The sequence below is a fragment of the Antechinus flavipes genome, chromosome 5, assembly GCF_016432865.1.
Source record: "Antechinus flavipes isolate AdamAnt ecotype Samford, QLD, Australia chromosome 5, AdamAnt_v2, whole genome shotgun sequence".
NCBI classification, from domain to species: domain Eukaryota; kingdom Metazoa; phylum Chordata; class Mammalia; order Dasyuromorphia; family Dasyuridae; genus Antechinus; species Antechinus flavipes.
In genome coordinates, this window is record NC_067402.1 from 275,568,487 (window position 1) to 275,712,665 (window position 144,179).

The window sequence follows — 144,179 nt, forward strand, 5'->3', positions numbered from 1 at the left end:
TGTTTTTTGTTTCATTATTGTTTTGGTATTTTTAACACATAGTACAGGGGCTGACATATATATATATATATATATGTATGTAGGGGCTTAATAAAATGGCCTATTTCTCTTTCTCTTTTTTTTTTTTTTTTTTTTTTGTTTTGTTTTGTTTTGTTTTGGTAATTGAAAAAAAATGAAAGTGCACCAGTCTTTTCGTTAAGATGGCTTAATATTGCCATCTGGTGTCCTAACAGAGCTATGCATAGGGATTCTTGATCATTCTAAAAGAATTTTTTTTTTAATCAATAGAGATAAGGCAGCAAAGATATAATTAGATTGATATCTAAATTGATATGATTAGCTTAATCTGAATAATCAAAAGTAAATTGATTGAATCTGTGATTTTATTAAGTAATAGGCCCTTCTTATTAGAATTTTTGTGAGGATCAAATAAGAATACTAGTAAAATATTCTGGAAACATTAAAATACTATATAAATATAAGCTATTATCAATATGCTTAATAGGAGGTCCTTTTCCAGCGCCCATAAAAGCAGAAAAAACTAACAAGCAAAAGCTAATAAAAATTATAATTAGAATTTATATCAAGCTACAAGGTTAGCAAAATGGTTTATAAATATTCTTATTTGATTTTCACAACCACCTTGGGAGACAGATGCTATCTCTATTCCCATTTTCAGATGAAGAAACTGAAGCAGCCAGTGGTTAAATGGCTTACTTAAGGTCACCCAAATACTAAATGTTTGAAACTGGATTTGAACTCAGTTCTTCTTAACTATCACTAAGCCCAAGAATTGTCTTTATATGTCTAGAAATATCAACAGATGGTCATTTTTTTTTTAGCTAAGAAACGCATCTATCAACATCAAAACAAAACAGAATGACCCAAAATAGAAAAGATCTACAAATCCTTTAATAAATTCTTTTTGCCAACAAGGACTATGGAGCCTCCACGTTTACACTCTAACATAGCAGTCTCAGAATGTGTTGTATGAAAAAGTAGAAATTTTGCTTCAAAAAACTAACATGAAAAGTACAACTATGTTAAACTAAGTAAACAGGGAGGAAAGAGTCCCAGGACAGAAGCAACAAATTGTGAGGAGACTAAGGGATCACATCTCAGAGTATTTGAAAGGAGAAAAGATACCAAAGGTATGAGGAAAAAAATCTTGGATTCTTAACAATAAAAAAAAGTGACCAAGAAAATATCAATAATTACAAAACCATAATCTATTTCCCCATCAAAAGAGATATTTGTAAAAAGTACTTAGCACTATACTTGATATATAATAGATGCTATATAAATGCTTATTCCTTCACCCTCCCACCTCTCTATATTTATTTTTTAAGGGAATAATCGACACACATCTTCATGATATGTGTAATCAGTGTAACAGAAAAGCCCAGGAAGTCTTTTGCAAACAAAAATCTATATCCAGTCATACCAGGCTGAAAGACACTGATAATATGAGATTACACTGTTCTTATTGTTGACAAAAAAAAAAAAAAAAGTATTAGATTTGGTAGAATAAATCACAGCTTGAAAAGCTGTTCTTCCTCAAAGAACATACTGTTGATAGAGCAAATCCATACAAAAATAATTTGCTGAGTGCACAAATATAGGAATAAGAGAATATTGGTGAGCTGTGGGGGGACCACAGTCTAAAAAACACTAGTAAAGAAACAACTTTACCTAATAAATAGCATCAGACTTAAAACATGAAATCTTTTAGATCTCAGCAAAGTGCCTAGCACTATAGGCACTTAATAAATATTTATTGACTGACTTGGAGTCAAGAAGGCTCAAATTCAAATCCTGCTTCGAACACTTATTATCCATGTGACTCTGGGCAAACCATTTAATGTCCCTCAGCCTTCATTTCTGTCTTTAAAATTATAACAATACTTAACATTTACGTAACACTTAATTTGGACTGTGCTGAGTACACTGTGCTAAGTAGCTTACAAATGTTATATCAGTTGATCCTCACCACAACCCTGGGAAGTCAGTGCTATTATTATCTTCATTTAACAGAAAAGGAAACTGAGACAAACAGATAAAATGACTTGCCTAGAGTCATAGAGTTAAGTGTCTGAGGTCAGATTTGAACTTGGGTTTTTTGAGAGTGCTATCCACGGTACCATCTAACTATAAAAACTAGTACTTGTCTTGCAGAATTTGTGAGGATCATAGAAGAGAACATACATAAAGCAATTTGCAAACTTGAAATGGTAGTATAAATGCAGTTATCATTAGTTTTTACTTGTCTAAAATCTAAGAAAGAGACATATAATAGAATGGACTACATCTCCCTCATCAGTCTAGCTCTGAAAATCTCCTCTTCTAGATGGGAAAACTAATACTTCTCTGACCATTTCCACTACTTTGGCTACTCTGGGGGAAAAAAAAAAGGAAGCCTCTTTGCTTGTTCAGAAATGCATTTGTGGAAGAGGGAAGAACTGAAATGAGTATTTCACAGTTTGAATGCTGAAAATATTTACTAATATAGTAAGAAATGTGCTTATTTCTGAAAAGACCACTAGTGGCCATATGGTAGAAATCAAACGATGAAATCACATTGGATATTCAGTCACTGTAAGTGGATTTTAAATGTTGTTGGTAAGGAGTAAATGCAAGAGGTAAAAAGAGATGAGACTAGGAACAGCTTAGATTTTAACCCCTGTTCATGTTCCTCATCTCTACATAGCATTGGATTCAATGATCTCCAACTCCCCTTTCTACTTCTAACATTTCTTAATTCTACAAGAGAGAGAATCATCTAGGTGAATTTTCATTGTTTTAAAGAGACATTCCAATGTACAAATTGCCATTTGCCATTCTTGTATGAAAATGTAGTACTTTTAACTTCAGCAATCTCGAGTTAGTGTTCTGAAATCGATCTGCAAGAGGTATGGAGAAATGGATGAAAGACCTTTTCTCCAGGTGTCTGGCCCTAGAGCACTATGATCCCCAAGAAATGTGTGTTTATGAAGGGTGAAAAACATGGAGATGGAGGAAGTAAAGACCTTATGTGACTCTGAAGACTATGAGAAAGAAGGGAAACTTTCAGGAAAGAGCAAGGGCAATAAAAGTGGTTGGAATCGACATGGAACAAGGGCCAGTTGAGAAATAGCATTCTATGAAAGACTTGAGCATCCATTAGAGATGGTTTAAAGGGGGCAGATGTGGATAAAGACCAAGATGTGTGCTGATACTCCCCTGGTTGTAGAAGAAACCTACTCTTTCCATCCCAGACGAGGGTGATCTCTTTTATTTCCTAAGACTCTTTAACTATCTGGAGTCATGGGGAACTGAAGCCATCTACAGAACTTGACTCATTGGGAACTATGGAGAACTCCATTCATGCATTTCTGCATATGCATGAAACGGTGTGCGAAGAGAATAGACCAATGACCAATTAGGCTAAGGACTAAGAAGTGGTAACAGGTGATTATAGGAGAGTTTAGGCTATCTGTCCAGTCTTTTCAGTGTTAATGGAGCCAGCCAATGGCCACTGGTAGAAGTATATAGTATGTAACCCTATTAAGTGATATTATCCCTTTGATGCAATCCTTTTTAACGTTTTGTCTTTCCATATTAGAATGTAAACTCCTGAAAAGTAGGGATTGTTTTGTTTTCTTCTTGTATCCCCAGTATTTAGTTAGATGCTTGACATATAATAAGTACTTAATAAATGCCCTTTCCTTCCCTTTTTTCTCCTCCCTCACTCCCTCCCTCCCTCCCTCTGCAACTTTATCATGGATATGTTATTCATTTACATGAGAACTATAGATCTGAGACAATTTGTCTATAATAACCCAATATGTAATTTAAGATATTAAATGACATACCTACAGTCTGAACTATATGTATATTATAATGTAATTTTTAAAAACTGGGAACAGTACAGGAAACTATTTGATATAATGGGGATATAAAGTCAAGTGTTTCTAATATGGGATTTATGAATTAAAAATTTTTTGATGATACTTCAATTCAACTGGTTTCCTTCCTACTTAATTTATGCCTTTAGTCCATAGGCTGCTAGGATACAAAAAAGTTAAGATCTTCCAGCCTAAAGGAACTGGAAAATAAGTAGATGACCATCAATTGAGGAATAGCTGATTAAGTTATGGTGCGAATGTAATGGTATATTATTGTTCTATAAGAAATAATCAGCAGGCTGATTTCCAAAAAGTGTGAAAAGACTTATATGAACTGATGCTGAGTGAAGTGAGCAGAACTCCAAAGTGTTACAAAAATCAATGTTGAAAATTATCTTTACACATAATTAGAAAAAGATCTACATTTCCTCCAGTACCTGGCCCCAGACATCACCTGACAAAATATGAGAACATTAATTCTCATACACTATCTGTACTTTTAAAGTGATTCTTTGGGAAGTAAGAGAAATAAGGAGATGGAGCTTACATTTTAATACTGGAAGATGAAACATCAAAGGGGTGATTTACAAGCATATACTACTTATTAGGTCATATAATATATACTCTACTTTCTGAGACCAAAAAATGGCAGCAGTTTTTTTTTTTTAATATTATTTGAGGTTGAGATGAAGGAACCATTCAGACTCCTGAAAAGTTGGCTCACTATAACTGCACTATAACTATTCACTGGCATGGCAGTGACAGGAGCATGTTTGACAAGACTCGGCCCTTCCTTCAAGTCAAACCAAGCTTAGACGCAGCTAGGAATACAGACAAGTCACTGAGACTTTGCCTTAGTCTTGTTCCCTTTCTGGAGATAAGAATCCTGGAGGAGCTTATTTCCAAAGGTGCTTAAGGGTAGAGGGAAGCAGAAAGAGGGGAAAGACCGAGACTGTACCCATTTGGGGAACATGTGTTGCTATTATTTGTCTCTTATTGTATTATACTAATTTTAAATCCACTCTACCATTCCTGGAAGGACATGTCAAAATCAAATGAGATCACAAATAAAGCACTAAAAGCAGTTTAGGGAGCATCACAATGCATAGAGTACCTCTCCACAAAGCTTCCTCTCTCCAAGTTTAAATCCAGCCTGAGACACTAACTAGCTGTGTGATCCTGGGCAAGTCACTTAACCTTATCTGCCTCAGTTTCCTCATCTGCAGAATGTGCTGGAGAAGGAAGTGGCAAACCACTCCAGTATCTTTGCTAAGAAAATCCCAAATGGGATCACTAAGTCAGGTAGGATTGGAACAACTGGACAGCATATAACATTATGTAAAGAACTATATGAAGATTCTATTATTGTTATGTCAACCAATTGACCTATGGTTCCCCTTATCATCTTAGTGACTTCTTAGACCAAAAAACCCCTCTTTGGTTCTCCTAGATGTGTTATTTTCAGTGACTAGAATATAAACTTCTTGAGGTTAGTTACTGTCTTGCCCTTTCTTGTGACTTCAGTGCCAAACTCAGCATTTAAAAATACTCATTCATTTTTTTTCAATGCTTTTTTTGTTTTGTATTTTGGCCTGGGTCTGATAGCAAAGCAAGGTGAGAAACTAAACATTTAGACTTGAATTGGGTCCATCTGTTCCCAGTTTCAAACTAAATGGAGAGCAAATGATTAGGAGAATTATCATAAAAAATCCGAATACCTTGAACCGAAATCCAAGGAGGTTTATAATTGGTGGAAATCATGGACTAAAGCTTAAAGTCATCTTACTGATTCGGTGTTGTATAATTCATCTCAGTCTTATGATAAGTAGGGAAGATGCACGAGGACACCAAATACTAGCAGGCACTCAATAAATGCTGAATTCCTATGAGCTCACTAAAACCAAGGACTGGCATATTAAACCTAAACTCTTAGCAACATCAGGAGCCACATTTGTGGAATGAAGTAGAACTTAAAAGGCTTCTGCTTACCTGGACCCTTTGGTAAGATTGTAATCTAATATTGCCTCCACTGTTGCAGACTACAGGTGGACTGTTGCCTCATCTTTTGCATTTCTCCTCCAGTCCTCCCATAAATCCTCCAAAGGATTGCTGGTTTCGATTTGTTTGCCAGCTGCTACAATCGCCCTTCCAGTACCTACCTCTTCTAAGACTGTCTCCCTTTCCTCTTCTATCCTCCCTCTTCAGATGTCAAGGCCATCTCCCCTCTGCTTCCCTTTTACCCTTTTTGTTCTGAAGAAAAATGTGCTCATTGGAAGATACTGCAACTTTGGTCCCCATCTCCAAAGCCATTTGTGCTATCTCCCACCCTTCCAACACCTCCAGTTCCTGCCTATACCCTGGCTACAAGGAGCGGTTCTCCCTGCTTCTTGGTAGAGGCTCCCTATTGCTCAGAGGCTTCTTTCACATTCACACCATCTAGCTCAACCTTTCTGGTCAAATGAATGCATGAGCCAATAAAACATATGGGATTTTATGTGACAGATTTTGAGCTCTGGAATATAAATCATTCTGCCTTCAGGGAAGAAGTCACAAATATTGTAATCAACACTTCCTTTCTAGATAGAAGCAGAAAAATAGAGAAATATATTGTGCTTCAAAGGCTGAGAGTAGAGCAGGGAAACATGCCATATGAGTTTGGGTTGAACTAGATGAGAGCTTTCACCAATCAGTAGCTCCAGGACAGGAGCTGAATTCTCATTTCTATCATCCTGTGTGTTATTCTCCCACTTTTCAAGGATTTAGAACTTGGTTCAGTCTTCCCTTTTTAACCCAAGCAACTATCCTGGAGTTGAGCTACACGTCTCCAAATGAAACGCACTTGGAAAGAAATTAAATAATCCACCACTCTGCTGAGAACCAGCTCCTAAGTACCCCTAACAATAACCCTTTAGGGGTTTACAAAGCACTTTAGAAAAATTATCTTAGATCTGTGAAAAAGGGAGGAATTTATGTCTAAAGGAGAACTAGAGAGCATTATGAAATGCAAAACTCTTTAGAATCTAGCTATTACCTTAGGAATATTCATTAAAAGGAAATGAACTGAATTCAGAATCCAAGAATATGGGTCTGATTATATATGAAGGTGGGCAACTCACCCCAATTTCATAGTCCTAAATTTTCTCTTCTGTAAAATGCTGCAAGTAGATAACCATCATTTGAGAAATGGCTAAAAAAAGTTATGGTATAAGAATGTAATGGATTATTATTTTATAAGAAATGATGAGCAGGGGGGAGCTCGGTGGTACAGTGGATAGCACACCAGCCTTGAAGTCAGGAGGACCTGAGTTCAAATGTGACCTCAAACACTTAACACTTCCTAGCTGTATGACCCTGGACAAGTCACTTAACCCCAATTGCCTTAGCAAAAAAAAAAAAAAAAAAAAGAAAGAAATGATGAGCAGGCTGATTTCAGAAGTCTGCAAAGATTTATATGAAGATACTGAGTGAAGTGAGCAGAACCAAGAGAACATTGCATACAGTAACAATAAGATTATGTGATGATCAACTGTGATGGACTTGGTTCTTTTCAACAATGAAGTGATTCAAGACAATTCCAACAAGCTTAGGATGGAAAATGTTATCTACATCAAGAGAGAGAACTATGAAGACTGAATATGGATCAAAGCATATAGTGTTATCATCTTTTTTATTGTCTTTTTTCCCTTGTGATCTGATTTTCCTTGTACATGACAAGGAAATATGTTCAAAAGAATTGCACACATTTAACCTATATCTGATTGCTTACCATCTTGGGGAGGAACTAAGAAAGAGAGGGAGAAAAATTTGGAACACAAAAGTTTACAAAAATGAATGCTGAAAACTATATGTATTTGGAAAAAAATAAAATACTATTAAATCATTAAAAAAAGAAACAGACCAATTATTTTTTTAAAGAAATAAAATAGAACAACTGATCCATCACATAGAAAAAAAATCTCATTTTCACTAATTCTGGGAAGAGGGGCTATTATTATCCTTATTTACAAACAAGGAAATTGAGGCTAAGAGATAAAGCAGTTAGCTTAGGATCACACAGCCTAATTAGAGGCAGGATTCAAAGTGAAATCTTTCTAACTCCATATCCAACATTCTATCCACCATGACCATGGGAAACAAATATACCAATTAAAAAAAAAAAAAGGAAATAAAAAATGTAAGGACCTTGTTCATTCTGTCTTTCTGAAAGCTATCAAGTATGGTACCTCAAGTGAACATCAAACATCCAACTATAGGCCTGGAGAGCAGCTGGCAGTGCTGCTTTATTTTATGATCCTAGGACTGGGATTTAGGACCAGGCTGGAACGTCATAGATGGCTTCACAAGGTAGCCAAGAGAGAAACATAGAAATAATACTTTTTGCAATAGGTGCCTAATCAAGCTGCCACAAGCAACCAAGGGCAGGAAAATGAATCCTGATTTGAGACTATAGAGATAGTCTTTGTCAGCATTACTGGCAAATGGCAGGGAATTGCCCCAGATTATGCCTCCATCTGGCACAGAGGAATTTAAATACATAGGATGGCTCTATTTCAACAAGCATCAAATCAACCTTTAACGTGGAAAGGGTATAGCAGAGAACAAGGACTAAATGATCTTTTAGGAATACATCTTGATAAGAGTCAGAAATACTGTTTTCAAACATGAGGGACATAATCTACACTGTAGTTTCATATATTGGGGAGTAAAATTTCTTTTGATGATTTCAAGTTTCTGGGGATCTGAGTTAGTGGAATGTTTAAACTATAAATGTTAAAAAAAAATGCCATTTGAACATTTATAACTAAACTAGTCAAGTGCTACTGAGTAAAGCTTCTTGAGAATCAGTATTTTCAAAGTGCTTTGATGTAGAGATTTAGTTTCCTTGCAATCTTGATCAAACAGTAATCAGTTCAGTTGAACCTTTCTTTAAATACAATTGGGTACAAAGTAAAACCCATTCAGTTCTGTTTCAATTATTATGAATTTTGAATCCACATATTTATCTTGATATGCAAATTCAGTAAAGAACCAAGCAAGTATATCTACAAGAAGAGCTTCTAGTTTTAAAACCCAAAAGTCTAGGGAGTTATGGGGGATACTGAGAATGGTGTGGTAGAAAACCAAACCAAAATACTCTCAAGCTCCTCTCCTCCCAACTATCTACAAAAGTAAAAGAAAATGCTGATAATTTCTAGTTCAGACCTCTATTCCTGAGTCAGACTTCTTCTCCCACAGCATTTTCCAACACAAATGATTATAATTTATTATTAACCATTATATCAAATTTCTACTATGCCTCTATTTATGCATAAACTAGAGAGGCTCCTAGAGCTGAAAGAACATTAAGTTACAGCAACTAGAGTTCAAATACTAGTTCTTCTATTTATCAGATGTATAAACTTGAGCAAAAGTTAAAGGTTGGCTTCCAAATCTGTAAAATGGGAGTTTTTAATGTATGTGCTAAGTTACTTAAATTAGGATATTATCAAACCTCTTGCCACTAGGGATATTTCATTGTGCTTGTATTTCCAGAGCCCAGTACAATACCTGGAGAACAGTAGATATACTTAAGATACACTTGTTGACATGGCTAATATGGCAATATGTTTGGCATGACTTCGCACACATAATGGCTATCCTATTGCTTGCCTTCTGAATAGGGGTGTGGAAGATGTTATGGGAGGACTGAAAGGAGGGAGAAAAACAATGAATGTTAAATAAGTATTAAGTCTAAAACAGAAGTTAGAATCTAAAATGTATGTGCGTGTTTTTGATTTTTTTTTTATTACACATATATACATAAATACTTGCTAACTGGCAGAAAACCTGTAAGTATTTATGTAAAAGCATGTAAATGAAAACTATTCTTTCCCCAGAAATCTTGACTAGCATTTCTCTTCTAGAACAGAACGATCTCTCCTCCCACTCCTCATGAGCATCTTCTCTCCTTTTGATAAATACATTTGTTTAAATAGTGCTGAATATTCAGTGACAATGAACTAGTTTAGAAAAACTTTATAAAGTTTCTGTTTAAAATGTAAGGGCGAAAAGCATCAGACAAGTGACTTTTTTTCAAGTGAGCCTTTTAACCACACAGTGATAGCACAAACATATTCTGTACATTCCAAATTATACAATTATTACAAAATGATTAGTATTTTTGAAAGAATACTGCTGTGACTGTGATTTAAAGTACATGTCAGAAATGTCAACTTGAAAAGCTTTTCCTCCCCAAGTCTTCTATAGCTCTATCGAGGTCATAACATGATGCTGTGTGAGAGCATGCCCAAACTTAGAAAGATGCTCAATATGTGGCCCTTGGTACTACCTGCTACTGTGTTAAAGGACAGTATCACTAATTTCTACAGTGAGGCACTTTTGTTTGTGGGTTTTACACTGTTTCCACAACACCAGCAGGCTTGGTCAATAGCCCTTTGGGCAAAGGCCTCCAAACCCAATCCTTGCATTCCCAGGGGGTGCAGGCCAACGGATTTCAGATGTCAGTTGCTGAGGATCTTCCAAGGCCAAATCACACTAACTTTCTTCAAATCCAAACGTTTTTTTTTTTTGATCCTACCAATATGAGACTGTGTTTAAAAAATACATTCACCAATAGGTTTCAGCATCACAGTTCAGACACAAGAACACCTAAAAGAGTTAATTTGGTTGTTACTTATTTTAAAACGGAAAATGAAAAAAGCATCCCAGCAAAAGAACAGCAGAATGCTTTGGAATACCAAGGCTGGGGGCAGCCACTTAGTAACTACTTGCTCCTTGGCCTGGGATTCCGATATTAAATTGACTTGGCAACGTGCACTGCGATAAAGGCAGCTGTCTCTCTTTCAGTAACCCTTTTTATAAAAAGGATAACATGTCCATGAGCTAATGCTTCCAAAGTGAAATTCCAGCAGAGGGTCGCCCAACACAACCAGTATCTCTCAGTGTGTCCATTAAACAACTTGGCTGGTCTGCGTCTCCACTTTGTGTCCACAGTTTGTCATCTTCCGGGATGTTACTCTTCATTTGTCAGGCCTGGACCTTGATGCATCACATCACATTACAAAGAAACTCTTCTCATCGAGTGAACACGACGGCGGCTCTTGTGTCACCTCTTATACCCCGATACGTTCGTTACCAACTTCTTTGTGGATCCTCCTTCTGGGAAAAATCTTCCGTTTGAGAGCAATTAGCTAAATAGTGGAAGAAAGGCAGAATATGACTCGTTCTTGTCCATAATAGGATTTAAAATACAGTAAACAACAACATGCATGGCAGCATCAATCAAACTCAGTAAATCAACCTGCTATGTATATTTTCAATCTTGCCAACCCTGAGAAAATAGTCTTCAGCATGTAGAATGTTAAAAAGCCTACTGCAAATCCGTATGGGAATAAGAAGTTTGGACTAGTATTTTAATTTAATAAAATTTATCCATGAAGCATCATTCCTTTAAGCCCATACACAGCCGTGTTAAAAAGTACATACTTTTATAAAGAGATGGCTGACAATTAGATAAAAGTAAAAGACTAACATCATATTTATCTAAGAAATATACTGTTTCTATGTCTAAAAATGCACGAGATGGTCATCTGGTTAAAAGATTTGGAAAATTTATTATAATATAAACTTATTGTATTGTAAACTTATTCCAGTGAAGGAATAATAATCAATTTAGATTATTTATACAGGCATGCACATAAAGAGTGTGTACATATCTAGCATTACATACAAAAATGTGTCTTACAAAATGTATTGGCATCAGATGACATAAAAACTAGTGATAGAAATGGAGCTATTGAAACAGTGAAGAAAAATAATCAAGTATCTCTTAGGATTAAATTTGAATATTACATTAGGATATTTGAACAGATATTCAAATATCCCTCTTTGAGAATGTTAATAAGTTACAGCTTGAGTCACCAAAGGTCACCTGTTGAATCTTCAGGTCAAAAATATTACAGCAATAAGTTTTGAGAATAATAAAGTTAAAGGAGTACACTGTTTGATGATATATATCTGGATATCACATATCTAAATGTTGTTAAAAGTTTTAGGACATTATAGATTATAAATTTATATAACTTTCTTCAAATTATCAGATGTTAGCATATTAACAAATAGGGTCTGGTATTTAGCTAAAGCTCACAAACCTTACCTGCTCAGCAAAAAATGAGAATACAGTAAACATGATCAATGTTACAAGTACACAATGGGTCCAAAATTTTAATTTATCTCTATATGCCCTCCTGCAAAGAGAAAGAAAAAAAAAAGTATGTACTTTCACATATGCTTATCCCTACCTATATTTAGATTGTGGTCCATTATCATTCTTTAAATAGAATAAATAAATATGGAAAGGATATGTGGTTTCAATAGTGTAGGGAAGTTCTGGTAGGAAAAATCCCTCTACTCATGCAGGCAGTAATCTGTCATTAACTTCTCTGAACAGTCCTGGGAGTAGCTTGAGGTGTGCAGAAGGGAAATGTCTTGTCTAGGGACACAGAGTATCAGAGGTATGATCTACATTTAGATTTTCTTGATGCTAAGTCCTTATGCTATCATGCTATAAGTCCTAAACTATTATTATTCACCAGACAATGTTACCACTATAAAATAATGACTTCAAAATCAAAATCATTATTTGCACTGTCTTTGAAGGTATTTTCTTCAAAATTTAAAGACAATTTCACAAAGCAAGCATTAATTCTCCTCCCTCCCCCATGTTAAATACTATTATTTTCCTTTTGCGAAAGAAATCACTCAAAGGAAAAACTTAAAAGTATATGAAACTCTCAAGTCTGCTCTCAATAAGTTTTTCTATGAAACTTGTCTCTTTATTTTAACCAATATACCAATTAATCATGTCTCCTCTCATGCTTTAATCATGTTTTTCCTAGATGGCAAGCACGTCTCTAAATGGAAAGCATACCAACAGTTAACAGCAGTTTCCTGGAGAGGAAGGCTGGAAAATATCTCATAGTTTTCCTTCTCTGAATGAAGGAGAAGCAAAAATGCTCTTAAGCCAATTCTTGAAATTTCAAGAAGGAAGGAAAGGAGGGAGTGAAGGAGGGAGCACTATGACCTACAAACAGCTTCCTCTTCTATTAAGAAGGAAATATCTGGATGTTGATAACATACTCCTTTAGAATGTCACTGACAAGCCATAAATGTGGCATGGAGGAGGGGGACCAGTGTACCCCTCCCCTTCCTCTGGAATTTTCTCTTCTAGTTATCTTGTGAAGTCCATATTTGCTGATTCCACTTTCTCCTTTCCTGGTCCAAGGTCACTCCCTTGGTCTTCGGTTTCTCTCTTTAAATTCACCCATCCTCTGAAGAACTCACTGACTGATGCTCTCAGCTTCCCCATCACCTCTGTGCAGATGACTGTCCATAGCACTAACCTAAACTCAAACTTATCATTTTCTCTCCCAAATCTGCTTCCCAAATGCCCTCCTCATTTATCTTATTCTGAACTTAACATGCACTCAGAATGAGCATTTCCACATACAAGGGAGACCACAAAGGACAGTGCACGTGAAACTATGACTCCCGATTTCATACTGCATGTATTTATAATAAATGCATTGGATTTTTGCATTGGAATTGCAATACATTCTTTTCAAAATGATTCTGCTTGTCTGGGCTTACTTTCCATACTCAACATTCCTCATTTCTGTCGCTAAGACTCGAAATCATTTTTTATCTTTCCTTTTTTCTCACGTCTCAAAAGCCCATCAATTCTCTTCACTCTCATCCATTCCTGCCTTTTCCACTGCCTTAGTTTAAGCCTTGATCATCTCATATTTGGATTAATTCAACAACTTTTGGTCTCTTGTCTTTTCCCTTTAATCCATCTTGCAAAAGCAACTGACTACATTAATCTTCCTAAAATAACATTTTTGAAGTATTAATTCACTGCCCATGAACCAATCTGAACAATGCCCCAAAGTATAGTAATTGCTAACAGTTATAGAACATTTGAAGGTTTACAAAAGTACTTTCTTTATGTATAGTATTTCATTTGTAAATGGGATAAAGTCTAAATTGTTTAGGTTAGCATCCCAAGTCCTCCACAATCAGGCCCCAGTTTACTTTTTTAAAACCTCATCTTCCACTACTATCCAATGGCTTGAATCTGGCTATCTGTCCATCCATTTTATCCATCTATTGTCCATGTGTGCATGTGCCCAAATGCTCACACATGGGCACGCACATGTTCCCCCACCCCCACCCCACACACACATACACACTGTGTGTCTCTCTCGGGCAGTCTGTCTCTGTCTTTGTGTGTCTCTGTCTCTCTCTTCCTATCCTGAAAAACTTTTCTCATTTCCATCTTAACATCCTTACTGACATAGTTCCCCATCTTTCTTTCAGCTCAAACAACTCTTGAAAGTTATAAGCAAACTTAAAGATTCACTCATCTACTCCCCTTACTTTACAGATGAGGAGACTGAGTTCAAGAGGCTGGAGTTTCTCCCAAGGGCAGAGTAAGTTGGTTGCAGAACCTAGTCCAGAATTTTTGCCATTAAACTATGTAAGCACTTATGCTATGCCACCTTGATAACACTTTTAAGGACTGACTCTCACTCTTACAACAACCTACCATCCCTGAAGATATACTTTATACTTTTTTCCTGCAGGGCATCTGGAATACATATGATAGGTGATCTATAAATGTGTTCCAAGGCTAAATTAATGAGTATTTTTTAAATTTTGTTTTTATTTCTTTAAGAAACATTCTGTAACTGAATCTAAATATTGAGTAGGCTTTGGTGGAATGATTCCTCATTAAAATTTTACAAATAAACCATCCCTCCAAAGCAATTCCAATAAACTTTGGATAGAAAACAACATCTGCATCCAGAAAAAGAACTATGAAGATTGAATATAAATCAATGCATGCTATGTTCACTTCTTTTTTTTTTCCTCCTCTCCTATGATTTTTCCCTTTTGTCCTGATTTTTCTCTTCCCAACAGGATTCATAAAGCAATGTGTGCCCAAAAAATAAATAAATAAATTTGGGGGGTGGGGTGGGAGAGGGAGATAGTGGGGAAAAAAATCTTATCATCAACATAAAGGGATAGTTTTATCTCCTCTTTGCCCATCTTTATATCTTGAAATTCTATCTTTTATCTTAGTTCTATTGCTAGCATTTCTAAAATTATATCAAATATTATCAGAGAGAGTAGGCTTTATATTCTTAGATAATTGGGAAATTTCTAGTGTATTCTCTTTCTGTATTTTAATCCCAGATCCAGAAAGTTAAATGTTTTTCTTGGTTTTTTGCCATCTATAATTGCCTTTCTTTTCTGAAGCTCCTTGCTTTTTATGATATTAAGATGTCTTTATTTTGTATGAGCACTTACTTAAATATTATAAATGAATATTCTGAGAAATAATATATGCTCTGTGATTACTATGATCAACTGTATGGTCATGACAGGACAAAAGAACTTACCATTCCTGGAGCTCATGCATATGAAGGAAACGATTCCGATATTCTCGTGGTAGCTCAAACTGGGATGGCTGGGGAAACATGGACTCATAAAAATCTCTTAGCACTGCTTTTACTGTCTGTGCATCTTTATGATTGTGATCAATATTGTCATTCAGGCAGACAAATTTTCTGAAAGAACAAGCATCTGTTATTTCTATGTTATATCTTCAAAATTTGAAGAAAAGACTCAATCTATTACATTCTGAAATTAATGAGAATCCCTGCAAAAGAATGAAAGTAATCGCTTGTGAATCTCTTCCTTATAAATAATCTATGCAAAAGATTGGATATAATTCCAATAGACTTGGGATGGAAAATGCCATCTGCATCCAGAGAGAGCAATGGAGACTAAATATGGATCGAAGCATAGTTGTTTAATTTTGTTTGTTTGTTTGTTTTCTTCTTTCTTGTGTTTTTGTCCCCCTTTTTGGTTTAATTTTTCTTGTACAACATGACAAATGTGAAAATATGTTTAAAAGAACTGCACATAATCTATATCAGATTGTTTGCTGCCTTGAGGAGGGCGGAAGAAAGGGAAGGAAAAAGAAAAGTTCTGGAATACAAAGTCTTACAAAAATGAATGTTGAAAACTATCTTTACATGTTATTTGGAAAAGTAAAAAAGTATTGAAAATTGAAAAAAAAATAGATTCTACAGAGAAGCAATGTCATCAAAAAGGGTACCAGTTCCACTGATACTGTTCCCATTTTGTCTAGAATTTAATACATACTCTTTAAGAATAGCTGTATCAAACAGGGTGATAATCCTTCCTAAGTCTTCTTAATAAAGCCAGTTCTCAGATCACAGACACAATTTATCAATCAGAACACACCTCAATCTTTTACAATTTGGTAGGGGCTATAAGAAAAAACAGCATTTATTTTATGTAAGTTAAAATGGTTTCCCAATCTTTAGTTGGTCTGGGGTGAAAGCAATATAAAAAGTCTACCCTAAGGCACCGATGATGGTATTCCTTCCCCATTGCCCTGTAGGACACCAATTTGACCAACCATTGTTACCCTGATAATGTGGAAGTAGAAGACAGCAGCATTTTAAAAAAGTAATTATATTCTCTTTAATTCTTTCACTAAAGGAAAAAGAATTTTTGTTTCAATTTATTGGCCTTGAGAACATCATTGGATCTCAATCTCAAGCCTCAGTAAATGGAACTTGACCTGGGCTTGGCCTGGCCAAGAGCACCTGACATCAGTTAACTAGCCTGCATCAGAATAAACCTGTGGTTGTTGAACTGGGAGGCCATATGAAAAAGTCTGCTATCTCGTAGCTGCAACATATCCTCTCAATGGGAAAAGGAGAAGACCCTTGACCCCGATATTAGCCTGATGCATGGTAAAGGAGCCTGATACAGAAAACAAAAATATCATTTCCTAGCTCTTACGAAGTTTTAGAAAATCTAGATTACCAATATAGGGGAAATGAAAACAAACTGTCTTTGAGAATTCAACAACTGATAATAATAACACTGAACTAGGTTTCTACAATATGCCTTATTAGTCACCAAAAACTTCTACATTATTATATTGCTACATGACAGACATGATACCTTTTCCAAGAATACAGCCTGCTTGCCACATTAGAAGAGGGAAAATTACAATGAATAAATATTCAAAAAACCAAAAAAAGATTTCAGTAGTTCTGCCTTCCCTTCACCTCAATGTTTATTTGTCCCACTCATTCCTTTCCTCCAAAAATAACTATTAAAAAAAAAAAAGCCTGTCTGGTAGTCCTTAGCAGTGTTCACTAGCTAAACTTTGACACTGTTGACGTTCTTTTAAGAGAACTACATTACCACTTTGTAGCCATCAATTACTTAATTTTACTTCCATTTCCTGTACTTTAAAAAAAAAAAAAACTATATTAGTCAGTGACTTAAATGTGATACACAACATTATCTTTTAATCGGTTTTTTCTTTAAGTTACTCAATGGAAATCTGAGTGTTGTCACATACTCTCTTTGGGGCTAATTTCCTCCCCACATAATTTTCAGCCAGGGACTATACTTGTTCCTTGTTCAAACTCTTTGAAATCTGTATTCCAAATAAAGGGCAGATATCAGTTTAAGCCTGTCCATCCCTGTACCAACACAAACTATAAAAGGGGCTACTTTCTCCCAACATTCTCAGTGTTTTGACCTAGTTGGAATCAAGTGTGGATTGTTTCTCTCTTTTGATGAATAAAATGATTCAATAAGGCAAGTTAAGAATTTCCAAGTGTTCTCTTTTTAAAAGAACTAACACTCAAGGAAATATCTGGGTAAGGAATTGCAGCTCTATGTCAGCTCCCTCCCCTCGAAAACCTATCCTATTCCCTAGAACTTGCAGAATTAAACAGAAAATTCTTTGAAATTCAAAGTCCTTTATAACTTGTCCCACCCTCTTACCTTTCCATTCTTCTTTCAACTTATATCCCTCTCTGATTTACTTTGTGATCCAGAAACACCAGCCTTTTCTAGTCCTTAAACAAAATAGTCTATCAACAAATACTGCCTGCCATGCTCAGAAAGCTCTCCTCTCCCAACTCTACTTGGTCTCAACTAATATCTCACCTACAGGATACCTTTCCTGACCCCTCGAAAAATCTAGTATCTTCCCTCTGTTGATTTATCTCCAATTTATCTAGTGTAAAGCTGGTTTGTGTATGTTATGCACTTGCACCCCCTCCCTCCCCCCAATCAGACTGTGAGTTTCTAGAGGACAGACTGTCTTTTGCCTGCCTTTCCATTCCCAGCACTTAGCACAGTGCCTGGAATATAGCAGGTGCTTAATAAATGTTACTGACTGACTGATATCATGCCTCCATGCCAGATTCGTGAAGTTCCCCAAATCCATCATCCTTTTCTCCTTTTGACCAGGTGGTCTTTAATATATTCCCACCTGGCCTGGCCTCCTATTAGCCCTAATCCAAAAGTTCCGGGTATGGTCCATGATTACCCACCCCTACTCCCTCCATCTTTGTTCTTGCATTTTCTCATAGGTGACATTTTTGAACCTATAATAACACAGTGATGATGCTGGCCCCTCTATCAAATTACTTCTTTTTTTTTAAAAGTATATTCTTTCTTGTCCGTATTCTAAACAAGAATTCCATCTTACCAAGTTACAAGGAACCCAAGAGGTAGAATATACCACTTTGAAGGAAGATTTCTAATTCATTTTCTTTACGACCCGTATTTTGTGCATTTGGAGCATTTTTATCTGAGGCCAAAAGGATTACTATTTGGCCTCTTCCTGAATATTTTCCAAGATATACTGGTCGTCTTTGTTGTTTCTTTCTCACAGTTTTTCTTCCTCTGTCCCCAAATTGCATTTTAATGCTTCACTTCTGAAACCTTTTTTAATTATTCAAAATGAGTCATAGGTAAAGAACATTAATCAAACCTATATCTAAAAGACATAAATAGATATATTCCAAATACAGTTTAAGCCTCTCCATCCCTATACCTATCAAACTATAAGAGTTCAATACTATTCCAGAACTTTTACAGATTGTATCTAGAGTACTATGACTATTCATTTTAAATTATACTAATCTTAAGCAAAGGTAGGCAGTTCCTGCTTGCCAATTTAACTTGATTTTGGAATTTAAGGGAGGTAGAATAAACAGACAAACAAAATATAGGATTGTGGCTTCTGTTCATACCTATTAATTTACCACAGATTAAAACAAAAGGTTTAAAAATTGAGGACAATACTTTTTTCCAGGACTTACACAATTTTTGAGCACAGGACTGGTTAACTCAGTATTCTAAATGTATTCTAAACATATGTTTCACTTCTTAGGTATCTGAATTGCTCAAAGGTCTAAAAGAATTATGAAGTGAATTGAACTTTGCTCTTTTCTTCGATATTTATTCAAAGAGAATTTTCTGACTTGAGAGTCAGAATACACAGTGGATTCAGTTCTAAGGGGATACTTATTAATACGATGCATTCTTGAGGTTTATTTTATTTGTTTTGGTGTATGCTTGACTATGACTATTTTCTTCTGGTATTGTGAACTGTGAATTAGTATTGCATATCATTTATATTACTGTCAAAATGACTTAACTGGAGGCCAGAATTGTTTGTGGAACAAAGGAATGAGCCCTTTACAACCTGGCCCCAAACTATCTTTCTGGACTCACTCCTGGCATTCTCTGTTTTCTCCCATTTCCACGCTTTTGCATGGAAGGCCCCCTGCCTAGAATCTACTTCCTACCCAACTCAATTTCACAGACTCTTTCCTTGATTCCAAGTTCTATGAAGCCCAAATTCTATCTTTTACATGAAGCCTTCCTGATCCCCTAAACCACTGGTGCCTTCCTTCCCTAACCACTTAAATACCATATTTATTTACTTATTCAGTATATTTGTGGATGTATTCTTGACCTTCCAACATCAATTCCCCATTAGAAGTAAGCTCTCTGTGAGTAGGGACTGTTTCATTCATGCTGTCTCTAATACCGAGCACCATGTCTGCCATGTGGTATGCACATAATAAATGATTGATTCCAGTATCTTAATCCTTGCTCCAGAAATCTAAATACCCTCCTCCTTGATTTTTACCTTTTATATACTTTTTACCTTTTACCTTTTGTACATACTGCCTTTCTTTTCTGAAGCTCCTAATTTTATGTCAGTAGCAATTTATAGCTATGTAGATTCTGTCCCAAAAGTCTATTTTTTCATCTAACACTTCATAATGCTTAAGCAACACTTTATAGGTTTCCAGGAAAATATTGTAAGCAAGATGATGTGATGATCAACTATGATAGACTTAAGTCTCTTCTCTGCAACACAGTGATCTAAGACAATTCCAAAAGACGTGGGATAGAAAATGTCATCCATATTCAGAGAGAACTAGGGAGATTGAATGTGGATTGAAGTATAGTATTTTCACCTTTTTTTGTGTGTGTTTTTTTCCTCATGTTTTTTCTCTTTTGTTCTAATTTTTCTTTCACATAATGACTAATACGGAAATATGTTTAAAATGATTGTACATGTACAACCTAAAAAAATAATTTTTAGGTTCTTCTTGATGTTATTACCTGTCTTTAAAACATTTTAAAATACAAATGAACATTAGTCTAAAATACAAATTAGAAGAGTTAAGTTCTATCTATATAAAACCATTCACAACCATTTTAAGGTGTTATAGAAAAAAAAGATATATTATACATTATATATTGACTGAAGGAAAGGCCAAATAACTTGACATGAAATTTTATAATATTAGTAGCCATGTTTTAAAACCAACTACAAACAACCAGGACAAAATGATCATTTTTTAAATTTTATTTGAAGGTTTAGTTTTTTGAATTATTAGTTATTGAGTTCATGCTAAATTAGTTTTTGCTAAAAAAAAAAAAAAAAAAAAAAGAGAGAGAGAGACCATTTAAATTTCAATGTGCAAAATAAGAAATAAGTACCTGGGATTTTTTCTTATGTCATCTAATTGGCCAACCACATGAGAAACATTGGTGCGAATCATTTTGAAAGCAATTTCCTCTTCTCCCATGATTTCAAACCTAATTATTACCAAGACATAATGAAAGGGAGAAAAAAATTTACAGATTTAATATAAATATAATAACTTAGCTAAAATTAAAATCAATAAGTGCATAATCTTAGAAAATTTTTAATAAAAATGTTTAGTGAAAAAGAGAATACTTGAAAAAGAATGAAAAATAATTGGCCCCATCATGCTTAAGCTCAAAACCACCATCACATAAATTACATACCTATATTTGTTTTTGTCTTTATATGCTTTATGGATTTTATCAGTTACTGGTTTACAGTTGGTTACTAGACTTTTAGTCACTGGTGGCTGTGAGAAAATATAAGACATATCAGGTATTAAAGACACGTACAGACATTGTAAAAGTTTCTCTTAATGGGTACAATCAATGGAAAAAATATCCTGTTCACACAGTACAATTGGTCTTGGTTCTTCATGCAAACCAATGGAATTTGCAAAGTCTTATATTACTTAACTTCCAATCCTTATTTATAAATAATTTCTACACCTCAACTCTAATCTAAATTATAATAAGTACTGTCTTACTGACATTTGCAGAGGAAAATCTATTTATGCTAAAAATAAAACTGTTCCTCATATAGAAAACAAGATTTTTTAAAAATAAACTTTGCATTTCAAATTTGAATTGTGGTAGAACTTTATTGAAATGTCATCTCTTGATTATATAATTTGATGTCACTGTTATGCTGGAAATTTTGAAGGCCATGATTGTCCAAGGAAAAAGAACATGGTAAAGTAAATAGGAACTAGCCTCTGAGTCAGAAAGACTGAAATTCAAGTTCTATGGCTCAAATATTGGCTGCATTATCTATCCTAGGCAAGTCATATAACTTCTCGATGACACAAGCAGTGAGCTATGTAAACTGCAGAATAGCTGCTGCTCTGTATTGGTCGAAGGGTTTCTTCATGAGTTCTCTATTCCATAATAATCAACAAGCATTTATTAAGTATCTATTGTGTGCCAGATTCTGGGGCTTCGAGTATACCAAATAAAATAATTTTTATGCATAAGGCACTTATATTCTTTTAAAACACCTTTTCATTCTGCACTTTAATAATAATATGAAGCAGCATTTCTATACACACAGCAAAATACAAAAAGGACTTTATATGAAAGAATAAGTTGCTTTTTAAAAAAATATTTACTAAATTTTACCCACTTTTAAAACTTCTCTGTTTGTCTCTGCTTCCCTTTGATCTCTTCTACACATCATAAAAAGGTTTTAAAGGTAGTCACTGTTTATTAGATATCATTACTATTATTGCCTGCCTCCCATCACTTCATGGGAGGTATACCACTCTTCTCTCTGACAGAGAGATGAGGGATTCAATATGAATAATGAAATAAGACTTTTTGAACCTAGACAGTACAGAAATTTGTTTGATTTTACAATGCATATTTGACATTTGTTGCAAGAGGTTGATTTTTTTCCCCTTTTTCCCTCCATGAAGGTGGGAAAGTTTAAAGAGAGAAAATAAATTTTTGGTTAAATAAAAAAATAAAGTGAAGGGGTTAGGTGTAGATAAAATGATGGCTTATCTAAAAAACTTCAGAGTATCAGAAAAGAAACAAAGACAACGAATAGTTTCAGAAAATTGGCAACAAAATAAAAAATTGACAGGAGCTGTGAGCATTTCTATATAGCAGTAAAAAAAGAAATGCAGGAAGAAATCATAAAAAACAAATCTCATTCAAAAGAATGAAGTGCAAAAAACATCTAGACAGACTCAAGCTCAATGCAGATACAATTATAAGATACTATTTACAAAAATCACAAATGACAAATAATTGAAGGAGCATTCACCACTCATGGTTGATTTTGTCAATGTAATTAAAATTATAATACCATCTAAAATTATTTATAAACTTGTAAATAAATACATATGTATTTATATGCATAACTACAAAGAGAGTTTTGTAACCAGACAAAATAACTTAAAATTTCATATGGAGGAACAAAAGTTTAATATACCAAGGAAAATAATGACCAAAAAAAATGGAAATCAAGGCTGTATATTAGTTCCAAACTTTAAATTATAAAGTGATATTCCTTAAAACTCTTTAGTACTAACTGAAAAACAGAAAAGGAGATAAGTGGAATAAAGCATCCTAATCCAACATATGTTAGTTAAGTGCCTGCTGTGTGCCAATCACTGTGTTAATGCTAATTTTTAAAGATTCAAGTAGGAAAAAAGAAACCCAAGAAAGACTTAAAAAACAATTCAATTCAATCAAATAACCTAGAATAAGATAAACCTGACTACCTGGGGATGAATTCCCTATTTGACTAGAAATACTGGAAAAACTAAAAAGCAATTAGTTAGACAAAAGTTACATTTATTCCAATACATCCACCTATCTGCCTACCTACCTATATATGCATATAAACTGAATATAAACAAATTAGAAGAATGGAATAAGAAGCAGATGACTGTCTAGATGTAGCATTCTTTTTTTTTTTTAACTAAAAAAGGGATATAGGAAATTAGAAAACATTCAAATACTTGGTTGTGATTACATGAGTATAAAAATTTTTAACATGAACAAAATCAATGCAGCTAGTATAAGCAAACTGACAAAAATGACAAACGAGTCAAGTTGTTGTTAAAGAAGCTGAGGAAAGACAAACCACTAATGCATTGTTGATTGAGAGCTGTGACTATTCCAATCATTGAGAGAATCAACATGGAGTATCACATGAAGAAAGTAATTAATTCGTCCATACCCTCTGATCAACTGGTGAGCAAAACCCAAAAAGGTGGATGATAAAAAAAGGAAGGTCTCATCGATATCAAAACATGCAGAACAGTAGTTTTTTGGTTTTTTTTTTGTTTTGTTTTTTTTGTGGTAGCAAAGAATTGGCCACAATTCTTAGGGCCCATAGAATTCCCCTAAGGAGAATGGCTAAACAACATTGTTATACCTCAATATAATGGGGATGCTTCTGTGCTTTAAGAAATAATGGTCATGCCTACATGGACTGATGCTAAGTGAGATGAGCAGAACCAGGAGATCATTATACACTTCGACAACGATATTGTATGAGGATGTATTCTGATGGAAGTGGATTTCTCTGACAAAGAGACTTAACTGAGTTTCATTGGATAAATGATGGACAGAAACAGCTACACCCAAAGAAGGAATACTGGGAAATGAATGTGAACTATTTGATTTTTGATTTTCTTCCCGAGTTACTTTTACCTTCTGAATCCAATTCTCCCTGTGCAGCGGGAGAACTGTTCGGTTCTGCAAATATGTATTGTATCTAGGATATACTGCAACATATTTAACATATATAGGACTGCTTGCCATCTTGGGGGGGGGGGGGGAGGGGAAAAAACGAAACATAAGTGATTGCAAGGGATAATGCTGTGTAAAAATTATCCTGGCATGGATTCTGTCAATACAAAGTTATTATTAAATAAAATTAAATAAAAAAAAAAAAGAAATAATGGTCATGAAGAATTCAGAAACATGAGGAGAGTGATTTGCATTGATTACAGAGTGAATTCTGTAGCAGAACCAAGAAACACTATATTCAATCCCTATAGGCTTATAAATGGAAAGAATTGAAAAACAAATTTCAATTCTGTTGAATTGAAATGATAGGGTTTGGTAATGAAGAAAAGATGAGATGCTCTCTGCCTTTTTTAGTAGAGGTAAGACATAACAGGTATAGAATACTGTAAATACTGTAGATACACTTCATGTTTTTTTATTGGTTTTGCTAAACTGCCTTTTCCTCCATTTTCTTTTATAATCTTTGTTACAAAAGAAGATGTGCTAGATAGGGAAAATGGAGGGGAAGGGATATATTCAGAAATTAATGTAATACAACTTTTAAAAATGCATTTTTTTGGTTGTCTAGACTAGATCACTTCTAAAATTCCATAATGTGAAGAAAAACAAAAACAGAAATATATAATTACAAAGACAGAAACATATTATTACTCAAGGACAAAAAAAGAAGGCCCAGTTAATATTAAATTGGGCTTGATGAGCAGGGGAAAGAGATTAGTTAAAGGAATCTGTGGTCAGAGACTCTGAGACAGATGGAGCACATTAGGACAGTCTTGGGAAGTCTGCTGTGCCTGGATCCAGGGTCAAGATGACCTGCCAGAAAGGGTCTTGATGACCTGCCAGAAAAAGCCTTGTTTTCTCAGTGAATCAGGTTGAGACAGTCCAAACTCATCCTGGCACAGAAAAGATTCTGAGAGATTGAGCTGATTTAACTCTCATCTGGCAAATGACTACTCTATAATATTCTTGACAAGTGGTCATCCAATCCTCTCTAAGATTGCTCAGGGTAGGGATCAAGCCAGTCTATTCCATCTTGAGCCAAATCTGCTTCCTTCTAATCTTCACCTACTTTCTATCCTAATTCTGGAGCCAGGAAACAGAATAACCTGTAATCTTGATGACTTTTAGAGTGAGAGTGGGTGATGTAAAGAACACAGAAGCCTCGCATAGGTATGCTTTGCAAATATTACCTCATTTGATCCTCACAACAACATTGAGGGGTGGATATTATTATCCCCATCTTACAAATGAGGAAACTGAGGCAGGAAGAGTGACTTGCCCAGGGGCATGCAGCTATTCAAGTGTCTGAAGCTGGATTTGAATTCAGAGTCCTGACTCTGTCTCAACATCATATCCAGCTATTAATAAATGGAAGCATTATCTGAATTTAGTAATTATCTTTCATCCAACAACACTTACTATTAATTGCTTAAGTGTGAAGCACTTCATTAGGTGCTAGAGTACAAAGTCAAAATGTTGAGTTTATTGATCCTTTTCTTCCAGGCACTTAAGGCCCACTTATATTTTCCTGCTTTTCCAACCTTATCTTCTATCCCTCTCCCCTACACATTCTACCCTGACAAAAATGACCATCCCCTCCATATATGCTCCATGCTTCCCCACCTGCACAGTTACAATGGCCATCTCCCTGCTCAATCCTTCCAAGGGAACCCATGTAACCTCCTCTGGGACTATGCCTGCAGGAGCCCTTCCTCCCATCTATGAATGACATCGCCCTGCTCCAGCCTCCCAGAAGTAACACTGTAAGCAGCCCAGAGGCTCAAAAAAACAGGAAAGCATTTCATTCATTAGTCTCCCCTTTACAGGGCATACCGTGCTGCATACAATGTTCAAGGTTGTAGATAGGGCTTACAAAGTTATGGTTAAGGGGCTCTGGAATCAGGAGGACCTGAATTCAAGTCCAGCCTCAGACACTTGATACTAGCTGTGTGATCCAGGACAAGTCACAATCTCAATTGCCACACACACACACACACACACACACACACACACACACACAACTATAATAACAAGTAGGAGGTGAAGATGACCATCAAATCACCTAAGACCAAAGCCATACACCAATAGATAAGTGGTCAAAAGAATAATAACACACTACAAATATCCACATAAAAAGAGTTCTCCAGATGGCCACAAAAAAAGGAAATGCAAATCAAACTAAATTGGAGGTTTCTCTTTGCAGTCAATTATTACAGATGACCAAAGCACGCAGGCACACTAATGTGCCATTGGTAGAGCTGGAGGGTAATTTGGAATTACCTGAAGAAACTGACTGTCCATGCTCTTTGACCCAGAGATTCCATGCATATGTATATATTTATCAGAGGTCACTGACACAAACTATAAGAAATGGCCCTATAAACTCCAAAATATTTACAGGGTCGATTTTTGTGGCAGCAAAGTACTGGATGCACCATAACTAGGTGATAGGGAAAGCAGCTGTACTGTATGGATATAATGGAATCTTAATGGGCTCTATGATGAGTACAGACACAGAAGCAAGGACTTGGATGAACTGAGTTTACAAAGTAAAGTAAGTATCAATGGAGAAGCAACAAATACAACTGCAATAGGGTATAAGGGGGAAAAAATGACAACAGAGGGGTGAGGGACCGCAGATGTGGAGCACAGCATGTTCTATCAAACTTTTTGGATATGGCCGTTAATTGTGTTGAGCTGTTTTTTTCCTCTTTTTTATTCTTTGTAATTCGATTGCTGACGGACAGAGGGAACGGGGTGTACTAAGGGAATGTGGGGGATGTAAAGACCAACGATGGAAAGAAAATTAAAATATATTTTTAGAAGCTTCTCTCTGTTGAAGCTCAGCACTGAGAGAAAAAGTTTGCTCATGGAAAAGTTCTCTATGGAAATGACATCAAATAGCTGTCCATTTCCCCCACAAAACCACAATTCTACCAGTCTTCTTTCGATCATTTCCTACACTCTTGGGAAATACCATCATGCAATCATAAAAGCAGTCTCCTGCTTTTCTCCTTCTCTTACCCATTATTCACCTGTCATCTTTTTATAAGTTTTCGGATCCAGAGCAGAGACTAACATTAAGAGATAGAGAAATCATGAAATAATAGACCTAAAAGCTGGAAGGCCTTTACAAGGACATCTGACCCAGGCCTTCCTTTAATGGAAGAGGAAGGCAAGGCTCTAGCAAGGGTGGCCTGAGCCTCTGAAGATCACCCAGGCTGGGAGCTTCTGAGGCAGGATCCGGACAGACTGCAGAGCTGGGTTTTTTAAATCACACCAAGTGCCCTCTCTGATCCCATTCTTTCTTCTGATCCTTCCTAATCTGCCTCCAGCCTTTCCACTGACACTATGAATTATTTTATGTAACATGTTTGCAGTTTTTCTGAGAGGACAAAAGGAAAACTATTGGAAAAAGTTTTTTAGTTGCCAGAAGTCTTGACTACAATCCACCAAAAACCCCAGAGAGGAATGGATTGCTGGCAGCTTTGTTTTGTCCTTTTCAGGAGGTATATAGATAGTTCAGCTTCATTCTGTCAAATGATGACAGGGTCATTGAATCTGTTCCTTTGCATCCATCTTATCCCATAACGTTAGCTCCCTATCCCACTCACGAGGCATCTGGCATGGACCTCCAAGTGAAGTTTTAGAGGGGATCCACAACTATTTCCAGCTCAATTCTGAAGTACAGACTAGCAACCCTAAGCTTTCTATTAGTCCTGAAAGCCAATAGCCAAGCAGATTCACTGCCTTGATCCCTGCCACTCATCCTGTGGGAACTAGGGGATATGTACCAACAGGAGGAGGGGAGAAAAAGACAGGGACCACGTTCCATTCCTGGACACTTAAATTCAACCAATATTAAATCACAAAGGATATCTGTTGTGGAAGTTATGGCATGTACTTAGATGAACTATTAACAGAGAGCTTTTCTAGTAGTGTATATGAATGTGTACACCTTTCCTCCTTAAGCAGCTGTCGTTAGCTCTGTGCTATATATCATTTTTTAGTCACTTGAACAAAAAAGCATAAACGCTTACACACACACACACACACACACACACACACACACACGCACGCACGGAAAATTAGTTGCATCCAGAATTAAACAGGAGAAGACTGGACTAAGTGAGCTGCCTTTAGAAAATTTCAAAGTTTTTAATATTTTCTAGTTTCTCCTAGAAACAAAGATCCATACTTTTAATGCCAAGATTTATGACTGAAGAACACACCATGGAAAACAGAGATGACATAAAAACAAAAGACATCGATTAAAAGGATCATGTTAAAAGAACATCCCATTTGAGAAGACAATGTGCATGGTGGATGCAAGGATGCATCAAGTTCCCCAAAGGACTGAACAAGGATAATGGGCTTGCCACATGGTAGGCATTCAGGTCTACTGATCACTACCCGATGTCAAGAGACAGCAAGGTGGAGCCCCAGGGGCTGTGGTGGGAAGAGGCCAGTCCCTGGATTCTGAGGACCTGCAGTCAAACCCCAGCTCTGAACAAGTCCCTCTCCTGGGCTTCCATAAATGAGGAGGCTGGTCCCTTGCAGCTTTAGACCCATGATCCTGGGGCAAGGGAAGCACTGAATGGCAGGCACAGAGGAGCTAAGCTCAGCACTGCAGGGACCATGTTCAAACACAGGAGATTACCCACTATCAGTGAGATCTCAGGAAGGAAGTGAGGGACACAGCTAAATGACAGCTGAAAGGCTTCTCAGGCAGGTGACAGAGCCAGGAGGGATGGCTAACCTGCCAGAGGACACAGTTAGTGGGCAAAAAAGCTCTCAAGGGACTGGACTATTGGCTGAAACCTAATGAGGTGAACTGCAACGGAGGTTTATAAGCACTTAAAAAAAACTTCACAAAAACAAAATCTGAAAAAGGCCTGGGGATTCTGGTGGCTCCCAGCTCAACAAAAGCCATTAGTGCCACAGAGGAGAGGCAGAGCGTCTGGAAGCAGAAGGGCAGCCATTTCCTTACCTTGGGCAATGCAGAAGTCCATGACAAGCTGGACAGTCCCCACAGAGCGGAGACAGGATGGGGAAGGACCTGGAAATCAGCCACATGACCAGCCTATAGGCATTTTCTTGGAGGAAGGAAAGACTTAGAGGAGTGCTATTCGCTGGAAGAACAATGAGACTTGCCCAGAGACTTGGGGGGTGGGGGAAGGGGCAGCGGGGCTTGACGGCCTTATTGGATAGGTCCTCTGCCTTTTTGGCCTGAACTGGTTTGAGCTGGAATCCTCCAAGCACCTTAGTATCTGCAACCTTTTGGGTGCTTTCTTACCTAAGTACCGACTTAGGCTGGAGGAACTGCACAGAGGAGAGGGCAAGGGACAGAAGCCTGAACAACACAAATGGATTCCAAAAAGGGACTCACCATTTCATCTAAAAAGGTAGGAGCTGATGGACCCTGCACTTGACAAAAAGGTCTGGAATATGAATAAATGAAATATAAAGGCATCAATGACAAAGAAATTGTTGTGTATCCAGGGAGCATCAGGGCATAATCTTAGAAAAAGAGAGCTAATTCTATAGTAAACACAAGCAAAGTCTCAGATTAAGTAAACCCAAAGTTTCAGATTAAGTCTGGCTTGTCTATAAGATTTATTAGAATTCCTGAAAAAGATGAAAAAAATAAAAATACTATAAATAAAATGAGAGCTCTGAAGCAAAGAACTGAAAAGAGAATCAATAGCTTAGTAAAGAATGTGCAAAACCTTACTGAAAGAATAGATTCCCTGAAAATTAGAATGGACCGAGCAGAAACAAATGATTCCATGAAACAAGAAGAAATAGTAAAGCCAAAAAAAAAAAATTCTTTTTTAAAATAGAAGAAAATGTAAGATAATTTCTATCTAAAACTGATCCAGTAAATGGTTCAAGGAAAGAAAATCTAAGAATCATGACCACCCTCTATCCTGATTCCTCACCACTCCCCCAAATTTCCTATATATCACATTCTAAGAAATCCTAAATGAAAACTGTCTGATACCAATTATAGCCAAAGGACAAAGTGAAAATAGAAAGTTACATCCTAAAAGAAATCTTAAAATGAAAATTTTCAGGAATGTCAAAATCCAAAGCTTCTAAATGAAAGAAAAAATACTGTGAGCAGTGATACAGTGAGAGTTCAAGTATCAAAGGACCACAATCAGGTTTAAACAAGACTTAATAACTATAATTTTAAAGAGTGGGAAAGTTGAAATGTTATTATAAAAGACAAACAATAAAAAACCTTTAATCAATAATATTTTACTTAGTAAAACTGAGTATAAATCTCTAAGAAGAAAAAATGGACTCAATGAAAAAAAAAAGAAAGCAAATCATTTCTGATGAAAAGAGAAGAGCTGAATACAATCTTTGAAACACAAAAATCAAAAGCAACTGGAAAGGTAAACCCAACAACTGGAAAGGCCTATACAATAAGTTTTATCATCTAATAGGAGAAGAAGAAACAAACATCCCCTCAGAACCCTAATGATTTTAAAGATCATAAAAGAAATTAAATAAGACAAACGAAGATCCTATAGATAATTTTGTGAAGAAAAAGGAGGTAGAAAAGAATACACTAAAGAAGAACAAGGGAAGAATTTACTATTTGTCATAATCAAGGGTACAAAAGAAAAAGAAAAACTAAAACATATACACTATGGTGTATAAAAATATCAAATTCAATAGAGACCCAAATGAAGACAAGGAAAGATAAGGGAAAAAGGAGAGTAGCCACATGGACTCACTCATTACAAAAATAAACTCCAATACTGGAGAAGTTGAGAGAGAAGGGAAGGGAAAGGAAAAGAAAGGACAAAAACTTGTAATCTGAGACTGAGGGGAAGACTAGGGGAACAGCAAAATTGGAAGGTCACTCCCCATCTCACATTCTTACATTCTTTATAAATGAGGGAATAGAGGTAAAGAAAAGAGAGAGTATAAAAGGAAAGATTAGAAGAGAATATGCAATAAACAATCATGATAACCATGAATGGGGTGAATTCAACTATAAAATGAAAAAAGTTGGCATAATGGGTACAGAAAGCAGAATCTAACAATATGTTGTTTAAAAGAAACACTTTGGATAGAGTCTGGAGCAAAATTCATTGTGCCTCACATGAGCTCAAAAAGCAGGAATGGCAATCATGAGCTCAGACAAGGCCACAATAAAGAAACATGATTAAACAGAGATAAAAAGACACATTACATTATGCATAAAAAGGCACCAATGACAACAAATTAACAGCTAGTGGTCAATAAATAGGAGAAGAAAGGGCACACACTTCAAAGTTGAGCAAGTTACAAAAATGAGCAAGTATTAGGGCAAAGAAACCTCACAAAAAAATGAAAGAAAGATGAGTTATGTCCTTTATCAATCACAATGCAATAAAAATTATACTTAATAAAGGATCTTTGAAGAAAACATTAAAAATTTAATTGGAGATATAAAATTTGATATCATACTGATCTTATATATCAACAGATATACATGTTTCCCACAAAACATTTCCCATTATCATTTCTGCTAAAAATACTAAAAAGTATGAGATCTTTCCTTAATGTAATCAATGGTATATAGATATTTTTAAAAATAGAAAATTTCATCCCCCCCCCAAAAAAAAAGACAAGAGATAAACATACCAAAACTTTTGAAATGCATCCAAAGAAGTCCTGAGGGAAAAAATTTATATCTCTAAACACTTTCATCAACAAAAGAAAAAGAAGACTGATAAATTAGCATGCAACAACAAAAAAAAAAAAAATTCCCTCCACACCAAATTAAAACACCAAAATAGAAATATTGAAAATCAAAGAAATCAAGACTGAGAATAAAATCCCAAAATGAATAATACTGATAAAATATTAGCTAGTCTTATGAAAAAATGAAGAAAACCAAATAACACATGTTAAAAAATAAAAAAGGAGAAACCAAAAGATGAAGAAATAGAGGAAATTTTTAGAAATAGTTTTATCCCATATACTAACAATTTAAATGAAATGGATTAATGACTACAAAAACTTTGAATGCCCAAGTTAAAAGAAGAAAAAAAAAAAGAGAGAGAACTTAAATCACACAATTTCAGAAAAATAAACTAAACAAGTCATAATGATCCCCCAAAGGAGAAAAAAACAAACCCAGTACCAGATGGATTTAAAATTGAATCTGATCAAAGAACAATGAATTCCAATATGCAAAAACAGGAAAAGGTATCCTACCAAATTCCTTCTATGATACAAATATGTTCTTGATACCTAAACCAGAAAGACAAAAATCAGAGAAAGAAAACTAAAGACCAATGGAGGAGTATTAGCACAAATAATTTTAAAAGCAGCTACTCAACAAATCAAAAAGATTGTACATTAAGATCATATAAGATTTATATACCACAATGTAAAGTTAATTCCATATTAGGAAAACTATGAACTTAATAGAGTATATTAAATAATAATCAAAATTACATATGAATAGATGCAAAAAAAAAAAAAAAAAAAAAAAAGCTTGACAAAATACAACACCTATTTCTGGTAGAAACACTAAACAGCACAGGAATAAATGTAACTTTCCATATTATGACAAGTAATATCTATCTAAAACCAAGACCTAGGCTAGCTTTATATATAATAGAAATAAACTAAAGGCCTTTCCAGTAAGATCACAAGTAAAGTAAGGAAGTCTTTTATCACCTTATTCTTTAAACATTACTAGAGATGTTGAATATAGCAGTGAGACAAGAATAAGACACTGAGAGAATAAGCATAGACAAAAAACAAAATTAACACTTTTGCAAATGATGAGATGGTCTATCTAGAGAATTCTACACTCAAAAAATTAACTGAAACAATTGGTAACTTTAGCAAAATAACAAGATACAAAATAACAACCCACAAGTCCATCAGCCTTTCTATATACTACCAACAAAATCAAGCATGAAGAGATACAAAAGAAAAATTCCATTCACAACTAAAAGATGCATAAAATAAAAGTATGCACATATCTGCTAAAGCACATATAGGAACTATAGTAATAACAACTACAAAACTTTCTTTATAGAAACTAAGACAGATAGTATAATACTGTGATAATATTGCCTATATTAATTTGCTTACTTAGTGCTATTATCAATATAAATTTTTTAAGTTCGTTAGGAAAGTAGAAAAAAAATCAGCAATAATAAAGCTGTTTTAAAGAATAAGATTAAGATTTTCAAGAGAAATAATGGGGGAACAGGAGGAAGGTCTAAGAATATCAGATTTCAAACTATACTACAAAGCAATAATAATCAAAACTATTTAGTATTTGACAAAAAATAGAAAATTCAACAAGTACAAGAGATTAGTTATATAATAGAAAAGCAAATGAACATAGCAATGATGCTTAATAAACACAGAGACTAAAACTACTGACTAAGAATTCTACTAAACAAAAAATTACTGAGAAAATTAAAAAGTAATCTGGGAGAAAATTAGGTTTGGAATAGCATCTCCCATTTTGTACATACACCATGATGAGTTCCAAAAGAATATATATAACTATATATGTGTGTATTTATAAATGTTAAGTATGTGTATATATATCTATTGGTATGTGTGTATATATATTAAAGGTCACATTATAAACAAATTAGAGGATCAAGGAAGAAAATACCTTTCTGCTAACTCTGAAAAAAGGAAAAAGTTGTACCCAATGATTCTTTTAATAACATAAAAGTGAAAACTTGTTGCACAAACAAAAACAATGCAGTTAAAGTTATAAGGGAAACAGTAAAGCATTTAGCATACCATTTATTTAAGCAAACAATTTATTAAGTACCTGCTGTTGTATGCCAGAAACTGAATTAAGTGCTTTACAAATACATCATCTCACTTCATCTTTACAGCTACCTTGTGAAGAAGGTGTAATTGTCATCATCCTTAATTTACAGTTGAGCAAATTATGACAAATAGAGGTTAAATAGTTTGGCCATGGTCACAGCTAGTCAGTTTCTGGTGCCAAAATTGAATTTGAGTCTCTTTCCTCCAGGTTTGTGCTCTATCCAAGACAACGATATACAAGATAAATGCAGAACTGATTCAAATATCTAAGAATGACAGCCATTCTTCCAAGACAACTGATGAAATAAACTGATCAGAATACCTTCAAATAAAGAAATCCAAATGATCAACAGACATATTTTAAAAAGTTTCAAATCACTAAATAATTAGAGATGTGCAAATCAAAACAATTTCAGATTCTACTTCAATATTCATCAGTTTGGGTAGATGACAAAAGAAAAATGACAAAGCCCCCAAGAACACTAAACTTTATATAAAGAGTTAATACTACTGAGCCTATACTCCAAAAATACCACCCCTCCAAAAAAAACCAGGAAAAAGAATTATATATACAAAAATTCTTATAGCATTTTTTTTTTTTTTTGTTATTGCAGCAAAGAACTGGGAACAAAGAGAGTGTCCATTGACTGAGGAATAGCTTAATAGCTGATCTAGAAAAGGAATGGAATATAACTGATGAAATGACAAAAAAAGAAAGCTGGGAACACTTTTTTTGAAACATAAAGATAGAAAAGAACTAAGCCAAAAGAACCATTTATACAATAACGACAATACTGTCGAACACTGAAAGACTTTGGACTAGGATGAGAACATTAGCTAGTCAGAACTCCAGAGACCAGATGATGAGGCTACATCTCTTTATAGGGCAACAATGGAGCCAACATAGAGAATGATAGGCATACATTATGGGGCATGATAAACATGTCGACTTGTTCTGTTTGACTATTTATCTGTTAAAAAGTATTGTATATTTCTTTCAGGGTGAAGGGGAATTAAAAAAAAATTTATTGACAACTATGGATTTTGTGATATTGCGCAAAACAACACTGAACAAGCATAGATCACAAGATTAAAATCTAGACTACAAAGAGAATCTATGCCCCTTACAGTTATACAAATAGGCAATCAAGAAACAGCATGATTGCTCTTCCTCCAGTGCATATGGTCATGTTTAGCAAATACAGTAAAAATATCAGTACTTCCCAAATTCATGTGTAGACTTACTGTGATACTCAAGAATCACTGGCCAGGAATCAGATATAATCCTACCAAAAATTCATAGGGAAGAACAAGAAGAAACGAACAAGAGGAGCAATAATGAAATGTTTTTCATATAAATGGAACAACTAATGGTGAAAAATCAAAGGTTAATCTAGAGTTGTGATTACTGAAATTGAGAGTAGATTTAAAAACACACACACAGTGCTTCTGAAAGCAGAAACCATTTTGATTTTTGTTGCCTCTTTGTATCCCCAGTGCTTAGAACATTGCCTGTCATAGACAGTAGGTACTTAATAATAAATGCCTGTTGACTTACTAGGGAAAAAAAAAAACACATGGAAACAGAAAAAAAAAAAAAAAAAAAGAAACAGAATAGAGAATCCAAAAATAGAATCAAATGTATATAAGAAATCAGTGTTGGGTTTATTAGAGATTCAAACGACAACTTAAAAAAAAAACACCTAGAAAAGCAAATCAAAATTTGTATGTACTTGAACTATTTGGGGAAAAATAGGTACAGATATATAGCTCCTCCCATATACTACTCTGAACTCTACTTGAATCAATGATCCAAGATTTTAAAATTATTTCCAAAATAACTCAAATTTCTTAATATTTACATGTTTTTTTTTTTTTAAATTCTAAAATGGAAGTATATTTATCTCATTTGTGGAGGAAAACTGTTTATCATACAAATGGAATCAAGTAACGGTGACATTTCTTTTTTTGTTTAAAATAAGTTTTTATTGGTATCTTCTGTTTTTCACATCATCCCAGATGTGATTTCCACAGAGTAGATTTCTATCTATAAAGGCAAAAGAAATGTGTATGATAAAAAGACATTTTCCACCCAAAAAAGAAAAGATTAGGAGAAAGTATTTGTGGTAAATACATCTGATCAAAATCTGATATTCAGAATTTATAATGAGCTGGTACATATTTCTGAGAGTCACAATCGTTAACCAACAGTAAGATTGTGACCAAGTGACAACTTTTGAAGGGAGAAATAAAGATTTTTAAGAACTACTTGAAAAATTGCTCAAAAATCTTAAATTAAGAAAAATGATTCTTAAATGATTTTAAAATGACATTTTGTTCCCAAAATGGCAAAAAATAACTAAAAATTAATGTTAATGGGGTTGGAAGGAAATAAGAAATCATACTGTTGTATAATTGACTTTTTGGAGAGCAATCTGGCAAACTACTGATTAAGACATGAGGTATAACATTATAGTGAATTTAGAGATGGCTTTGAAGGATGAAAAATTTCAAGTCTAGCCTCTAACAAACACCAGCTTTGAGAACTTGGTCAAGTCCTTTAATTAAACTCTTGGTGCATCAGATAGTTCTCTAAGCCTCTAAGTTATAGATGGGCAGCTCATCTGTAATGTAAAGGGAAATTTCCAGGACAGGCATTCCCAACATGGTCGAAATCCCAGTTGCAGAACCTGCAGCTCCCAAACAATTCACTTTTATTGAGTTCATTTAGTTTAGAGATTGCTGTTCTCATACACAGCCATCCCAAATAATCTTTCATTTTTCTAGAGCCCATTATCATTTATCAAGAGGGTGTTGTCATTGCTTCCCATTAACAAATAAGGAACATGACACGATGAGAAACAGGTGAAACAATATGTTCCATGTCACCCAGCAAGCCATGTGTCGAGATAGGTTATAACATGAATCACAAATGTAATCTAACTTGTTTTGGTAATGCCATTGTTGGAATTACATCCTAGACATATTAATAAAATAAAAAGGCCTAGAGGTATAAAAGTAGCCTTTGTTGTTTTATGATAAGATAGTAAAAGCCAGAAATAATCAATGATAAATCAAGATATGCTAACAACATAACTATATCATAAAAAGACATTTATACTAAAGAAATTTCATTATATAAAGTAATTATGCTATAAATCCCTCTGTAATACAAATTTACCCTCTCCCTCAATTCCCCTTGCCCCCAACTAATCCATTTTGACTTTTAAATGTTTGGATATTGGGTTCTTAGTAAATAAGGTACATTCTTGGATACTCTATCCATGTAGACATCTGTTTTTATCCCAGATAAACAATTTAAATACTAAGCAAGTTTTTTTACACACCTTCAAAACATTCCAATGCACAGTCAATGATCATTTCTCCATGGATGAACAGGTACATTATCGATAAACTTGGCAGATTTCCCAAGATACATTTTTCTTTCTGGTCAGGTTTTCTCCTTACTTTTGGATACTTTCTGGCTGCCTTCTCCCCACACCACCCCTTTTGCCCCCTATTATTTCTATGAAATGAGGAAGCATAAGCAAAGCAACTGAAATATTAACCAAAACAAAAGTTGATGTGGGATGTAGCATCTTGGAAAAAAAAGAAACACAAGGTACACTAGAGTGAGAAAGACTGATTTCTCACAGCATGGCACCCCATGGCCAGTGCTGTACACTACAGAAATGATACAAAAGCCCCAGCCAAGGAAACTGCTATTTGCTGGGTTTAAATTATAGTTCTGAGAAATGCTATCTTAGAAAATATTCTTACCAGGTTAGGGTCATAGTAAGCTTCCTGGGTTGGAGGGATGTTGTTTATCAGAGTGACGTTAGTAGGGAGCATTTTAGAACAATTTATTAACATGTGCTCCAGGCCTGTCAAATCCTATCATGAAAACAAGAAGAACAAAAAGTTAAAAGTATTTCAGCAACTGGCGGCATTTGGTTTTTAATGATATTGTGGCACAGTCAAGTATCCAAAAATAGCTAAAATAATAAAGTTGACCTTGCAACGAAGATAAACACTAAGAAATCATGGGTAGTGCATAGAGCACTGAGAGGCAACTTTGTTAAGTCACAGCAACCACTGATCTACATAACCTGACGGTATCAACCCTGGAAAAAGTTCCTTATCCCAGGGAGGTAAAGGTTGCTCTCTGGACCCTTCCTCCCAAGCCGCAAGTAGTGTAAGGCAGCAAAGTAAATGTTTCATATAAGCCTCCAAGTATCCCTCCAAATGGATAACATATTGAACATCTGAACAAGGTGAATGAAGAGGTATGCATTTGCCAATTTTGGAGACCATGGCCTTTCTCTTTCAGTGTTGTGGCTAGACCTCCATAGCTTTTCAGATCAATACCTCCATTTCAACTCCCATCCCTCCCCATTTTAGGAATGAGACAGAGGAAAGAACAGTGATTCTGCAAAGGACTTAGGGTCAAATCTGATTCTTTCATCTTCCTCAGTTTCAGTTTTCTCACCTATAAAATGATGTTGGACTACATGACCGTTTAGATTGCATCTAATTTAAATCTATGGATCTAGCCCTACTTGGAACAACCCAAAGCTTGAGTGAGGCAAGCCACAGAGTCCCAACGCCTTCTTCCCCATGAAGGGTAAAGAGAAAAAGAAGACCATTTTAAATGCATTTTCAGCATAGCCAATTGCCAGATCTTTTCCAAGTGCTGTGACTCAAAATAATCTGTCATGCTAAAAATACAAACAGGAAAATACAAACTTTAAAAACTAACCAGTCTTAATTCAGGTTATATTCTACTTTGGGCTAAAAAAAAGGAAAAAAAAAAAAAGAAAGGCATAATGACAAGTACTTTTTCCAACAAATGTATATTACTTTTTATTTGGGTAATAACAAAATTTTTATCTATTGAAGGAACAAAAGCAAAATCTTAAAAATCTAAGTTAGCATTTTACAGAAGTAACCTCTACAATCTTTCCTAGTTCTAAATCTATCATCTCACTATAAAATATTAAATTTATTTTATTATTTATTATAATTGTGTAATATCTAAATATATATAATAATTATATATTACATCATTATAATATTAAATTAATAAAATTATAAATTAATTTAAATTTTTAAACATTTAAACATTTGAAGTAGGACATAAAGGTCCATGTGCTTTTCTTCCTAGTGTCCCTCCCCAGAACATACCCAGCCCCAGTAGTGACATATGTAGTTAATACCTGCAAGCTTAAAGGCAGGTCATGAATCCTCGTAGCTAATGTTCGAATCTCCCTGTCTGACAAGATGCCAGAGTGGTCAGTATCAACTTCATCAAAAACTTGAGCAATGTTCAGTGGTTGCAGTGCACTCATGAGATAGTAGAAGTAGGAAAAGGCAAACTGCATGTCTTCGGAATGGCGCACTTTGTGAACTGAAGTCTTATCAAATTCTTCAGGAAACCTAGTGCAAAGACAACACAAGGAAGTCAGAGCTGGCTCCATCCAGAGTATCAGTATGCCATGAGATGTAGAGAGGGCTGAGTTGGTTTGTAATGGCTACAATAACGTAAAAGGTATGTAGAACCTATATCAGATTGCTTACTGTCTCAGGGAGAAGTAAGAAGAGGGAAGGAAGGAGAGAATTTGGAAATTAAAATTAAAAAAAAATCTGAATGTTGAAAATTGTTTAATTAAAATAATTTATAATTAATAATTGTAAAAATAAGTAATGGGAGAGATAAAATCTTAAAAAATATTTATTGTAAGAGACAGCTCCCTGGGCAGATGTGGAGAGGAATGTAGAAAAGGATATAGTTGGAACTGATATAAAAAGCAAGGGTGTCCATTTTTTTGGCTGTTCTTTAAGCAAATCTAGTTTTAATATAGAAATTAAAAAAATAAACTTCAAAAAAATGTCTCTTCCCAACCTACATCTCAACATTCTCATTTCCAGTTACTTCCTACCAGTTCCTCTCTCTTGAATCAAGCAAATTTTTGTTTTGTTCCCCATATTGCATGTGTTCATTTTCTGTTTGACATCATTACCGGTCAGGTCATTCCCCTACCACAAAAAGGCTTCCGACTTCTTTTTATTACAATCTTTCTTCACCTTCAAGTTATGTTTAACATGTTCTCGCTCCCAGAATCCTTCACTGGTGAATGCTTTCACAGGTAGCAACAGTACCTCTGGGAGACCAGAAAGCTTTAGACTGGCTGTACACTTTGAGCATCACAGCTGTCAAGACAACGTTAACCTTATAATCACTTATCTTTAACAGTTTTCTATTTACTTATACTCTGACTGATAGAGCAAGCACTTTGGCTTCACTGTCCCCTACAAAGCCAGCTATATCTTCTCCTTAGAGTTCTAAAACTACCTATGAAAGGTAGGGGTGTTTCTGTTCTACTGGTGTTGTCTTAGAGCAAAGGGTGTCTATTTTTTTTAAAGTGAAAAAAATTTTTTTATAGAGATGAATGGTTTAAATAACTAGTTCCACATATTACTAAATATTCCTCCTACAAATCCAACAGAGTGGATATTTAAGTCTAGAAACAAGCATTTTTACTCACATATCCTGCAGTTCTTGCATAACAATGCGGTCAATCATATGAGGCATATGGGCAGGAACTTTCCGAGATGTAAATCCAAACTTGCTATTTAGAATTTTATTTACATATCGGAGAGAATCGGCAAATGTATCTTTGAGTTGTCTTCCAACATATTTGCTTTCTGTAAAGTACGACAACTGTTTCTTTAGTGATTCTTCTTCCTAAGAAATCCATAAAAATAAAGAAGATTTTAAAAATAAAAATGATTGAAAGGAAGAGAACTGGGTAATATTTTATAAAAAGAAGTAATACTGATCAGTGAAGGAAAACTCCAATATTCTAAGTTTAAGATAAAATGGCTGTGAGGGATCCTCTCGGGCTTCCTGGACATCCTTGAAGGAACAGTTGTGAGAGTAACCGTATTTGCAAACATTATTTATGGAATGGACACATTTTGCTTTTCTGCTGATATTCAAATCTGTGTCTGTATCCCGAAGGACACACATTAATAGAAGTTAATATGGGCAAGTTAACTGTAGCTAGAAAGAAGGAACGGAAGTCAATATAAATAAGTTAATTGTAGCTATAAAGAAGGGTGGTTCCCGAAGACTTCAGCCATCTGCTGGAAGCCACCAAGGTTTCTTGCCTTAGCAAATATTAAATGGAGAGGCCAAACTGTCCATAAATATGGCAGGGGCCCCGGAGACTTCCTTTTACTAAGGCAGCAATGGGAACAGTTAAAAGAGCCTGAGCCTGAAACAGACAACAAGGAGGGCTGGGAGGAGGTTGGTCCTCTCGGCACAGACTGCCTAACTGGGAGAAACCATCGAACCAGACGTGTTAGTGCTGGCAGCCACAACCCTAAGGAAGCAGAGGAAACCAAGGTTTGCAAAGACTTGGGGACAGAGTCAAGGCTTCCCACCTGGACCTTTCCCCACACCGCACTATAGCGCCACCTGTTGTTGCCAGTTAGAATCGCTGTGCAGGCAGTAGTGGATAGAGAAGTGGTCTCAGAATCCAGAAGGTCTGCCTCCCAGAGCACCAGGCCAGGGCGGTCCCAGAGGCTCCTGGCAGGAGCTTCCGCCCTGAGACTTGCCAGCACTGAGTGGAAGCCTGTGCCCCGACTGAGCCCCTCCACCCAGAGTCTTCCTTCTCTCTGCCCGCCCGGCTCCTCCAGCACCTCCTCCCCACCGCAGCCCCCTCCCTTCTGATCTCCATCTTCTGCAGGAAGCGCCCTGTGATCAATGCCCCCAGTCAGGATGAGTAACATGACTTTTCTTCCCTCTAACAGGAGAGGATGACACTTACCTCCAGAAGATCTTGGAAATACTTCCTTTTTTCCCAAGGCAAGAAGCCCGCATAGCTCCCAGCATATTCCTGAAGCTTCCTTCCAGGTACTCCTGCACCATGGCCTGTTTCAGCGTCAGCAGCATGAGCTTCCTGTGAGCCTCCTCCTCCTCCCTCCCTGGCCTTCCCCACGAGCTCCTTGTCCTGGACAGAGGCCGTTCCTCTCAAGCCGGCACGGCCTTCCACTTTCTGAGCGGCCGAAGCAGCTTGGGCCCGGTCCTCGGGTAGCATGTGACCCCGAAGCCCCTCAGCCACCCTGCCAGCCCCTGCAGCTACGAGGCCCGTTCCCTTTGCATTGTGGGCATTTTCTGAATTCTCTTTGGGGAGGTCGCTTTTCACTGGGGCTTGCAGACTCCTGTCCTTTTCCCTTTTTACAAGTGTCACTTCGATGACTTGAGTGGCCCCTTTCAGAAACGGTCTCAACAGGGCCGACTTGGACAGGTTATATCCCTTCAGAGTAATGTCCCCAGCCTCCAGCTTTACATCCAGCTTCTTCAGACTCAATTGAACTTCTTTGGGGAGTTCAGAAATATTTACAAGGGGCATTTTTATAGTTTCCTGAACATCCTCTGCATGTTTCTTGTACTTTGGGAAGCGTTTTTCTTCTGGAACATCTTCAAATAGGATTTCTGCCTCTGGCAGAGGTGTAATAGGACTAGCCAAACTGGAACGAGGCTTCTGGGTGGTAACATTGGACTTCGGCTCCTCCCTAGTGTCTACTTCCACCGTGATCTGCATTTTGAACTCCTGGTTGTTTTGATTTTGAAATGTGAGGTTGAAATGTATAACGGTGGCATTCATGCCACTGTGCAGGATGAGGTGGATGGTCTTCCACTTGTTGGCCACAGAGGCATGGCGGATGACTGGACTGTCACTGTAGGCACCCTCAATTCCTCTTTTGGCTATCTCAGCAAAGCTGAAATAGGGGAGACATTCGCCCTTGGGGATAATGTAGTGAGTCTGGTTCGCAATGAGAGTCACCTTGTATAATTCATCAAAATGATCTAGAAAAAATACCACAACACTTAAATATTCTGCTTTGGCAGAGGAAAGTTCAGTCTTGGGAGTTCCCTGCACCAAAGAATTCACAGATCTGGTATGAGAAAAAATGGTGCATGGAAAACCTTTTTTCCTTCCTTTCTCTTCACTTCTCACTGCTAGCCTGAGGGCAAGCTTAAAACACTCACTTGAAACTGAGGCCATCTCCACAGGTTCTCTTGGGAATTTTCCTTTGGGTTTCAGCCCTCAGGACTTTATCTACTCCCAACTAGAAGGGATTCTGGGGCAGCTAGGTAGTGCAGTAGACAAAGCACCAACCCTGAAGTCAGGAGGACCTGAGTTCAAATCTAGGTCAGACACTTCCTAGCTGTGTGACCCTGGGCAACTCACTTAACCCCAATTGCCTCAGCTAAAAAAAAAAAAAAGAAATCCTTTTCTAATCCCTCCCAAAAATTCTCTGTGCCTTACTTGGTGATGGCGCTCTCTGATGAACTCAGAACATTTTAATTTCTCCTATATATGCATATGTATTTGCTGGGAAAATGTAAGTTCCCTGAAGACAGGCAAAGTATCCATTTTCACTTCTATATCCCCAGCACCCAATGCCTAGAACACCTAGCATTACATGGAACCCAGACACGACACTATGCCAGTGTATTCCAATGACCAATTTCATCTTTCTGAACATTTCTAGTGCAATACATTCAAGCAAAATTTTATAGAGCTATCAATATGATCCCATTCTGAAGCTTTTTATCATTGCTAACTATTTTTCTGTGAGTGTGTGTAGTGTATGCACACACATATATATATACACACACAGACATACACATAAACATGTGTGTGTGTGTGTGTGTGTATAATAAAGAGAGAAGAGAGAAAAGAAAGAGATTGAGGGAGAGAAGTCGGAGAGACAGAGACAAAGGAAATAGAAAGGGAGGAAGAGAGAGAGAAACAGACAAGAGACAGAGATTTGTCATTATTTTTGAAAGCTAAGACAGACTTCTTTGGCTAAAGTAACTGAATGGCAGTAATAGCAGGAAATAGAAATAGCAGGAAAAGAAACTTGCTTAGTTTACATACTATTGTAATGAACTGTGTCCTTTTCTCAGTCCCATCTTAGAAAGTACCATGTTTTGGTTCTCAGCCAAATGTAATCTTGCAGATAAGAGTCTCTCAAGAAAAAGTACCCAGTCCTTTTTCACAATATACTCATCCCTTCCCTCAGCAGGCCACATACCTTGTCCACAATCACCAGCGTCAAATCCACAAGACAACACATTGCATGCCTGATCACAGAACTTATCGGCAAGCCAAGAATTAGCACATCCTTGGTTACAGTAAGAGATACCACTAATTCCACCACCAAAGTGCCATGGAGGTCCAACCGCCCCGCCGCCGTGGCCACCTCCTCCAGCAGGATATCGACTGCTGCCACTGTTCCCTGAAAGAGAAGAGACTGATACTCACTGCCCTTTTTTGAAAATGGAATGCACTTATTCTGTTCTGTTTCTCATCTCCCACCTCTGTGCCTCTGCCCTTGATGGTCCCCAGCTTGTCTCTACCACACAGAACACCTTTTCCTTCAAGATGTAACAAACACCCTCTATGCAGCCTCTTCCTCTCTCCTCCAATTGTTAGGGCTCCCCCTATCTAAGTGCCCCGTATTTACCTTCTTAGAATTTATTCCACATACACGTTTGCTGCCTCCCTCAATAGAAGGCAAGATCCTTGAAGCATGTGTATCCCTTGTGTCCCGGGCTCTCACCCAGCACAATGCCTGGCACCCAGTGCAGCAGGAGCCCAGGTCCTAGTCCTGATTCAGCGGAGGTCCAGCCACAGGCAGATCCCTCCTGAGGCTCAGGGACCTCACCTCCAAAGCAGACACCGCTGAGCACCTCTTTGTTGTTTTGTTGATTACTCCTTTCAGTCCTGTCTGACTCCATGATCCCCCTTGGGGTTTTCTCAGAGTGCTTCACCGTTTCCTTCTACAGCTCATTTTATATATAAGGAAACTGAGGCAAACAGGATTAAATGACTTGTGCAGGATCACAGCCAGGAAATGTCCAAGGTCAAACTTGAACTTGAGCTTCCTGAATGACTCTGAGCCAGGCACTCTCTCCACTGCGCCTCCTGGCTGGGCTTTGTAGACCTTATCACCATTACATTCTTTAAGAAAACTCCAACAAAAGTCCCGGCTCAGTACTGAGGCATTCTAAACTTAAGTCACTTTAAATAAGTAAAAGGTTTCCCCAGATTTCAAGACAACCCAGAGGAATATCTTCTAAGTAAAATAGGAGACCAGGTCCAGAACAGATCTGTAAATAACTGCACAAGCTCTAAGCTGTCTGCTTTATGAGTGTCAATAAAAAATATCACCTAGCTGCTTTTGCACCCTTTCTTACCAATGCAGTCTCCTCCATCCCAATCACATGCAGAGTTATTACAAGCCTTATCACAGTAACCATCTTTAATCCAGGAACCAGGGCAGCCCTCAGCACAGTTGGGAACAGGCCAAGTCAAATAAACCTATGGAAAATAAGAGATATTTTAAATTTCTTTTATCTCCACCTAGTCAGGACTCCAAAAAACTACCTACTGGATACTTAGAAAAAATCAAGTGGTAGATGCTGTCAAATCTCAACTAATCCAGATTTTGCTTCCAAGATCACTAACATCAACTAGAGTATTTGGTTTAGCTACTTGTTCTGAAGATCGCTCTTCCATCTTCTTCTTTCTCTTCCCTTCTCCTTCCCCAATCTCCTTCTTTCTCTGTGCCCCTCTCTCACTTTCTCTCCCTCCTTTTCTCTCCTTTCCCCACCCCACCCGAACTCTAACTCTAGCTCCCCTCCTTCCCTTCCCTTACTTTAATTACTCTGCCTATAGCCAGCATCTCACTTCAGCTTCTTGAAATCTAAACGTTTAATGACCATTCCTGAGTCTAGAAAAAGTGGGGTAAGCTCTGTTTCTGCCATTGCTTTATCATCACTTAGAAAGGAGCTACTTCCACATTTTTACATCTAAAGATTCTGATAAAGGTCTCATTTCTAAAATATATAGAGAATTGACTCAAATTTATAATAATTCAAGCGATTCTTCAATTGATAAACGGTCAAAGGATATGAACAGACAATTTTCAGATGAAGAACTGAAACTTTCTAGTCACATGAAAAGGTACTCCAAATCACTATTGATCAAAGAAATGCAAATTAAGAAAACTCTGAGATACCACTACACATCTATCACTATCACTATCAGATTGGCTAAGATGACAGGAAACAATAATGACCAATGTTGGAGGAGATGTGGGAAAACTGGGACACTGATGCATTGTTGGTGGAGTTGTGAATGGATCCAACCATTCTGGAGAGCAATTTGGAACTACGCTCAAAAAGTTATCAAACTTGATTCAAACCAATTCCAATTGCTCAGTAATGAAGAGAATCAGCTACACCCAGAGAGAGAACTATGGGAAATGAGTGTGGACCACAACATAGCATTTCCGCTCTTTCTGTTATTGTTTGCTTGCATTTTTGTTTTTTTTACCTTTTTTCTAGATGCGATTTTTCTTGTGCAGGAAAATAATTGTATAAATATGTATACATATATTGTATTTAACATATACTTTAACATATTTAACATGTATTAGACTACCTGCCATGTAAAAGAGGGGGTTGGAGGAAGGAGGGGAAAAGGTGGAACAGAAGGGTTTTGCAAGGATCAATGTTGAAAAATTACCTATGCATGTTTTATAAATAAAAAGGTATAATAATTTTTTTAAAAGTTATCAAACTGTGCATGACCTTTGGTCCAGCAGTGTTTTTACTGGGCTTATATCCCAAAGATATCTTAAAGGAGGGAAAGGGCCCAACATGTGCAAAAATGTTTGTAGTGGCAAGAAACTGGAAACTGAGCGGATGCCCATCAGTTGGAGAATGGCTGAATAAATTATGGTATATGCATGTTAGGGAATATTTTTGTTTTGTAAGAAACAACCAGCAAGATGATTTCAGAGAGGCCTGGAGAGACTTATACGAACTAATGCTGAATGAGTAAAAGCAGGAGATCATTATACACAATAACAACAAGACTATCTAACGATTGATTCTAATGGACGTGGCTCTCTTCAACCATGAGATGATTCAAACCAATTCCACTTGTTTAGTGATGAAGAGAGTCAGCTACACCCAGAGAGAGAACCCTGGGAACAGAGTGTGGAACACAACATAGCATTCTCACTCTCTCTATTGTTATTTGCTTACATTTTGTTTATTTTCTCAAGTTTTTCTTTTTCTTCCTTCTTGATCTTAATTTTTCTTGTCCAGCAAGATAACTGTATAAATGTGTGTGTGTGTGTGTGTGTGTGTATATATATATGTATATCCAATATATATATATATATTGGATTTAACATGTATTTTAACATATTTAACATATTTAACATGTATTAGACTATCTCCCAGCTGTGGGGGAAGGGGGTGAGGGAAAGGAGAGGAAAATTTGGTTTTACAAGGGTCAATGTTGAAAAAATTATCCATGCATATATTCTGTAAATAAAAAGCTTTGATAAAAAAAAAAGAAAGAAAGAAAGGAAGGAAGGAGATATTTCCTAGCAATTAAGTGTCACTCTAAGGGAAATAGACTGATTGCCAGCTTCTCCTCTAAGTGCAGAGTACTGATCCTGGAAGGGAGCACGGCATCTCTCCCAGCCCCAGAGCATCCCTACATGAGCTCATCCAGAGGCTCCCCAGAACATCTGTTCCTAGGCTCATGCAAAGACTCCCCAGAGCATCCCTGATTGAGCTCATCAATCATCTCCCCAAAACATCCCTGCCTGGGCTTGTTCAGATGCTCCCCAGAGAATCCCTTCCTAGGCTTATACAGCATCTTCCCAGAACATCCCTGCCTGAGCTTGTCAAGCATCTCCCAAGAACATCCCTGCCTAGGCTCATCCAAAGGCTCCCCTGGCCAGAGTATCCCTGCTTGGACTCATCCAGAGACTACCCAGAGAATCCCTGCCTACACTCATCTAGCATCTTCCCTGCCCATTCCTGCCTGAGCTTGTCCAGCATCTGCCAAGAACATCCCTGCCTGGGCTCATCCAGAGGCCTCCCTGGCCCAACAAACCCCTGCCTGTATACTCCTACTTTCCGATGGCTGACAGAGACCTCCCCGCTTCCCAAATAGTTCCTTCCCCTCCTCCAGCCTCCTCACACTGCACCTCACTAGTACCCTCCAGGGACTCACAGAGTAAGAACAGCTCTTGCTTTTCCACAGGACAACCCTTCAGGGCCAAGATGACTGCCAGGCTTCTTTAAGGACTCCAGGCCATGGCATGTGTCTCCTAATTTCCCCAATTCCCTTATTCACCTCATCTACAATTCACATTAAGAGCAGTCCCAAGACCTAAAACATTCTGTAGACGGGGTCTAGCTAGATGCTAATTGCCTCTCCTGCTCAGCCTCCCTTGTGGTGCTTGTGCTGATAGGACCACAGCAGGACTGACTCCCTCTTCTGACTGCACCTCTCCCTGAGTGCAGTGACTTATCTCAGGGGCCTCTGGGAGCCCTGTCTCCTCTCTGATGCAGATCTGCAGTGTGTACATCTCCAAGTCTTTTTCCATTCAACTGTTCTCACATCTTGCCCAGGAGGTATCCACAGGTGGGATTTCCCTTTTCCTTACTACAAATGGCCTCTGGGTTCTAATCTGATGGGATCATCGAACAGAATTTAGAACTGAGAGTTATTTTAGAGGTCCTTACTCTCATTTTAGAAGTGAAGTAATTGATGCTGAGTTGATTCAGGTAGGACAGAACTGCGATGTAACCTCAGGTCCTCAGATACTCTGAGTAGATGAATGCCTAGCCCTCCCAAAAGCCATTTGTCTAAGGGTCATATTCACATTCCAGAAGGTCAATCATAATGGGCATGGACCAGCGGGATTACATCTCATCCAAAAAAGAGTATGAACAACCTAATTCCATTCACTTCCTCCTAAATTCCCAACAGAACAAAGCTTTTTGTTTTTTTTAATTATAGCTTTTTATTTACAAGGTATATGCATGGGTAATTTTTCAGCATTGACAATTGCGAAACCTTTTGTTCCAATTTTTTCCTTCCTTCTCCCTACTCCCTCCCCCAGATGGCAGGTTGACCAATACATGTTATATATGTTAAAGTATATGTTAAATACAATATATGTATACATGTCCATACAGTTATTTTGCTGTACAAAAAGTATCGGACTTTGAAATAGTGTATAATTAACCTATGAAGGAAATCAAAAATGCAGGCGGACAAAAATAGAGGGATTGGGAATTCTATGTAGAATTCCTGTATACTCGTTTCCCAGAGTTCTTTCACTGGGCATAGCTGGTTCAGTTCATTGCTGCTCTATTGGAACTGATTTGGTTCATCTCATTGTTGCAGAAGGCCACGTCCATCAGAATTGATCATCATATAGTATTGTTGTGGAAGTATATAATGATCTCCTGGTCCTGCTCATTTCACTCAGCATTAGCAGAACAAAGCTTTTTTAAAATAATTTTTTTCCTTGAAAATGAGACGGCTCATCAACTTTCAGATGAAGAAATTGAAACTATTTGTAGTCACATGAAAAGTTGCTTCAAATCACTATTGATCAGAGAAATTCAAATTAAGCCAAAGCTGAGATACCACTAAACACCTCTCAGATTGGCTAAGATGACAGGAAAAGATAATGATGAATGTTGGAGAGGATGCAGGAAAACTGGGACACTAATACATTGTTGGTGGTGTTGTGAATACATCCAGCCATTCTGGAGAGCAATTTAGAATTATGCTCAAAAAGTTATCAAACTGTGCCTACCTTTTGATCTAGCAGTGTTACTATTGGGTTCATATCCCAAAGAGATTTTAAAGAAGAGAAAGGGACCTGTATGTTCAAGAATGTTTGTGGCAGCCCTTTTTGTAGTGGCCAGAAACTGAAAACTGAGTGGATGCTCATCAATTGGAGAATGGCTGAATAAAATGTGGTACATGAATATTATGGAATATTATTGTTCTGTAAGAAATGACCAGTAGGATGATTTCAGAAAGGCCTGGAGAGAGAGACTTACATGAACTGATACTGAACGAAATGAGCAGAACAAGGAGATCATTGTACACGGCAACAAGAAGAGTATACGATAATCAACTTTGATGGACATGGCTCTCTTCAACAATGAGATGATTCAAACCAGATCCAATTGGATCTACAAACATCCAATCAGAGACGAAGAGAGCCATCTACACCCAGAGAAAGAACCATGGGAACAGAGTGTGGACCACAACATAGCATTTTCATGCTTTCTGTTGATGTTTGCTTGCATTTTCTTTTCCTTCTCAGATTTTTTTCTTTCTAGATCTGATTTTTCTTGTGTAGCAAGATAACTATATGATTATTTATCCATATATTAGATTTAACATATATTTTAACATATTTAACATGTATTGGACTACCTGCCATCTAGGAGAAAGGGTTGGGGGAAGGAGGGGAAAATGTGGAACAGAAAGTTTTGCAATGGTAAATGTTGAAAAATTATCCACGCATATGTTTTGTAAATAAAAAGTTTTAAAATAAATTAATTTTTTTTAAAAAAGAAAGAAAATGAGACTGTTCTGGAAAATGTTTATACAATCCTCTCTCATAATTGGCAAACAGTTAGATGAAAGCTCAATATTAACTTTTATAACTTTAATATTCTATCATAAATTTGAATAGAAACTCTTAAACTAGCTAAGGAATTGTGATATTCTCTGCATTTTAAAAGTCCTAAGTGATACGAAGCTATTTCCCAAAAATAATAAATAAAATATATACATATATATTTAAAGAAGCCTACAGGATTGATATAAGTCATTACTTTAAATGGAATGGCAGCTCTCTCTGGACAATCAGGACAAGAGTGGATGTCATTAATACAAATTATTTGGGAGAGATACATTTTCAGTCTTTTACTGTCATTTTTTTTACTTTGATGATTTTCTAAATTGCTGAGCATGGAGCACCTCAAAGACCCTCTGCTGCTAATGGAGGGTTTGTTCCCTCCATTCCTTGACAGGGGGTTTCGATCATTATTGTGGCCAAAAGTTATTAGCTCATGCCCAGCATTCAGGTGTGGAAGTGACTCAATAAACGATCAACTGCCCTATGGTTTGACTTCACATCTAGGCAGGAACTTTTTCTCAGCTTTACTCACCTTCTGACCTTTGGAGTGACTGTAAAAATCATCTGGCCAGACATCCTTCCCAAACATCACATCATCATTTAAGTAAATAAATTTCTGCGACAGCCCTTCAATCCGATGGATGTGACTTTCAATAGCAGGGGAGCTAAAAGTAGGCAAGTGACTTAAATTCCGAAACACCTCCTATGAAGACAAAGCAGAAGGATTGGGCTCTTTTGTCACAAGTCAATATACTCTTTATAGGTCCCCTAGTAATTACTCAAGAACCAATTTCCCTTGACTTATAGGACAGCTGCATGTTGCCAAGGGAAGGATACCCTTAAACACCTTCCCTGCAGGGCAGCAGCCTCCTCAGAAGGCCTCCCTTCTCATCTCCTCACTTGGTCCTCCACTGTTTTTTTGTGATTCTGGTGATCTGAAACCTGAGTACAAATCACAGATCAGGAAATAAATTTCCCATCAGAATCCAAAGTTAAAGACCACTTACCTGATGTGTTACTATAGTAATCCGAGGGTTATCAAGATTCAGCCAGGAAGGAATCTGCCCATTGGTTACGATGAAGATATTTCTCACCCAGGGAGCGTGCTTCTCTACGGACCTCAGAGAGTATCTCAGCTCTTCGTTATCTTCAAAACGACTGGCAGAGATATCTTCATCCTGTTTGGACTGCAAGAACCACGGAGCCTGTTAAGTTATGCTCTCAGCACAGAGCTGAGAAAGGAAGCTTTACACATGTGTCAGCAGCTGTCCCACAGGCTCCTTTCTTCCCTTCTGCCCCCTGCTGAAGCTGGGATTAGAGATAGGAACAGCTTGGGAATCTGGGCAAGTCACAGTATCTGTCAATTGGCTGTAGGCTGCAGTAACTGTTGTGGCCCCAGCCAGGTAATTCTCCATTGCTCCTTTCAGAGACTTGACTGCTAACTTTTAAAAACCCCTCCCATTCCGTACCTGACTGATGGCACTGAGATCCCATAACAAATAGGCAGGACTGAGAGTCAGCTCTTTTCCCTCAATGGTCATGTTCTTCTTAGCTTGCTTATTCAATTCCTGGAAACCTCTGGGGTTATTCAATTTGAGAAGAGCCACGCTGGCTTCTGAATACAACTGCAACTACACAGGAATAAAATAAGAAATAATAAGCTAACAGGGGAAAAAAAAGAGTCACCTGAGACTTTCCAAATCCATGTTTCTCAATGTATTTCCTCAACACCATTAGTTGTGGAGGAATAATCGCCCAAAAGGAAGGCTGGAGTGTCACCAGGTCATTAGCCCTGAATCCACAGACTCTGTGTCTTCCCACAGGGACTGCTGGAGAACTGCTCTCAGTGCAGATGACAACAGGTTTCTGAATGAGGACCCAGCAGCTGGCAGACAAGGCCAAGGGCCTGCTGGAAGCTCCATGGAGGGTTCCCCACATGGTAGACCTGGTGTGGTGCAGCTGATGCCGTAACTCAGTCTGCTGGGGGACAGCCAATGAAAGGTACTAGGGATGAAGGACACAAATGATGCTGGGAAAAAGATGGGCCTGTGTGTGTTTACATAGGGGTCTCCAGAGGGGGATAAATTCTAAACCACTTATCCCCTGAAATGTACAATTTGCCTTTCTTTTGTAAGGGAATACCACAGCAATGCTACTTTTCTTATCAGTCATTATTAGGTTGTTTTGGGGACTCAAATGATAAGAATGAAGGTTGGAAGAAAGGTAAAAGAGGAAAGCTACCTTTGTAGCACTGACAAAGACATAGATGCTGCCAGAGTTATGGTGATGGAAAATATGGGAAGGAGGAACAGGTCAAACATCACTCAATCAATCCAGAACTATGGCTCCTAAGCCAGAAAACAAACATGAGATGTGAGGGATGAGTCGGACACCTCTTCCCCACTTATATCATCACCTAGCAAAGACCCAACACAATCAGATGCAGTATTCTGGTCCATTAATTCTTCATAAAAGAAGACTCATTCCTGATAACAGGAGACCCAGGGAAACCAGGCTTGTCAGGCAAGAGCACTACTAACTCAATCTAACAGGTGCTACCTGGGAATTTAAGGAGGGAATAAAATGCCCACACAGACCTGTAAAGGCAGCCATTATAGAAAACAGAATGATGCATAAAGAATATTGGAGCAAGCGTCACAGGGGTATTGGGCATGTACCCAGAAATCCCTAATTTTCACAAGAAAATGAGAGGAAACAGGACTGAGGACAAAGCCACCCAAAGGTGTGGTTTGGCACACTAAGTTTGAAACTGCCCCAAGGCTTTTGCAAGTCCCAGTATGTGCAGTATGACACAAAATGTCAAATCACATAATATGGGTAAGAAAGGGAATGTAAAGCAATACTCAAGGAGCTGACTGTGATCTTATCCCCTGAGAGGCAGCAGAACGGAGGATAGAGAACGCCTAGGTTTGAAACCAGCCACCAACCCAGTGGGCTGTGGTCCCTGGACGAGGGGCTTAACTTCTCAGTGTAAGTGGCAGCACATGGAACATCGGGAATGCTAAAGGGAATTTTCTCCTCAAGTGTTCTCTAACCCAGTGGAATCAAACTCAAACTTAATAAAAAATACATAAAGGTCTGTGCAAGCCACATATTGACTTAAAAATAGTATCTATGTTGCACTGTAGGCTTATCTACCCTGTTAAATATTTCCCAATGACATTTTAATCTGGTTCAGGCCATACCTGGGAAGGCTGCGGGCTGCACGCAGCTCAGACCATGGATTTGACCCACTTTCCCACACCAATGAAATCACAGGCCCAGGCCCAGTTCATGGCCCTTCTTCCCCTCCACTCCCAGGCCCAAAGCTGACTGGAATACGGCAATGAAAGGGTGCATTCTGCCCTCCCCCATATCCTGAGGAGTTGTCAGGAAAATATGCTTATTAATTCATTCACCAGAGGACAAAACATCGGAAATAGGAGTGGTATAAAGAAAAATGCTGACTTTAGAATTCATCAATTAATTATAAGCTCAAATAAAGTCCCATAACATCACTAAGCCTCAGTTTCCATAATTACACAACATAAACAAGTGGATGAATGAGATGATCTAAGGCTCTCCACAGCTAGCTACAGATCTTATGTCCTATAGTAAGTAGCATGTAGTGGTCCATATAAATGAAAAGGATAGATATTGGACCCCAAATGTGAGAAATCAGTGGATATAGAGGCCAAAGATGAGGAACTTTGGAGAGTCTGGCTTGAGATTTTATCTCTTGGGGGCAGTAAAGTGGCACAGTGGATAGGACACTGGTCCTGGAGTCAGGAGGACCTGAGTTCAAATCCAACTTCAGATACTTACTATGTGCTTCAAAAAAAAAAAGTTTAATTTCTTTTAAGGAAAAGGAAGAAATGAGACAGGAAAGACTCTTACGAGGGATTGCATTCTGAGGTTAAGTCCTAAAGTGGAGTGATGGAAATGACACTGAAGATTGTGAACTCCAGGGAAAGGATTCAGGAAAATACAAGGGCCACACACCAGTCTTTGGGGCTCTGGGATGGCAAACTTCAAAAAAGTCAGAGGGCAGTGCAGCAGAGTGGAGAGGTGGCTGTGTGACCCTGCTCCCAGCAGCAGTGGGACCAGAAGCTGATCAGAGCCACTCTGGCCTTCCTCTAAGGGATCTCCTTACTGTGAGTCTTCTGTGTCAATAAATTTCAGATTGGGAGAAAAAAAATTATTTGAATGGAACAGTAACTAAAAAAGAAAGATAAACTGGATTAATTCTAAGGAAATAACCTGAAATATAGGGATTCAGTGAGCCTGTACTTTGACTTATGTCGCTGAGCCCTCACTCTGCCCCTTGTACCCTGTTCTTCCTTTCTTCTGTCCTCCCTCTTTTGTCACCCAGTCATCTCCTTCAGCCAATCCCACAGATGGCATGGCTGACTACTCAAATGGGCAAGACTGGACTGCTCAGCTTCTCCCCTCAGCATCCTCACCAGCCTTGATCTGATCTTCGTCCCGTGCTGCTCTTGTGCTCCCATCTCCTGTGGCCTTTGGCTCCAGCAGCCACCTTCCTCTTCTGATGGATTCCCACCTCCTCTCTCTATCAGCACCTTCTCCATGCCCAGGGCCTCCCGAGTCTTAGGAAAGCCTTTCCCTGACCCTCAGGCCCATCCAATGTTTCCTCTCTTCTCTGCTTCACTGCCCAAGTCTTCAAAAGAACTATCATCACTCTCATGGTGCCAATGCCCCTTTTCCTGGTGTGACACTTTCCCACCTCCCTACCTTTGTCCATCTGTCCATCTTTGTCTTGACAAAGGAGACCCAAGCTAGGTGGTCAGTGGAGTAAAGGAAAGTCCAGCAGTGGTGACACTGAAGCCTGTGACTGCTAAGGAAAGGACCCAGGGAACTACACCTTTCTACATCTCAGGCCTCTATTCCACCAGGCTAATTTCTCCTCTGTTTCGAATTAGCTTAGCTGACTTGAAATGCCCCCGCAGTTCTGATCTCCACTGCCCTGTCAGCAATGGCCTCCTCTCCCCGCTGCTCAGGAGCATTCAGCAGTCTTTGGGCATATTTCTCCTTATCTCAATCTAGATTACAGCAGGTAGGGCTTCACATAGGGCACCAAGTGTTAAATCCTGCAATTCTCTGTTTACAAGTACTATCGTATGCTTGCACAAACATGCACACTTCCTGTTACTTAATAATAAATCCCTGCAGATCAGAACTGTGAGTCCATAAGGGATGTCACACATGGAACAGCACAGCCGAATCTGGGACATTGTGAACCATATACAATCCCCAACAATCCCACTGAGAAAGAAAAGAAAAGCATATTGAAAAGAATTAATGTGGCTGCCAGGTGAACTATATCCCAGAGTCATCCTATTTCAGGTCTGAAAACAATAGGTATCCAATTCAATGCTGCAATTTTACAGATGGAAGAAACTTAACCCACCCAAGGTCGCCTGCTACTTGCCCACAGTAATATGACAAGAGGCAGGGCCAGGAGTCGTCCCCACACTCTGGATTCTCGGCCTCTTAAGCTGGACATCAGCCTTGACAAGCTCCTTTACAAGGAAGTTTATTTTTTAAAAGCGGGGGGAGGAGGGGGAGGGGATGGGCTGGAGGGAGGGGAAGAGCACAAGTAACCGAAGCATTATGAAAAGCAGAGCACAAGCTTTTACAGAAGGTGTAGGAACAAGCCAGGGCTTTCTAACAATATGGAGGACGAGGCAAAGAGCTGCCTTAGCTATGCCCTGACTAAGACGGGCAGGAAAGAAGAAATAAATGCAGTGCTTGAGACAGGTTACTACCATGCTAATGGATGCAAGAAAGTCAACCGGATGAAACCTGACTCTGGCTTAGACTTTTCTCTGAGATAATGACCTGAAAATTGGAAAGGAAAGGATATATTAAAAGAGGGAAACAGAGCTCAAGATCAGAAGGGAGATAAGATGGAAGGGAAAACTTTAAAAGAATTGAGAGGAAATTTTCAGGCCCAAATGGATTATCATCAGAAAGAAATGGGGAATGTTATTGTAGAGCTGCTGTTTCTCTTCTCTGAAGCATTACAAAGGCTGTTGCAAGGAGCTGGAGACTGGAAGTTTTGGCATCCCTAAAAAAAAGGGGAACATGGACCCCAGAAACAATAATCTCATGAGTCTGACATGTGCTTTACCCTAGAGAAAAGTTCTCATTACTAACCTGGTGGGATATAAACATTCCAAAGAAAGGAAAAAGGAACAGATGTAACTTCATAAAGTACTAACTTCAGTTTCTTTTTGATGGGTTATTTAAGACTGATTGCACAATAATTTTTGGGAACAGGATGAAGAAGGGTGAGCCACAGAACAGTACGGGTGGAGGCACCAGAACCACCAGGAAGACCTCCAGTGGTTTACCTCTCTCTGGGTGGGGAACTGTGCTCATCACTCATTTGGAGGAATACACAGACCCTGCGCTCATCACCACACTAGCACATGAAACAGCAGTGGGCGAGGCGCCTGCCTCAAAAGCTGGGCAATGATGCCTTAGGCTCCCACAGACTTCACACCTATGGTGATCACGTCATTTGGGGCTCTCACTTAGCTTACAGATGAGGATCATGTACCTCATCCTGACAGACCAAAAGGAAGGACTGGGAGTACTCAGAGAGAACCAAAGGGTGCTAATCTTTCTAGCTACAAAAACACCAGCTTCGCTCCCTCAGCCTGTATCCCTGCTAGCTTTGTCTTGCTCCAACCTCTCAGCCCAATCAATGCAAAGAAAAAAAAGAAGCCCTCACGAGCCCTGCTGCACAAAGAGCTGCGAACGTGAGCATCGCACCAAGACCTTTCTCAGCAGACCCCTCCTCATCAGCTTGTGGCTGGGGATCGCAGAAACCAGACTTGGTCACCAAGCTTCTGTGGTGCTTCCCCTGACTCCTGCGGCCCTCCACCCCCCACCCCCGCCTGCACTCGGCATTCTCCAGCTTCCGAGGTTCACCGTACATGAAATACTCTCCCGGCCTCCCGTTCATGCCATGGAGAATCCCTGCTCTACCACAAAGGTCACCTCCTCCTTGGCCTGGGGCAGGTTCTCAGCAGCCTTCTCCATGTGAAGATTTCCAACCCTGCTTTTCCCCTGTCTCTAATGTACTTTCCGTAAGGGTAAACACTATATTATGAAATTGGAAGCCTCTTGAGAGAAAGGACTTTATCTCATTTAAACTCTGAATCTCCAGCCCTGAGCCCAGCACTCTGGGTACTGAATACATAGAACTTTTTGTTACTGAGGAACCACCACCAGCTCTTGAGAGAAACAAGCACTGCCTATTTCCATGTATGCATGCATGTGTGAGTGTGGGGGGAGGGAAGGGGAGGACCTGCCCCAATAGTGTCAGTGGTCATTTTTCAGCCACCTCCCTCAAAAAGTATACCCTCTCTCCCTTTCCAGTCTGCCTTTTTAATACCTAGTAGATGAGAACTATGTATAAAGAGTAAAGCAGAGTGGCCCCTGCTAACATCCCCTCCACATGTACCTACATGCATATACCTGAGCACAGCATATCTTGGCTTCTCCCAGACGTTTATTTTGGTCTCTTTCATGGTTCTGGACTCTATTTTGGAGAGCCACTGTAACTACATGGACTAAGGGGCCAAGGCTGGAGAATCCCCACTTTCTTCACCTGGATCCACATTCCATCCGCTGAGGGGGCCGGGACAGTCTGTGTTCTTGAATTTCAGGATGAGTGTAGGCTTCCTCCACTATTCATCTACTTTTACCCCCATCCTTACCAGTGTTATTTTGGAGGCTAGGTTTTCTGGAAGCTTTGCTCTCAGCTGTTCAGTTTCCTTGAATGTCGGTGGAAATCCACTGAGGAAAGCCAAGTCACGCATGAGCACCAGGCCAGGGACTTCTTTATCTGTTGTCTGGAAAAAGACAAAATACACATAACCTGATTCTTTGGCTTTTTACGCTTTAGAGCTGTACTTTTGACCCATGGAAAAGAGATGAGAACAAAAACATTACTTTGTACAAGCCTCAAAATCTCAATGCCAGAAATAATTGGAGTTAATCTTAGTTAACCAGGGAGATGAGAGCATTAATGACAAAAGAGCTTCTCAAAGTCATAATCACCAGTGTGTTACATATAAGTGTCACAGGTAACCTACCAGGTAGGCTCTCCACACGGACTGTTTGCTGACTGCTTTTGACATTCCAGCCTGGGCATCTTCAACTACAAAATATAATTACAATACATACTGAGCATTCACTCTGTGCCGAACATACAAAACAAGTATAAGACACAAGAATCTTCAGCTTCAGAAAGCTGACAAGCAAGCTGGGGAGACAAAATTAAGATATAAAATCATTGGAGGAAGATTATTAGACCTGGCATGGCAGACCTGATGGATTGTCTTGCATTTGGGAGGGAAAAAATAATCATGCATTTGGGAAATGCACACTTTGGCTGACTAGCTGAGCAGTTCAGATTGTTACAGTACTTTGGAGAAGTTGTTTCTGGGCTAAGCAGGTGGTCAGTATGGAAAACCTGCCAGTGCCAATGGAAAATCCCGATAAGAATGACACCAAAAAATGTATCTTGTGTGGAAAATCTGTACGTTACAAGAACGTATATCTTTTGTCCCAGTTTGTTTCTCCATTCACTGGATACATTTATGGAAGACACATAATAGGCTCATGTGGGGAAAAAGACAGATTGTAAAGAATATTAAGCACACTTAGATAATGGGACTTACTTTCAAGGATGCTGCATATCTGAAAGACTCCAAAATATGTAACATCAGATACTGAGAATAAACTTAGTACCAATAAAACTTATTTAACAGTTTAAAAAAATATGTAAAATTGTCTTGGAACAATATAAAACAGTATGGACTAAGTAAATAGTTGAGACCCTCGGGACATCTGCTGGGGCCAGAGTGGTTAGTTGAGGAAGGGTTTGAGAAAGAGGTGGTACTCAAGCAAATCTTTTAGAAGAGGAACAGGATGTGGTCAAGGAAACAGTAAAGTAACAGCAGTGAGAAATTAAGGAGCATTTTATACATCTGGAGTGAAGTTTAGAAAAAAGTAGAGGAGAAAATTAGAGGGTAGGCTAGAGGAGCAGAGCTGTGGTTTCTCTGTTACAAAAAACTCCAAGATGCTCCAACTCTCTCAATAGATCTGCAATTCAGGCTTGCTGCCTCCATTTATAACCTTAGAGAGGTCCCAAGGGAACCAAGAGGTTCGGGGACTGACTAGCCCACAGTCACAGAGACAGGATCAGAAAGTCAGAGGGCCTTCACACACTAGACTACTCTTTAAAGTGGAGAAAAAGGATAAAAAACTAGGAGAACAGAGATTAGATAATTCAGATGGGATTATATGATGAAGTGTTCTGGAAGCCAAACAAAGCAGTTTAGACCAAAGACAATAAACAGACAATAATGATCAAAGAGTCACTTTTTAATTTTACAGATTTGGAAACTGAGGCCCAGTGAAGGACCACAGAATCTCAGATATAGCACCTGGAGGAACCTTGGAGGCCAGCATCGAGCCCACAGATCAAGTGACTTATCCTGGATAGTAACACTGATGGTCAATGGCTAAGATGGGAGTTGAGTGAGGTCCTCTCAGGCTAAATCTAGCAGACTTCCTTTTCCCCAAACTGCTTCTTTTCTAGAGAAAATGTGTTTTTGAGCAGAAGAGGGACATAAAGTAGATGAAGTTTTAGGAAGCTGAGTCATGAAATGGGCAGTAGTACAGTGAAGGAGAGAGCTGGCTGCAAAGCCAGGAACATCTGAGACTCAGTTCCACCTCTCACAAATACTGGACACACTGCCTTGGGCAAATTACTTGGCCTTTCAATGCCACAGGGGCCTTTCTCTCTCTATGGCACAAGTCCATCGGCCTCAGTAGAGGGGGCTTCCTCACTGAGATCCCTATAACCAAGAAAGCAGAGGAAACATATTTAGGATGATTATAGGGATGAGGCAGTCAAGGGTATGGACACTTAGGGGAGCAGTGGGAATGGAGAGCAAGGAAGAAATGCAAGATACTTAAAGGAAAGAAGAGTTAGAAGGAAGGAATGGACTGAATCGGTCGATCTGAGAACTTAAAACTACAAGTTTAACTAAAAATGATGAATTCAGACAATTGTCCCTGTAAGTTCTCTTCTAGTTCCAATAGTCAATAATTCAGAATAATTTAACATTGCATTAAGTTAATTTCCCACTTTGATGTCATAATAATACTTCAATCCCAATCACAAAAGCATAATTACTTCCATTTCTCACAAGCTCAAAAATCTTTCAATGTCAACCGCACCACAACAATCGACTGAGGGATAGCTGGGTGACATGGTGCATAGAGCACCAGCCTTAGAGTCAGGAGGACTTGAATTCAAATCTAGTGCCAAACACTTAACACTTACTTGCTGTGTGACCTTGAGCAAACCGCTTAACTCCAACTGCCTCACCCAAAAATAAATAAATAAATAAATGAAAGGCCCCCCCCCCCCCAAAAAAAGAATCGATTCGAGAATTGAGTTGGCTTCATAGAACTAATGAATCACAATTAGGAACTCTGTTTTCTTTCTTTCTTTTTTTTTTTTTTAATAACTTTTTATTGACAGAACTCATGCCAGGGTAATTTTTTACAGCATTATCCCTTGCATTCACTTCTGTTCCGATTTTTCCCCTCCCTCCCTCCACCCCCTCCCTGAGATGGCAAGCAGTCCTTTACATGTTGAATAGGTTACAGTATATCCTGGATACAATATATGTGTGCAGAACTGAATAGTTTTCTTATTGCACAGGGAGAATTGGATTCAGAAGGTAGAAATAATCCAGGAAGAAAAACAAAAATACAAGCAGTTTATATTCATTTCCAGTGTTCTTTCTTTGGGTGTAGCTGCTTCTGCCCATCTTTAATCAATTGAAACTGAATTAGCTCTCTTTATCGAAGAGATCCACTTCCATTAGAATACATCCTCAAACAGTATCATTGTTGAGGTATATAATGATCTCCTGGTTCTGCTCATTTCACTTAGCATCAGTTCATGTAAGTCTCGCCAGTCCTCTCTGTATTCATCCTGCTGGTCATTCCTTACAGAACAATAATAAGGAACTCTGTTTTCAAATAAAACTTAAATAGGTGATCTCACAATTAACTAAATTTATAAATCTGAATGAATAGAAAACTAAGATTTCTTTAATCTGAAATTTCTTGGATGAACTTAAAATGATTTGCAAAACTTTGTTTTACCCTGGATGATTAAAGATGAGATTGATTGTGTAAAATGGGGGTAAAAGCTGTTTTAGAAAAACTACAAATGAGGACATGATAGCTGTCTTTGAGGATTTAAAGAACTACTTGTATGTTTCAGAACTCTGACATTTCTCTTAGACCAAAATTTTTTCCTCTGTGCTCCCAGATCAATACCCCTCACTGGACCATGTTGCACTCATTAGAGTTCTGACTCTATTAGCACCAAATCAGTCCTCCACTATGCTCCATCCTTGAATCCTCTGCCTCTTTTCTCCTTTAGTCCATCACTTAGTCAAACTCCAAACCTAAGCAATCCTTCTTTGTCTCCATTCCTACCTTCATAATGTTAAAATGTATTGAAATACCCATTGGGTCCATTACCAATTTAGGCAATCTAATTTTAACTGGATGCTCATAACTACATATTAAACTAGGGGTTCTTAGTATGGAGAGGGAGTGTTGACTATATTTTGATAGAACTGGTTTTTTGGCTAACTACACATACACACTTTTTATGCAATTAAAACTACAATTCAGAGAAGGCAGCCACTGGCACAGCATCAGCTTGCCAAAGGAATCCATGGCACAAAGAGAGGTACAAACTCCTACTTTAAATCCTCTCCTTTCCAGACTAACTCTCTACTATGCTCCTTACAGTCCCTAGTCTAAGTTGCATCTTCTCAAAGCCCCTGTACCACATCTTCTTCTCCATGTCCTCTTAATAAATAACTTGAACTCCTCATTTATTGAGGAAAGGCCATCCTCTATGAGCTCCTTCTCCCTTCTTCCACACCACTAGTCCCTCCTAAGATCCTTTATGTTCTCTTTCTGTGCTCCAGAGTTTATGGAAGACGTGGCTGCCCTACTTGTGATTTGTGACCTAGAACCCATTCCCTGTGGGCCATTGATTGTAGCCTCACCTCTACGAGTTCATCCCCCAACTAGCATGTCCAGGGAGCTGGAGGCTACAAAAAACCTTCACAGATCCTATACTGCTATCAAGTGATTACCCTTAAGCAGTCACACTTTCCCAGTGTTATCCAGGCCTCCATCCACTCACTTCCAGGACCTTCTTCAGCCACTGCCAAAGTTATCAAGGAGTTCTTTGCTTCTCAATCCTATACTTTGCTGAGTCCTCATCTTATTTCTTAACACAGTCTAGGAAGGGGATACCATACTTCCATGAATAACTGGGGCATAAAGCAATATTTTTATCAAAGAGGGCAAGCAAAGTGCCATGTGAGATCCAAAGACGAGAGAGGTCATTACCGATGGGGGGAATGGGAGTGAAACGAGGAAAGGTGGCAGGCAGGAAGCAGAAGGCAAAACACTCCACACACAGAATCCAGGTTAAGTAAAAAAACAGGCCAAAACAAAGAACCACACATTTTAACATGGTTCAACTACATTGTCCATGGAAGGAAGGAGTTTGTGTTCAAGCTGGAGAAGGGCTAGAGTGGCCCCAGACTGTGAAATGCTTTGAAGGACAAGCCAAAGACCTTAGATTTTACTTGTTAGACAACAGGTAGCCACTGTTGGCTGAGACAGAAGTATAGTTGCATATAACTGTATATATTACAGTTATATATACTGTACTGAGACAGAAGTACAGTTGCATATAAAATGGCAGAGGTGTGAGAAAGATTTGGTATGTGCAAGAGCAGAAAGGAAGCAGCTTTCTCCCTTGGCAGTTTCACCCTATGATTAGGCTGAATGAAAGAATAAGGTCAAAGATTACTTCATAGTAGGAGGAACTGGGACCTAGAATCCACGTGAAGAGGTCAGATGAAAGACAGTCTGGCAAAGTGGCCAGAGTTCTGGACTCAGAATAAGAGACATATGGCTTTGAAGCCCACCTCTGATCCTTGCCAGCTGTGCAACCATGGGCAAGCCAACTAACCTAAGAGTCATTTTCCTCCTATATAAACAATACCCACAGAGCCTAATGTCATAAGGCTATTGTGAGGCCATAATAAGATAATTTGTGTAATTATTAAGATTGGCAAGGAATATGGCTTCCTCTCCTTCTGAGAAGGAAGAAAAGAAGGGAAGGAAAAGTGAGAACCCAAAAGGTTTGGAAAGAAGGGAGGAGGGGTGTTTTAAGTGCATATGATAGATAGCTTTCATGCTTGTCGGTATAGCAGTAGGTCAAGGTCATTTGCTGGTGGCAGGGATGGACAGGTGAAATGAGGGCTTAAGGGACCAGGCAGAATTACTTGGTCAAAAAGTAAGGAATCAAAGAGTTGCTTTGCAGCAGTTGGGGATACACTCATTCCATCCTGTGCAGCCACATTTATATATGTTAGGGCTGGGGGAAAGAATAAAATACAAGTTTTTGTTGTTCAATCATTTCAGTCCAATCTAACTCTTCATAACACCATTTGGGATTTCTTGGCAGAAATACTGGAATGGTTTGCCATTTCCATCTCCAGCTCATTTTATAGATGAGGAAACAGAGGTAAATTGGGTTAAGTGATATGCCACAACTAGTAAATGTTTAAGGCTAGATTTGAACTCTGATTTCCTCACTATGACACCTAACTGCCCTTTATAATAAAATGGTCAGCAGCAGATCTCTAAAAGGTGAGGTTTTAGGTAATGTGTACCATATAAAGGACAAAATGGCACTGTGGAGAGAGAATTGACCCAGAAGCGAGAAGAACCGGGTTCAAATACCAGCTTTGATATATATAGGCCATGTGACCCTAAATAAGTCATGAACACTGATACCTCTGCTCTAGCCCAATCTCTAAAACTCTTGACCATCAATGGTAAAGGAAGTTTCCTTATATAAGAAAGGAAACAAGCAATTATTAAGCACCTCTGGGTGTTCCCTACAGCAATGAAATCATAGGTCTAGTTCTTAATCCTATATAAAGTCAACCAAATTCTCTTCCCCTAACATGGGACTGAACGCACTGGGTTTTTAAAAATCATTCTCTAAATATTCTGTTTACTAATTTCTTTTTGTTCTTCTTGTAACATTAATTTCATTGCAATTCATTCAATATGCACATCATGTTAATACAAATATCAAACAAGTAATTGTCACTTTTTTCATACCAATATAAAGGAGCTTACCTTCCTTCTGACTGTCAAAAACGACGACGGAAACATTAGTTGATGGATTTTTGGGTTTTGCAACATAGAATATCTCACTAGCAGACTGCAAAGAAGGATAAATGGATGGCAACTCCTTCAGGCTGATGTTGACAGGCAGGGCGGGGTCAAGTATGAGCATTGGTACTTTGATGCAGTGTGTTAGCAAACATTCTAACTGCTTCTCACTAGAAAGAAATGGCAGCATTATCGTTAATAACTTTGAAAAACCAATGTGACAGTAAAAAATATAGCAATATCATTATTTGTAATGACACTGAAAAATCAGGATGTTTAATAGACAAACATTTCTATCAAGAACAAAAATACAAGAAAAAAAAGACAACTTTAAGGTTACTTACCTATGTGAATTAACATTTTAAAAAAATAATTCTTAAATATTTATTTACTGTTAAGTTGTCAAAGAAATTAATCATTCACATTCTTATAGCATGGTTTATAAAGTTTATTAGAAAAAACAAAAACACACAAATAAAAACCACGTGTGGGTTTTTTATCTACATCATTATCTACAATTATGTGCAAGTTAGCCCCATTATGCAGATGTGGAATCTGAGATTGTGAGAGATCAATCCCCTCTTCACAGTTGCAATGCCAGAGTACATGGCATCTAACTCTCATCAGTGCAAGGCATCCTATTTCCCAAAAGATTTCCTTGGCCTCTCCAGAATCCTCACTTACTCATCCCAACTCTTACCTGTCCTTCCCTCTTCCAAAAAGTCATTGGTCATGATGTGACCAAATCCAATAGTGTCAGCTTGACAAATGGCAGATTTCAGGACTTGAAATCTTTGTTTGTTTTTGCTCAAATACAGACTAATGTATTAAAGTCATAACTAATATATAGTAATAAAATTACTTTTGTTTTTCAACTCTTATTCAGTGAAAACTAATGTTTACCTTTTCTTTGTGGGTTCTGTGGAGTTCTTCCCAAGAATTTCTCTAAATAAAAACAATAAAATTAAGATCACCATAGAATATATACACATGAAGATGTTCAACTAGTGTCAGGAAAAGAATGGACAGAAATAGAATGTCTGATGAGCCAATTAATTATTATTAACCATAACAAAAGGTATTCCATCACCCCTTATGTCAGTCGGGAGGCCACTTATTGAGCACTTACTATTGGGCAAATGCTAGATAACAACAAAAAAGCATAGTCCCTGCTCTCATGAAGAATAAATTCTACTGCAGGAAATAATACATAATAATATGCCCTCATACAAAATGTACTCTATGATCATAAAAAAGGGAAAAGGACCCACATGTGCAAAAATGTTTGTAGCTGCCCTTGTCATAGTGGTAAGGGAACTGGAAAACTGAATGGATGTCCATAAGTTGGGTAGTGACTGAATGAATTATGATATATGAATGTTATGGAATATTATTGTTCTTTAAGATGTTCTATAAACAGGATGATTTCAGAAACTTACATGAACTTATAAGTAAAGTGAGTAGAACCAAGGGAACATTGTACACAACAACAGCAAGATTATGCGATGATCAACTCTGATGGATGTGGCTCTTTTCAACAATGAGGTAACCATTTTCAATAGACTACTGATGGAGAGAGCCATCTGCATCCAGGGAGGGGACTATGAGGACCGAATATGGATCACAATATAGTATTTACACTTTTTTTGCTTGTTTTTTTTTTTTTTTATTTCTCATTTTTCCCCCTTTTTGATCTGGTTTTTCTTGTGCAGCATGATAAATGTGGAAATATGTTTAGAAGAATTGCACATGTTTAATCTATATTGGATTATTTGCTGTCTAGGGAAGGCGGTGAGGGAAGAGAGGGAGAAAATTTTAGAACACATTGGTTTTACAAGTGTGAATGCTGAAAACTACCTTTGCATACATTTTGAAAGTAAAAGTTATTATTTGAAAAAAAAAAGCTACTATCAAAACTAAAAATATAAAATAACAAAAAACTATAAAAAGCTTAAATCGGAAAGGGGATGGTATTAGCAGACCAGGATGAACTCCCATAAAAGGTAGGATTTGAGCTGAGTTTCAAAGTAAGTCAGAAAAACTAAGAGATAGGTGAAGGGGCAAAAAGAGCCAGATCTGGTGATGGAGATAAAGACAAAGAGCAGGAGAGCCAGGTTATGAAGAGGTGGACATATTCGACCACACTCTGTACTTGATCTTGGAAGTGAAAAGAAACTGCTGGAACTATTGCTTAGGAAGGTAACAGTAGTCAGACCTGTACTTAAGAAATGAACTTTGGTAAACTGTGTACACAGTAAAAATACTGTAAGAGGATCAGCTGTGAATGACTTAACTATTCTCAGTAATACAATGATGCAAGACAATTCTGAGGGGCATATGATGAAAAATGCTAACCATTCCCAAAAGAAGAATTGATGATGTCTGAATACTGATTGAAACATAATTTTTAAACTTTACTTTTCTTGAGGTCTTAGTTTTTGATCTATGTTTTCTTTTACAACATGACTATTATGGAAATGTTTTGCATGATTACACATGTATAACTCATATCAAACTGTTTGTCTTCTCAATGAGGTGGAATGTGGAGGGAGGGAGAGAATCTGGATCTCAAAAGTTTTAAAAATGAATGTAAAATGTTTTTTAAGTGTAACTAGGTAAAACCAAAATACTAAATACAATAAAATAACACCTGAAATTTTAAAAAGGGAGGGAAGGAGGGAGGTGGAGTGTGAGGGAGGAAAGAAGGGAGGGAGGAAAAAGGAAGGGAAGGAAGGGAAGGAATGTACATTCATTTTTTTTTTTACATATTTCCATATGAATTATGTTGAGAGAGAAAAATCAGAACAAAAGGGAAAAATCATGAGAGAAAAAAAAAAGAAAAAGAATAAAAAAGAACATAGCATATATTGATTTATATTCTATCTCCATAGCTCTCTCTTTAGTTGCAGATAGAATTTTTCCAGCCAAAGTTTTATTGCGATTCCCTTGGATCACTGAATCACTGAAAAGAACCATTGTCATAGTTTATCATCACATAATTTTGCTTTTACTGTGTTCTGGTTCTGTTTGTTTCTCTTAGCATCAGTTCATGTAAATTATTCCAAGTCTTTCTAAAACCAGCTTGCTCATCATTTTTTATAGAACATTTTTCATATATCATAACTTATTCAGCCATTCCCCAATTAATGGGCATGTATTCATTTTCCAATTTTCTGCCACCCCAAAAAAAGCTGCTATAAATATTTTTGTACATGTGGGTCCTTTTCCCTTTTTTATTCCCTATATCTCTTTGGGATACAGGCTCAGTAGAGACACTTCTAGTGATCTAGACACTAGGATTATAATTTTTATTATATTAGCTCGGACTACCCATGAGCAATTGATATTTTTCCAACGGCTTACATGTGACTTTATTTGTGTGAAAAGTGTTTTGTAATTGTGTTCATATAGTTCCTGGATTTGTCTTGGTAGGAAGACACCCAATATTTTATTTTGTCTACAGTTATTTTAAATGGAATTTCTTTTTCTGTCTCTTGCTGATGACCTTTATTAGTAATATGCTAGAATTTGTGTGGGTTTATGTCATATCCTGTAATTTTGCTAAAGCTGTTAATTGTTTTAAATAGATTTTTGGATGATTCTCTAGGATTCTCTAAGTATACCATCATATCATCTGCAAAGAGTGATAGTTTTATCTCCTCATTGCCTATTCTAATTTCTTTAATTTCTTTTTCTTATTGCTAAAGCCAACATTTCTAATACAATATTGAATGATACTAGTGATAATGAGCATCCTTGTTTTATCCCTGATCTTACTGGGAATGTGTCTAGCTTCTCCCTATCACAAATAATGCTTATTGATGGTTTTAGAAAGATGCTGCTTAACATTTTAAGAAAAACTCCATTTATTCCTATGCTTTCCAGTGTTTTTAATGGGGATGGGTGCTGTATTTTGTCAAAAGTTTTTTCTGCATCTATTCAGACAGTCATGATTTCTCTTAATTTTGTTACTGATGTGATCAATTATGGCAATAGTTTCCTGATATAGCCCTAACAAATCCCATGTGTCTTAATGTATTATCTTTCTGATAAGTTGTAATCTCTTTGCTAATATTTTATTTAAAATTTTTGCATCAATATTCATTAGGAAGATCGGTGTGTAATTTTTTCTCTGTTTTGGCTCTTTGTGATTTGGCTCTTTGTGGTTTAGTAATCAGTACCATATTTGTATCATAGAAGGAATTTGGCAAGACTAGGTTACCTATTTTTCCAAATAGTTTACATAGTAATGAAATAAATTATTCTTTAAATGTTTAGTAGGATTCACTTGTAAATCCATATGACCCTGGAGATTTTTTTCTTAGGGAGTTCATTGATGGCTTGTTCAATTTCTTTTTCCAAAATGGAATTACTTAAGTAATTTATTTTCTATTAATCTGGGCAATTTTATTTTTGTAAATATTCATTCATTTTAATTAGACTGTCAGATTTGTTGGCATATAGCTGGGCAAAATAGCTCCTACTTAATGTTTTAATTTCTTCTTCATTGGTGGTGAGCTCATCCTTTTCATTTTTGATGATGGTAATTTGATTTTTTTTCTTTCTTTTTTCTACTCAAATTAGCCAAAGGTTTATCTATTTTGTTAGTTTTTCATAATACCAACTCTTAAATTTTATTAATTAGTTCAATAGTCTTCTTATTTCAATTTTATTAATCTCTCCTTTGATTTTCAGAATTTTTAATTTAGTATTTAATTGAGGGATTTTAATTTGTTCTTTTTCTAATGTTTTTAGTTGTATACCCAATTCACTGATCTCTTTCTCTATTTTATTCACATAACTATTTAGATATATAAAATTTCCCCTAAAAACTTCTTTGGCTGTATCCCATAGGTTTAAGTATGTTGTCTCATCATTGCCATTCTCTTGGATGAAATTACTGTTCCTATGATTTGTTGTTCAACCCACTCATTCTTTAGAATTTGATCATTTAATTCCAATTGATTCTTAGTTTATCTTTCCCTGGCCCCTTGTTGAATGTAATTTTTACTGCATCATGACCTGAAAAGGCAGTACTTTATTTCTGTCTTTCTGCATCTGATTGTGAGATTTTCATACCCTAATATGTGGTGTAGGTGCCAATTTTTGTGTTGGAGCCATGTACTGCTTAGAAAAAGATATATTCCTTTCTATCCCTATTCAATTTTGTGCTGGTCATCTTAGAGCACAGCCTCTCCAGATGCTGACAAGGGACTTTTGGGGAGGATGGAGAAGGGAACTCCAGTCTTACCTCATTGCTTTCTGCTCTTCTTCCATCTGTTCTCTCACCTGCCGCAGTTCTTTAAGCAGTTCAACATCAGTGCCATTTACCCAGGTATAGACCACATCAATAGGCATGGGCAAACAGAGCCTGAAGAGGAAAGGTCCATACAACATTGGAGATTGAATTTTCCACATGGATTACAACAAAACTTCAAAAAAGAGTTTGAATCACCAACTTATAAAAGCCACATTATCATGTTTCTTCTCTAAGTGTCTGCTGGGTAGCAATGAATTCCATTTGTAAAGTATCAAATATACACATTTTCCAAAACAATGAAACTTCTTTGATTTAAATCAAACTAGGGAAAGAGCTATTTGAAACAGCAAAAAGTGAAGTTTTTAACCAATATGTGTAGTAGTCTGAGGCCATTGATTTATGTCTCAGTTTGGGATTTTGCATTTACATACAACAAATGCTATCTCCAAAGCATTCAATCATTTATGTAAAAAAAAAAAAAAAAAAAAAAAAAAAAGATAAATGGGAGGGGATAACTTTTGTTTAATACAAAAAAAATTCATAATATGTCATTAAACAGTCAGCTATCCAATGCTTTTAAAATTATTCAATTCATGATCAATTGATTGAAAGCACTACAAGCAAGATACAGATCCTTCGCTAAGGAAGCTTGCAGATCCTTGAGGACAACATTAATGAAGAAAGAAAAACAGAAATTAGCAAAAATAATTATTTGAATGTTTATGGGTTCTTCTAAAACCCTTAACAAGTTTTGAAGTTGAATATTCCATCTTTAAAATTCTATGAATGCTTTTCTATTTTTCAGCTGAATCTTTTTTTTTTTTTTCAAAAATAGTGGAAATCTTTTTTCTAAATTATCACAAATGCCTGATAAATCAGCAGGTTCTCTGGTCTGCTCCTGAATTATTATAAAAATGTAGTTCATACATTTAGAAAATACTGTAAGTATTTATGTAAAATACTGAATTAGGATCTACAACAGAGACTACTTCAGCTCTTTTGGGTCAGGAACCCCTCGGGAAGTAATTTATTTGGGTGAAGCCTTTAGATAGATATTTAGAGTCATGCTTTTAAACGCATACAATAGAATACACAAGATTACAAAAAAAGAAAATTATATTAAAATAAAGATGTAATTCTTTTTCCTTCTCCAAGTTCATGGATCTCCAGAAATAGAAGTTAAGAGGGGAAAACCTTTTATCTAGGGGAAGATCCAGTGGATATACACCCCCATAGAGGATTTATGGAAGGACATGGACTAAAATTACAGAATCAATCAATAACAAGATTTATTAAATACTCTGTACAATGAAGGTGGGGATGCTCTATAATGTACCAGACAAAGTATAGGTAAAAATGGAACAAAGGCCATGCAACAGTCATACAACTAAAAGCTAATCACTACTATAGAGTCCTGAGAGATGACCAATTTCCTGGCAACTATGGCATAAAAAGAAAACACTAGCATACAAAGTATTCATTCTCTGATGAAAGAGAAGGAAGGGAGAGACAATTTTTTTCTCATGATCCTCTCTTTCCTCCATGAGTTCTCAAGCTTGGGATTTTTTTTTTGCCCATGTCCTCACATAAATTCTCCAAAGAAGATCCTTCCATGACTGAAGGCCTTCTCAGAAGTTTTTCTCTTTTTGCTATCCCTTCATTCCGGTATCCCCTCACTCAGACTACTCATCTGTTAAGCCTTGTTATTGCCATATAACCAACCAATCCACTTCTTTCCCTGATCCCCTATTTCCTGGATATTATTTATGTCTCTTCTTGCAAGTAAATTATCTTTGAGATATGTTATGTTTTACACATATTCACCAGGTGTCTCTCTGCTATCTTGTAAGTTGTCAATAGTCCCAAGTCTTCAAATACTGGGGTATTTATTCTATGATTCATAATTGCATAATATTCCACATAGGAAAATTTAACAGAAAATGTCAAGACTAAAAGCTTAGATTTCTCAATTCCCACTCCAAGAGCTTTCCATATGAAAAGGATAAAGAAATGGTCAGAAGACTTTTTGGGCCAGCATGGACAAACCTCATTTTTCTTTTTTTAGGATTGAGTGGTACATCGGGAAAGACCTTAGGATGGCATATCCAGCAAAGGATGTGACAAAATGCTGAGGTTAGTACTTTTCCATGAGTTTTCAAGTAAGCAGAGTTGTTAGAATCAAGCCTGGAAATGGGCAAATATGGTCCTGACTTTTTTGAAAATGGAAAAAAAGGGTAGTCTTCAAATGCTATAGGGCAACAAACTTAACTTCAATTTTTGGCTGAGTTTTGCAAAATAATATTAAAGATATGACTGAGAGGAATTTAGAATGAGAGTCTGTGAATAGTAAATGCATAACTTCTTCAAGAACAGGTCAGGCTAAATTAACCACAAATAACTTATTGAGTAGGCTAGCCAATCACAGAAAGGCTGACACCGCCTACCTGGGTTTTTTCACTTAATATTGCTCATGCTATCCTTACAGACAAGATGAAAAGACATGGGTTAGAGAAGACAATACAGATACCTAGATCTGGAACCAAAAAATGGTCATTATGAAACTAATATCAGCTAGAGGATGGTCTACAGCAGGGGTCCTCAAACTACGGCCTGGGGGGCCAGATGCAGCCAGTGAGGACATTTATCCCACCTCACCCAGGGCTATGAAGTTTCTTTATTTAATGGCCCACAAAACAAAGTTTTTATTTTTACTATAGTCTGGCCCTCTAACAGTCAGAGGGACAGTGAACTGGCCCCTATTTAAAACGTTTGAGGATCCCTGGTCTACAGTATATCCCAAGCATTTCTCTTTGAGTGCAAAGACTATTTTCTTATGTTTCTTTGTATTCTTAATGTTTAGCACTGTGTCAGGCACTTAATAGACACTTAACAAATGCTTGTTGATTTGCAGAAATCAAAGCTCAAAGAGATTAAATGATTTGATTGAGTTTATATTAATTTTAACATCAGCCTTTGAAATAATCTGTTTCTTTTTTTTAAAAAAAAATCACCAAAGTTTGATGTGAAAGCTAGGTGTAAAACGATGTTTTCACATATTTGCTCCTAAAGATTATTTCTAAAAACACAAACATAAATTCTTCTACTTAGAATAAACAGTATTAAGTATCTATCTGTTAACACCAAGGTTCTTGGAAGAGGATGGGGAAGAGCACAGTCAGACCATATCATGTGATAGTGTGTCCCGAATGTAGGCAAGAGGGCATCAGTTCTGCTGTCCTCTCCCCCAATCAAATAATCTCAGAGTTCTAGGGTCAGTTACTGTGCCCTCCATGTTAAAAAGAACATATGGACAAAGCGGAGCTAGTAACTAAGAGGGTAAAAGGCCTGCAGATCACATCTGTCATTCCCACAGGAAAAGGCCCTGCTGATGCTTTAGTCTCACAAAGTACTGGGGAAAATGACACCCAACTATGGAGATCTTCAAGAACCTGAAGCCTGTCACTTGAAAGGGGGTTCTGCCTTGTCCTGCTTTGCTCTAAGAAGCAGAACCAGGAACACTGGATAACACCTGTAAGGGAATTCTCTAACAATGGCCTGGCCATAGGGTTTCAGAGACAGGAAATGCCCTCTACCAAAGAAGCAGCTCCAGGGAATGGAGAATCACCTTGCTGGAGAAGATGAGTTCCTCAACTAATATCAGTCAGTACATATCAGAGATGGGACTTGAACTCAGGCCTTTGTGAGCAAAGGCAGTTTTTTTCCACACCACACTATTGTTTCTCAACATAATGGAGATGTTAATAGTAGAATGGGCTGACAGGTTAGGCTTTGGGTTTCTTGTCACTGGAGATCTCTCAAATAGAAGCTAGATAATAACTTGGGAAGGCTGTAAGGGAGCTTCAGGGAGGAGCTGGCAAATGAACCATGAGGGTTCCTTTTTCAAGACTATTTCATTCCCTTGTGAAAGAAGCTATGAAGAACAGCCTTTTATGGCCTAGCATAAGCACAAAGTCTAAATTCCTGAGCCTAGCACAGTTCTGGCAGGCAAAAGATCCTAGTAATCAATCCCAAATAGATGATCAGTAATCACTCCCAAAGAATGGTATTTATAACCTTTAGAGTTCTAGGAGGAAGCTAAATCTTAACACCATAGACAACCCAACCTGATCTAATCCCATAAATACTTGATTATTACTATTGTGAAATATTTCCTAGTGCAAATACCTTCCTAGAAGCTTCAACTGCTTACTTTTAAGTATGGAGTTACCTAATCTCATTCAACTTTTTCTACTCCAAGTTTTGGAATAAGAGCTCTTTATTTTCACCTGAAAGAAATCCTTAAGGCTGCACTGAAAGATTCCTTCATGATGCTCTTATCATGTGCTTGATAAAAACCAAAAAAGTCAGTATTCCCATATATTTATCCGATTATTTCTGGTCAGAGAGCCATTAAATCCTATCAATTGTCTTCATATGGTTTAGTGATCCAGGATGGACAGTTTTAATCTCTGGCTTTCACCTTCCACTGAGCCATGGAATCAAAGACTCCAAACCCCATGATTTTACACATAAATGAGTAAAAATGTTTTTGAAACCAAAGCCTCTAAGCAAAATATCTTGATTGAGGCCACCTAGTTACCAGCAGAACCAGATTAATTTTAACATTAGCCTAAGTAAAATGAAAAGGTGATAAATCTGATGGTTAAAAAAAATATAAGCTTGACATGAAAACCAGATCGTGTGAAAAGTTATTTTGATATATTGGGTTATAAAATGAAAACATAATTTGTCCAGCTAAGGAGGCTCGTGCCAAATATTAGCTCTTCTAGGACAGATAAAGAGCATCGGAATCATTTTCTTGCACCCACTATGATCACATGACTTCCTCAAGGTCAGTGAGTCAGTTGGCAGTTTCTCTAAGATTAGACTCTGGCTTTTCTATCTGAGGCTTTGTTCCAACCACTAAAACCGCTGTTTCAGTTTCCAGATAGGTAGACTATTAGAAACAAAGCATGTCTCAGAGATGATATCTACATCATCTGTGACTCAGGCTTGATCATTATCCAATGTCAGAAGGCATTAAAATTAATTTTTTGTTAAAACAAAGATTTTTCTAAAAGATCTTAGAAAAATTGTAACAGAATACTGCGGAACTTAAAATCACAGAGCTCAAGAGACGTTCCATTTACAAATGAGGAAGGCATGGTGACAATGGGCTACTAGTGGTACATTCAAATTCAATAAGCTTTCAAGGCCTATGTAAAGGCCTCCTGTCCTCCTTGGCAATCTGGCTTCCAACTGCATTATCACACAAAGGGAACTGCTCTCAGCACAGTGGCCAAGGATCTTTTAAAGTGCCAAATCTAATGGCTTTTCTTAATCTTCACCCCACTCAAGGGCAACCCTCCTTCCAGGATACTCTCTTCCCATCTTTCTGACCAGTCCACAGATCCCATGTTGGCTTAGCAACCAGGATACACTCCCTGACTGTTAGTACTGGCCAAGGTTCTATGCTAGATCCTCCTTTTCTCTCCCTCCACACTCTCCCTCAGCAATCTATGATACGCCCATACAAGCAGGTGACTCACAAATATACATAGCCAGTACTGTCTCTCTCCTGAGCTTCAGGTCCACATCACCAACAGACTACAGGACATTTCAAACTGGAAAGCCCAGAGACATCTCAAAATCCAAACTTCCTGCTCTCTTCCAGACATCTCTATTTCTCTCCCGGACACCACCCTCCTATTTTTCAGATTCATTATCACAAGTATTAGCCAAGGTCATTGCACCTCACTCCTTCATTCCAATCACCCTGCTACCACTGTAACTCAGATACTTGTCACTCAGGTGATTCAAGGGCCTCTTACCTGGTCTTCTTTCCTCAGGTTCCTCCCACTGCCCAGTAGCCTACAGAATGCTGCAGTAAGGTTTCCTTACTACAGATCTGGTCACAGGACCTCCCTGCTCCAACAGTCCCCTCTGACCTCTAAGGTTAGGGTGCAGAGTCAGTTACAATCTGGCCCCAGTCCACTATGCTAGTCTCACTGGATAGTCCTTCTACCTCCATGTCCCCATTATTCTTTGGCCGCCCAAGCAGGCTTCCTCTCTACTTCTGATTCATCTCCATCTCTGCTTCCACAGCTTTGCCCTGGTTGTCCCCCTTCCTGGCTTCTCCTTTGGAGGATCCCTCTCTTACTTCCTGCCCAATTCCAGCAAAACCTCTGTCTGACGCTCAGATTTTGGGGCAATATTGCTGTATGAAGACCACAGAGACAGAGTAAACAAGGCCACAGTGATGGTGTCAAGGCCTGCACCTACAACTCAGTCTCTGAAAGCCCAGGCTGATCTCCACAGTGCCACCCATCCTCTCCTAATAGCAGTTCAAGCTTACATAGCATAGGGACAGATAAATAATGAGAATGTAAGGGTGTGTGTGTGTGTGTGTGTATGTGTGTATTTTGAGAGGGGGGAGGGAGGGAAAAAAAGGGAGGGAGAAAGAGGAAGAGAGGAAGGAGAGGAAGAAAGGACTAAGTGAGAGGTATAAGATTTAAGGAAGATAAAGATTGCTCTCATCTGGGGTATTAACAAAAACCATTAATGAAGGAGCAGCACCACAAATCTCAGACAGTTCAGTTCTAGACATCAACACAGTTGAGGAAGGATAAGCTAATCTATGAACCAATATATCCAGTAGCTTGACCAGAATTGGAAAGAGAACTAGAAATTATGCCAAATGAAGAGATGATAGACAAGAATGGGGATGGTGGGATACATGTCAGCTGCCTTTAAATATATGACAAGCTATAATGGAGAAGGGGGTCAGAGTCATCCTGGCAAGTCTCAGAGAGTAGAATCAGGGGCAATGGGAAGAAGCTAAAGCTAAGCAGATTTAAGATTTCTCCCCCACAAAGGTCCAGAAGCCTTAAAAAAAGAGCCCAGAGACTGAGAGGCAGGCAAAGCCATTGATAGAAATGAATAAGGTAGAAGGTTTGGTGAAGAAGATAAAAGCTTTGGTCACACTGAGCCTGAGGATTTAGAGGAGAGCTAGATTTCAGAATTTCCAACAAGAGGTTGAAAAAGTATTCTAAATTTTTTATTTAAAAGAAATTAATATGTAAATGTCATTCTTTTCATTTTTCAACTTTTATTCAAATTAGCTACTCAAATTAAAATCAAATGCATACAAGCTTAAGCATTGTCTATTAAAGCTTAAAATGTCCACAGAACAAATTTTTTTAAAATTGCTGAAATCTTTATATATTACAATGCATCTGGAAGTGGATCTCTTCGATAAAGAGAGCTCATTCAGTTTCAATTGATCAAGGATGGACAAAAGCAGCTATACCCAAAGAAAGAACACTGGGAAATGAATATAAATGGCTTGCATCTTTGTTTTTCTTCCCAGGTTATTTATACCTTCTGAATCCAATTCTCCCTGTGCAACAAGAAAACTGGTTCTGCACACATATATTGTATCTAGGATATACTGTAACCTATTTAACATGTAAAAGACATCTGGGGGAGGGGGTGGAGGGAGGAAGGGGAAAAATCGGAACAGAAGTGAGTGCAAGGGATAATGCTGTAAAAAATTACCCTGGCATGGGTTCTGTCAATAAAAAGTTATTAAAAAAAAAAAATCCATCTGTAGCTGTAATGTTCCAGCAAGCTTTCTGGAGGTCCTCTGAATGGACCTTGATTTCAGCAGAATAATCAACACATGAATAGTCAGGAATAAATTTCAAAGTCTCTATTATCTCCATCACAGTCTGTTTCCTTCACCTGGGGCCGGGCTAGCTTTCTGGGGACCTTCAGGTGGGCCTTGGTCTTAGTGGAGAAGTGAAGGAGACAGGACAGCCACCAGTAGAGTCTTTATCTTCGAGTCTCTTCAAGTCCTCCGGCCTCCAGTTCTCTGTCTTCTCTATCTCTGAGTCATCTCTAGGTCTGACTCTAACCTCTTAAATATTCTATTACAATTAAATCCATTAATCATACTGAGTATAAGCCAATCATTATATCACTACGGAACTATTATTTGTTTAAGATTAAATCAGTCATACTGAACTAGAGAACTATTAATCACCATGCTAAACTAGATAACCATTGTCTTATCAATTCCACTGAGTTAACACCTTGTTGTAAGAAACCTTGCCTCAAGTATATTTCTCCAGAGTTCTGGCCCATTACATATGGCTTTTGCTAGCAAAATTTAATAATTTGAAATACACTGTCATAAAAACCAAAAATGCTTAAAGCAATCTAAAATTAGGATACCATAGATACATAAAATTAATACAAACACATGTATTTAAAGACTATCTTAATATCCAATTTTCTAAGTATCTAATTTCTTTGCAAAATATCAGGGGATAATAAATTTAGAGCTGGAAAGGACCTCACATGTCATAGAGTTCACCTTTACCCCTTCATTGTACAGACGAGAAAAATGATGTTAAAAAAGTAAAGTAAAAGTCATATGGTTAATATATGTCTGGGGTAGGATCTGAATCCCTATCTTCTTGACATTTAGTCCAGAGCAGTACCCACTGTTCCATGCCGCCTCTGCAACTAGAGGCAGCTAAAAGCATAACAAGCCTAAACAATGAACAGTAAATAGGAGAAACTTAGGAAGGTAGCTATTCTAGAAAAGTTGCTACCTTACCTATATCACAGAGATTTCCCAATCCACATGTAGATTTAGCTCAAGTACATGGGTGATGTCTAAACTAGTTTAGAGTTCAACAAGGCACTAAAATTCTGTGTATTTCAATGAACACACATAATTACATACTTCTATTAGACAGATACTTGCAGAGCTTTTCATTTGCATATAACAAAGAATGACATGCTATCTTACAAAGGAAAGTTACAAGATGGACTCTAGAAGTCCAAAAATAATCTTCAAAATAAATCTTACCTATTCTGAAAAGACTTTCCAGCAATGTTATCTCTATATGAATCAAATAGAACATGATATTGGTCCCGGCTCCATTCCAGAACAACCTAAAAAAGAAAATTATTACATCATAGTATATCTTCTTAGTATCAAAGAATAATAGAATTGTTATTTCCGTCCTCTCCCCCTACTCCCACCTTTGGGTGGTGGGGATGGAAAGGGAGAGGCCCCGCTTCCAAATATACTTTCAAAGATCTACCAAGTGTGATTACCCCTAAAATAACATCTATTATGAGTTCTTTGAAGTCAAATTCTATCTTTTATCTTTTTTTGTATCTCCAGCATTAGCACAGTGCCTGGCATGTGGGAGGCACTTCATAAATGCTTATTGATTGACAGACTGAACAGAGAGCTCAACAGTTGCTGCTTTTATGGCACAGTAACTATTTTATCATTATATTATCAACATATTATCAAAATATGAAGTTAAAAACATTTTTAACATATTTATATTAATACTTCTATAAAAATTATGGCTATTGCTCTAAAGACTGCCCCTAAGTATGGCAATGCTCCAATTCTACAGTCTAAATCCTGTCAGAGACTTTGCACCAGAACAGGGAGACCATAGTTCCATTTCTTTCAAACACCTCCTTTGTAAAGCAATTTACAAACTTTAAAGCCTCACATATATGCTGGCTTAAAAAAGAAAAAAAAATCTTATTATTCCTAATAATAACCCTAAAAATAACCTCTCCGTTCTATGAGCCATTAGGCCCGATGTTTCTTGTGCTATGCCAGAAAGCATAAGCTTGGCCCAGCTAGAAAAAGCAGCAAAGGCTTCACAAAGGAGAAGGGCAATGAATCCAGGTGCCTGCTGTGGACTCTGTCCTGTACTAGGGGAAAGGGGACAAAAACAAAGAATGGAGTAACCCCAAGAAGCTTAAATTCTAAGGGAGGAAACAAGGGTATCTAAAAACATTGACTGCATAACTGAACTAAATAAGCACAAATATACATAAGCGTAAGGGACTCTGGTAAGGAGAAAACAGGTGGAAATATCGGGAAAGCCTTCATGCTCAAGCTGGGAAACCCAAGGGGTAGTTTATGAGTGTGGTGAATAGAGAGAAAACTAAAAGGGGAGAGAATGGCTTCTAGTCTCCCTATCTGTGCTGATGGCGAGCAATCTTGATAAAATTTACACGTTGCAGAAAGTAGAAACCATAATTCCCTAAACCACCTCCTCTTACTATGTACAAGGGCCAAGATTCATCCTGATCTGTATCTGACCATTGGACTCAGATGGCTCCATGCCCTTGCACAATCCTCCCTCATTTAAGCCCAACTCACTTACACATCTGGCATCATGGTCTCCTCGAGAACAAAGGACAAACAACAAATGTGTACACAGAACAGATGCCTAATGATGGTTTGTCGATGCCTCTGACTTGTTTCCAATTCTTTCATATGTCTAAGACTGATCTACCCCACTTTATGATCCTGCAGAAAAAAAGCTTATGACCCATCTTTTACCCTACAGGTCAGACACCAGCCTGTCTTACACTTGCTTTTTATACAAATACATATGAAAAGGCAGGTTGGCTGAAGTGAACAGAAATTTGGGCTCCAATCCTGCTTCTCTGTACTGGTGACACACACTTGCTATGGAACCCTAGGCAAGACACCCCAGCCCTCCCTCTAAGACTAGAAATATGGAGAAGGTACAGAGCTGCTGTGATAGAGGGAGTTTTACTCATTTGGGTTTTCCCTACATCAATTAATTTACAAATTTAACCCCTAACTGCACCCCCCACCCCGACACACACACACACACACACACACACACACACACACACACACACATTTGTGAACACATGTTCCATTTTTCTATATCTGGTACTATGCCTATTTTAAATTAATTTATTAAGTAGTTACAATATGCAAGATGTTGCCAATCATAAGATCATCCCTGCCCTTAAGGACACATGTGCAAATTCACTTAATCATTTCTTTCATCAGATAAAATTCATCTGAAGGTTTTCAAATTGCTTCCATTATATACACTAACCACGCCAGCAAAAGAGAAGTTGGCCTTTTTGAACACTTTCACCAATTTTCTGGAAACTGTCATACATAAAAACAAGGAGAATTCCTTAGGGACTAGAGTTGCTCTCTTTCTTGCATGTTGCAGCTTGCCTCCTCTTTTTCTTTGATCCCAGGGGCACCTCATTCATCCCCTCTGATTAGCTTTAACTCTTAAAAAACCGCAGCTAATTTTTGTAACAAACTAGAGCAGATCTCAGCAAGTAGGTTTTGGATTTGGAAATAATTACATGTGTGTGTGTGTGTGTGTACATGTACATATATGTGTGTATACACATACTACACACACACACACACACACACACACAGGCACCAGCTGAAAGATTTCAGTTTAGATAAAGAGGCTGGGGAAAGAGCAGCCTGTGATCACAAGGGTTTAATTCCCAATATCAAGTTACAACGGATATTTAACTCATTAAGGGTTTGCAAAAAGCTCCAGAAGGCAAACTCCTTTACAAAACCTCAAAAAGAGGGAGCTAATGAGTGAAACGAGCAGGATCAGGAGATCATTATATACTTCAACAACAATACTATATGATGATCAATTCTGATGGACGTGGCTGTCTTCAGCAATGAGAAGAATCAAATCAGTTCCAATGGAGCAGGAATGAACTGAACCAGCTACACCCAGCGAAAGAACTCTGGGAGATGACTATGAACCATTACACAGAATTCCCAATCCCTCTGTTTTTGCCTGCCTGCATTTTTTATTTCCTTAACAAGCTAATTGTACACTATTTCAGAGTCCGATTCTTTTTGTACAGTAAAATAACGGTTTGGACATGTATACTTATTTTGTATTTAATTTATACTTTAACATATTTAACATGTATTGGTCATCCTGCCATCAGGGGGAGGGGATCAGGGGAAGGAGGGGAAAAAGTGGAACAAAAAGTTTGGCAATTGTCAATGCTGTAAAATTACCCATGCATATAACTTGTAAATAAAAAAGCTATTAAAAAATTTTTTTTAAAAAGAGGGAGTTAAGCACACAAAGCAGAGTATTTTGTGGCTGAGAGGCCCATTATTCACCAAACTGCTCTCCTAAATACTACCATCCATCTCCTGCCCCCATCCCTATCCTTGTCAGTTGTCTGGTGCTTTCAGGGAAGAGAAGTTCATTCACCATGATAAGAATGCCATGGCCAGCTAGAGCCCAGAATGTTTCCAGCACTGGACTAGGGAACCACTTTACATAGTATCTAATGGAATGAAACACTCTCAACACTCTAAGGGACCTCAGAAACAAGCAGTCTCATCCCTGATTAAGTGTGTAGTACCCCAGAGGTATTTTAATTTGCCCTTCTCTAATCAATAGTAATTTAGAGTCCAGCTTCTCAAACTGGGAGTTGTAGAACCATAAGGAGTCTCATAACTAAATGTGAAGGTTACAGAATTGTAATTTATCGTCAGTAAATGTTCGATTTGGATACTATTTTATATACTACATACCCAGGGTCACATACAAATTTCTTGGGCAAAAAAGAATCACAAATGAAAAACATTTACGAAGTCCTGATTTAGAGCATTTTATCAGTTGACTATATATAGCTTCAATTTCTTTTTTTGAAATCTGCTTAGTTATATCTTTTGACCAACTATCATTTGGGGAATGGCTCTTATTTTTATAAACTTGACTCTATTCTCTATATATCTGAGAAATGAGGCCTATGCCAGAGAAACTTGCTATAAAATTTTCTGATATTACTTCATTCTTTGGTACAGTTGTACACGTAGTTTGCTAGATTATCTTTTAATTATGACTGCTATCCCTGACTATTTTTATTTTATCTAAAGCACATTACATTATGCTATAACCATTTATTTTAACTCTGAGTGTGTTTCTATTTCAAATATTATTAGTAATATTTAGATTCTGGTTTCTAATCTATTATGTAGTCTGTTTTATGAGTAAACTCATCACATTCACAATTACGATTACTGTATCATTTTCCTTCATCCCATTTTTTTGTTTATCCTCCTCCTTTGTTCTTCAAAATTCTATTTTACTTTGTATCACTGTCTTCCTTAATATGCCCTTCCATACATGTATATTCTCCCTCTTTGAACAATTCCCATGAAGTTCAACTTCTATGCACCTCCTCTCCCCATTTCCCCATTCATTGTCAAATATCTTCATACCCTTAGCAAAGCCTGTTCTTGACAAGGTCACACCACTCTTGGTCAATCACCATATCCTATTCCAAATATTGACCATGTCACCTTTAATTAGCAGGCTCCTTTTGGAAAATCAGAAGCTTTGCTATTTCAATTTCTGTTATTCCTCTTGTTCTTCTACAACAGTCAGAGCTGTAAGCACAACCACTATTCCTTCCAGTACCCTTAAGATGCAGCTCATCTTAGGCCAGATGGATTGAATTGATGATCAGAAGCCAGGGATAACCTTAGTTATTTAGGGTATAGTCTCCTTCTTAGGCATTTCTGATTTGTTCTACCATTCTCCTTGGCAAAGAAAACAAAAATTATTAAGAATGGAGCTGTTCAGGAGTCTTTTTGTGACCAGTAATTAATCCCTTCTTAGAGAAATATGCTACCTACCTTTCTCTTCCTTTTTCATAACAAACTGAAGTCCTAAGAATTAAATATCTCTCAGAATTGTCCCACTACTTATACAGAAATAGTACTGATTCTGAGGGATGTTGGGACTGAAGCAAATCACAAAAATTTCAATACTGCCTCCCCCAATTAACATATGGCCATGTGTTTCCTATATCTAAAAACAATAAATAAAATATGGTTAAAAGGGGTAGAAAAAAACGGAAAAAACTAAACAATCCAGATTTTTCAAAGTTCCTGGGTGGGAAAGTTCTCCCTTGATCCACAAGGGATTCTCAACTAGGGGCATTCTTTGTCCATTTCACTCCATGACTTCATTGTGACATTTCCCGTTGTCATATCCTTTATCTCTTCTAATTTGGGTGTACTTTTCACATTTTTGTAACTTATTTGTCTTTTCAGAAAGGAAACCTTGTCACAATGGAAAAAAGACTTGGCCTTAAAACCAGAGAGCCCTGGGCTCAAGCTCTGCTTCTGACTCACAGTTGGCTGTGGGACTTTAGGCAAGTCACTATAACTCAATGCTCTCTGGGCAGCCCTGTAAGACTATTTCTCATAGAGATAGTGCTGATTTGCATCCCCTCCTCAAGGAGCTCCTTGTCTGCTTGTTTATATCATATTTGAAAACTGAGACCAAACCTTACTTTTCTTGGTATACCCATCCTAACACTGTGGTGTAGTGTTATTTACATAGCATGAAGTTCTCTGGATCTCTGAATACAGAAGTGCAGCTATTCCTACTGTCATCGCTGATTGCAACTCATCACAGGTTCATACTTTGTGTGATTACTATCTTCCACAAGCCTCCCTGAATCCTTTCTCTGCTTTTTATACTCTTTTTTTTTTTTTTTTTTTTTTTTTAGCCATTAGTTTCATACTCAGGATGTCTATCCATTACCCCTCGCTTTCTGCTTTTTAAGCCAATTCTTAGAGATAAATCACCACTAATCATGCAGAGACATCTACTTATACACACTGCACAACTTAGGATGCCTTAAGTTGACATTTTCTCAAACACATGCAAATATATAGTGCAACTGATCTTAAAAAGATATCCTTCAGCAGCAGCAAGAAAGTCAAGGATCCAAAAAAACTATACAATATTCCAAATAAGATGCTGTCCAATTTTCTGGATGACTTGGGGCTCAAGCCCCCTGCTGTAGTATACAACACAAGATTTACACACTAAAGGGCTAGCTCACTGACTATCCAACTTCACATCCCAACTTGCATAATATAAATTCTTCATCCAGTTTATGTTTCCTAATTTGGAGATTAGGCCAGTCTCTTCTGAGAGACCACACTGTGTTAAAAATCGTTGCCATCCTTTGTCCTTCATTCTCAAAGAGGATCATGACATCAGGAAAGTGATTCATTAAATGGAAGTGAATTGGCTTTAAGTGACAAAGGGATGTGCAAAGTCACCAATCTTACTCTTTCCTCCAGAAATGTCAGCATCCAATGATAAGATCAAGATCAGAATGACTGCAGATGTTAAAATCAGCATAGTGAATAGAGGACCAGGCCTGCTAAAGACCAAGGGAAAATCTATTAACATCTCAAACCTTCAAGTAATATTCTATCATAAGTTATAGAGAAGGGGGTGGCTAGGTGGTGCAGTGGATAGGGCACCGGCCTTGAAGTCAGGAGGATCTGAGTTCAAATCTGATCTCAGACACCAAACACTTCCTAACTGTGTGATCCTGAACAAGTCACTTAATGCCAATTGCCTCAGGGAGGGAGGGAAAGATGTTATAAAGAAATTGCAGAAAATATCAATGGAGGTAATTTCTACACTTTGAAAATAATGATAGGAACACAAGTCTGTACCAAAACCAAAAGTGTGTGTGTGTGTGTGTGTGTGTGTGTAAAACTGAAGGGGCCTCAGTTATTTAAAATTGTGCATACCCTTAGATTCAGCAGTGTCTCTACTGGGTCTATATCCCAAAGAGATCATAAAGGAGAGAAAAGGACCTACGTGTGCAAAAATGTGCAATTTTTTGCAGCCCTTTTTGTAGTGGCAAGAAACTGGAAATTGAGTGGATGCCCATCAGTTGGAGAATAGCTGAGTAAATTATAGTATAGGAATGTGATATAATATTATTGTTATATAAGAAATAATATGCAAGCTGATTTCAAAAAAGCCTGGAAAGACTTACATGAACTGATGCTGATTGAAAAGAGAAGAACTAGGAGATCACTGTACACAGCAACAGCAAGATTATATGATGATCAACTGTGATGGACTTAGCTCTTCTCAACAATATGGTGATTCAAGGCAATTCCAATAAATGGGATGGAAAATCCATGCAGAAGGAGAACTATGAAAACTGAATGTGAATCAAAGCATAGCATTTTCCTTTTGTTTTTTTTGTTTTATTTCTCTTGGTTTTTTTCCTTTCTTGGTCTGATTTTTTTGCACAATATGACTAATATATATGCCTAAAATTTTGCACATAGCTATAAAACTGTACACACATCCTTTGACCCAGCAGTAGCACTACTGGGTCTGTATCCTAAGGAAATCATAAAGGAGGGAAAAGGACCATATATGCAAAAATATAGCAGATTTTTTTGTGGTAGCAAAGAATTGGAAAATGAGTGGATGCCCATCAATTGGAGAATGGCTGAATAAGTTGTGGCATATGCAATATTATCGTTCTATAAAAAATAACAAGAACTGATTTTTAGAAAGGCCTGGAAAGATTTACATGAAGTCAAGCTGAGGGAAACAAGCAGAACCAGGAATACACTGTACACAATAAAAGCAAGATTTTGCAATGAAAGACTTGGTTCTTCTCAGCAGTTCAGTGATTCCAATAAAGTTTGGATAGAAAATGCCATCTGCATCTAGAAAGAGAACTATGGCAATTAAATGTAAATCAGCACATGCTATGTTTTTTTTCTTTTTTCTGTTGTTGTTTTTTTTCTCTCAAAGTTTTTCTTTTTTGTTCTGATTTTTCTCTCCCAACATGATTCATAAAGAAACGTTTATTTAAAAAGTTAATATAGAGGCAGTTAGGTGGCACAGTGGATAGAACATCAGCCCTGAAGTCAGGACCACCTGAGTTCAAATCTGGCCTCAGACCCTTAACACTTCCTAGCTGTGTGACTCTGGGCAAGTCACTTGATCCCAAATGCCTCAGCAAGAAAAAAAAGTTAATATACAGATACAATCAGAAAAAAAATTTTTTAAAAAGATTGCACATTAAAAAAGAAGTTGAAAGAATCTTTACAGAATTTCAAAATATGATGCAATTAGTACAATATAATCCACATAAAAAGGAAATATCTGGACAACCTCTCTGTAGTTAGGGAATGAATTCTTTCACTTCTTAAAATTCTGCATAGGACATGACCTATAACAAATATTTTGATGAACATGTCTTTGTTTTACACCTTACTTCAGTTTTTTTATAATTACAAACTACAGTAAGACTTAAGAGTCACAGGCCATGGGCATAAATCTTAGCCCTGTCATTATTGTTTGCACAGTTGTAAGTAGCTTCTTTCTACCACTCAATCAATGAAGCAATGATTTTCACCCAAGACCATTTTCTTCATTTACATTTTATAAAACACAAAGAATTGCCAACCCTATGGTCAGACTTATACCTCACACAATAGAAATGTGGTCATTCAACCAGATTTGCTGGATCAGGTTGGCTCTGTTCTAATATTATTCTATATAACATGTTTCAATTTAATAGCATGGGAGTGGCAGTCCCTTAAAAAGTAATGTTAACAGTATAAAAGTGAGGCTGGCAATTGAATAGTAGAAGCAACAAAAAGGTTTTTTTAGTTATTTAAGTGTGAAGTGGATCAAAGGTGAGAGGACTGGTAGGAGAAAAGAAAAAGAATGGCTGGTAAATGGAGGAAAAATCCCAACTTCCCAATCTTTATCCTTCTGTTTCTTTGTAGAGAAGGATCTTGAGGCAGGAATGAAGAACCAAAGTAGTTAACAAGGAATTAAAAACCAAAATAAACAGACAGTGAGAAGGCAGAACTGTACCAAAGTCAGATGAACTAGATCCAGGGTACTAAGAGAACAGTAACTCCTGAACTACTGGAACAATCACGGGTAACTAGAGATGCTTCAAAAGTAGCAGGTAAAATATGATCCTGCTCTGTGAGTCTGACTTTTATTACTGGAAAAATTCTAAAGTGTATGATTAAATAATCAATCAAAGTTTATTAAGTACCTCCCACGTGCCAGGCACTGTACTAAATGCTTGAGGATATAAAAAGAGGCAAAGGACATCCCTGCCCTCAAGGAGCTAACAATCTGCAGGGAAACAATACACAAAGACAGACAGAAAGTAATATGTGGAAAAAATAGGGAATAACTGAAGAAGGGAAAACCTTTAGTGGAATTAAGAGGGCTTCAGTTGAAGGCAGAATTTTAGTTGAGGCTTAAAAGAAGCCAGAGATGCTTTGTGACTTTCTACTGAAGAAAGCAGCGATCACTGAAAGTTTTCGATACAGCCAAAATGCTTTCCTCACAACTGTGGAAGGCAGGTAGAAACAAGCCTTTGTCTCCTCCCTTTTAAGTTAAGCACCTTTCCCAAGATCAGTTCCCTGTCAGAGGTGGGATTCTAGGATACTAAGAGAACAGTAACTCCTGAGCTACTGGAACAATCACTGTGTGTGTGTGTGTGTGTGTGTGTGTGTGTATGCATGCACGCACATGCTTCTTTGGGGTTTTTTTTGTTATTTTTTTTTAAGTTACAAACTAGTTAGATAAGGAGTTCTGGTAAACTTCAATTTCATCAAAGCACTTGAAAATCTCTCTCTCTTATGGAATTCTTCTGAGTAAGATGACTAGATTGATCTGAATAAATCAGGTAGATTCTAAGACAGAGGAATGACCAGATCCCAGAATATAGTCATTTAGGAGACTATATCAACTAGGAGGGACAACTTTAATAGGCAGTTTCCCAGGCATCTGTCCTTCGAAGGCTATATCACATTTTCAAGAACTAGGGATGAAGAAAATGATAATATGACTATCAAATTTGCAAATGACACAAACCTGGAAGAAGTAAAATAATGGATGACAAGTCAAGATCTAAAAAAATTAGAATGTAAAAAAAAAAAAAAAGATCACTGTCAACATCGTTTGTTTCATAGCATTTATATTACCATCTCTTGCCTATCCCTTCTTTTCCTTTCCCAGTCTATCACATAACAGAATATAGCCAATGTTCAATAAAAGCTTATTCCTTGATTTCAACAAGTGAAGATAATGGGCTTAAACTAACACATATGACAAAATGTAAAAGAAATCAATATAAAGTCCTACACTTAGTTTAAATAAAATTTTAAGAAGCCCAAGCACGTTAGTATGAAATACAAGATGGGGGAGGTTTGACTAGACATCAGCTCAGGAGACAAAGATCTCATGGTTTCGGTGAACTACAATTTCTCTGAATCAACAGTGCAACTAAAAGAGTTAACGTAATCTCAAGTTGCCTGAGCAATCTTGTGGTCAGACCACAAAAAGGAGGTATATGTTCATCTCTGAGTCCCACATTGTTACAAAGGAGCCCGACTACAAGCAGGGAAAGGGATAAAGATGAGAATCGGTTAAAGAACCTGGAAATGTTGAACTGGATAGAGAAGACTTAGAAGGGACATGAGGAAAGTTTTCAAGTGGTTGAAGGAAACTCTATGGAAGGATCAGAATCTTTCTTTCCCGCCCAACTCCTGATATCACTAGGGGAATTCAACATTCATAAAGATTCTACTTCAAATGCCATTAACTCCTTGGTTCCTCAACTTATTCACTTGCCAAGAGCTACTCCTTCACCCAGTCTCAGATATAAACAGTCGATTCTATCCGCAATCCCGTCATGACTCACAAAAGTACCATCTCTAGGTTCAAGAATTGTGAAATCTCCTTAACTGACAATAATCTTAGTTTTTCACCTCTCATTCTTCATCTGTTCATGACCTCCCGTCAGTTCTCTCCTAGATGAGCCATCTCCCTCTTCTCCTCATCTTGACCCTTTGATGAATCAATCAATTCAATTTTATACTCTCCTCTTAAAGCCACACTATCCCCTTTATCATATAGCTGATTATGTTCAATCAAGCCTCCGCCTTGGGCAGATCCCACTTTTCACCACCTTCATACCTACACATAAGTTGCTGAAAGAAGGTGGAAAGAATCATGCAACCGTTCAGGATTATTTGGAAATAGAAACAAAGGCTTCTTTCTTTCTTTCTTTCTTTTTTTTTTTTTTTTTTGGACTAGCCCCATGGTTTCATTGGCATTTACTCTCAGGAAAGACACTCATTCTATCTACTCTGCAATATTAGTAGCTATAGTAATAGCACTGAGAGGTTAAGTCACTTGTCTAGGGTCACACAACCAGTTCTTCATGTGAGACTTCAGTCTATATTTCCATCTGAGGTAGGCTCTCCATTCTTTAAGGAAAAGTTGCATTATTTCTTAAAAGAAAAAAAAATCCCACATATACCAAAACATTTAGAACAGTGTTTTTTGTGGTAACAAAAAAACAAGAACAAAACAGATACTTGGCAATTAGGAAATGTCTGAATTGTGGTCTGTGACTGTATAATGCAGTATCATGGGAAACAATGATTATGAGGAATGACTAATTATTAGGGTGAAGATCCTCTGGAGGGTAGACTTTTATTCCAATACTGATTATTACATGCCCTCGGATATTTCTCTCAGTTCTAAGACAATTGTAAATCTTTGGAACTGTAAATCTTTCTTAAAGTTTAAATCCAAGAAATCTCATAAATTATTCGATTCTTAATTTTTAGATTCTATATGTTTTAAGAATTTTAGATAATGAATCTTGTTCTTACTTGTGAAGATAGAGAACATTTTTATTCAAAAGTCTTCAAACCCACCTTAAGATCATGTGAAACCTAATCAAAAGGTATAGTAAATAATAAAATAGTGATGAATATAATCTTTGAAAATTCCCAGCAAAAGAAAATTGAAAAAAAATCAGAAATACTATGACAAAGAAGAAATGATTGCCCTGAAATATTACTATACCACTACCTAACACTACTTATCCCAAACTCCCTTTCTCCTTCTAGCCAAGTTGGTAATTCAAATCATTTAACACAGATGAGACAGTATGAGTCTTTCTCAAAAGTCTCTTGACACAATGAGCTCCTCCTTTGACCTTAGGTAACTTACAATTTAAATTCAAGAGATGCAGTGATATACCATAACTCTCAGAGAAACTTTCTAAAAGTGGGAAGAACCTTGGGATCATTAAAAATATGGGGCAATTCCCCTGAAGCAAACAATCCCACTTCCTTCTCCTATTTGATTCCCTGTTTATTATTCTATAATTTCTATCCAAGTTAGAGATACTGATGAACCAGTTCTATAGGCTGTCCATTTGTTGGCAGCTTTCAATCTGGGTAACAAGCCACTTGGTTTTTCCTATAAAGATGAGGTCAAACTCGAATAATTACAGATCTCATTCAGGAGGTTCTACAATGTTCTTAGGCTGGGGTACAATCTGCATAATGTCCCTAGAAATAGGAGGATTAAGAGAACCTCACCTCCAGGAGGGAAGTTAATTTCTTGGGCTCTACATTTAGCTGCCTCTAGGAGAGTGGCAAGCATGTCTTATTTTATTCTTCACTGAATACTGGTAATCATCATAGGTTGGCTAAATAAAATTTTATGTGGTTATTGCTTTAAAGAATTCTTATTGTCTGATACTGTTTGAGGATGTATTCTGATGGAAGTGGACCTCTTCGATAAAGAGAACCTTAATTGATCAAAGATGGACAGAAGCAGCTACACCCAGAGAAAGAACACTGGAAATGAATATAAACTGCTTGCATTTATGTTTTTCCTCCCGGGTTATTTATACCTTCTGAATCCAATTCTCCCTGTGCAACAAGAAAACTGTTTGGTTCTGCACACATATATTGTATCTAGGATATACTGCAACCCATTCAACATGTAAAGGACTCTTGCCATCTCGGGGAAGGGGTGGAGGGAGGGAGGGGTAAAATCGGAACAGAAATGAATGCAAGGGATAATGCTGTAAAAATTACCCTGGCATGCGTTCTATCAATAAAAAATTATTTAAAAAAAAAAGAATTCTTATTGTCAATAAAAAGTTATTAAAATACATATGTTTTATAAATAAAAAGCTTTAAAAATTAAAAAATTAAAAAAGAATTCCTATATGCTTTTAACATATTTGGGAAACTCTTTAGTGGAGTGGAGCCTGTAAGGGGACATTTGCCCTAATTGAGCAACAAGAACAAAAGATTTCCTATGATTCACTGTGATCCAGTGTCCTGGATTTCTGACTTTCAATGGACCATGTAATATAAATTATAAATACTCTGCTGTGGAGTGGCACTGCCATGAAAGCCTACCTTCAAAGTCATACCTCCATCAAAGAACAGATGGAGAACACATAGGTGCTGTTGTTATGGGTATTCTTCTCTAGATCACTGTTTTGAAAAATAGGACTTACAATTTTTGCTAAAAGTTTTTAGTATTTTATCCATTTTCAGATATTTGGAGCTTCTCTCAATATCCTCAAAATTATTTCATACCCAACAAAAAAAAAAAAATCTCCCTTTGCTTCCATCTTTGTTTTCTTTAGTCCCCCTTCATGCAGTACACTATGGGCTGGCAGGTTAGCGTCTAACAGCAGTGAAGGCAAATCAATAGCAATATCTAGGCACATCTTTGCCAATTTTTTTTGGGGGGGGCTGTTCCTTAATTAAATCCCTTACAACATTATTCTAAATGTTCTTGGAATGTTCAGACTTAACTGGATCTATTCTATTCACCAGTTTTCTGAAAATTGATCTCTCCAATTAAAAAAAAAAATTAGTAGGATATAGTACTCAGTGTCATACAATTCTCTTAAATTTTAAAAAGAAGAACATTCTAAATTGACATTGCCTGTGACTGCTATCTTTCTCTATTTGGGAAGGAGGTAAATGCTGTCTAAACTAGTTTCTAGGTTGTTCTGGTCTTATAAGGATCAGTTTGTACTGATGTCAATGGTTAGTCTTTTATCCATTTCCCAATGGGGGGAGAGCGGGGGGAGAGGGGGAGTGAAGGGAAGGGGAGGACTTCTCTTTTAGATAATAACAACCATAATTAAATTATGAATTTCCCAGTTATCTTATGTAGTTTCTGTATGCCTCCCACAGGAAACAACAGAAGGCTTCCTTTAAAAAAGACAATTTGTTTTCATTTATTTTAGTTGCTTTAGCACGGTATAAAATGGAAGATCTTGGTTTAGGAGAGGTCTTGGAGATTTTTTTTCCCCAATAAATACCTTTGTTTTTCAAATAAGGAAACTGAGGCCCAAAAAAGTTCACAACCATACCCACTTCTGTAAGAAGCGAAGAATTTACAGAAATGGAATTACTTTGAACCTCTTACAATATAACTTATGAGTGTGAATTAAAAATAGTACCTAAGGTGTGAGATCAGGGAAATATGAGATAACTCAAGGCAGTCTGGGGAGTGGAGGAAGAAAGCAGAGGAGGTGAGCAGTGAAATGCTATTAGACAAAGCTTTTAAAAAGATTCGTGACCTTGTATTGAAGTTGGAGGTAAAGTGAAATAAAAGAGAGGCATTGGAAATGAGGAAGCTAGTGTACAAGTCCTGGCAAACACATGTACTCATGTGAAAGGGGAACATGTACCAAGGATAACAGAAAAACTGTCTCAAAATGAACAAAATTAAGGGAGAATCAGGTTTTAGTAATAAAAATGATGTACATCCAGATAAATATTAAACTATTTCCCTGCCAGAGAAAGGATACATAATAGAAAGAAATTCAGAAGAAATCATAAACAAAAAGGATAGTTTTGAAACTAACATGTATTATGGGGATAGCTAGTTGGCTCCCTCGAGCATTAGCCCTGGAATCCAGAGGACTTGAGTTCAAATCAGGTCTCAGAAACTTACTAGATCTATGATCCTCATACCTCCAAAAAATATAAGCTATATATTAAAAGTTGGTGGCTTTATATAACCTATATCAAATTTCTTGCTGTATTAGGGAGGAGTGAAAAGAGGAAGAAAATTTAGGACTCTAAATTTTATTTTAAAATGAATGTTAAATATTATCTTTACAAGTAATTGGAAATATATAGAGAATTGACTAATTTATAAGGAATCAAGCCATTCTCCAATTGATAAATGGTCAAAGGATATGAACAATTTTCGGATGAAGAAATTGAAACTATTTCTAGTCATATGAAAAGGTGTTCCAAATCATTGTTGATCAGAGAAATGAAAATTAAGACAATTCTGAGATACCGCTACACACCTGTCAGATTGGCTAAGATGAGAGGAAAAGATAATGACGAATGTTGGAGAGGGTGTGGGAAAAATGGGACACTGATGCATTGTTGGTGGAGTTGTGAACGGATCCAACCGTTCTCGAGAGAAATTTGGAACTATGCTCAAAAAGTTGTCAAACTGTACATACTCTTTGGATCCAGCAGTGTTTCTACTGTCTTTGTATCCCAAAGAGATCTTAAAGAAGGAAAAGTTACCCATATGAATGTTTGTGGCAGCCCTTTTTGTAGTGGCTAGAAACTGAAAATTGAAGAGATGCCCATCAATTGGAGAATGACTGAATAAATTGTGGTACATGAATATTATGGAATATTATTGTTCTATAAGAAATGACCAGCAGGATGAATACAGAGAGGATTGGAGAAACTTACATGAACTGATGCTAAGTGAAATGAGCTGAACCAGGAGATCATTATACACCTCAACAACAGTACTACATGATAATCAATTCTGATGGAAGTGGCTCTCTTCAACAATGAGAGGATTCAAATCAGTTCCAATTAATATGTAATGAACAGAACCAGCAACACCCAGAGAAAGAACACTGGGAAATGAGTATGGACCACAACATAACATTTCCACTCTTTCTGTTATTGTTTGCTTTAATTTTTGTTTTTTCTTCAAGTTATTTTTACCTTCTTTCTAAATCCGATCTTTCTTGTGCAACAAGATAACTGTATAAGTATGTATACATATATTATATTTAACATATACTTTTAACATATTTAACATGTATGGGACTACTTGCCATCTAGGGGAGGGAATGCAGGGAAGGAGGGGAAACAGAAGTTTTTGCAAGGGTCAGTGTTGAAAAATTACCCGGGCATATGTTTTGTATATAAAAAGCTCTAATGAAATTTTTTTTAAAAAGTAATTGGAAAAAAAATAAAATATTTTTTAAATTGTGTGGTTTCATATGCAATCTTTTCCATTCTTTGTAAACAGAAATGTTGACATTTGTTAGCATTTTCCAAAATCAGGATAAAAAAATTGTTTTAAAGAAAAAACAGCTAACAAATTCTGAGAAATAGATGAAGGAATGCTGATCTATACTGGGACACTAAGAAATAAGTGAAGAGGAAGAAAAATGTAGGATTTGAAGGTAAAAAGCATAATCTTAATTTTAGGAAAATGATGCTTTAATTACTACCTATATCCAATTGGAGCTAATGCAACAGATGAGTCAAAGGGTGTCCAAGAAAAGAAAAATGAACAGAACAGCAATTAGAGATGGCTGAGAGTGCTGGTTTAGACTCTTATTATGTCTCAATTTAAAAGGTTCATTTTCCACTTTTGTTAACAAGAATTCTTGACCATAGTATATGCATTAACCTTACATAATCTTAAATCATCTCTACAGTTTCTCTCAACTAGATAAATTTAAACAGTTTCACAAGAGTGGCCAACCTACTAGGATATACTGTAACCTATTCAACATGTAAAGGACTGCTTGCCATTTGGGGAAGGGGGTGGAGGGAGGGACGGGAAAAATCGGAACAGAAGTGAGTGCAAGGGATAATGCTGTTAAAAAAATTACCCTGCCATGGGTTCTATCAATAAAAAGTTGTTTTAAAAAAAAAAAAAAAGAGTGGCCAACCTAATCAGCTCAAGTTATGGTATAACAAACCTGCCCTTCTCAACTGGGAAAAATGAATTAATTGGCCTATTATTTACTCCTGAGAGACAATGTGATATATGGGAGAAAGATATGGACTGAATCAGTAAGACTTGGGTTGAAATGCTGCCTAGGACACTTAGCTGTATGAGCCTGGGCATGCCATCTTAGTTTCCTCCGTTGCAAAAAAAAAAAAAAAAAAAGGATAATAATTATAGCATTTACCTCCCAGGATTATTTCGAGGATCAAAGAGGTACTTGGTAAATAAAATGCTTTACTTAAGCAAAATACTTAAAACTACTATATGAGTGTGAACTAGTAGTCTTAGCAGCAGCAACTTCTATAATTAAGGGCTGTAGGGAGGAGGGAGAATGTGAAGTGGGCCTTAAAGATAGGCATCAAGATGGACAGACAAGCTCATGTAACCTCTCTGGTCCTATCAAACTGGAAAGGTTTTGAGTAATGGACTGTCATAACCTAAAGCCAGTCTAGCTGAATGCACAGAGGCTTATCTGTGAAGGAAACCCCCCCAGGCATGGCTTTTTTCACCCAAGTAACTTGTGAAACCAAGAAAATCATACCAGTAAAACTGGCATCAGAGGAGAAAGGCCACATGTCAAGGAAATCATTGTTCCATTAAGTATATAATAAATCAATCAACAAATATTTCTTAAGTGCCTTAAGTCAGGAATATTAATAAACTTAGATGTAATTGACTTAAAACTTTTATGTTTTTTTACAACTTAAAAGTCCTTACTTAGAAGGGTTGAAACATGGATTCTAAGGACTACATGAACAAAATGGCAGACAGATAAGGAGGCACAATGTCCTACACCACATATTTATTAATAACTCACACCAAGTAGTACTTTAAGTACAAAGGTCTTCAACTACATCTTTCTCTGTGCTATAGACAAAACTCAATTAAACAAAAAGGAAGGTTTTGAACAACCTGAAGAATACTTTTTTTTTAAGTACTGCAACTGTGTAGTTACATAAGAACCTCTCAAAAATTCAAAATAAATTGCCCCGTATATATACACAAATATTCTACTAATAATTCAACTCTTTATTACCTCAATAAAACTTCTGCCAAAAGAAAATATTGACTCAACTTTAAGTAAAGCAACTGAAAGTATCTCAAGTAATGCATTTATTTATTCAAAAACATTTTAAATAGACCATAAGTTACTGTTAAGGGAATACCAAGCTACTGCTCAAATATAGCCTCTAAAAGTTTCTAATTCATCTCAAGGCAATATTAACCATATAGTGACTAAGGAATTTCAGAGCTGACTGACCTACGTGTTATTCTGGAATATTTCTGTTCTTCTAATTGCTTGTGCTGCACCCCAAGATGCCCCATGCTAAAGTACAAGGAAGTTAGCCTCATAAAAGTCATGTGCCCTGGAGCCCAAGCTGGTCTTGTGTCATGAAATGATACAGAAATCTCAAAAAAAAACTATGGATAAACTAATTAATGACCTATTCTGAGTAATTTGTCTGAAACAAGCATACATTAACTTATATCAGATTGCTTGCTGTCTTGGAGAGGGGAAAGATGAGGGAGAAAAATCTGCAACACAAGGTTTTGCAAAGGTGAATTGGAAAACTACTTTTGCATATATTTAGAAAAATAAAATACTATTAAAAATCAGATTAAAAAACAGAAAAACAAAAAAACAAAAACAAGTGTATAAAGTTTAAAACCTGGCAATTGATGGAGAAGGTTTAAAAAGCGCTAAGGCCCCTGGAGTCTTTAATCCTTCAGCGGGATTGAAACCCTCCAAATCCAAGTACAAACAACTTCTAAAAACCCAAAGGTCAAAATGTGGATTCAAATGTGGGAATAAAAAAAGAGAAGGATTAGGAAGGAGCAAATAAGGGGAAGAGGGGACAGGAGAACAGGGCACAGGAACAGGGTTGTTCAGGAGAGGTGGAAAAATTGGCATAAACTCTAATGATAAAATGGAAATTAAAGCGAAGGTCTTTTAGAAGCAAAGACTTTCAAAGAAAGACTTGAAAACTTTAGTGTTAAAAGGCAGTTAAGGAGAAATACCCTGGATGCTCAAAATATTTAAAGTGGTGTAGATCAAAGAAGAGATAAACAAGGATAAACACAAACAGGCTAAGACTGGAAGGTCACAACTCAGTAAAGGACCCATGTGTATACCAGGCAATGAATAATATGGAAAGGGCCCTGGGGGAAGTCAGGTGGAAGTCAGGTGCAGTGTGGATCTGTTCTCCAAGAAGGGAAGTCATTAACTTCTCTCTCCTCTCCAAATAAAAAGGCAAGGGGATAAATAAAAAGAATGGTAGAGGGCTTAGAGCACCATGGGGAGGTGCTATCTGAAATAAAAGGTTTGATTCTCCACACTGGAAGATTTAGAGAAGGATTCTCCCCAAAAGGCAGGTTGGGGGGTAGTAAGTTGAGTTTCAGGAAAGGAGGGTGCTGAAGCCAACTTGTATCAGCTTGGACAGGACTGTTAAAATTTTTGTGTGAGCAATTATGCCTTGAAACTAGGAAAATGCTACAAATCAGGGCTTAATCTACTATTTTGCTCTTGGTCACCAGGCTTAAGTGATGGCAGAAGTGTTAATAATGTAGATTAATTTATTATTTTGGGAGACAATCAGGTTAAGTGATTTGTCACACAGCTAGTGCCTGAGGCCAGATATGAACAGAGGTATTCCTGACTCCAGGGCTGGTGCTCTATTCATTGCACTACCTACCTGACCCAAGCCATAGTCAATTTGAAATTGTGTACATAATATTCCCAGAACTGGATGTTAAAATATTTATTATCAGCATACCCCAGAAATTTAGTAAACTGGACCAAATTTCATTGGAAGGCAATGAAAATTATCTGGTGAATGAGAGGCTCATCTCTCCCAAGGCAAAGACTTTCACCTCAAACAAAACAAAACAAAACATGACAGGGTATTTTTGTTTTGTTTTGTCTCTTTTGAGCAGAAAATAACAGTAGGTAGTGTTCAGGATGCCTTTGGATGATCCCGATGTGAAAGGCACACCAACCCAAACTAAAAACAATCAAAATCTCAACTTCTCCTTTCCTCTAAAAGGAGTATGAGAATACAAGCCTTTCATGGTATAAGGAGATACTTTTGGAAACAAGTAGGAAAGGATGGGGAGACCCTGTGTACCTTTCCAAACCCACTCCCTCCTCCTAAAGATGGGAAATAATGGGGGAAAGAGGTCTAAAGGAGACTGTGGGAGAATTTAGAAGTCGATAGTGTATAAGGACGTAGAAATTTAGGAAGGAAAGAGGATATTTCTCTCTCCGAACTGAAAGGCTGGTGCATAACTCAAAGCTATGAGGAGGTGAAGTTAGCGCTCCCAAGGTGAAAGGAGAGAGAGACAGAGAGAGACAGAAGATATAGAAAGAGAGTCAGAGAAACAGAGACAGAGAGAACAAAGAAGTGGGAAAGCTGAGAAAAGAAGTCCTTTCAGACGAATCAGCTGATGGGGAGCATTAGCATAAAGTCCACACACACATAAACCAGCAAAAGAAGCAGCAAGTGGTGGTTGGCGGAGGTATTTCCTAAAGACATACAGAGCCTGGGAAGGGGGTCAGTGGAGATCCCTTCCAAGAGATTCCACACAAAGTTGGACCCTATGGATGAGAGCAGCAGTGACCCCGTGCAAAGGCAGCAACTGGGAGGGGAACAAGATAACGGACCCCCCTCCCTCCCTGGCCAGCACCAGATGCAGGGGGGAATAGCGGGACCCCTTCTTCAGAGGCACTCCTACAAAGACAGTATTTGGGGGATAGCAAGCACCCCTCGTCCCAGCAGAAGGTGCAAATGCTGGGGGGGGGGGGTATTAGCTGGTGGAAGCAGGAGCGGGGATCCCTGCAAAGGCTGAAAGTGGGGGGCGGGGGCTGGAGAGCAGGGACCCCTTCAGCAGAGGCAGCACCTGAACAAATAATATACGAGAGGAAAACAAACATCCTTCGTCACGGCAGAGGGTGCAAGTGTTGAGGATAAAACAGCCGGGATCCCCGCAGAAGTAGCACGTGGGAGGGGGGACGGGAGCGCGGGGACCCCCGGCAGAGATAGGTAGCACGTGGGGGGGGGGCTGGCGGCGGCATGTGTGTGGGTGGGTGGGCGAGGAGCAGCAGAACCCCCTCCCAGGACCCGGCGGCTCCGCGTGGACTCACCTCTCCAAACTGGAAGGCGGAGACGATCATCAGGACGACGCCCCCGAAGCACAGGTAAAGGCCGTACCTGTGCGACAGGCAGGTGTAGGTCTGCCTCTGCAGGAGCTTGAGCAGCATCGCCGCCGCCTCCGCCGCCGCCGCTCATGGCCGCCTCGGCCACGGCCGCCTGTGTCCCGGCTCCGCTCCGCGCCAGTCGCCGCCGCAGCCACCGCTTCCGGGAGGCAGCCGGCCGCGACCCCGCCCCCGGGCCGGCCCCGCGCCGCAACTATAGCGAGGCTAGGGGCGGGGCCTGCGGCGGCCCCCACTCCGGACTCTGCCCGGCCAGCTCCTCAGGCCGCCAGCGCCCTCTGGTGCACGGAGGAAAGCAGCGCCCTCCGAGGCTTATGGAGCAGGCGCAGGCTCCGCCCACTCAGGTCCTACCCACCGCGTGCGCCCCTGTTTGGCGGCGCAGCCTGCTCTGAGCAGGGCTAACGCGGAGGCGGGAGGATCGAATTTGAGGAGCAGTGCACTCGTGGGAGCCTTCGCAGAGACAAGTGTGACCTATAAACGCTTTGAAGGTTGCAGAGCATTTTAAATAGTCCCGTTGGAGTCCAACTCTCCTCCAGAAGTGCGATCATAACACTTTAAAAGTTGCTGAGACGTTTTAATACATTGTTTCATTTGAACTCCTCCAAGAAGGCAGTTTGCAAACACTTTCAAGGTGGCAAAGCCCTTTAAATACAATGTCTCTTTTTGAGCTTCCCCTCCCCGGGAAGTGTGGTTTATAAAAACAATTTCAAGGTTACAAAGTACTTTAAATACAGTCTCATTTGTGCTACTAAAAAAAAAGTGTGTTTTATGTGTTAAAGTTTACAAAGCACTTTTGCAAACATTGTTTCATTGGGGCCTTGCAATAACAATGGTTTATAGACCCTTAAAGCCTGAAAAGTGCTTTAAATGCAGGGTGTCCTAAAAGTCTTAGTGCAGTTTTGAACTACAAGAGACAATGTATTTAAAGTGTTGCAACTTTGAAAGCGTTTTTTATATACCATGCTTCTTGTTCATTCTTTCAGTGGCTCCAACTCTTTGTGACTTCGTGGACATGCTCAGTCTATTTATCCTCCACTATCTCTCAGTCTGTCCAAATTCATGTTCTTTGCTTCCATGACACCATCTATCCATCTCATCCCCTTCTTCTTTGGCCTTCGATCTTTTTTCTTTTTTTTTTAATTAACGCTTATTGTTTTGAAAACATATGCATGGATAATTTTTCAACATTAACCCTTGCAAAACCTTGTGTTCCAAATTTTCCCTCCTCTTTCCCCACTCCCACCCCTAGATGACAAGTAATCCAATATATGTTAAACATGGTAGAAATGTGTTAAATCCAGTATGTGCATAAATATTTATACAATTATCTTGCTGTACAAGAAAAATCAAATCAAAGAAAAAATGAAAAAGAAAATAAAATGCAAGCAAATAACAAAAGGAGTGAAAATACTATGTTGTGATCCATACTCAGTTCCCATAGTCCTCTCTCTGGGAGTCCGTGGCTGTTTTCATCACAAGACCATTGGAACTGTCCATCAGAATTGATCATCGTATAATCTTCTTGTTGCTATGTGTAATGATCTCCTGCTTCTGCTCATTTCACTCAGCATCAGTTCATGAAGTCTCTCCAGGCCTCTCTGAAATCATCCTGTTGATCATTTCCTATAGAACAATAATATTCCATAATATTCATATACTATAACTTATCCAGCTATTCTCCAACTGATGGCATCCACTAAGTTTCCAGTTTCTTGTAACTACAAACAGGGCTGCCACAAACATTTTTGCACACGTGGGTCCTTCCCCTCCTTTAAAATCTCTTTGGTATATAAGGCCCAGTAGAAACACTGCTGAATCAGAGGGTATGTACAGTTTGATAACTCTTTGGGCATAGTGCCAAATTGCTCTCCAGAATGGTTGGATCCATTCACAATTCCACCAACAATATATTAGTGTCCCATTTTTCCCACATCCCCACCAACATTCGTTATTACTTTTTTCTGTCTTCTTAGCCGATCTGAGAGGTATGTGATAGTATCTCAAAGTTTTCTTTATTTGCATTTCTCTGGTCAATAGTGATTTAAAGCATCTTTTCATATAACTAAAAATGGTTTCGATTTCCTCTGAAAATTGTTCATATCTTTTGACCATTTATCAATTGGAGAATGGCTTGAATTCTTATAAATTTGAATCAATTATCTATATATTTTAGAAATAAGGCTTTATCAGAACACTTAAACATAAAAATGTTTTCCCAGTTTATTATTTTGCTTCTAACCTTGTCTGCATTAGTTTTGTTTGCACAAAACTTTTTAACTTAATATAATCACAATTACTATTTCGTGTACAATAATGAGTTCCAGTTCATCTTTAATCACAAATTCTTTCTTTCTCCATAGATCCAAGAAGTAAACTATCCTGTGTTCTTTCAATTTGCTTATAATATCACTCTTTATGTCTAAATCATGAACCCATTTCTACCTATCTTGGTATGTGGTATTAGGTATAGATCAATGCCTAGTTTCTGCCATACTAGTTTCCAATTTTTCCAGCAGTTTTTGTCAAATAATGAGTTTTTATCCCAAAAGCTGGGGTCTTTAGGTTTGTCAAATATTAGAGCTATAGTTATTGACAATTTCGTCCTGTGTATCTAGCCTATTCACTGATCGACTATATTTCTTAGCCAGTACCAAACGGTTTTGATGGCTGCTGCTTTATAACATAGTTTTAAGTCTGGCACAGTTAACCCACCTTCACTGGCATTTTTTTTTCATTAATTCCCTTGACATTCTTGACCTTTTGTTGTTCCAGATGAACATTGTTATCATTTTTTCTAGATATGTAAGATAATTTATTGGGAATTTGTTGGCCTTCAATCTTTATCAGTATCAGGGTCTTTTCTCATCCTGTCTTTCCATTTTGTGACCAAATTATATCAGCTTCAGCTCCACTATTTGACCTTCCAGTGAATAATCTGAATTAATTTTTTTTAAAGGAGACTGATTTTACTTCCTTAGTTTCCAAAGGATTCTCATAGGTCTTCTCCAGCACCACAATTCAAAGTCATTTGAGGTGCTCAGCTTTCTTTATATTCCAACTTTCAAGCCATACATTATTATTACTGGAAGAATCACAGTTTTGACCATATGGACCTTTGCCCACAAAGTGATGTCTCTGCTTTTTAATTATGCTATTCAGATGTCCTTCTTAGGAGAAAGCATCTTGTAATTTCATGACTGCAGTAATCACCTTCAGTGATCTTTGGACCCACAAATATAAAATCTGAAACTGCTTCCATATCTTCTCCCTCTATTTGCCAAGAGATGATGGAACCAGTTGCCAGAGTCGTAGCTTTTTTAATGCTAAGATTCACTCTTCTTCTACCCACATTAAGAGACATTAATTCTTCTTATCTTTTTGCCATCAGAGTGGTATGTCTGAATTTCTGAGGTTGTTGCTATTTCTCCCAGCAACCTTAATTCCAGTTTTTGATTTATCCAGTCTAGCATTTTGTATGAGGTACACTGCATGCAAATTTTTAAAAGATGACAATATACAGATTTGTCATTCTCCTTTTCTGATCTTAAATCACCCAATTGTTCCATGTTCAGTTTTTGGTCCACATGTAAGTGCCTCAGGAGACAAGTAAGATGACCTGGTACTCCAGTCTCTTTGAGGACTTGCCCACATTTTGTTGTGATCCATACAATCAAAGGCTTTAGTATAGTCAGTGAATCAGTAAATAGGTGTTTTAATGTGTCCTCCTTTTGTTGTTTTTATTTTACACAAGTTGGCTTTAAGTTCCCAAGATTTTGATTATTGTTGTTGCTACTTCATTCAGTCATTTCATTAAACACATGTGGGGTTTTCTTGGCAAAGATGCTGAAATGGATTGCCATTCCCTCCTCCCACTCATTTTACAAATGAGGAAATTAAGGCAGAGAGGGTTTAGTGACTTGCCCAGGGGTCACACAGCTAGGAAGTATCTGAGAATGGATTTTGAACTCCAGATGGTTTTGGAGAGGCCTGGAGAAACCTACATGAACTGATGCTCAGTGAAATGAGCAGAAGCAGTAGATCATTATACACTTCAACAACAATACTATATGAGGATCAATTCTGATGGACATGACTCTCTTCAACAATGAGATGATCCAAAGCATTTCCAATTGTTCAGTAATGAAGAGAATCAGCTACACCCAGAGAGAGAGTTATGGGAAATGAGTGTGGACCACAACATAGCATTTCCACTCTTTCTGTTAACTGTTTACTTGCATTTGTTTTTTTTTTTTGTTGTTGTTGTTGTTGTTGTTGTTGTTGTTGTTGTTTTGGGGGGGGTTACCTTCTTTCTAGATCCGATTTTTCTTGTGCAGCAAGATAACTGTATAAATATGTATACATATATTGTATTGAACATACACTTTAACATATTTAACATGTATTGGACTACCTACCATCTAGAGGAGGGGGTGGGGGGAAGGAGGGGAAAAGCTGGAACAGAAGATTTTGCAAGGGTTGATGTTGAAAAATTACCCACGCATAAGTTTTGTAAATAAAAAGCATTTTTAAAAAATGTCTTTGGTGACCAATTTTTCGCAAGAATTTTTCTAGAAAGATAAGAAGAATTAAGAAGTCTCTTAATGAGGGTGAATTCATTTTTCTATGATTCTAGATTATAAGTTGTCTTTGTTTATTTGAAACTAGATATCTATCTTTATCTCACCTAGACTAGAAGTACAATGGTCATTGACCCACCACTGATCCACATGGAAGGTTTGATCTCCTTTTACCTCATTCTCAGCTTATCAACAGGTAGCAGTTAGTTTTGTTTGTCTGTTTTGTTTTAAGTGGTCTTTTTGTTTCTCCAATTTAAAAATATCATGTCAACTTGTTCAGCAGCAAGTGCCAGGTGTATCAGAAAATGCTGGCTTTTTTTTTTTTTTCCCTGAGGACTTAGTAAGCTATTTTGCATCAGTGGCTATCAGTTCTTGCTTGTCAGTTTTGTTTTCAGTCTTTCCTTTTTCCTTTGGTATAGCTAGTTGAATTTTCATTGGGGCAGCTGGGTGGTACCACGGTACTTAGAGGACTGGGCCTAGAATGTGGAAAACTCATCTTCTTGAGTTCAAATCTGGTCTCAGATACTTAATAGCTGTGTAACACTAGGCAAGTCACTTAACCTATTTGCCTGGGTTTCCTTATCTATAATAGAAGTGGAGAAGGAAATGGCAAACCACTCTAATATTTTTGCCAAGAGAACCCCAAGTGGGATCACAAAAAGTTAGACACCACTGAAATGACAATAAAAACTAATGTCATTTTCATTGAAGGCTTAAATGATCCTTGAAATGCCTGATGTCATCATACCAAAAGCTACTATAATATCGCTGTCACTGAAGTGTTTATTGAGGTACATCTTTTGCCCGTTTCCTTCTAGTAATACCTATTTTTAAAAGCCACAAAATTAAAAATACAATAAGAGCGAACACTGAAATGCTTATATATCATGGAATCCAGCATTCAACTGACAGCATTTAACTAGCTAAAGGTATGTAAACCAGCTCAATCTGATTTCATTTGGTCAAGATCTTACCCTAGTAGCAATAGCAACAGACATGTAGGACCACTGTAGTCACAAGATTTGAGCATCAAAATTATTGCTAGTGCCAAATCATTTGTACACATGAGTAGTCAACCATCTTCATTTTCAGATGAGGATACTGAGGTCTAACATTATAAAGTAACATTATAAAGATCAAACAGGTGAAAACATGTAGAGCCAAGATTTTTATCCAGGTCTACTGTTTCCAGAATTCAAACTTATTCTCCAGTGTATCTGAATAAGTGAAAACAAGCATAAGTTTGGTATTTAAAGAAAAAAAAAACTTAGAAAATTCACTGACAGAGAACTTTTTTCACAAGGATAATAGACAAGTGAGAAATCATTCTATCTTATTTACTAAACTATTTTTTATTTTATTTTATAGTATCCCATACACATGTTTTCAGGAAAGAAAATCAAGAGAAAAAAATTCTCCTTCTATACTTGGTACTTAATTGAAGTTCTACTCTAACATCTCATCAGATTTGGAAGTTTTCCTGGCTCAAAGAAAATCATGAGCCAGAGGGCTGGAGGTAAAAAGTGGGGCAGTATGCCAAGCTGTAAAGGCTTTGATCATGGGGCCCTATTACAGTAGATTTGTCATTTGAGGACCAGCCTAAGTTAGAAAAGCTCATCATTAGTAGGTTAATGAATTTTTCAACCATAAAAATTCAACCAAAAAAAAAAAAAAAAAAGAAAACCATTTATTAAGGCTTAGAAGGGCTAGAATTTCTGGTTTTCTTTAAAGCTTAATTTCTATATAAGACCTTTCCTCAGCCCCTCAGATACCAAAGCTTTTCTTCCTCCCCCCAAAAAAAAATTAGTTTGTATTTATTTTGCATATGTAGCTCTTGATCATTATATTGTGTTGCTTTTTTTTTTCTAAATGCTGGGGGTTTAAGAAAGGAAAAATGTTTTAGTCACATAGGCCTCTCTATTTCGACAGATGGTATCATGGAAGCAATGAGCATGAGCTTTGGAAGACTTTGGGAAATGATGGAGGATAGAAGGCCCAATGGATCATAAAATGAACAAATAAACAGCTTATCTGTTTAAAAGTTACCCCTTGTGGTCTTTTGGGGAGGACTGAGTTTTAAGATTCACACTCCAATAAATCACAAAGCTACCAATTACTATAGGCACATTGCACTGATGCATATATGGGCACTAACACTAGATATCTCCCTCTTTTTTCTCTCCTTCCTCTCCCACACATCCCTTTCCCAATCTATCTGTATTGGTCTGTCTCTCTGTCTCTCTCCTTGTCCCTATCTATCCCTCCCTCTCTCTTTCCTCCCAACCCCTTCCTCTTTCTATATTCTCAAAGCTTCCATTATATCGGGAAAATTTTCATCTTGATTTCATATTCACTTTCTCTCTTCTCAAAGTAGAAGATATGCAACTCCCAGAATCTTTATAAGCAGCTTTTAAACTTAAAAATTAAGATAAACCAAGCACAAGCACAAGCACAAAATTAACTAGGCTAGCATTAACCAATAAATTGGGCCAAAGGCCTCTCTCAATGTGCAAAGATCCCAGTATGGGCTGACAAAATCTTTTAAATATAAGTGTTTCTTCTGATTGGACTGACAGTACATTATTTGGACCTCTGATAGCCACCTAGCTGCCCCCTATGATAATCTGAGTTTTAACATTACCTTAATCACTCTTTAGTTGGTCAAGTCACTCAAACCATGTCTTAACTTTCCTTATTTGCACCCCCACTCCCCCCAGTCCCTTCTGGCTCTAAATTTCAATCTTATTGTGGCAAGTGCTATCTCTCACAGGTAGCAAGGGGGTGTCTTTGTGTCTCAAAGGGAGAAGAGATAGAACATACAGCTCTAGCTTCTCCTCACAGTTTCTCTAAGGCTATTTTTAATTCCTGCAAGAGGGGAAGCAGGAAGTTAGGGCCACCATTCAGTTCCCCTCAGAGACAGAATGGAAACCAGGTTAGAATTAAATCTATATATTCCCTAAAATCTGGCTAGATTTTCAGGTTTAATCTTATGGTCATTGTTTCATTATTAGGAGCAAAAAGAATTCAAGCTTTATATCCAAAGTTTGACTCTACTAGTTCCATAATCAATATACATAGCATTTAGCCAAGAAATTGGTAGCAAAAGAGAAATCAGAGAAAATTTACATAGGAGAATATATACAAAGCAATACAAAGTGAATTTGGGATTGAGGCTCTACCCCAAGAATATTCTCTATTTTACTTTAAGTCTCTAATGTAGCAAGCTGGGGGAAAGGACATGGTGGAGATGAGCAGGTCCTCTTACATCAGCTTCTTCCAGAATCTTTTCCTTCAGTATTCTAAAGTTGAGTTCACATTTTCCATCTTCTCTTTAAAATCTGGAAGCCAGAAGTACAGAAATCAACTGAAGAAATCCAAGAGACTAGAAGACAACTTGAAAAAGTTCTATAGTCTGCTTCCTTCATTAACTGCACCCTACCCTTAACACAGGTGCAGGACATTGATTTCCACCAATGAGGAGAGAGTTCCAGATCAATAGGCTTTGAGACTCAAACCAAGCCTTAAGGGCTTAGGGGCCTGACTTGTAAAGAACTGAATTAAGTTTTCCTTTTAATCACATTTTTAAAAAATTACAAGCATGAGTGTTTCTATTGGGCTTATATCCCAAAGAGATACTAAAGAAGGGAAAGGGACCTGTATGTGCCAAAATGTTTGTGGCAGCCCTATTTGTAGTGGCTAGAAACTGGAAATTGAATGGATGCCCATCAATTGGAGAATGGCTGGGTAAATTGTAGTATATGAATGTTATGGAATATTATTGTTCCGTAAGAAATGACCAGCAGGATGAATACAGAGAGTCTTGGAGAGACTTACATGAACTAATGCTAAGTGAAATGAGCAGAACCAGGAGATCATTATACACTTCGACAATGATATTGTATGAGGATGTATTCTGATGGAAGTGGATTTCTTTGACAAAGAGACCTAACTGAACTTCAATTGATAAATGATGGACAGAAGCAGCTACACCCAAAGAAAGAATACTGGGAAATGAATGCGAACTATCTGCATTTTTGTTTTTCTTCCCAGGTTATTTTTACCTTCTGAATCCAATTTTCCCTGTGCAACAAGAGAACTGTTCAGTTCTGCACACATATATTGTATCTAGAATATACTGCAACATATCTAACATATATAGGACTGCTTGCCATCTAGGGGAGGGTGTGGAGGGAAGGAGGGGAAAAATCGGAACAGAAATGAGTGCAAGGGATAATGTTGTAAAAAAAATTACCCTGGCATGGATTCTGTCAATGTAAAGTTATTATTAAATAAAATTTTAAAAAATTACAAGCATGAAAACAATAATCTTGTAGTAGTTGTTGTAGTTGTAGTAGTAGTAGTAGTGATGTAATAAGAATTATATGTCTCCCTGATCTTTGGGGAGGGTGGGCCATCTGGCCTGGGGAAATTCCTAAAAATGATCCTTATCCTCCTCCCTGATTTCCAAGGGAATATGTCACTTCCCAATTGATCTCATCCTTTATTGATTTGAAAATTAGCCCTTAATCACTTTCTAGCCCCAAGCCATAGAAGGCTAATTAAAAAACTACTCTATACCCCAAACTTTTGTTATTTTCTATCTGGAACTGGCCCACTGGAAAATTGTTTCTCAGTGTAATAAACCCCTCCTCCCCTTTTTTTTCCCCAAAAAACCTCACCTAGAGCTCTGGACTTCGAATTCTTTCGCAAAACCCTGCACATCGACCTGGGGACCCCTCTCACTGTTAGAGTATCTCTCACTCCTAAACATAGTAGTAGTAGTAGTAGTAGTAATAATAGTAATAGCAATAGTGGCAGTGGTAGTAGTAGTAGTAGTGAAGGAGAGGGAAACTGTTCCCTTTACTGAAGCTGTGTTCCCTTTAAGGTTATCACTCTTAGAGATTGTGTCCCCTTTTCTGATCTCAGAGATCAGGATCTCTTAGGCTCCAAGGAGTCTGGAGACAGGGCTCATCCTCCCAAGATAAGAGAAGCAATACTATTGGGGACAAATCAACTCCCATCTAATTCTGATTAGAGAATTCTGGTCTGATCAGTTCTGGCTGTCCCAGCTGCCATCAAGATACCCAATATAACAGCTTCCTTCAACTAAGTTCTTTGCAGAAGGCCTAAGGTAGCTTGCTCAGCTGCTAGGACCCTTCTGCCAGCTGAGAAAGCATTCTCAGCACTAAATTCCATTTCCCTAATAGGTCTTTGCCACTATAGAAGTGAGTCTCTTAGCAAACTGATTTCTGTCCAAGAATAAACTTTCATTTTGCAACTAATAATTTGGGATTAAGTAAATTCGTTCACTTTTAAAACTGTGGCTGATTAAAGGAGATTTTTAACAACTCTCTTATTGCCACTAACCTCATGACCACCAGGAATTGAGGGCATTCAAACCTCATCAGTAGTAATAGTAGTAGTAGTGGTGGTAGTAGTTGTAGTAGAAGTAGTAGTAATAGTAATAGTAGTGATGAAGATCAAGAAAACAATTCCTGATTTAAAAAGCAAGCCATAAGGTGCAAAGTCCATGTGACAAAATCATAATGACATTCTCTTTGTGAAAAGGTATCTTTATTCATGAGAAAAGGTCACAAACAAAATCAAGATGATTTTGCTATATGATTTAGGTCAGGGGCAATTTTTATAGCTTAGAGGAAAGAGGGGAAAATAAAGACAGTTTGACAGGGATGTATATTAATCTTAAAGATAGTCTGGTAAAACCAAGTTTGTTTCAGAGTGTCTAAAGATGTTAGTCTCAGAGTTTGGAGTTTTAGACAATGAAAAACCAGATGACCTCTGTTATTCTATACAAATCGGAGAGTTTGGGAATAACTTAGTTCCCAGGGTAGACATTTTTTCATTCCTGAGAATAAGCTGGTCCAGTCCACAAGCTGGTGCAGAATTCCCATTAGTAGGAAGAGGAGAAGGAAGAAGTTCTCAAAGGATTTTCTCTGACTTCTTTACCAGGTATGTCCTTAATGTTATGGTAGTGGTGGTACATAATGTTTCAAATTATAAGAAGCTTGCAATGCTATTAATTGTATGCACATCTAAGTTTGCATTACATTTACTCTCTCTCTCTCTCTCTCTCTATATATATATATAAAAATTATATATCATATATATTTATATACATATAAATTATATGTATGTATGTATGTATATAGCTGTGTATGTCTTCTCCCACTCCATTAATATGTAAACTCCTCAAAGACAGGAATATTATTCCATCATGGTTTCCCCAGAGTCCAGCCAGAGTGCCTGGCACCTAATAAGAACATAATATATGGATTTATAAGTTGATTGGTTGAGAGCTACTACAATAGAAATTCCCTAATCAAAATATATTTTATCATTTATTGGAAAAATGGTTTGTCCTTCATTCTGTCAGAAGACCAATGCCATTGAATAGGACTGATTGGATGAAGTTTTCTCAGTTTGAGACTTGGCCTAAGTCACCTGATCCCTATTCCTAGAGCTAGGAGATCAAGCCTTGGATGCTGAATCCAAAAAGGACCCTGGGAAGTCACATGATCTCTAAAAGATCAGATCTTAAGTTACAGGAAGTGACTTATTTGTGACCTATGGGAAGCAGACAACATTGGTGAACGTTGGTCAAGGATGGTTACATCCTTTTAGTCTATCCAATAAAAAGGCTTGGGTCTTTTGTCTTTTAAATCTTGAACAAGCCATAAACTGGTCAAGTTCCAGGAGGACATGGCAGGAGCTAGGATGGTTCCCAGGTGTGTTTCTGGGACTCTCTCTGCAGGGACTAAATAAATGTTTTCTCTTTGTACCTGATGATGTCTCTGATTAGTTAACATGAAAATGATATCTTGGCTTATTTGTAATTGGATTTGAATGAGGCAGAGCTTTGCAAAGCCTTTATCTCCTCCAGTCATTGGAAAAATAGAATTTTAAATAAAAGGAGCTACTAACTTACTGTCTGAAAGACTAATGAAACTCAGGCTTCTTTCCCTAATATCTCAATGGGAATCTCACCAATGTGAACACTACCCTCAGCCTTCTCTTGTTCATATCCTTCTATAAATCCTCCTTTAAGGATATATGACACGAGATTTTCTCTCATTCTTCGAATGTCTACAATTTTCTTTCTTTCTTTCTTTCTTTCTTTTTTTTTTTTTTTTTTTTTTTTTTTTTTTTTTTTTTTTTGTTGTTGTTGTTGTTGTTGTTGTTGAGGCAATTGGGGTTAAGTACCTTGCCCAGGGTCACACAGGTAAGAAGTTTTAATTGCTTGAGGTCACATTTGAACTCAGATCCTCCTGATTTCAGGGCTGGTGATTTATCCATTGTGCCACCTAGCTGCCCCTGTTCTTTGAATGTCAATGTATGACTTGGGGTATCTGTCTATATTTTTACCCTTTGCTCTTCCTGAATAATCAGTGTACCTATTTTCTGATCTTTTGGATGATATGTTTTGTGCAACTTCAACCCAACAAGTATTTAATAAGCTCCTACTATGTGCAAGCCTAGTGGGGATATAGAAACAAAAACAGAACATTCCTTGCTTTCAAAGAGCTTTTTATTTTTTATTTTTATTTACAAAAAGAAGTTACAGACAAAATGAGGAGATGAAATAACACCAAGAGTGGTAAATATGAAATAAATTTGGAAGAGCATAGAGTTAGCAGGGAAAGGTTTTAACAATTAACAATGGGGGCAGCTAGGTGGTGAAGTAAATAGAGTACCAGCCCTAAACTCAGGAGATCCTGAGTTCAAATGTGACCTCAGACACAACTTCCTAGCTGTGTGACCTTAGGCAAATCACTTAACCCCAATTGCCTCAGGAAAAAAAAAACACACACACCACCCATTAACAGTGGACAAGTTCCTCAGTGTAATTCATAATTAACCAGGAGAGAGGGAATACACTGTGAGGTGGAAGTTTGCCATTAACTAGCAGGCTAAATCAATAGTATTTACCATCCTAAAAGAGGTAATTAGCTATAGTAGGAGAAAGACACCAAGAAGTTTGGGGGGAGGGAATGAGAGGAAAGACACCACAAGACAAAATGGCTTAGTGACTAATCCAAAAGGAATTCTGCAAAAATGGCTGGGGAGAGGGGGGAAGGGACAGATTTAGAGAGGAAATTTAACCTCGGGGGTTTGCCATAACTTGGCTTTTTGATTGTATAAAGTAAGGTACGGATGGCCAAGATGTGCCCATAAGGTTGAGCTGATCCCCATCAGAGCCTTTTCCTGCTTGCCTCAGGACATAATCTTATCAGTACTTCGGGCTTTCTCTGCCAATCCCACCTAGTGACCCCGGACCTCATTTTAGGGAACTTATCTTCTAGCTTGTTAATTCACATAATAAATAATACTCCTTTGTAACCTGTGATAGATGCCTGACTTGATTTCTTTAGGTCAATTGAACTATAACTGAATCTCTTTATACTATTTTAATGTAATATTCTTTTAAAATCTCTCTTGAATCTATTTCTATTTATTATTCTTGTGTCTATTTTACCTCTTCATCTACTATGTGCTAAACACTGTGCTAAGCACTTTTCTGATATTATATTAATAATATAAAATCAACAGCATTACTTTCTCCTCCAAAATCATCTGGATCCAATAGCAAGAAGGGAATCAGAACCATTGGAGTTCTATCCATCTTTGTCTTCAACTTCTTACTCAGAAACCTTACAATTCTAGCAATCTGGCTTCCTTCTGATGATATCCTTTGTGAACCAATGGGAGTGGGAGGTTTTCCATCACATACAAGACGATGAACTCTAATGTCAGGTTGAAAGTTTGTTCAAGACTCCTCAGCAATGAGTCACCAATGACCACTTTCATTTCATCTGTTGCTGACCTTTCTTTACAAGGTTCCTTTGACAGGGGAACCCTGAAACTGTCCTGTGAGGGGGTGGGGGGAAAGAAACTCTCTTCTGGGACAGGCCCATCTCAGGGAATTAAGATAAAGTGGTTTTATTCTGTTATCTTGGTGGGACTAGCTGCACCCTCTATTGAGTTGAGTCCAGGACCACTTAGCCCAAACTTAACTGATCTCATTTAGCTGGTGAGCTGGACTTGATATTTTTATGGACCTCTTTTGAGCTGAAAATTGGCTCCCAGTTGAAACTTCAGTCTCAGATTTCCTATTTAAAGGACAATTTTGGGGCTCATTTCTTTGCAGAGGCTTAAAAGTAGGAATCATGCCATGCCAAGGGAACTTTCTTTGGCATAGCTGCCTGCCAGGACCCCTGCCCGCTGTGAAGACATTCTCTTCTCAGTTTTAACCCCTCTTTATCTCTCTCTGCCAGGATTTCGCAGCTAGGACCTTTATCTTTCTGTCAGGACCTTGCCACTGAAGAAGTCAGCCTCCTAGCAAAAGCTGATTTCTCAGTGCCAATAAATTTCCTTTTGCCAGTCTAATTTTTCGGATTCATGAATTCTTTTATGAAGGACTGGCACCAACCAGAAGGGGTTCCCACAACTCTTTGCCTTGTGCCAAACCTCATCACTATTACCTGAGGTTGTTTATGCCCAAAGGAAGATGATTTTTTTTTTTTTTATTCCTGAAACCTCCTAAGATATCTTGAGAAACGTTTATCAGATAGATTTCTTTCTTGAGGCTCAGGCCATAAACAGAAATCTCTCAGGTTGTCATTAATTGCAATAATAGATTCTAGGTCAAGCCCCAGTGATAATTGGGCACTGATTGACTCAGAGTGAACATAAATGGAAATTGGTGTGTGTGTGTGTGTGTGTGTGTGTGTGTGTGTGTGTGTGTGTGTTTTGGACCAGAAATCCTCAAGGTCTTCTCCTCAAAGATTGTTTTTTTGTTAAATTTTAACTAGGTAAAATAGGCCACTTGATACCTCAGTTTTTATCTAGCTTTAATCACTGAATGAGCATTGCTTTAGTCAAACTGAGACCTAGTGAAGACCTTAGCTTAAAAAGGTAAAAGTCTCCCACTACTTTCAGAGTCATCTCCAGTCATTCTGACATATCTTGCTGCTAGACCCAAATGGCACTGGGAAAAAAAATGAGACTAGTGATTTTGCACAGTCCAACATCACTGAAATCTAACTCACTTGCATGTTATAACAACAGCTTCCTTATGTAAAGATTCTCTTTAAGAATGATGGACAAACAACAATTTGTTCAACAAAATCATTTTATTTGAACAATCAAGTTGGGGAAAGGAAGTCAGAGAGGACTCCATAGGATGTCCTAGGAATCCCAAAAGGCACCAAGTCTTTGTGGATGTATAGAATAGATGGTACCTGAACTGAGGCTTCTTGATAGGATTTTTCTGAGAAACAAAGATGAGATAATGTGTTCCAGACACGAACATACTGCCTCTGCAAAGGCATGAAGGTGAAATTCACCAATTTATGAACAATTTATTTGACTGATACAAAGAATGCATGAATAGGAGTAGGAGGAAATAAAATCAGAAAGGTAGATAGGTACCAGATTGTGGAGGACCTAAAATGTTAGTCTGATGAACTTGTATTTATTTCATGATGAAGGCAATGGGGAGCCACTAAAAGCTGAGTACAGTGCCTGGTATATAGTAGGTCTTTAATAAATATCTGTTAAAAGAGTTTTTATTAAAGAATTGATATGGTCAGGCCTTTGTTTTGGGAAGATCAGTTGTAGCAGTTATGGTGAGAGGTGATAAAGAGCCAGAATTATGGCTATGGGTGTATGAGTGGGAGAGAAGGAAGATATGAGAAATATTGTGAAGGTATTGACAAGTCTCTGGAACCAATTGAGTAAAAAGTCAATAAGGCAAAAAAAAAATCAAAAATGGGTGAACCACAGATTATAATCCTAAAGTGACTAGAAGGGTATGGTACCCTCAAAGGAACTAGAAAAATTTAAAAGTGGGAAGATAATGATATGCTGAATTTGAGATGGAAACAAGAATTTAAAGAAGAGGTTTCCACTGGAAACCTGATGAAATGGGATTATTGAAAGATTTGAAAAATATCTCCATAGAGATAATACCAATAGAGAAGATGAAATCATTGAGAATTAATAATATGAAAAAAGGAGAAAACAGATAAGACCGAGTCTTGGAAAACACACTGATGAGGCAGTAGATACATTATGATCCTACAAATGAAACTTGGTAAGAACAAACAAGAGAGAACCAGAAGAGAGCTAAGAAAAGAAAATACCCATGATTTCTATCATGTTTCTTTCTTTCTTTTTTTTTTAATAACTTTTTATTTACAAGTTATATGCATATGTAATTTTTGCAATTGACAATTGCAAAACCTTTTGTTCCAACTTTTCCCCTCCTTCCCCCCACCCTTTCCCCCAGATGGCAGGTTGACCAATACATGTTAAATATATCAAGTTCCTTTATAGATGGGTTATATCTGAAATCTGTCACTGTGAAGCCTCCACCCTGTCTTTCATTCTCACTTCTCTGAGATCAACAAAGCAAACTGAATCTCTCTTGAATAGAAACCTTTAAATATCTAAGACAAACATTGGTCTCAGAGGGACAAAATCTTGATTCAATGCTGAGAAAACTTTAATTATGATTGTCTTGATCAAGTTAAAAAATATTTAAAAAAATAAAAAAATACTATTAAAAATAATTCTGGATATAGAAAAATGAATGTTGAAAACTATACAAGTTTTTAGAAAAGTAAAATACTATTAAAATTTAAGAAAAGATTTCAGAAAAGCTGGAAAAACTTACATGAATTGAGACTGAGTGAAGTGAGCAAAACCAAGAGAACTTGTATATAGTAAGGAGAAAATTATGTGATGATCAACCATGATGGACTTGATTCTTTTCAACAATGCAGTGATTCAAGGCAATTCCAATAGATTTGGAATGGAAAATGCCATCTGCATCCAAAGAAACAACTATGGAGACTGAATGTGCATTGAAACATAATACTTTCACCTTTTTTGCTTTTTGTTTGCTTGGTTTTTTTTCTTTCTCATGGTTTTTTTTTCCCCTTTTGATCTGATTTTTCTTACACAACATGACAAATATGGAAATATGTTTAAAAGAATTACACATATTTAACTTATTTCAGATTTCTTGCTCCCTTGGGGAAGAGGAAGAGAAAGGAAGGAGGGAGAAAAATTTGAAACACAACATTTTACAAAAATGAATGTTGAAAACTATTTATACATTTATTTGGAAAAATAAAATTCTATTAAAGATACGTAAGAGAATTACTCCTTTTTAATCTCTCCCTATGCAGTTTTTTTTTTTTAAGAATCATCCTATTATGCCCAGCTCAACTTAAATATTTCTTTCAAACTACTCAAATACTGTCATAAGAGCAATGACAATATTTTCACATATATGGAATAAACAATTTTATCTTATTGAGTCCCTTATAATTGGTCTTTAATATTTACCTTATATTTTGCCTGGGGAAGTTACATATCAAATTTTCCCTCAAGTTCTGCTGTTTTTGCCACAAATACTTGAAAGTCTTTCACTTCATGACCAGCAGGATGAATACAGAGAAGACTGGTGAGACTTACATGAACTGATGCTAAGTGAAACAAGCAGAGCCAGGAGATCATTATATACCTCAATAATGATAATGTTTGAGGATGTATTTTGATGGAAGTGGATCTCTTCGATAAAGAGAGCTTTAATTGATCAAAGATGGACAGAAGCAGCTACACCCAAAGAAAGAACACTGGGAAATGAATATAAACTCTTGCATTTTTGTTTTTCTTCCCGGGTTATTTATTTCTTCTGAATTCAATTCTCCCTGTGCAACAAGAAAACTGTTCGGTTCTGCACACATATATTGTATCTAGGATATACTGTAACCTATTCAACACATAAAGGACTGCTTGCCATCTGGGGGAGGGGGTGGAGGGAGGGAGGGGAAAAATTGGAACAGAAGTGAATGCAAGGGATAATGCTGTAAAAAATTACCCTGGCATAGGTTCTATCAATAAAAAGTTATTAAAAAAAAAAAAAAGAAAGTCTTTCACTTCATTAAATGTCTATTTTTTTTCCACTCAGAATTATACATAACTTTGCTGGGTAAATTATCCTTGGTCTTAATCCCAGCTTTTCTGCTCCATAATATTCCAAGCCTAATGATCTTTCAGTGTAGTAGCTGCCAGGTCTTGTGTTTTCCTTATTGTAGCTCCATGATATTTAAATTATTTTTTTCTTGTTCTTTCCAATATTTTCTCTTTAACCTGAGAGCCTTAGAATTTGGCTATGACCTTCCTGCAAGTTTTCCTCCTGCCATCCCTTTCAGGTGATGACTAGTAGATTTTTTCTATTTATGCTTTGTTTTCTTATTCTAAAACTTCAGGGCATTTTTCCTTGATAATTTATTGTAAGATGTGAAGATTCTTTTTAAAGCATAACTAGGTAGCCCAACTAAGCTTTTAATATTTTCCCTCAATTTGTTCTCAGGTCAGTTGTTTTTCTAATGAGATGCTTCACTTTCTCTTCTATTTTTCATTATTTTGATTCTGTTTTTTTTTTTTTTTTTGATGTTATAGAATGTTATTGACTTCTCTTTGCCCACAATATTTTTGGGGATCTCAGTTCTATAATCTAGATTGTGAGGTATGCCTTCCAATTTCATGCCAATGTAAATTTGATGTGAAAGCCATCTGTTTCTTCATCTAAGTAATTGGTAGAAACAAAAACAACAATTTTTCCTTCATAGAAATCATTGATAAAAAATTATGAATTAAAGAGAACCAAAGACAGAAACAAGAAATTCCACTGAAGTTCACATTGATGTATTGACAATGATGACATTGTTGTATTGATGTTGACAATGATATATTAATTACCATTTGGGGAATCTGGTCATTCAGTACATTTTGAAAGCACCTCGATCACAAACCCTTTAAAGGGTAGATTTTTCTCAGTTTTATTTGTTGGGTATCCAACTCTTAAAACTGACCTAGTGCATCTACCACCCTTGGAGGGGTCTAGAAGCAAGAGAAATTTAGAGTACTTATGACTGATTGGAGCTATCTAGAGACTCCAACTTCTATCTCCATGGATCTATTAGTTCATATTGAGATAGTCAGAATGACTACTTAGTTGATAGAGTATTTGACTTGGAGCCAGAAAAAGCTGTGTTCAAAATCTGCCCTAGTCTTAATAGGTATATAACTGAACAAATCATAACTTCTCTGCTCCTCAGGTTTATCATTTGAAAAATAAAGGGACTAGACTCCATACCTTCTAATGCTCCAGCTCAAAATTTAAGATCCTGTGATTGTATGGAGACAATTAGTAGCTTCTGTGACTTATTGTCCTTCTGCTAAGACAGTTTCTTGTCATTTGGACAAGTCCATTCTATGGTCCAGATAGGTGGCAGCCCTCAGGAACCACAGTTGTATTTTAGGGTCAGTATGTTAAAGTACTGATGCCACTGAGCTCATCTTCCTGTCAAAATCAGACTGTTCCTATAAGTCATTCTCAAAGTTCTCCTAAGTTCAAAACCTTGGGGATCTCACAAGTCTATTGCAATTTGAATTATGACATGGCAATAACATCATTAACTCATATGAGTTAATATTTGCAAAATGCTTTGATTATTACTAGTTGTGTGAACCTGAACAAGTCACTTAACCCTGTTTGCCTCAGCTTCCTCATCTCTAAAATGAACTAGAGAAGAAAATGGCTAACTGCTCCAGTATCTTTGCCAAGAAAACCACAAATAGGGTTTTGAAGAGTTTGACATAGCTGAAAACACCCCAGGTCCTTCTCTGAGTCTATAAATTACAGAACAGATGCCAAATTAGCTTAGTAGGGCAGTTTCCTCACCATCTGGACTCCCCTGTATATTGCTTTCCATCTGACTATTCATTCACCTATCTACTCACTTATCTATCTAGCCACATTTCTATTATGTCCTATTTTGCCACTGTGATTAAACATCTTCTCTTTCCACTTAGAATGGAAACTCTTAGAATGAAGAATCCTTCATATCATGGCTATAGCAAGAGACACCTAGAATAGAGTCTTATACACAGTTGGCATTAGCCAACTATTTGACAAATGGATGAAAATATAACAAAGTACAAACCATCAGGTTATTTCCTGTCCAGTAAGAGCAAAGCTGACCTCTGCCTTTGCCAGTCTTCATGTAGATTATTATATTCCTTTCCAGTTACCACCATTTGAAAGGATAGTGGTTGGAATGAGCCCTGATGAGGGTTACTAAGGTGATGAGGGTCCTGGGGATGTTTAGTCCAAAGAAGAGCAGTCATAGCGGCATATAACTGCTGGGCAAAAAGACTAATGGAAAGAAGGAATTTCCTAAAAATCAAAGCAGTTGGAATGACCACTGAGCAATAATATATTTTTTAAAATAATAGCTTTTTATTTTTCAAAATACATGCAAAGATAGTTTTAAACATTCACCCTTGCAAAATCTTGTGCTCCAAATTTTTCTCCTTCCTCCTGACCTCGCCACACCTCTTAGGTAGCTAGCAATACAATATAAGTTAAACATATGCAATTCTTTTATATATATATTTCCACATTTATCATGCTGTGCAAGAAAAATCAGATCAAAAGAAGGAAAATGAGAAAGAAAAAACAAACAAGAACAAAAACAGAAAGAAAAAAAGGTGAAAATACTATGCTGTCAATCCACATTCAGTCTCCATAATCCTTTCTCTGGATGGAGACGGCTCTTACCATCAAAAGTCTATTGGAATAATAACAAATTTCTTATCTTCAAGAGATTAAAAACTATTCCTTGGGGATTTTGTTGAGATATTTCATGCTTCAGATACAAACTGGGTGAAATGTCTGTCTTTCTTAAAACTTTAACAGTGATTTTTTTGTCCTCTAACACAATAATACATTTTACAACTAGGGGGCAACATATGCAATGCTATCTTCTACATGTTGGGGCTCATATTTTGTATAGAGGTTTAAAGGACAGAATAACTAAAGATGAGTGAAAATCATAATAAACATGTAAATCATTCCAATATTTTTGAAGAAAAATTGCTTCTAATTACCTAAATTTCTTCTCCTTCCCTTCCTCTTTCTGTTCCTTCCTTCCTTCCTTCCTTCCTTCCTTCCTTCCTTCCTTCCTTCCTTTCTCTCTTTCTTCCTTCTTTCCTTCCTTCCTTCCTTCTTTCTTCCTTCCTTCCTTTCTCTCTTCCTTCCTTCTTTCCTTCCTTCTCCTCTTTCCTTCATTCCTTCGTTCCTTCGTTCCTTCCTTCCTTTCTTCCTACTTTCCTTCCTTCCTTCTCTCCTTCTCTTCCTTGCTTCCTTCCTTCTTTCTTTCCTCCCTTCCTCCTTCTTTCCTTCCTTTCTCTCTTCCTTCCTCCTTCCCTTCCTTCCTCCTTCCCTTCCTTCTTTCCTTCCTTCTCCTCCTTCCTTCCTTTCTTTTCTTCCTTCCTTTTTTCTTTTTCCTCCTTCCTTCTTTTTTCTTCCTTTCTTTCTTCTTTTCTTCTTCCTTTCTTTCTTCTTTTCTTCTTTCTTTCCTGACTCATGTTGAATTTGGGGTCCACCAATGGAAAGGGAGGAATGTAAAAACATTTATATACTATATGTACCAGACACTGTGTATCATCACAACAACCCAAAGAGATAAGTATTGTTATTCTTACAGATAAGAAATTGAGACAGAAGTTGTGAACTGTTCAGGCTCTCACAGCTACTAAATCTCTGAGGCCAGTTTTGAATTCTAGTCTTCTTGATTCCAGGCCTAGAGCTCTATATATACAGTACCATCTAGTTCCTTCTAGGACCTTAACATTTTTTGCGCAGCCATTGTTTTCTGGCAATATTTTCCAGGTCTTGTCCTGGAAGTAGATTTTAAAAAATTTATAGGTAGGATTTTATATTGATTCCTATTAAAGTTTATCTTATTAGAATCATCCTACGGTAATATTATAAGCAAAATAGGAGAATAGGGAATAGTCTAATTCTCATATCTGTAGAGAAGAGAGGAATTTATGGCCAAAGAAGAACTAGAGAATGTTATGAAATGCAAAATGAATAATTTTGATTACATTGAATTAAAAGAGTTTTATACAAACAAAACTACTGCAGCCAAGATTAGAAGGGAAGCAGAAAGCTGGGGAAAATTTTTTATAGCCAATGTTTCTGATACCGACCTCATTTCTAAAATATATAGAAAACTGAGTGAAATTTATAAGAATACAAGCCATTCCCCAAATGATAAATGTTCAAAGAATATGAACAGACAATTTTCAGATGAAGAAATTAAAGCCATTTCTAGTCATGAAAAGGTGCTCTAAATCACATTAAGACAACTCTGAAGTACCACTTCACAACTCTCAGATTTATTAAGATGACAGTAAAAGATAACGATAAATATTGGAGGGGATGTGGCAAAACTGGGACACTAATGCATTGTTGGTGAAGTTGTGAACTAATTTGGAAAGCAATTTGAAACTATGTCCAAAGGGCTATCAAACTGTGCATACCTTTTCATCAAGCAGTGTCTCTATTGGGTCTATATCCCAAAGAGATCATAAAAGAGGGAAAAAGGGGGAAGCTAGGTGGTGCAGTGGATAGAGCACCAGCCCTTAAGTCAGGAGGACCTGAGTTCAGATCTGATCTCAGACACTTAAAACTTCTTAACTATGTGACCCCTGGACAAGTCAACCCCAATTGCCTCAGTTTAAAAAAAAAAAAAAAAAAGAGGGAAAAGGACTCACGTGTGCAACAAATGTGGCAGCTCTTTTTGTAGTATCAAGGAAATGGAAATTGAGTAAATGCCCATCAGTTGGGGAATAACTGAATCAGTTATGGTATATGGAATGTTATGGAATAGTATTGTTCTCTAAGAAATGATGAGCAGGCTGATTTTAGAAAATCTAGAAAGATTTACATGAATTGATGCTAAGTGAAGTGAGCAGAACCACAAGAACATTGTACATAGTAACAGCAAGATTTTGTGATGATCAACTGTGATGGACTTGGATCTTTTCAACGATGAAGTGATTCGAGACAATTCCAAGAGATTTGTGATAAGAGTGCCATTCACATCCAGAGAGAGAGAACTATGGAGACTGGCTGTGGATCAAAACATAATATTTTCACCTTTGTTGTTGTTGTTGTTGTTGTTGTTGTTGTGTTTGTTTGTTTGGTTTTCCCCTTTTGATCTAATTTTTCTTATGCAGTGTGACAAATATGGAAATATATTTAGAAGAATTGTACATGTTTAACTTATATTGGATTGCTTGCTGTCTTGGGGAGAGGGAAAGGGGGAAGAGAGAGGAAAAAATTTGGAACACAAGATTTTGCAAGGGTGAATGTTGAAAACTATCTTTGCATGTATTTGGAAAAATAAAATACTATTAAAAAATCTTTCTACCATTCGAGCTCATCAAGATTGTTTTAGACATTGAGTTAGATGTAAAAAACACATTCTTCCCTTTTTAGTCATTTCATTGGTGTTCAAATCTCTATTTTATTGGCAGAGATGTTGAAGTAGTCTGCCATTTCCTTCTCAGGGATATTTTACAGATGAGAAAACCAAGGCAAACAGTTAAGTAATACACTGAGTAAGTGTTTGAAATCTGATTTGAACTCATGAAGATGAGTCTTCTATGCTTTATTAACTATGACCCCTACCTTGTCCTAAGACTATTCCTACCTTCGTCCAAATCCTCAGTAATTGCCCAAGACAATTTCAACTAGCATTTCCCTTCCTAAATGATTGAAGATGAACCTTGTAAAAATATATTATGGAAATATATATATATACACACACACACACATAATCTATAAGCACTTGTAACATTAAAAACTCAATAAGCCTTTAAAAAAGTCATCAATTCTAGAATTTCGATAAGGTTATGATTTATAATTTACTTTTTCCTCCCCCCACCCTCCTCCCTTGGCTTTTAATTTCAAGAATCCAGTTTTTGATCTTACCCAGCTCTCTCTCTTTCTTTTTCTTTAAATCAATACATTTGCCATTTTTTTGTTCTGTAGCATCAATCCCATTCTCCTCAGTTTTTCACATATCACTGTTGGTGGTTCATTGAGCCAATCAAATAGCTCTTTCCCTCCCCTTAAAAAAAAAACCAGAAGTTAAATAACACCAAATAAAAGAAGTGTTATCATGTGGAAAGTAGAACATAAAAAAAAAAGGATTTTATAGGAAGTTGTAAATCTGTTTAATGAGTTTTTTTTTCCTTTTTAAATATAATTTCAGCTGGAGAGACTTAAATTAAAAACAGGGAGAACTTTGCAGCTGCAAAGCTTGTGAAACACTTTGAATGCTGGAGCAGGAAGGGACCTCAGAGGCCATCTAGTCTAACCCCACTTTACAGATGAAGAAACTGAGTCCCAGGAGGACATGTGGGAAGGGAGGGGAATGAGAAATGGATTAACCATTTATATAATATTTACTATGTGCCAAGCACTATGTTTTTTATAAATACTATTTCATTTGATCCTTACCCAACTCGTGAAGTAAATGCTATTATTATTTACATTTTACAACTGAGGAAACTGAGGTAGACAGAAGTTAAATGACTTGCCAAGGGTCACATACTTATAAGTATTTTAGGCCAAATCTGAATTCGTTTCCTGATCCTAAAGTCCACCTGCAACCAATATGCCACCTCCTGCTGCAAAGTTGTCATAATCATTTATATTTTCATTTGTCTTTATTTGTGATTATTTGGGATTTTTAAAAAATATTTTATTATTTATTGTATTCAATTTTTTTTACAAAAATTCTTGAAATACTTGCTAGCACCAAATAGTGAAAAATATCAAATAAATCTTGTTCACTAAAAATAAATCAACATAAACCTGATCCTCAAACTGATTCTCTTCTATTTCATTTTTTAAATACTTCCACAACACTCATTTCTTTCTTTTTTCATTTTTGGTAACCTTTTCCCCCAGATTTCCTTCTAATTTTCCACTGTCCCTATCTAAAACTGAAAGAAAAATAAATCCTTTGGACGAGATGTGCTAGGTGGTGCAGTGGATTGAGTGCTTGTCCTACAGTCAGGAATACTCATCTCTCTGAGTTCAAATCTTGCATAGACACATACTAGCTGTGTAACTGGTCAAGTTTGGCTCAGTTTCCTCATCTATAAAATGAACTGGAGAAAGCAATAGCAAACCATTCTAGTATCTTTGCCAAGAAAACCTTAAATGGGTCAGAACTGACACAAATGAAATATACAATAGTAAAAATAATGCCATTGGCCTTGTCTGCTGAAATGTATAGTTCATTCGGTACCTTGAATCTATCACTTTTTTGTCTATAAGTCAATCGGCCAATTAAATCACATTAATTAAGCTCTTACTACATGCCAGCTATTGTACCAAGCACTGGGGGCCATCTTTTCTCATAAAGTGCTCTTAATCTAATGGATGCTACATGCAAACAACTATGTACCCCAAACCCCAAACTTATGTACAAGATAAATTGGAGGGCAGCTAGGTAGCACAGTGGATAGAGCACCAGCCCTGAAATCAGGAGGACCTGAATTCAAATCTGGCCTCAGACACATACCACTTCCTAGCTGTGTAACCCTGGACAAATCACTTAACCCCAATTGCCTCAGCAAAAATGAAAAAAAAAGATAAATTGGAAATAATTAACAGAGAGAGGGCAATAGAATTAAGAGAGAAAGGGAAAAGCTTCTTATAGAAGGTGGGGTTTTAGCTGGGACTAGAAGGAAGTCTGGGAAGACCAGAGGAAGAATGGAGGGAGAACAAATACTCATGAATATTTGCTTTATCAAATCATTGTATACATTTACATAGATAAGATTTCTTAAGGTTTTTTTTTCTTTTACAGTACTATTTTATTATTATCAGCAAACTCTTTCACTACTCTGGTATACATTTTAAGATAACATGATTCCACGTACTTTGGAAACTTTAGCTGTTTAAATCCTATTAGGATTTTCTTATCTGTAAAATGATAAGAGTTGTACTAGATGACCCTAAAGTTACTTCCATCTCTAAATCTATGATACTAAGCTCTTTGGCACAGAAACAACTTTTTAAAAAATTAATTATTTTAATATTTACTCCCAGTTACATTCAAAACAATTTTTTTTACATTTGTTTTTAAGATTTTTGAGTTCTAGGTTCTCTCCCTTATCCCACTCAATTAAGAAACCACATGTGAAATTATGGCACACAAAATTGAAACAAGAATTGAATAATGATGACCTCTTTCCATTATATGTTATTTTTCTCAACCATGTGGCAGAAGTCTTCTCTATCAGATTTCCCTTTTTCCTCTGATTTTGCTAAAAAAGGTGTTCTAGGCCCTGGTTCCTGAACAGAACACCCAAACCCATGCTGCTCTTCAGTATTACTGGCATGGATTTTCATCTTCCATAATGTGTGGGTCAGAAACCATTAATAAAAAAAGACTGGATAGATCTCTAAAAGCAAAGCAAAGTTTATTACTTCTCGAGAACAGGCGTCCCAACCATCGAACAGACAATCGAAGGGAGGAAGCACCATAGCGGGCAGGGTAGACACTTTTAATCCCTAACGCAAATTCCCCCTCCCACTACTGACTCTCATCCTTATTGGTTGAGGATCTTACATTCTAAACGCGGGAACTACCCAAGAAATTGAACTTGACCAATAAGTACATAGTTGCCCATATTTGGCTGAAATAGGGAGGATAACAAGAAGGGGGCTTAAGTATGCCCTTAGGGGGATCACAGGGAAGAGACTTTATTGTCCTTAAGAAGATAGCAGGGAGGAGACACTTTAAGTACGCCCTTGACTTAATGCTTAAAGTCCTTCAGGCCTACTCAAACTTTGGAATAGATGAAGCCTTACTCGATTTTCACAACTGTCTTGAAAGATCTCACCTTATCTCGTTCAATAAGAAGGTTTTTAAAAATCTAAGTTGCTCAATGAATTTCTTATGCATCCACATTGCTATTGTAAGATAAACATCTATCTTTTTTGCTTTATTGGAAAAAAGTGTCAATTTGTTTCATCAGAATTTTATTTTTGAGAGGTCTTCATTCCTCTTGGGCTTGTTTCTCTTGTAGATTTTTAGGTAATAATAATAATATTAGCTACCAGTAATTAGTACTAATTACTAATGGTAATTAGTATCATGAGCTATCAGGCACTCTGCTCAGAGTTTTGCAAATATTTCATTTGATCTTCACAACCCTGGGAGTCTTAGGTCACCCTCCCAATTTTGTCTGAAAGAGGACTTTGTGAGTCTCCTAAGATCCCAAGGATTTTGGACACCACCTCCTACTCCCCCACCCCTCCCATTCTCCCATCCCCCCATCCCCTATCTAATCAGTACCTTAACATCTTCCCCCTAAAATGGCACTAAGATTAACCAAATTACTGGTTAATTTGGGAGCCCAGGACAAACTAGAGTCATGGTACTAAAAGGCTCTTGGCAGAGAAACCACTCCTTGCCCTGGACTCTATGTTCTTATGGGGAAATGTACTGCAGATATTTGCAGGAATATTTTGTGCTAACTATTCTTATTGTATCATGGTAGTAAATACCCTTTTCGAAAAGGGTCTCTGAATAAATTGATGCTTGACTGATAATCATGGGTAGAAGCACACCAGTGGGGGCTCAAATTAATAGCAGTAAAGAATCATCCTATGTGGCTCTCTTCAATAATGAGATAATTCAAACCAGTTCCAATTGTTCAGTAATGAAGAGAATCAGCTACACACAGAGAGAGAACTATGGGAAATTAGTATGGACCACAACATAGCATTTCCACTCTTTCTGTTATTGTGTGCTTTGCATTTTTGTTTTCCTTCTCAGGTTTTTTTCTCTCTTTCTAGATCAGATTTTTCTTGTGAAGCAAGACAACTGTATAATTATGTATACAGATATTGAATTTAACATATACTTTAACATATTTAACATGTGTTCGACTACCTGCCATCTAGGGGAGGGGGTGGGGGAAGGAAGGGAAAAGTTGGAACAGAAGGTTTTGCAAGGGTCAATGTTGGAAATAATAATTGTCAATAAAAAGCCATAATAAAAAAAATTAATTAAAAAAAAGAATCATCCTAAACTCTTCAGGAATATTCTTAGGATGTTGAAGGGGAATGCAGCCTTGCTTCATGACTTGGAACTCAGCAGTGAGAGTGGCAATTGGAGATGCCAGAGTTAACTTGGGCTACATAATTATATAAAAAATAAATATAAATAAATACAAAATATTTTTCAAGCCCTTCATAAACCATTACCTTATCACTTCTCATGTAGATTATTAGTTTCCCTGCTTCCACATTTTCCCCACTCTGTCATCCTCAATATAGCTGCTAAAATGATTCTCCTTAAGCATAGTTCTGACTATGACATCTCCATACTCTATGAATTCCAGTAGCTCCCTATTGACTCTAACAATTTTTTGTAGAACCTTTCTACCTCTTTTCAAAGCCCAAATCAAGTACTATCTCCCCCAGGAAGTCTTTCTATATTTACCCTTCTTTGAACACATATACATATACAGGAACACATGCATACATCCATAATATCCAAACACTCCCATTGGTAACAACTTCTCCATTGGGCCTCCTACAGTATATCACTTTAAAAGCAAAGTAGAAGAGTTTAATTTGACTCCAGAGATGCTAAGGAACCACTGTCGTTGATTGAGTAAAAGAGTAATCTATTCAAAATTATACTTAAGGAAAATCACACTGCCAGCTTTGTTGAGTATGAACTATAGTGGGAAGATATCTGAAACAGGAAAATGAAGAATCTAGGTGAGAGATGATGAGGGTCTGAACTAAGGTGATAGCTTATGAAGGTAAAAAGAAAGTTTTGGATGAAAACAACAAGTCTACTAAAAAAAAAAAAAAAGGATCAAAGATTATTCTATTACATTTATGTACCATAATTTATTCTTCCATTCCCCAACTGAGGGGAGAGGATACATGTAGGAGATATTGTGGACAGTGAAGGGATAAGATTTAGGTCATCAAATGAGCACCCAGAGGTGCACAAAGTTAAATAACTCACAAAGATCACCTAGATAGTAGGTAGTTGGTCTCCTAACTCCAAGTCCATTAGTGTGTCACCTTAAGTAAGTCATATGTCTTTTAATCTGAATTTCATTTTTGGGAAAAGAAAAGTTTTATGGGAAGTCCTACAGGAGCTCAAAAAAGTGAAATAAGCTGTGTACATGGTAAGAGCAAAGTTGTGGAATGATCAGCTGTGAAGACTTTGTTATTATCAGTAATACAATGATCCAAGAGTATTCGGAAAATCTTATGATGAAAAATGCTATATCCATACCCAGAGAAATAACTGATTGTGTCTGAATACAGATTGAAGCATTCTTTTTTTTTTTTTAATAATAGCTTTTTATTTTTTCCAAATACATACAAAGATAGTTTTCAACATTCACCTTTGCAAAATCTTGTGTTTCAAATTTTTCTGCCTTCCTCCCTTCCTTTTCCCTCCCATAGACAGCAAGCAATCTAATATAGGCTAAATATGTGCAATTCTTCTAAACATATTTTCATATTTGTCATGAAGCACACTTTTTATTTATTTTTATTTCTTTTTTTTTTTGAAAGTCCTGAAGATCTGCAAGTTCATTGGATAGCCTTTTTTTTTCATTCAATATTATAATTTTGCTGGATATGATATTTTTGGCCACAGGTCTAGTTTTTTTTGATTGTCAATAGATATGATGCCAGGACCAACAGACTTTTGTTGTGAAGCACACTTTTTAAACTTTTTTTTTTTCTTGAGGGATTTTTTTGGGGGTTGGGGTAGGAGGACATCTATGTTTTCTTTTGCAACATGACTTCTATGGAAACATTTTGCATAATTTTACTTTACCTTCTCAATATGGAGTGTGGGGGTGGGGAGAAAGGGAGAGAATCTGGAACTCAACGTTTTAAAAACAGATATAAAAAATTGTTTTACATGTAACAGGGGAAAATAAAAATATTAAAACATGAAGAAAAGAAAAGAAAGGTTTGGATTAGGTCAGCAATTCCCAGTCCATAGTTTGGGGGACCCAAAATTAATCAGAAGAATTGTGAGAATCTATATATTTTCTGAAAATTGTTATTTTCTAATTTTCCAATCCATAATGTACCACAATTTATTCTCCCATTCCCCAACTGATGTCTTTTCCTCCTCTTTGGTTTTTGCTGCCACAGAGAATGTTGTTATGAATATTTTGTTATAGATGAGAGTTTTCTGTCGTTAATCTAATAAGAGATATGCCCAATAGAGGGAACACTAGGTGAAAGAATAAACAATTCAATGACTTTTCACATGATTCCAAATTGCTTTCCAGAACAATTAGATCAGACACAATCAGCACCTAGGAAGAGCTGGACACAACTGAAAATGACTGAATAGCTTCAGATATTTCAAGCAGGTAGTAAGAGCTAGGGATACAAGGAAGGGCAAAAGATAAGACTGCTCTCAGAGAGTCCATGGTCTAATAGGTGAGCTAATATACAGACAAAATAAAACAAGATAAATTAGAAAAAAATCAACAGAAGAGATTAGCACAAGGCACAACTCTACCAAAGGTCTATTTAGTATTATGTGCCTATCTTCCCAAAGTTCCTCCCACATCAACTATTTCTGATTTTTTTTTTTCATCTTTGCCAGTTTTCCACAGGAGCAGTTAGGTGCTTCAGGTGCCTAGCTTAGTCTAGAAACAGAAAGATCTGGGACCTCAGACACCTACTAGCTGTGACTCTGAGCAAGCCACTTAACCTGATTTCCCTCAGTTTCCTCATCTGTAAAATGAATTGGAGAAAAAAATGGCAAACCACTGCAGAATCTTTGTCAAGAAAACCCCAAATGGGGTTATAAAGTCAGACAGGACTGATAAACGACTGAATAACAACAAACAATAATTTTCTAGATGTGAAATGAAGCCTTAGGGTGGTTTTAATTTCTCTGACTATTAGTCATTTGGAGTATTTTTCCAAATGCTTATTGCTCTTTTACATTTTTCTAAAAGCTATTCGTATCCTCTCACTATTTCTATTGAGCAAAATGGGAGTACTTTTCCCATAAGTTATGGCATCTGAATCATGAAGTGTGTGTGGGTGGCTTTTAGAAGAATCCATATAAGCATGAAGTAACAGATAATGCTAATTAATGCAAATCAAAGCACCTCATTTCCAAGATCACCTAATTTGTTTAGAATTCATTTATTCTCAAGCTTGTTTTGAAACTGATTGTCAATTCTGAGCCTTAGGGAAAGGAAAAAATAAAACATAACCACAACATAATTCTTAGGGGAAATTCTTCTTTTGACTAGTCATTATATGACCCAACTGGAAATCCCCTGATTTCCTAACTGTATTCTTTTTTTCTTCATTGTATAAAAGAATATCAGAAAAATGAAAAGAGAAACAGAGTATAGAAATGTTCAATGTATAACAGACTACTTTGTGAAAATATCAGATAATAAGACAATTCAAAGGACTCATGATGAAAAATGCCATTTACTCTACAAAGAGAATTTATGAACTCTGCAGTTGAAGCATATATTTTTTTCTTTTTCCTTTTCCTTTTCCTTTTCCTTTTCCTTTTCCTTTTCCTTTTAACTTTCTTTGGGCATTTAAAAAATAACATGGGCTCATATTGCTTGTCTTTTCAATAGTTGGGGAAGGGGCTGGAAGGAGAGAATTTGGAACTCAAAATTTAAAAAAATAATAATATTGGACACTACAGAAAAAGATCACCCTTGATTCCTAATTACTTCCCAACTATACTGGAAGAATGCTATCTACTCTATAGATCAATATAATGTATAACAAACCAAAAAAAAAAATGCTGAAACTGATTGATCTAATGAAATTAGAAAGAGAAAACAGAAATTCATTAACCTTATGTTCCATTAACAAGATACTCCACCTCTCAGCTCTGGAGATTCTCTCTAACTCTCCCCCATGTCTGAAATGCTCTCTCTCCTCTTCCAATTACTGACCTCCCTTGGCTTCCTTTAAGTGTCATCTAAAATCCCACCTCCCACAGAAAACTTTCCCCAATTCCTCTCTCTTTTTAAAAAAATTATAGCTTTTTATTTATAAGTTATATGCATGGATAATTTTATAGCATTGACAATTGCCAAACCTTTTGTTCCAATTTTTCCCCTCCTTCCCTCCATCCCTTCCCCTAGATGGCAGGTTGATCAATACGTGCTAAATATGTTAAAGTATAAATTAAATACAGAATAAGTTTACATGTCCAAAAAGTTATTTTGCTGTACAAAAAGAATCGGACTCTGAAATAGTGTGTCAATTAGCCTGTAAAGGAAATCAAAAATGCAGGTGGACAAAAATATAGGGATTAGGAATTCTATGTAATGGTTCTTAATCATCTCCCAGAGTTCTTTCGCTGGGTGTAGCTGGTTCAATTCATTCCTGCTCCATTGGAACTGATTCCCCAATTCCTATTAATTCCAATGCTTTCCATCTATTAATCAACTCTAATTCCACCTGTTTTTTTTTTTAATTGTATCCTTGTTTTGTACATATTTGTTTGCATATTATCTTACCCTTTAGACTATAAGTTCCTTGAGAGCAAGGACTTTTCATATTCTTAATGCTTAGCACAGTGTCTGGCACATAGTAGGGACTTAGAAAATATTTATTGAATGGAAGGAAATACCTTAAATATTTATTTTTTAGATTTCCATTTTGTTTTCTTGACATCACTCTCTCCTAGTTCCATAATACTCTTTTTCCTCCCTCTATATAGCTTTTAGAGTTTGGGGTTTGACAAATCCTGCCTAGGTTATAGATTCAGAACTAAAAGGAACACACAGGGTCATCTAGTTCAAAAACTCATTTTACAGATGAGAAAACTGAGGTTCAGAGCAGTGAAGTGATGATCATACAGATTTTAAGTAGCAGAAATGGGATTTGAATCCAGATAAATGTTCTTTCCTTGGCATCTTATTATAGCAATCTTCAAGGAAAAACACACACACATACACACACACACACACACACACACACACACACACACACACACATCTTTTGCTTATATTTTTCCCTATAATTCCCTCATGGAATGTAGAAGGTAGGATTCAAATATCATTTCCATCTTCTCTCTAGTCCAAGGAGAGTTTTCCTTATACATAATTTTTTTTAATTTTATTTTCTAGTCAAGCATAATGTGGTTTGAGTCAGTGTTTTAGTTTTAGATAATGTTTATTTACTTAATTATAGATTCCTAAAGAATTAAGTTCTTCCCACTTTAACAGGTTCTTGAATTATAAGAAAGAGGCAAGGAGAAGCTTCATTCTTAGGGTCTTGAGTTTAACAATAGAAGGATCTTCCCCAATCTAATCCAAGACTCTGAATTTATTTTTTACTCTCTTATTAATTACTTTGTTAATTAACATCCAATCTTACTAATTGCCCTGTTTCTTTTCCCTAAAAATGTTTGCCTACAATTTAACTCCCAAAATAGCAGTTTAAATTTTTAAAAATAATATCACATCCAATCCCCTAATTTATAAAACAGACAATTGAAGTTGAGGGAGATAAAATCATCTGTTCAAAGTAACACAAGTAATAGACATCAAAGACCCTCTGCCTACAAAGTCACTAGACCATCTACACTGCCTTGGATTTTGTTTTTAAAGTCTGGATTGGTTTTACATTTTGCACAGTTCTGTAGAATTAAGCATTGTGAGTCATAGATCATTCATTTTAGAGTCCTTCCTTGCCTCCATTATGTTTCTTGTGGAAATTTTATGGGAAAATATGGACTACAATTACACAGGATGAGATAACGTGGATGGATTGTGATGTGATTTGTATTATGGGAAGGAATTGGTGAGATCACAGATGCATCAAAAATTAGAACTATTTTTTCTGTGATGAAATATAGTTGTGAACCATAGAATGCTACAATTTCTGAAAACTCAGAATTCCCAGTGATCCACAAGACAATGGAGGGACACAGAGTTGGCATAAATAGGCTGTCTTCCCAAAAATGAACATTCCCTCAAGCTATCTTTCTATATCTCTCCTCTCATTCTTAGTCAAACTTCCTCTAGTTCCTATTCTTCCTTCCCTTTCTTTTCAATACTTTGCAATTTGGCTTCTGATATCATCATATCAATAAAACCTCTCTCCAAAATTTTAATAATATATTATTAATAGCAGGGCAGCTAATTGGCACATTAGATAGAGTCCTAGGCCTGGAATCAGGAAAACTCAACTTCCTGAGTTCAAATCTGGCTTCAGATGTGAACTAACTATGTGATCTAGTGCAAATCCCTTCACTGTTTGTCTCAGTTTCCTCATCTATAAAAAGAGCTGGATCAGGAAATGTCAAACCACTCTAGTATCTTTGCCAAGAAAAACCCTAAATGGGATCATGAAGAGTCAGGACTGAACAAAACAAATTATAGGATTATGCATTTAGAGCTGAAAGGGGCTCCTCAATTTAGGGTACCATTTCCTCAGTAGTCTTTCCTGACTTTTTCTCACTTCCATTTTTTAGAGTTCTCTCTCTTTTTATTAATATGTAAAAATGTTGTACCATTTCTCCCTCTAGAATCTAAGTTCCTTGGGGGCAGACACTATTTTTCCCCTTTTTATCTTTGAATCCAATTAATTAATAATAATAAGGGTAATTAATAAGACTAGAAGTTACTTAATAACATAATTAACAAGAAGGTAATAAATAAACTAGAAGGCAGATATTATAGGGTAGAAATCCAGTAGGAACTTAATAAATGCTCATTGAAATTATTTGTTGTTGAATAATTTACATATGAGAATGGTGTAGAAGGTATCATCCAGGAAAACTGAAAAGTAGGTAGCTTGGCAATGGGAGACCATAGGAAATGGTCCATATGTCATAGGGTCCATCTGACATATGGGAGACTCCATAGGAAATGGAGTGGGACACTAATAATAATATCCATATTAGCAGAGCTAGAGGAAGGTCTTCAGCATGCTGGGTAGATCCTTTATGAATGAAGTATTTACAAAATAATAGCACAAGATGAGAAGAAATGAACAGGGTTTTTCAACATAGTGAATTTGAGCTGTCTGGGGAAGGCTATAGTCCCCTTCTCAGATATAAAAAAATATAGAATAAAGTCCATAAGACTGTAACAGAGACCAATTAAATTGAAATTTAATTAAAAAAAACATTTTTGGGGAAGTTCACAGACCCTAGATTAAGAATTTTCATTAAAAGGAGTACCCATGTCCATGAGAACATGGTTTCAATTCAGCAAACATTTATTAAGTGCCTACTATGTGCTGAACACAATGATAGCTATAGGGGATACAAATATAGGAATGAAGAACAAATTGGAGGGAGAAAGAAGCATTGACTCTTGGTTAATCAGGAGATCAGGAGAGAATTATGAGCTTTTGAGGAAGCTAAGGGTTCCAAGGAGATGAGGTGGAATGAGGAAGTTGTGTACTCCAGGCATGAGTGAGAAGGAACACTAAGTTCAAGAGAACAGCAAGTAGCTCAATTTGACTGGATTCCAATTGAAATAAGCCCAGTGGAGGGCCATTGAGTTCCTAAGAAGCAGTATATGAGGCCATCAAGGAGACATGAACTGTACACATTGGCCAGAGTCAGGAGCCTCAGGGTTTAGAATCCTCTGTTGGTGATTAAATGCTGTGTGACCCCAGGCAACTTAATTAACTTCTCTGATCCTCAATTTCCTTCATCTCTAGAACAAGAATTGGACCTGTGAGTTCATTGCTATAAGTGCTACATTTCCAGGTCAGCACCTTTTCTGCAATTTATAATTTTAGAAAGTTATCTAGAGAGTCTATGTGACTTATTTAAGATCACATAGCCATTATGTGTTAGAAGTAGAACTCAGATCTTCCTAGCTCTACGGCAAACTCTATATCCTCTCTATCACTTCCCCAACCCCCAGTTTTCTCTATCTCTAAAATGAGAGAAATCACAGTACTGCTTCCAAGTATCAAATAAGATGCATAATGCACTCTGCAAACCTTAGAATGCTATGCAAATGATAAATAATATTATTGGAATAATAATATTTATTAAATCTACTTTCCATGATTGGGAAGAGTGCTTTTAAAAGCTTGAAATGTTATAAGAATGATGAAAAAAGCTTTTATAAAGTCCTTACTTTTGCCCGTTGTTTCCTAAACTTTAATTATTTTCTTCATCTTCCTTATCCGTTTTTCACCAAAACCTTGAGTCATCATGGGCTTTAATTGATTGCCCAGAATCAGGCCTCCAAAGATGCTTCTTAACTAACTTACACTTTAACTAGCCACCCCTGCCTTTTCTCACCCTCCTCCCATTTAGAGTATAAGTTAGATACCATTTTGTTTGCTTTTTTTGTATTCCCAGAACTTATCTTGAGAAGTATGGCAGGATTTCCACAGATGTTGATAACAGGATAAAGAGAGGGGTGAATTATCTTGTTAAGATAGCTCCAGGTAATCACTATAAGAGTCAAAGAATTGGCTAAACAACAAAGTTCCTGACAAAAGGGCCCAGGCTTAAATCAATCAATGACAGGGCAAATGTCTTTTGACATAAGGAATGGGCAAATAAAGAGGATTGTAAATCCTATCCATTGTAACTTTGACTAAATCCAACCAATTGTAGCTAAATCAGATTGCAAATCTAATCAACGTGAACCTTGAAGGGAGAGCTAAAGAACAGAACTAACAGTTTAAAGCTTGCTTCAGTTTTCAAGGTGTGTCTTGCTCAAGAGCATATCCATTTCTAGTGAGAATCACTGAATAAAGTATTCTTCTCTCATTCTAAAATAAGGTAACATACTCCAGTTTACAAACTGGGGAAGCTCTTTGGGGGCTTACTCCCCAACCCTGCTAAGTTTCACGAGGTCTTCTGATAACATTAGCTCATAATAAGTGTTTGATAAATGCTTTGTTTATATTACCATATTATAGTATTGTGTATATATAGTATTATATGCCATGTATTATGAAATTATGAAATACTATATTCCAAAGACATATAAAAATCTGAGTTATTTGATCATAAATAAAAGTTTTCTTTCCAGAAATTGAATTAACACACAATTTTCAGAAATGTATCTTTGTGTAAAATAAGTTATATCTATATTGTTTCTAGGTATAAGATTAATGGAACATTGTAAATATATAATTATTATATATTTTATAATTTAGTAAAGGGAAAGAGAGATACATTATTAGATTGGGTGTCCAGAACTTATTAGCCCTGTTACTTAATTCTTGTGTGATCCTGAGCTAACTTCTCTATGTCTCAGATCTTTAAAATTATAGGATTGGGCTAGATGACTTTTAATCTTCCAGCTTTGAATTCAAAGATTCTCCAGAAAACAAATCATTCCATTAATATTCTATTTTAATACATTTCTATTTTTTTTTTGGTCTGACTTATTTTCTCTCCTGCCCAACCCTTGCATTGAGAAAGTAAGAAAAGTGAAACATTATAAACATATGTAGTCCAGAAAAACAAATGGCCATAATCTTCAATCAATAATCTGAACACAACATGCATTTATTATGTATTTACTATGTGCCAGTTATTGTGCTGGTTAAATCCTATAATTTTGTAGACAAACTGACTTATATACTATTTTCTGGAAAGTCATCTTTCTTGATATTTCAATTATATCAGATGACTATGCTATCTCTTCTGTCTGTTGTTGCTTTTTAAAATTTGGTTATTTTATTTATTTATTTATTTTGCCTCTTCTCTCTCCTGGTTCTCCTCCTAGATGACTGACTATTCTTATTCCCCTCATCCATCTTATGACTAGGGTTATAGCTCTAAGGCTCTCTCTTGGACCCTCTTTTCCTTTTATACTCTTTCTCAGTGATCTTATCAGTTTCCATTGGTTTAATTATCTCATCTCAATGCAGATGACTCATAGATTTGATATCCAGCCCGTTATGGTGAAATGAAGCAAGACCCTGAGTAGTCACATCCAGACAACAGCTTTTGTTTTGTTTATTTATTTTTTTTTAGCAATCCATGAAATTGCAGAAACAAATCCTAGGCTCTTGGTAGCATAAGGGACCCAGAACCTTGGTATCTACAGTCATTATATAATTGAGTGTAGAAAAAAGGATTACAGGGATTGAGACATCTGGTGAAATGGATAAGGAGAAAATGAGATAAGGGGTGGGGAAAAGGTCAATCATTACTTTCTTATGATTAGATGACTTACAAGAGTTGGAACTTAACTTCACAAAATGGTGGATAACTTTTACATTTTATCTTTGTCTTATTGCCCTTTTCTTTTTGAGGATAGCATCTCCATATCACCTTGATAGAATGAGATATTTCAAGGATCTAATCTTATAATGATTATATAATTATTAGTAAGTGGATGGCAAGCCCAAGAACTCATTTACTTAGTTGCTTAGGATATGGAACTGAAGAGAAATTCAGATTGAAAATAGTAAGTTCTTTTCCACTTGCATCCTATTATAGTAACTAAAATATATTAATGTAGTACTTTTTTAATTAGTAGATTTAGTACTACACAACTAAACTTCCACTGTTCATGTGCAATGAGGAAAGAAATTTGGTATGAAAGGAAAGGGAGGGACATTGTTATTACAGTATCAGGACAGTCCTTTCAAGGGCACAGACTGATCTGATATAAATCATAACAAGGGAAAACTTTCTTAGCTCTGCTTTATTCAAGGCAAGAGTCACAGTTAACAGTCAAACAGCTGAGCTAAGTTCAACATTATTCACAGGGTTTAATAGTCAGGTTTGGAATCAACTAGATGGGAAAATTTCCCATCTTTTTTTTAAGAGAAGTGGGAAACTGAGTCAAGAGATTTGTTTGCGCAAAGCTAGTCCCTCAACGTTTTCCAGGAATAGATATCCACCTGAAGCAGTTCCCAGCCTACATTTTCTTTGAACAACACATGACATTTCCCTGGAATGGTGGATGACTGGCTTTATGACAGTTCAGACAACCACACAACCACACACACACACACACACACACACACACACACACAACTAAAAATAATAGCAAATTTCAGTTCCATGAGATTTTACAACAAATGGCAAAATTTCACTAATTACAATTCATGATTAAATTATTATTATCATTTTTTTCATTAGTATAATAATGAAAGCAATGAGCAAATATAGGGGCCAATATGGTAGAGCTCACCTGTACACTCCCAGATTTCCTTCCAACCAATTTTAAATAATGCTTCAAAATAAATTCTTCAGTGGCATAAATGATAAAAGGATGGGATAAAAAATTTCTCAGACCAAAACAACTTAGAAGGTCAGAAGGAAAAAAAGTATTGCATTAGGGTGAAAGTAGAATATAGTACACTGCAGACAAGGCCCAGGCAAGCCAACAGCAGGCTTTGGGAGAAGCGGCTTCTGAAGTTCTTGGCCCATGACTGATAAGAAAGTCAGATAACTGGTCAGAAGGAGATTACAGCGGTCCCTTTGCTGGTACTTAATGCAATATCATTTTCTATACACAAATCTAGGTCCCAATTCTGGGGCAAGGAAGGGTACTAGTACATCAGAACTTGCAGCCATGGTAGATCAGGGAAGCTCGTCACAGTTTCAGGGTAGAAAGAAGTGCTTATGCTCACTCATAGACCATAGCACAGGCCAGGAGAGTAATAAAAACACCTCTCCTTAGATCATACTATCTTGGAAGAACTGAAAACTTATAGACCCCTGGAACTAGTTCTTAAAATAACTGCACACACAAAAAAACTGAAGTTTGGCACAGTAACCCTACCAAAGTCGATAAATAATTTGAGAAAATGAGCAAATAACAAAAAAAGAACTGATTATAGAAAGTTACTATGGTGACAAGGAAGATCAAAACAGAAAGAACAAATTAGAGCAGATCAAAACAAGGAAGAGCAGAAGAAAATAACAAAATCAAAATAGCTACATACAAAGCCTCAAAAAAAATGTGAGCCAGTCTCAGATCCAAAAAGAATTCCTAGAAGAGCTCCAGAAATATTTTCAAAATAAAGGCGGTAAGGGGAAAATTAGGAAAATAAATGACATCAGTGCAATAAAATTATGGGGGGGGGGGGAAGAATCAACATCTTGGTAAGCTAAAGGAGACATACACACACACACACACAAATGAATAAAATAATACTTTAAAAAAATAGACCAAATGGTAAAAGAGGCATTAACATCCATTGAAGAGAACTACTTCAAAAGCAAAATTGGCCAATTGGAAAAAGATGTACAAAAATTCACTGAAGAAAAGAACATCTTAACAAGGACAATTGCCCACAAAGAAAAAGAGGTACAAAAGCTCCCTAAAGAAAATAATTCCTTAAAAATTAGAATTGGGCAAATGGAAGCTAAAGATTCCATGAAAGATCCAGAAACAATAAAAACACAATCAAAAGAATAAAAAAAAAATAGAAGAAGATGTTGGAAGAATAACTGATCTGGAAAATAGATCCAGGAGAGACAATTTAAGAATTATTGGATTACTTGAAAATCATGATCAAAAAAAGATCCTACTTTTTATTTTCCAGGAAATTATGAAGGGAAATAACCCTGTTATTCCCAATCAGAAGGTAAAACAGAAATTGAAAGAGTACATCAATCACCTCCTTAAAGAGATCCAGAAATGAAAACTCCAAGAAATAGTCAAATTTCAGAGTTCCCAGGTCAAGGAAAAAATATTGCAGCCAGAAAGAAACAATTCAAATATTGTGGAGCCATAGTAAAGATAACAATAGATTTAGAAGATTCTTCATTAAAATATGATATTCCTGAAGACAAAGAATTTAGGGTTATAACCAATAATAACCTCACCAATAAAACCGAATATAATCCATTAAAGGAAAAATATGGATTTTCAATTACATAGAGAATTTTCAAGCATTTCTGATGAAAAGACCAGAGGTGAATAGAAAATTTAACTTTCAAATAGAAGACTCAAGAGAAATATAAAAAAGGTAAATCAGAAAGAGAAATCATTAAGGGATTTAATAAGGTTAAACTGTTTACATTCCTTATGAGAAGTTGTTACAATTCTACATGGAAAGATGATACTTGTAACTCCTAAGAACTTTCTCATTATTAGAAAGTTAGAAAGAATATACATAGACAAAAGGGCACAGGGGTGAGCAGAATACAAGATGATATCTAAAAAAAGTAAAATTAATAGATGAGAAAGTGGAATACAGTGGGAAAAGGGGAAAAGCAAAAACAGAATAGGGTAAGTTATCTCATAAAACAGAGGTATAAAAGAGCTTTTATAGTGAAGATAGAAATAGAGGGGTATTGAGCAAAGCACTTGAACCTCACAATCATAGGATTGGCTCAGAGAGGGAATCCATACATACTCAGTTGTGTATAGAAATCTACCTTATCTTATAGAAAAGTAGAAGGAGAATGGGGAGGGTATTGATAGAAACTATCTATAGTTATATTAAAAATTCTTTAAATCTTTATTGATTAGTGAAATGCAAATTAAAACAATTTTGAGGTATCATCTCATACTTATCAGAAAGAAAGAAAGAAAAGAGAGGCAGGATGCTCTCAGAAAAACTTGGAAAAACTCAGATGAACTAATACAAAGAGAAATAAAAAGAACCAGGAGTACATTGTACATGGTAATAGCAATATTTTGTAGGATAATTAGTTATGTATGATTTAATTATTCTCAGCAATATAATGATCCAAGAGAATACCAAAGGACTTAGATGGCACAGTAGATAGAGCATTGGTCCTGGAATCAGGAAGACCTGAGTTCAAATCTAACCTCAGACACTTAAAACTAGCTCTGTTATCCTGGGCAAGTCGCTTGACCCCAAGTGTCTTCAAAAAACCAAACCAAACCCATGAAACAAAAGTTACTATTAGTCAGGAGACATCCATTCAGTATTGTGTTATTCCAAATTATCTCATGCATTTCCAAATTATCTTATGTAGAAAATCATTTATTTGATCATTTTTGGCATTTTAAACTGGTGGCATTCAAAACCAATATAGAGTACTTGCATTTACTAATATTTATAAAGTGTTTTGGATTCCTTCAAAAACACCCCAAAATGAGTCAAATCAATTTCTTTGTGTTATAACCAAATCCTCCTTTAATTTTCAATAATTGCAAGTCTCTTCTTCAGGCCAAATTTAGGACCCAATGAGAGTCTTACATATTTTAGACCAATCTTTGCTTAATTTGAGATTTTTATTCTTAGTCATCTTTTCTGAATGAGAGGCTTCCCTGGATTCCAGGACAAAAAAGAATTTCCATATGGGAATAGAAGTTGATTTACTAGGGCTGGTATCTATGGAACCCTCCTCATCTCTAAGGAGGTAACTGTCTAGATGTGGTTCAGGAAGAAGTAGAGGTCTGGAGACAAGGGGTTCTTATCAGAAGAAATCTATTGATAGAAATCTTGCTGGAGCATCCTTGAGTGTTCCTTTGGTTAAGGTCCAGTCACCACATGGAGACTCAAAGTCTCAATCCCTTTGCACTCTCTGCAACTATTATGGCAGAAAAAAGACACCAAGTATGTATATACAGACAACACTTTAATTAGCAATGTATGCAGCTGCAGAAACTAATCCCATGCTCTCAAAGGTTTCTGCAGTTCTTATATAATTGAAGAGAATGGGAAAAGAGGATTGTAGGGATTAATATATCTGGTAAATAGTATTTTTTTCCCAATCACATGCAAAGATAGTTTTCAACATTTATTTTGTAAGATTTTGCCTTCCAATTTTTTTCTCCCTCCCTTTCTTCTATCCCCCTCCCAACACAGCAAGTAATTTGATACAGTGATTTGATGACATATGTGTAATCTTGTAAATATATTTCCACATTAGTTATGTTGGAGACACCTGGTTTCTTATTGGTGACAGGGATTGGAGATACTGAGGGGAGATGGGGTAGTTTTGTGATTTTACTGCGTTTCCTATAATCAGGTCACTTAAAAGAAGTGGGAATTGAATTTCACAAAATGATGGATAAAGACATAATGAAGTTTCATGTTATTTTTAACATATGAAGCAAGAATCTCTCTCCTGAGCCTCAGTTCTGCATTACCAACAACCTTTTAGACATTTGAAACTGGACATTCTGAAGGCCCTTCAAATTCAACATATTCAGAACAAAACTCATTTTCTTTCCCACAAAGCCCCCCTTTACCAAATTTCCCTATTTCTGTCAAAAGTTCCACCATTCTTTCATTCTCTTAGGTTTGTAACATCTGTTTTATCTTCAGTTCCTCTTAGTCCAACCCCATATAATGCAATCAGTTGCCAAATATTGTCTTTTGTTTTTACTTTTAAAACCTCTCCCACATCTGGAGACTCGTCTCTTCTCACACAGCTAACTACCTCTTTCATTTAACTCCTCATTAATGGCTGCCTGAATGACTTCAATGACCTCTCAGTCGTTGACTTGGTTCAAGTCTTTTTTCTTACCTAGCTATCTACCACACAGCTAACAAAGTGATTTTCCTTAAATAAAGTTCTGATGATGTTTGTTATTCTACTCAATACATTCTAGTGACTCTATTGCTTTTATGATAAAAGATAAAATCCAAATCACAAATAATTAAAGAAATTGCAAACTAAAATAACTCTGAGATTCTACCTCACAAAGCTAATAAATATGGGAAATGAGAAATTCTGGAGGGACTGTGGGAAAACAGGCACACTAATGCAATGTTGGTTGAGCCATGAATTGGGCAAGTCATTCTGGAAAGCAATTGGGAACTGTGCCCTCAAAGTTTAACTGTGCCATATCCTTTGACCTAGCAATACCACAGCTAGACCTATAATCTAAAGAGATCAAAATCAGAGAAAAAGATCCCACATGAAAAAAATATTTATAGAAGCTCTTTTTGTAATAGGAAGAAATGGAAATTAAATGTGATGCCCATATTTTGGGGCAAATAAATGAATAAATTATGGTATACAACCAGAATGAAACACTACTATGCCATAAGAAATGACAAAAGGATGTTTTCAGTGAAATCTGAGAAGACTTGTATGAACTGGCACAGAGTGAAGTGAGCAGAAGTAGGAGAATGTTTTATACATTAACAATAATATTATAAAGACAGATTTTGAAAAACTGATCAATATAATGACCAACCATGATTCCAGAGAACCAACAATGAAGCATACTATTCACTTTCTGACAGGGAGTTGATAAAATCATTATATACAATGAGATATTTTGTGGACATGGTAAAAGAGAGAATTTGTTTTTTTTGAGTATGCATATTAGTTTCAAATGGTTTTAGTTATTTGTTTTTGCAATGGTAAAAGATATGGAAGTTTGGAAAATCATTTTTTATTTTGAATAAAACCCATCAAATTTAAATTTTATATAGAAATCTGGGCAAAAAAAATTCTGTATCAACTTGATCTTGTCTGTCTGAACAGACACCTTAAATTTACATTTTTATCCTTACAACAACTATATCAGGTAGGTGTTACTATTAACTTCATTTAAAGAATAGGAAACAGACTTAGAGGGAAATTGAAGCTTACCTGTAGTTAATAACACAGCTAATGAATGTTTCAACTGGTATTTGAACTTATTGTTCAAATCTTTGTGACTCAATCATTTGGAATATTCTTTTTTTTTTTTTAATTATAGCTTTTTATTGACAGAACCTATGCATGTGCAATTTTTCCAACATTGACTTCTGCAAAAATCTCTGTTCCAATGTTTCCCCTCCTTCCCTCCACCCAGTCTCCCAGATGGCAG

The 144,179-nt window shown here is 37.0% G+C and overlaps 1 protein-coding gene across 2 annotated transcripts; it reads right to left on the reverse strand.

Moving 5' to 3' along the window:
* Positions 1–7,518: 7,518 nt before the first annotated feature.
* On the reverse strand, positions 7,519–100,065 carry GNPTAB (N-acetylglucosamine-1-phosphate transferase subunits alpha and beta). 2 transcript variants are annotated; one of them, XM_051961054.1, is made up of 23 exons: positions 99,877–100,065; positions 79,076–79,161; positions 70,189–70,308; positions 65,841–65,882; positions 64,902–65,107; positions 58,724–58,788; positions 58,346–58,480; positions 52,067–52,228; positions 51,605–51,784; positions 51,130–51,300; positions 45,316–45,439; positions 44,151–44,354; positions 41,873–42,915; positions 40,586–40,785; positions 39,257–39,476; positions 37,821–37,934; positions 32,445–32,480; positions 31,869–31,898; positions 21,126–21,211; positions 20,814–20,912; positions 15,347–15,514; positions 12,040–12,130; positions 7,519–11,074 (listed from the first exon to the last, which is right to left on the reverse strand). In XM_051961054.1, the coding sequence occupies exons 1-23, from the start codon at positions 99,991–99,993 to the stop codon at positions 10,997–10,999; spliced, it is 3,777 nt and encodes a 1,258-aa protein (XP_051817014.1). In that variant the 5' UTR covers positions 99,994–100,065; the 3' UTR covers positions 7,519–10,996. The 2 variants fall into 2 exon arrangements, with proteins under 2 accessions (XP_051817014.1, XP_051817015.1); XM_051961055.1 differs by lacking the exons at positions 31,869–31,898; positions 32,445–32,480 and having other exon boundaries at positions 99,877–100,064.
* Between the last annotated feature and the right edge of the window lie 44,114 nt (positions 100,066–144,179).

Coding starts and splice junctions, on each gene's coding strand:
- GNPTAB (XM_051961054.1), bottom strand. CDS start 99,993: ATGCTGCTCAAGCTCCTGCAGAGGCAGACCTACACCTGCCTGTCGCAC. Junction 79,162..99,876: donor CCGCCTTCCAGTTTGGAGAG/GTGAGTCCACGC, acceptor TTTCTTTTTTAG/GTTGTTCTGGAATGGAGCCG. Junction 65,108..65,840: donor ACAGAACCCACAAAGAAAAG/GTAAACATTAGT, acceptor ATTTCTTTCTAG/TGAGAAGCAGTTAGAATGTT.